Below are 144179 nucleotides of genomic sequence, written 5' to 3'. Positions count from 1 at the left end.
TGTTGATTCTTAGAAGTTCTTTACATATTTTAGATTTATGTATAGTAAATATTTTCTCCCAGTCCATGGCTTGCCTTTACCGTTTCTTAATGGTGTCTTTTGATAAGCCAGACATTTTAAATTTTCATAAAGCCTATTGTATCGGGGGTTGTTTTTGTTTGTTCATTTATGGTTAGTACTTTTTTTGGTGCTAGCCAGGAAAACTTTGCCTACATTCTCCTAAGCTCATGAATATATTTTTCTATATTTGTTTCTAGGAGATTTATAATTCAAACTTTTATGTTCTAGACTATCACTCATGTATAGTTATGTATAGTATAAATAAGGGTTGAAGTTCATTTTTCTTTCCATATACTTATCCAGTTATTTCAGCACCATTTGTTGAAAACACTTTCTTTCCCTCATTGAATTTCCTTGAAGCTTGTGCTCATAACTTAATAATGAGTATTGTGTTACAATTTCCATTATATTTCTTAATTTTTCACTTAACACAATGTTTATATGATCTATCCGCAATGCTATATTCAGTCATTTGAATTCGCTCATTCATTTTATCATTCAATAAATCTGCAGTGGTGAAGAAAACAGAACATGGCTTTATTCTCATGAAATTTATAATCTGGTGAGATATATTGGCCAAAAAAATTATACACACAGACCCAGGTAATGATAAGAGCTATAAAGAGAAATAAAGCAAGACGAACAGGAAGAGATTTAATGGGAGGCGCTATTTAAATCAGGCAATGGGTCAGGAAACCTTGCTCCTGGTCCTGACATTGGAGCAGAGAGCCATGGGCTCATTCAGCCTTGAGTTGAGCAATTGCTTCCAGAAGAGCTAAAAGGCCAGAGGGCCTAAAGGGTGGCAGATGAAGGGGTGAAGTGCAAGAAATGAGATCAAGGGCCACATCATATACGACCCTAGAGGCCAAGGTAAGGACACTGGATTTTGTTTTAAGAATGCTGGGAATCCACTGGAGGGTTTTGAGTGGGAGAGTGATATCATTTGTATACTTAAAGTATTTGGATACAGAGAAGAAGGGGGTGAGGAGAATGGACGTGGGAGGGCAAGGAAAGCAGGAATCGCCATGAGCAGGGAGATATGATGTGGCCTGGGCCAGGGTGAGAGTGGTGGATACATTCAGAAGTGGTCATATCCTGATAGACTTTGAAAGTAGAGCTGGTGGATTAAATATGAAGTGGAGGAGGAAGATGAGGACTCAAGGGTAACAATAATAAAATGTGGCACGTTCAGGAAGGGACAGGTTTGAGGGAGGAATAACAAGTGTGATTTTGAAGTTTGAGTTTGGGAGGCCTGCTAGTGATAGAAATGGAGATGTTAAAGAGGCGACTGTATATAGAAGCCTGGAATCCAGGCAGGGAGGCTGTGGTCAGAATCAAAAGTTTGGGAGTCATTAGTGTGCAGATAATATTTGTGAAATCACAGAACTAGGAGATCACTTACAAAGTGAGTGACCCTGGAGGAAGAGTCTGAGGACGCTCCACCGGGAAGGCGTCACTATTCTGAGGTTCGAAGCATGGGAGGAGGACCCAGCCAAGGAAGCTGAGGACGTAAAGGAAAAGCCAAGAGGCAGTGGGATTCCATGAGCCAGGTGGAGGGAGTGTCTGCATAGAAGAGCCTGCCCCATCGTGCTGGAAGCTCTTACCAGGTGGAGGTAAATCAGGGCAGAGATTGCCCTTGAGATTTGTCCCCATGGGAACATTGCTGACCTTCGAGATGTCAGCCTTGAGGAAGTGGCAGGACGGGAGACTATTTGGATTGTGCACTGGAAAGAAAACAAGTGTTGAGGAAAGACTGACAGTAAATAGGTTGAGCATCTCTAGTCCGAAAATCTGAAATCTGAAATGGTCCAAAATCTGAAACTTTTTGAGCACCGACGTGATAACACAAGTGAAAAATTATATGCCCAACCTCATGTGATGGGTCACGGTTGAAACGCAGGCACATGACACCCAGTTTATTCTGTGTCCCCAAGGGAAAAAAGATCCTCCCAGGCCCCTTCAGCGGCCATCTATCTTTCTGGCAGATACCCAGATTCCCCACACAAGCACGCTCACACACAATAATAAAATAGCACTGATCCAGGCCAGACACGCTGACTGCAGGTTCCCCTCAATGCTCCACAGGAGGCCAAGACCTTTGTACATTACTTACTCTGTGTGTGTGTGTGTGCGTGTGTGTGTATTCTCTACTCTGTGGGATAAAGATATTGTTGAAAATGTTGAAAAGGCCTGCAGATAACCCTATGGGTAACAGTGATGAAAAAAAAAAAGTATTTATGTTTATAGCACAGGAAGTCAAGCTGTTGGAGAAACTGGACAATGGCGCGTGAAACATCTTACAGAGGAGTATGGTGTTGGAATGACCACAATATGTGATCTGAAGAAACAGAAGGATAAAACTAATGCCATTCTATGCTAAAAGTGATAAGCAGAAGTTAATGAAAACGTAGGAAAACACTGGGAAAGCTGAACACGAAGGTCTTGATCATGTATTGAAAGAGTTGATCTGTCAGCATCCCTGTGAACACATGCCACTTAATGGTATGCTGATTATGAAACAAGAGAAGATCTATCACAATAAACTGAAAATTGAAGGGAAGTGTGAATATTCAACAGGCTGGCTGCAGAAATTTTAGAAGAGACATGGCATTATATGTTTAAAGATTTGTGGTGATAAAGCATCTGCTGATCACAAAGTAGTAGAGAAATTCATTGACAAATTTGCCAGAATCATCACTGATGAAAATCTGATGCCAGAAACAGTCTATAACACTGATGAAACATCCTTGTTGTGGTGTTACTGCCCCAGAAAGACATTAACTCCAGCTGATGAGACAGGAATGAAGGATGCCAAGGACAGAATAACGGCTGGGATGTGCTAATGCAGCAGGCACACATAAGTGTAAACTTGCTGTGATGGGCAGACTTGCATTCATGCTGTTTTCAAGAAGTGAATTTCTTACCAGTCCAATTGTTATGCTAACAAAAATACATGGATCACCTGGGGCATACCATAGTTTTTGATTCATTTCACAAACATTTTGTACCAGTGGCTTGTGCTCACTGCAGGGAAGCTGGACTGGATGATTGACTGAAAGATTTTGTTTTTCCTTCAACAACTGTTCTGCTCATCCTCAGCTGAAATTCTCAACAAAATCACGCTTATGCTGTGTCATTTCCTCCAAATATGACATCATTAATTCAGCCATGTGACCAGAGAATCCTTAGATCAATCAAAAGTGACTACAAAAGCACTTTCTTGAACAGCATGCTAGCAGTAGTGAACGGAGGCATGGTTGTGGGGGGTTTTCAAAAGGAGTTTAACATGAAGAATGCCATATATGCCATTGCCAATGCATGAAACACAGTGACTAAGACACAGTCGTGCATGCCTGGCACAACCTCTGGTCTGTAACTATGTTTAATGATAATGATGAACAAGGTCGTGTCTTTGAAAGATTCTGTATGTCAAGTGAGAAAAAAAAGATGTCTGACTTCCTTACATATGGTAAAAATATTCCTTCAGAGTCCATTAGTAAGCTGGAAGAAGTGGATATTGAAGATTTTAACATTGATAATGAGGCTCCAGTTATTCGTTCACTGACCAATGATGAAGTAGTAAAAACGGTTCTGAATCAAGATGATTGTGATAATAGTGACAGTGAGGACGATGTTAACACTGCAGAAAAAGTGCCTAGAGACAACATGGTGAAGATGTGTGAAGGGCTTATTGAAGGACTAGGGCAGCATGCATTCATAATAGAACGTGAAGTCATGTCAGTTTATAAAATCAAAAAGAGATTTCTACGACAAAACCTGCAGAAAACGAGGCAGATGACTCTGGAAGAAACATTTAGAAAGGCCACTCAGCAGAATGCCTCCTCATCCCTAGAGGACACACTTCCTGGTCCCTCAATGCCTCTAATGTTTCCCTCACCTAAAAAAAAAAAAAAAAAAAAGAAAACAAAAAATTACAGTTACAGTAAACTTTTAATCCAAGCAAGGCATCCTAAGTGGAGACTGAAAGGCTGCTTACTGTTGCTGCTGTTTAACAGTTGTTCCAGGTGTCTGGCAATGCTGCTGTGCTGCTTACACTTTATTCCCTCTCTGTAATAACGGTATGTCAACAGGTGTAAGAGAATGATTGCTTATCGGCATTATATACATTCAGAGTCAGGAATGATGGTGATGCCAAACAACTACAGATTGTCCACAGGGATGGCCAAAATAGTCACGCCTTTGCTTTCTGATAGGTCAATGTAGACACACTTTGTTTTATGCACAAAATTATTTAAAATCATGCATAAAATTACTTTCAGGCTCTAGGTAAAATAAATATGCAAAATATATATGAATTTCATATTTAAACTTGGGTCCCATTCCCAAGATATCATTATATGCAAATATTCCAAAATTCAAAAGAAATTCAAAACCTGAAACTCTTGTGGTCCCAAGCATTTTGGATAAGGCTACTCAACCCGTATAATGTAGGGTCCAGCCCTACAGGCCTCTTTGTGTGCAGAGACGAGAGACGTAGGAAAAATAAGACACAAGACAAGGCAGGGTGCGGTGGCTCACGCCTGTAATCCCAGCACTTTGGGAGGCCGAGGCAGGCGGATCATGAGGTCAGGAGATCGAGACCATCCTGGCTAACACGGTGAAACCCCGTCTCTACTAAAAATACAAAAAATTAGCTGGGCGTGGTGGCGTGCGCCTGTAGTCCCAGCTACTTGGGAGGCTGAGGCAGAAGAATGGCATGAACCCGGGAGGCAGAGCTTGCAGTGAGCCGAGATCGCGCCACTGCACTCCAGCCTGGGAGACAGAGAGAGACTCTGTCTCAAAAAAAAAAAAAGAGAGATTAAGAAAGACAGCTGGGCCCAGGGGGCCACTATCACCAAAGCACGGAATCCAGTAGTGGCCTCGAATGCCTGTACACACTGCTATTTATTGTATACAAGGCAAGGGGTCAGGGTAAGGAGTGTGAGTCATCTCAAATGATTGATAAGGTCAAGCAAGTCACATGTCCATGTGACAGGGGGGCCTTCCCTTTGTGGTAGCCGAAGCAGAAAGGGAGGACAGCATACGTCAGCATTTTTTCTATGCACTTATCCGAAAGATCAAAGACTTTAATACTTTCACTAACTCTGCTACTGCTATCTTCTAAGAACTTAAAAAGAGGAGCCAAGTATACAGGCAGAACATGAAAGTGGACAAAGAGCATGACCACTGAAGCACAGCACCACAGGGAGACGTTTAAGCCTCCAGACGACTGTGGGCAGGCCTGGCTAGTGTCAGACCTCCCACAAGAGGCTGGTGGAGCAGAGTGTCCTCTAACTCCCCCAAGGAAAGGGAAACTCCCTTTCCTGGTCTGCTAAGTAATGGGTGCCTTCCCAGGCACTGGTGCTACCGCTAGACCAAGGTCTGCTAAGTAACGGGTACCTTCCCAGGCACTGGCGCTACAGCTAGACCAAGGTCTGCTAACTAACAGGTGCCTTCCCAGGCACTGGTGCTACTGCTAGACCAAGGAGCCCTCAAGCAGCCCTTATCTGGGCGTGACAGAGGGCTCACACTCTTGTCTTTTGGTCACTTCTCACAATGTCCCTTCAGCTCGTAACTCTGTATGGCCTGGTTTTTCTTTGGTTATAAGAATAATACAAAGGTTAATACTGAAAACTAATGATTGATAATATCCATAATCATCTCTATATCCTATTTCTAATACAACTTTCTCTTATCCTAATTCTTTTCTTAATTATATTGGAACATCTTGTGCCTTCAGTCTCTTGCTTCAGCACCTGGGTGGCTTTCTGCCCACAGTATAAGTCTTCGAAGGAGTTTTGTGTCAAATCTATTCATTTTCCCCCTTAACACTGGTACTTTTTAGATCTCATTTAAGAAATTTATACTTGCCCCAAAGTGACATAAGTTTTGTATTTTCTTGCACTAGCTGTGAGAATGGTTTTCACAGCTAAACTTTTAATCCAGTTAGTTTATTTGTGTGTATGATATGAGGTAAGACACTTTTGTCTAGCAGAGTTTATACCTTCTGCTCTCTCCTCAAAACTTCCTCCCCCATTTCTTCCTCATACCGTGATTTCTACCTCACAGAGAAAAGGGAAGTAATACTGTGAGAATGTCCACAAACTGCAACCCTGCATCCGCCCGCCTACCTGCATCTGTGTCTATGTCCTAGAACTCTCTCCTATTCATACAAGTGAGTTTTCCATATTCCCACCAAGGGCAACCTCTCCATCTGAGCCCTCAATCCCACCTTCTTTGTCTCCCCAATGCTTCCTCTCTCCTCCATTATCAGCTTTTCCCTCTGCTAAATTTAACTCACTTCTCAAGAATATTGTGAGTTCTTTAAAATCAACAACAACCCATGTTGACCCTCCTTCTCCCTCCTGATACCTCACTTCTCTTCTTTTTCTGCATCAAAACTTCTCCAAGCATTGTCTATAGTCACTGTATCCAATTTCTCTCCTTTCATTCTCCCTTGAATCATGGTTTTGCCCCAACCAAGTACACACTGAAAGTAAAGCTGACAGAATTTGCTAATGTACATTGTTCCTTTTCAATTCATGAATGACCTCCACATTCCTATATCCAATGGTCAATGTTCAGTCTTTATTTTCCTTAACCTGTCATTTAAAATTATTGTTCTCCCTCTCTTCCATGAAACACCTTCATTCAATGTTTCACTCTCTCATTTTTCTCCCCGCTCTCTGGCCATGTTGGAGAGCTCAAGGCGCAATCCTTAGTCACCTTTTCTATCTGTATTCACTCCCTTTGGAAGGCCAGCCAGCCTCATGGCTCTAATGCCATTTGTTCAATGATGACTTTCTGGTATGCATCTCTAGCCTGTGCCTCTCTCCTGAATTCTAGGCTCATATATTACACTGCATTTTCACCTCATTTTGATGTTCAACAGATATCTCAAACTTAACATGTCCATGAGCAAACTTCCAATCTTTCCTTTCAAACTGGCTCTGCACAATCTACCTCCTAAAACACAAGTGCATTCTTTCTGTTGTTCAGAACAAAAATCTTGGATCCTTTCTCAACTCTTTTTGTTGTTGTTCTCTCAAGCTTCGCATCTTATCCATCAGGAAACTCTGTAGGCTCTATTGTCAAAATATTTCCAGAATCAAACTACTTTTTAGTACCACCCAAGTCACAACCATCATAATCTGTTGCCTGGATTTGCTGAAACTCTCTCTGTTTATAGGTCTTATAGCATGTTCTTTAATAAAGTTTAAAATATATTTTGCATAAAGTTTTTGTTTTACCTTCTTCTAGATTAGTTCCTGGATATTTTATCATCTTCTTGCTGTTGTAAATGTGTCCTGTTTCCTAGTAAATATTTTAGGTGATTATTTCTGGTAAAGTGTATGTGTAAATTGACCTTTTATTCAGCTACCTTGTTGAACTCTCTAAATATGCTGATAGTTTGTTTATTAAGCCTAGTAGATTTTCTATAACGATCATCTGGAAATAGTGATAGTTTTATCTCTTCCATTTTAATCCTCACATTTCTTTTTGGTTTTATCCTATTGCATTTTCTAGTAGCAGCATTTGTTTTACATTAAAATGTAAAGCAGACAAGAAAACAAAAACTTCAGGTAAAATTAATTCTAATAATACATTTCATTTAATCCAATATATCCAAAACAATATGATTTTTCTAAGTTATTTACTCACCCTTTCTTTCTATATCTCATTGCTTCCTCATGGATTTATTTCTTTACTTTGCTGGGGTACTTCTTTACAGAATACTTTCATTGTATGTTACAAATTATGAAGACTTGTGTAATTGAGAATATCTGTTTCATCCTTATATTAAAATTGTTTAGCTGCATATAAAATACTAAATTTGAAGTTATTTGCCTTCATGTTTAGAATCTTTATTTGCTTCTTTCTCAAATCTATCTGACTATACGTAACAGTCTATTTTTTCTTGTTCATTTTTGATCCGATCTTTTATTTTTAATTAAATTATTCATAGTTATTTTCTACTTCATTTCAGATAATCCCAGGATCTGAAGCTTTTGGAGTCTAAATCTATTTTGGATTGTTCCCTCTGACTCTTATTCAGGGAAGCCTGCTTCCTCATGATTTTTGTATATCTATATATTTTTAAATTTTGAGCTCTTATTTGGCTGAATTTAATCTGTAGGCGACCTGAAGGACCTGACTCTAAGAAGGTTTCCACCAAAGAGGATCTGTATTTGATTCTGCTGGATGTCTTAGACTGGAACCATTTGAATTTCATTTTAGATTAATGTTTCTTTGACCATTCAGGAAGTATAAATTCAACACCAGATGCAAGAGGAAAGGCCAGTGGTTGCAAATTCTCAGGGGATTATGACTTGGTTTTATCCCTTCTGGCTTCATGCTGGAGACAAATATGTTTCCTAAGTGATTCTTTTGTCTCAGGCAAGTGGATTATTTTATTTTTTTAAAGCCAACAATTCACTAAGAACATGGACTCTTTGAGAGGTGGCTTCATAAGAAGAGGTGCAGTGGGCAGCTCCTACAACATTTCCAGGTTCCCAGGCCTAGTATCTATTCCCTATTTGACAAGTTATTCATACTCAAAGTTCTAAGATCTTGGATAACCATTTGCTTCATTCACTCATCCATTCATTCAACATATATGTACTCAGCACTTACTCTGTCCCAGGCTTTGCTCCAGGGGCTGTGCTTTATCAGGAAATAAAATAACCAGAAATCCCTGCCTCACAGAGATTACATCCTAATGAGGGCAGCCTTCATTTCCAGCTTCATTGACTATACTTGTTTCAACTCTCTATTTGTTGAGGGAGGCAGAAAGTACAGGGTAGACTTACTTATGGATTCAGTATTGTATTTTAAAACATTTAAAAATATATCCAGCATCTAGATGCTTTCCATGGGGAGCTTTTCAGCATATCTGGTCTGCAATACTTTCAGAAGCCACCAAATTGTTTTTCTCAAACCCAATAACTTCAGTTGGTTCTTCTCAAATTATTATTCTACCTTCATGTTGAATATCCTTTCTTGGCTACTTGAAGCTATGTAAAAACTTATTTAATTGTTTTCTCTTTTTGGTCAATTAATTCTTATTTGCCTGGTATAATTTGTTCAGTGTATTGTGTTTCTTTATGGTATCTGTGCTCTTCAAATGTCTCATTATCTTTTCCTCTGAGCTCATATGTCCTTGGTTCTATCAAAGCTGGTAATTGCCCTCCTACCATAAATAATTAGAAAATTGGAAAACAAAATCTATTAAACAACTGTTTTCAGACATTGAACCACAGGCAGCACAAGACTATGACTCCAGTGAGAACAAAGACAAATGAAGTGAGCCCTGCACTTGTACCAGCTTACTACCTGGCAGCAGTTTCTAGGTTACAGTGCAGGGAGGAAAACCCAATAATTCCCAGCAGTCTTACCTAGTGAGGAGATAGAGATCAGAACCTGAGAAAGCAGAAGCACCTAGAATTGGCTGGGTGGATGCCTGGAGCAGAGGTAGCTACATGGAGTGAGGGCTTAAGAGAACAGAGGAGTCCCCTGGTGTCGTCGGCCAAATCGTGATCTGAGCATGCATGCAGGGAAAATCCACAACACCAGGGAAAGAACGACTGAGAAGCAATAGGCTGAACAATTCCCGGGGTTCTCACAGGGCTGGGGAGAGTTTGCAATCCCATCAATTATGAGAGACCTCACAATACAGAGGGCATGGGATAGATAGAGTCCTCAGAAGGGCCACACCTTAGTAGTGAGACTATTAGCCTTAGAGTAAGGGCTGCTCTGGATCTACCCTTATAAGCCTGAAAAGCCTCAAAAGGATCAGTCTGATCTGCAAGTAATGTAACTGCAGGAAGAACACAGTCCAACACTCTTTAAAGGAATACGACAAAATCCAGCATTCGCTGACCTAAAATTCTTGCTGCTCAACATTTAAAATTTGTTTATAATTTGTATTAACTAATTTTTCCGGGAATCATGTGGTCTTGACTTAGGTCTTATTTAAATCTATTTACTAAGCCTGAATGTGATCAATATATAAGAAATTTAGAGAGATTAAGTGCCCAAATACTCAAAGTACTTGTATTCTTTTAATATCATATATCCCAAGAGCTATGAACAACACTCAAACCAGTGTTTCCCAATGGTTTTTAAACTATTGCTCCCCTAAGGAGTATTTTAAACATTTTTTTATAATTACTCCATTGCATAAGATTTTAATACGGCAGATATAATGTATACACTTTTATGTATTGGCTTACATAAATGTATATCTATGCTTTAGACATTAAAAGAGTAAGATTTTTCCATCCCCTTGGGAACAATATTTTTCCCATTGAGAATGCATGCTCTAGACCCTCTGCAGTCAGTTATTTCAAACATGAAAAATGTCAGTCCTTTATGCTTATCTGCCTGCATGTCCTATCTTATAGCAACAAAAAAATGAGAAGTCAAAATTTTCAAAATGCATTTCCAGTGGCATCCAAAACATGAAATATTTGACAAAAGAGGTCAAAAAACCTGTACACTGAAAACTATGAAAAGTCACTGAAGAAATTAAAGACCTAATTTAAATGGACAGCTACACCATGTTCATGCATTGGAAGACTTTAATGTTGTTATGATATCAATTTCCCCCAAAATTGACCTACAGATTGAATATAATTTCTATCAAAATTTCAAATTTTTTAAGATATAAATTAACAAACTGCTTCTAAAATTTATATGAAAGGTAAAAAATCTAGCTTGGATAGCCAAAGCAATTTTGAAAAAGAACGAAGTTGGGAGACTTATACTGCCTAATTTTAAGACTTAATACAAAGCTACAATAATCAAGACAATTTGATCATTGTGTAAGGATAAACATGTGGACTAGTGGAACAAAATAGAAAGTCTAGAAATAGACCATACACAAAGCTGCCAAGGTATTTCAATAGGGAAATAACAGGGTCTTTTTTTCAACAAATGGTGCTGTAATAACTGGCTATTCATATAGAAAAACATGAGCATCAACACTTATCTCATGCCATATAAAAATATTAATTCAAAATAGGTCAAATACCTAAAAGTAAAACCTAAAACTATAAACTTTCTAGAAAAAAAAATATAGGGGAAAATCTTTGTAACCTGAAGTTAGACAGATATTTCTTAGATATGGCCCAAAAAAGTATAAACATAAAAGAAAAAACAGAAATTGGACTTCATCAAAATAAAAAACTTGAAAACTTTGAAAGATATTGTTAAGAAAATAAAAATGCATGCCACAGACTGGGAGAAAATATTTGAATAACATATATATTATAAGGTATTTATCTTTAGAATATAGAAAGAATTCTTGGAACTCAGAATAAGAAGACAAATAACCCAATTAAAAATAGAAAATATATTTGAACAGGAATTTTACCAAATAAAATATATGATGGCAAAAAAATACACAAAAAGATCGACAATATCATTAGTTATTAAAAAGAATGCAAGTTGAAACCATATGTTACTAATACATACTACTAGAATGTCTAAAGTTAAAAAAAAATAAAACCATACCAAGTGTTGACTAGGATATGGAGCAACTGGAACTCTCAAACATTGCTGTTGGGACTGCAAAGTGGTACAGTCACTTTAGAAAATCAGTTTAGCACTCTGTAATACAATTAAACCTACATTTTCCATATGACCCAGCAATCCTACTTCTAGGTATTTACCCAAGAAAAAGAAAATATTGTACATGCATGTGTATAGCAGCTTTATTTGTAATAGCTAAAAACTATAAGCAACTCCAATGTCCATCAACTAGTGAATGACTAAATGACTTTTGGGATATTCATGCAATATTCAGCAATATGAAGGAACAAATGACTGATACATTCAATGCCATGATGAATCTCAAATGCATCACACTTAGTGAAAGAAACTAGACTACTTCTTTCACTACCATATGATTCTATTTATATAAAATTGTAGAAAAGGCAAAACGACGATGATAGAGAACAGATCTATCTTTCTAGGGAAAGGTACTACGGTGGGGTATTGGTAGGGGAATTCTGTAAAGGGTCATTAGTGAACTTTTTGAACTGAAAAAATCGTTGTGTCTTGATTGTGATGGGAGTTACACTAATACACTCACTTGTCAAAACTCAACACTGAAAACAAGTAAATTTCATACACATTATAGTTCAATAAATCTGCCTCTTTTTTTTTTTTTTTTTTTTTTTTTTGACAGAGTTTCGCTCTTGTTGCCAAGGTTGGAGTGCAATGGCACGATCTCAGCTCACCACAACTTCTGCCTCCCAGGTTCAAGCGATTCTCCTGCCTCAGCCTCCTGAGAAGCTGGGATTACAGGCACCTGCCACCACGCCCAGCTAATTTTTTGTATTTTTAGTAGAGATGAGGTTTCACTATGCTGGCCAGGCTGGTCTTGAACTCCTGACCTCAGGCGATCCACCTGCCTCAGCCCCCCAAAGTGCTAGGATTACAGGCGTGAGCCACTGCGCCCAGCCCCTGACTTTTTTTTAAAAAGCCCATACCCCTAAGTAAATACTTCTAATTCTAAATACATTCTGGATTTCAGAATGAGTAGAAGGGATATGGACTTGGAAGGATCTTTTGGCTTTACAATCTGAGTTCGGCAACTCCTCCCCACTTATTTGCCACAGGTAAACCTGCTGCTAGGTAGATCTGTCTTCCAAGATCTGCTACATAGAAGGCAACTGATAACACAGGAGTGGCATCCAGGATGAAGAAAAAAAGAATTCTCAGGATCTTCCTGATCCTCTCACTGTTGTTACTCTTTCACTCCTTACTCAGCCAGTCTCTGGGCCTTCCCTAATTTTTGCCTCTTGCCTTTGGCTGGCTCTAAGCTGCTGCTGCTGTTTTCCTTACCATCCATTTCCCCATAAAAGCATGAGTAGTAATGTGGTTGAGGGGGAGGGCCAGAGGTGGAGAGATATAACTAGAAAGTTTTCTCAAAATTCATTCCTCAATACCAGGCTCTCTCTCACTCTATGTTTTCCACTGCACCTGGAACCACTCTATTTCATCTTCCCAAAGGTTTCTCACGATTTTTGCACTAGATTCTGGGAACCATCAATATCTTCTGGCTTCTTGGGTAGAGATCCTGGGGAAGAGCCAACAGCTGGTGTTCGTCCATAATCATTGTATTTACTGAATTCCAAACTAACTTTTGTCTTGAATCTTTTTGCTTGAATAAAAGTTGGAATTGGATTATAAATCAATGCAACAGTCAACAGCAGCTCTACTGAAGCCAAGGTGGGGCTGGGTCCCATAGTGCTGCCCTACAGGGTTGGGAAAGGAAGATAAGGAAGATTCCAGGAACACTGAGTACTGAAATCAAAGAGGCAGAGACAGAGATGATGTAATGTGCTTGGGGCAATATGAGCAGGCCAGTCTAGAGGAACAAGAATAAAGATAAGGTTGGAAAGCTGAGGATGGGGTGTCAGTTCATGGGACTTCCCATGACAATGGAGGAAGTTTGTTTTCTGCAGGCAATAAGGAGCCATGGATAATTCAGATGATCCAGCAGCATTATGATCTGATATGCTATTTCAGGCTTAAAAGCCAAACTTCCCAATGGAAAGGCAAAGAAGCTGCTGGGGATAGGGGAACTGGAGCACTGGGCTTTTGTCAAGAATTCTTGGCTGGTGTAATCGAAGGTAGGAAATGCTGGAAGCACAGAGCAAGAGCAGAACTTTCTAGTTCAGCCTCCGGATTTTACAGCTGAGGAAACGAGGCCAAAGACAGTCAGAGACTGGCCAAGTGTCAAGGTGAGTTAGTGGCAGACCTGGGACTAGAATACTGTTCTTTGGACACTCACACCTGTGCTCAGTGCTGGCAGCAAGGCCTTCAAACAGTTGTGCAGTTGGAAGTAGCCAATGATTTTCGAAAATTCCTATTCATGGAGGAAGGCATATAAAATGGTCAGATCATAGAAAATGACATTCCAGTTGGGTCTTTCCAACCCACTGTACAGGAACAGCTTCTCAGACAAAGTGTATTTGCCCATGGTCTTTCCAATAAATTCTCAAATAGATGTCAAGATTGAGCAGTCAACTTGGTCACTTCCTCAAGCAGGCTGCTTTTGGACTTAACGGAAAGTGCACATCCAGCCACCTAAGCACTTGAGCCCAAACCCTGGCTCAACATCGGGTCCCTGTTTCTCAGTGTCAGGTTGAGTGGACTGTGCAAAGCACACATGCCTCCTACCAATTTAGCAATTGATAAATTGCTCTGGGGGAGCACTGTCAAGGAGTCCTCTTGCTCTTTGTCTTTATTCTCTGGCTATTGGGGGTTTTTTAGGTCACAAAGAGGGAATGGGACAGAGAAAAAACTTAAAAAATTATTTCTCAATCTCAAACTGGGAGCCAAGTAACTTTACTACTAATTGTTCTGAAAGATTTCCTTTGCTCTTTCTCCTTCAACACAACAATCTCTTGTCAGAAATCATTCACTGTGGCCTGCAGAAATTACACACCAAATTCCAAGCTTGGCCACTAGTATCAAATAATAGATCATTAGCAGACTTGTACAAATTAAACATTTATAAAATAGTCCAAGAACACCATCTGGGTTGCTGCAGGTCTGCTGGGGAAACAGGTAGGGAGATGGAAGGGTCTGTGTCTTGATTCTGAGCCAGACATTTGATTGATGACTATATCAGACAGTTGACGTCTCATCTTCATTAGCAAATGTATTCCTATTATCTACTCAATGACCTAAGATCAATGTAAAAAAAAAATGATAAAAAAACCTTTCCCTAGCTCAAAACTTTCATGTTTTTTTTTTTCAAATGTTTCGACCGATTGGAAGAAGTAAAATGAAATTTACTTCAAAAGCAGCAAACATGAGTGGTGTTGTGTGCACATGAACTGGATTTATTAGGTTAAAAAAAAAAAGCCCAAGTAAACCATCTTAAAATATGCTAATACATGTCCACAGCACCCACAACACACTTTTCCCTAATGTTAAATATGAAAATACAGTGCAGATCACCCCAGAAATGTGTGGTGGAAAAAAAGGTATACTGTGGCTGAAATAATCAACACACACTGATTACTGTTTTTCTAAGTGCTTATGAGTCTTTTGCATTTCTTCTATATAATTCAGTATCAGAGTTAATGATGTATCATAGTTTTCTGATTCAGAAGCACCTCAATTCCTGAAAGTTTTTGCTCCCTTCAAGACAACTTATCTGCAGCAAAATTACCAATAAATCTCTCAGCATGAGAAATAACAGGGCTGAATGACTTTGTGATGAATAAAGAGGGTGGTTGGCTTCTCTCCATTCATCTTGATAATCTTCATTGCTATGTAAACAGTAAGATACATTACCATGATTCATGTTCAAGTCAGTTCTCAGCTCAACACTGTATCCAGAGAAATGCTACCTAGTAAACTATTTTATTAGGATTTCAAGGCATCCGCAAGAAAATGGCAAAAACATGACATCCTGAACTTGTAAGTGAATGTGTGCACGAGAAAGAGGAATACTGAGAAAGAGTAATTAATCTCTGTGAGATTAGACACATTTGGCAGCATGTCTAATAAATGAATACTCTTCTAAACATGGTTAAACGATTCACTTTTAATTATTCTCATCAGAATCCATGTTAACCCAAGTTAGGAGATACCAGGAATAAACAGTAAATCCCACAATAAGGGTTTCAAGTCTTTCCTATTTTTAACATCCCAAAACTTAGAAGTATGAAATCAATATGATCATTATAGGAGTGCTGAAAGGCTGGGGTTGGGTAGATATTCTAAAAATGTCTGAGAACTGATAGGATCATATTTCCAAACAAGTCCAGACTTCTGTCTGGACCCGCCCAGTTGGAAGAAAATTCTCAATGTAAGAAAATCATTCTCAGGCAGGCACCTGGAAGAATCTGTGATTGCCAAAACATTTCCAGTGAACCACTTTCCCTCTCAGGATACATGGCCCCAATCCATTTGCATAACGTCCTAATGCTAGAAAATCAACCAGAGTAGACAAGATCTGCCTGTCGGTTTCAAGCCAAGAGGAAAAGAGGAAGCCAGACACTCCTCCAAAGCTTTCTTTCCCCTTAGGATTGCATCAGTTCCCACTCCATGGGATTATTTTTAAACGTTGGTTTAAAATATTCCATAGCCCAGCTGTTCAATATCACAACATAAGGTCAATTTTATATAGTTGTACTTCCTTGAAGAGCTAAAGTAAGGTGACCCAAAAGGCCAATTTTCCCCACCAATAAAAGTATTCATTCTTGGAAAGCTGCCATTGTGTTATGACACTTATATTTCCTTGTTTTACTAATGTAAAATTTGAACTTTGAAATACATTTGTGGATTTAATGTTTGTAGTTCTCAGGCTTGGATCACAAGATCTCAGCGTGTATCAATTACATTTGCTAACAATGAACTGAGCCTAGATAAGTCAAATCCAGTGATACTTCCCAATTGCATAGAGCCCAATTTAGCCAACCAAATTTCTTTTGAATTGTCAGAATTAGCATCGCACCTGTGAAATAGTCAAAAGAGGAGCTACTTTGGGAGGCTGAGGCAGGTGGATCACTTGAGGTCAGGAGTTCAAGACCAGCCTGGTCAACATGGTGAAACCCTGTCTCTACTAAAAATACAAAAATTGGCTGGGCATGGTGGCCTGCACCTGTAATCCCAGCTACTCAGGAGGCTGAGGCATGAGAATCAATTGAACCCTGGAGGTGGAGGTTGCAGCGAGTCTACATGGCGCCACTGCACTCCAGCCTGGGTGACAGAGCAAGACTCAGTCAAAAAAGAAGAAGAAGAAGAAGAAAAGAAAGAGGAGCTACTGCAACATAGGATGGCGAGGAAGGGAGGTACTTAACACAGACTAAGGAGCAAGAGAAACTAGCAAGGTTCAAATCCAAGCATGCCACCTGTTGGTTTAGCTGAGGGTCTGTGCCTCAGTCTTCTCTTTCAAATGAGGAAGGAACTTCCTTCACAGTTTTGTTTTGAAGACTAGATGAGATCATACATGTGAAGCTCTTAGAAAAGGTTTTAGGCTCTGGTGAGTGTGCATGGTGTTTGGCATTAGCATCCTCACGAATCAGCAGAAGCTTTTTTGTTTGTTGATCCTCACAAAATTCCTGTAAAGAGAGACTCGTTTTATAGATGAGGAAACTGGGACTCAGAGTGGTTAAATAACGTACTCAGGGTGATACGGTGAGAAAGAAACATCCAGGAATATTTGCTTGTTTTCTCTCTTGTGCTGTTGCTCTCTAGATACTGTATTTTACTTCTTTTTTGAGCTAACCAAAATTTTTATTTCAAGTACTTTGAATTATCCCTTTTTCTCTTCTTCCTTTTATCATACCTTCCCTTTCCCCCTTTTCCTTTCTTCCTACAAGAATATTTTTAGCATCTCCCATGGACAAAATGCCCTTTTAATCCTCACAAAATAGATGCACATTGTTAAAAAGCAAGGAAGGCCTCTGGTGCCCTTGTCTCCCAGAAGGGAAGAAGGCTCTGTGTCCTCCCCACTTCTTTGATGTGGCCTAAGAGCTTTCAACTTCACTTTTCCTTGAGGTTCATTCAGTAGCCCCTAGCAAGGAGCTGTTCCTGCCCAATCAGAGATCTGAAAGTCAAGTTCATGTGCCCACAAATGGCTCCAAAATAAAGTCTCCCCTAAGACCCTCATCTAAAAGTAGGTTGCTCCCTCCCTAAAGAGTGCCTCATTTTAATGATACACAAGATCCTGGCTCAGAAGCACTTTATGTTCCAGACTTTCCCAGACAGTGCTGACTTCAATATCATTTTCAAGAAAGATAATTCCTTAAATGTAAGCCTGTAAGAAAAACTCCTGTTTCCTTCCTTATACTCACACTTAACACAGAACACTTCCGTAACCAAATATGTGTGGGGTTTTCCCACACCAACTAGTTCTCCAATTCTCTTCAGACACCAACTTGGTGTTCAATAATTCAATTCAATTCTGACACCATCTACCTGGGATTAGCACAGATCCCACAGGTTAAGTGTTCAGTTCCTCCTGACTCCTCACCCCACTTCAGACACCAATCACAAGTGATGGTCTCTAGGTTACCCACAACTCCTGTCTGACTTGGTTACAAATAGGAGGGTCCCATAACCTCCTCCTCAGTTTTGATCATTTGCTAGAACAGCTTGCAGAAGTCAGGGAAATACTCACTTATATTCACCTACCACTTTATTACAAAGAATATTACAAAGGATACACATACACAGCCAGATAAAGAGATACAGAGGGCAAGGTCTGAAAGGGTCCTAACCACAGGCACTTCTGTCTCCATGGAGTTAAGATGCACCACCCCCAGCACGTAGATGTGTTCATCAATCTGGAAGCTCTCAACCCTATACTTTAGGGATTGTTATAGATATAGAAAAATCTATGATGTAGAGCTTTCATGACATAGGCATGATCAATTTTTAACTAAATCTCCAGCCCCACTCCTCTACCCAGAGGATGGAGAGTGAGGCTGAATGTTCCAAGCTTCTCATCATGGCTTGATCTTTCTGGTGACAAACTCCATACAGGAGTCCACCAAGAGTCACCTTGTTAGAATGAAAGATGCTCCTATCACCCAGGAAATTCCAAGGGATTTAAGAGCTCTGTGCTGGGAACTGGGTCAGAGACCAAATATTAGGACAAAATATTCTCCTAGCACCCCTATCACTCAGGAAATTACAAGGGTTTTAGTGGCTCTGTGTCAGCAATCAGGGGCAGTAACCAATATCTATATATTTCTTATCATATCTCAAAGCCCAAATGTAATTTTTTAAATGTGAGTAATGGCTGCATTTTCTGTAGGAAAAACAAAGAGAACAATACAATTATTCCCTCACCAGAAAATAGAATAACTTCCTGGCCTCATCAACATGCCACCTCCAGCGTCAGCATTGGCCCAGAAATACAACCATTTTATATTTTCAGAAGCTTGACTTCAGTCTAGCCAAAATGAGTTAAGCTCACCTGATTTTACTATGCATGTGGATGCATGTGTACACAAAATGTGATCATGTGAGTTTTCCTTCCAGCAGCAGTGAGCTGCAGAGACTGGTCTTCTAAAATAAAAGGCATGGGCAGCAGGGCTGTGGAAACGGGCTGCCTAGAAATGCTGTGCTCACACGTCTGACTTTGAATCCCAGATGATGATAGTTTGCCAAGCTAATGTGATTAATGTGCCCTTGTAGGTGACGTTTCCTGCTATTTCATGTTCTCCAGTAAAAGCTGATCACACCCTGCCTTACAGCCTCCAGCAGGGTGGGGGAGTTGAAACAGGAACTCCTGCATCTCAGCTGCTGTGTAGAAGGGTGGCCCGTTCCTCAAAAAGGAATGCCACCCTTAGGGGATTTAGAGCTGCTGGTCATCCTGGTTTTCCATCCTCAGTCTCCCCGCCTGCGCACCACCCCAGCCCCGTGGATGTCCAGCAGGAAGTGGCGGCCATGAGGCAAGCAGCTGTGGCTAGAGATCAGCCAGAAGGATGTGGGCAGAGGCGGCTCAGAACAGTCTCAGAAAACTGGAGATGGAGTTGTAGAGGACTAAATGCTAAAACTAAAGAGAGGAAAGGAACTGGAACTTGAAGATGGCCTATGCTAATTTTTCCTGCTTCCCTGGAAAAGAACTGAGGCCTGGCATCCAGTTAACTAGTGGCAGAGCAGGCTGGACTTGCTACAGACTGTCCAGTATAGGACTAAATAATTTTTTAAAATGTAATGGGTGTCAAAGAGAAAATGGATGAAAATGCTTTTGCCAAATGGGGAGAGGAATAATGAGTGGCTTTTAAAAATAAATCTCCAAAAGATCTAGCACTAGACAGGTGGAGCTTCATCTGCCACTCTAACCAGTTAGGGTAAAAGGGTCAGCACCCAGGCTCCATCCAGAAACCTTCTGGCAAACCCAAATCTTCTAAGACACTGGCTCTCAAACCTTCCACACAGTGCCATCACCTTGGAGATTTAGGAGAATTCAGGTACCTGGTCCCACCTCAGAGACTTTGATTTGAGAGGGTTGGATTGGCCTAGGTGTGGGGATTTCTCAGAGTTCCCCAGGTGATTCTGGTGTGCAGCCAAGTTGGAGAACCATTGTTAAAACATGAGCATTTCTCCACTCTTCTCCTCTCAGAGCTTATCCTCCTCCAATCCCCTTTCTGACATTTCTTACCACCTGGCTCCTGGGGCTCCCTGGTGCATTCACAGATGTGGTCCACATCACTGTGGCTCACTTTTCTAAGCCTGATCCCCAAGTAGATCAATGGATCTGTCTCAGGAAGAGTGATCCTTGAGAGACACATAACGACTCCCTGCAAATGATTCTCCTATTTGAAACACAGCTCAAGCCAACTATCATTGCTTTAAAGGGGAGAATAAAAACAAAGTCATGCTCACTTAGCACGTGAAATTGTCCTCTATCCTTTGACCTCTTCTGCCTGGCTGTGATATTGTAAGTTGATAGAATACCACCGCATTCCCCTTAGCCACAGAAAATAAAGGAAGGGGCTTCATCAAGAATAGCTTCAAGTGAGGGAGGGAATGATCAGGTTTGCTTTCAGGAAAATGGCTGCAGTGTGTTGGTGTGGAAGATGGATGCTACTCAGGAGACTAGAGTTAGGGAACCCACTTTGGAGGCTACTGGCACAGTGAAGGTGAGAGGAGATGGAGCCTGAGCTAAAGCCACTCATGGGGGACTGACGTGAAACACTTGCCTGTAATAAATCCAGTTCATTGGTAATAGATTTGGGGGAGGGAATGGATTTGTTGATGCAAGAATTTAGGGAAATTTGAGTGTCTACATAAAATGACTGAGAATATTATGATTCAGGAAAGGTTAAGAACCATCATCTAAGAAAACCGACAAAGAAAAGAACCACTCATCTAAGAAAACCGACAAAGAAAAGAACCACTAACTGGGAGAGAGAGTAGCCTTAGATTCTGTATGATGTTCTGCACCTACTTTTTAAATTTCCCAGCTATTGATCTGGAATTTTATGTATAACTCTAGCACCTGCCAACAAACTCTAAGGTTAGCCTATGCAAGGAAATGGGGAGAAAGAGTGAAAAAACTGTATTTAATGGTTTCTGGTTTGACGCTCCACATGGGGCTTGTGACCTTAGCTAAATTAAAGACTTGGATGACTGAGAAGGGGACAATCATGAAGTTGGCCCTGACCCCTGCTTGTAGTTCCTTAAAGTCTTTATAGTAATGATTTTATTAAATAAATAGCTTTGCAAAGCCTGTACAATTATTGTTGTCATAATCATTAATGTAATTTATCAAATGGCAGAGACTACTGCAGCTTGCTTGGTTCCTTAAAAGGCATAGGGAATTGGTGGGAAATGCCGAAATCCTGAAATGGTTTTTCATTACAACTCAAGAGAACAATGAGGATATTGTTGTCAGATATCTCAATGAGGCAAATAAAGTATAGAAAGAAGAATTCCTCTTCTTTTAAAAATAACATTTCTTCTGATTGTAAAAATAACCCATAGGCATTGTAATAGCTGTAAAAATGTAAAAACAGCAAAAACAAGTAAATAAATGCCAACCATATCCCAACAGCCATACATAATTATTATAAACATTTTGATGTATTTTTCATCTTTCTTCTAAAAATACTTTTTTGTATAATTGGGAGTAATATTGTATTGTACATAACATTTTTGTATCCTAAGATTTTTTTCACTTAGTATTATAATTATGATCTTTCCTACCATCATTAAATATTTTTCAAAACATGATTATAATAGCTATTTTTCCTTCTTTATAAGTGCTCCTTCAGTAGATATATTGTGATGAGTATAAAATATGTTTCTTATGTTCTCAAGATATAGCATTAGTTTTATGTTTAAATGCAATCATAGGAACTGGGCCTTTCTATTGCCTTCTTATCTCTTTTGTGTAGATCTTTCAGTAGAAGCTCTCTTAAATGACCTTCACTTAGCTGACTCTCCAGATTAATTGACCGACCTTCTATTTACTCTATTTTTTCATGACCATGCTGAATCCCCATAGCCCAGTAGTCTACTGTGATACACTGATATACTTTTGCTCTTCCTATTTTATTTGTATGTTTACCAAGAGTTGATTGGGTTTGTTCCCAACCTGTTTCTGCCACCTGTACATATTATAATGATTATGCAATTTAATGATATACTTCACCAACCCATAAAATCTCAGGGTTAAAAGAGTGTAATTTCCATGAACATAAAGTAGAATCCTTCAGAAACAGTCTATAAAGAAAAGTCACTTAAGATATTTTTACTTAAAAATAATTGTTTACAAAAATCAATCATTTCTATATACTAGCAATTATAATTTGAAACTGAATGTTAAAAAAACAGCATTTATGATTGTTCACAGCATCTATATGCTGAAAACTATGAAACACAGATGAAAGAAATCAAAGAAATCAAAGATCTAGATAAAAGCAGAGATACACAATGTCCATTGATTGGAAAACTCAACATAGTAAGAATGAAAATTTTCCCCAAACACATCTATAAATTTACTGCAATTCCAATAAAAAGTTCAGCCATATATGTACACACACTGATTCTAAATTTCAGATGAAAAGGAAATGGAATTAGGATAGCTAAAACAATTTTTGAACAAAAAGAATAAAGTTGGATTAATAACACTACTAAAGTAATCAAGATAGTATAATAGGACTTTTGATTTCAAAATGGCAGAGTAAAAGCAAACTGGTTTCACTCTCCCCACAAAAACCAAAAACAAATACACAGTACTGAGATTATTGCCAGCAATATCCCAGAACTCAAATATCAGAATGAGACAGTTCCCAGGGCAACAGAGCAGTGAAATCACTCAGAGCAGATAGTAAAAGGATTTCCGTATCCATGACACCGCTCCCTCCAAGTCTGCCTGGCACAGCACCAAGCATGAGAAAAATTTCTCCCTGACTCACAGTTTCTACACTGGAAAAAGTGAGACCGAGGTGCACAACCAGCTTCTTTACCAACTTGGGCTCTCTACTACAACAGTCCCTGTCTCAACCCATGGGAAGCATCAGGAGTGCCTGAAAGGAGAAATAACTCTGATTACAGCCAGTGACAAAGGTGGGGGGGTATTACCATTCCCAGACCCTGAAACTTTACTATGTAACTAGGCCAAAGGAAATGCCAAATTAGCATGGCTGTCCAGCAGCACTACACTGTGGAAGGTTTGTTCCACAGGTCCCCTGGGCATAAACTCCTAGCCAGCCCTCCCATACTACCAGGATGTCCCCTTTGAGATATCTCCCATTTGGAATGGGCAGCACTCTGGTTGTTTACTACAACTGAGGCAACCCTGGGCTTAAGGCACCATCTAGTGCCAAAAAAGAGGCAACAACATCATTGGGGAAAAAAAAAGATAATCTACAATTAAATTACAAAGAATTTCTAGGAAAACTTATCCAATAAAACCCAAAACAACCCAGGCAGAGAATACTAAATAAATAATCCTTCAATGCAAAGATGTAAATGTACATCTACAAAAAACAACAGCAACTGGGGAACCATGACCTCCCCAAATGAACAAAACAATAAACCAGTAACTGACCCTAATGAAACTGCAATATGTATGCTCTCAGACCAAAAACTGAAAATAACAGTTTTAAGAATACTCAGAAATCTCTAAGATAACATGGAAAAGCAATTGAGAAATTTATCAGAGAAATGTAACAAAAAGATTGAAATAATTAAAAAATCAAACAGAAATCGTGGAACTGAGAAATAAATTTGCTGAACTAAAAAATGCAACAGAGGCTCTCAATAGCAGAATGGATCAAGCAGAGGAAAGAATCAGTGAGGTTGAAGATAGGCTATTTGAAAATGCACAGAAAAGAAAAAAATGAAAAGAAACAAAGGTCACCTACAAGATATAAAAAATTACCTTAAAAAACCAAATCTAAGAATTACTGGTGATCAAAACAGAGCTGAGTAAGAACAAGGGATAGAAGGTTTATTCAAAGGCATAGTAACAGAAAACTTTTAACACTTGAGGAAAAAATAAATAACCAGGTACAGAAGGGTCAGAAAACACCAAACAGATTCAACTCAAACGAGACTACCCCTAGAATAAAATAATCAAATGTTCAAGAATAAAAAATAAGTAGAGAATCTTAAAAGCAGCAAGAGAAAAGAAGCAAATAACATATAAAGGAGCTCCAATTGATCAGCCAACAGACCTTTCAATGGAAATCCTACAGGCCAGGAGGGAGTAGAATGACATTTTCAAACTTCTGAAAGAAAAGACTGTCATCCAAGAATACTATATCCAACAGAACTATCCTTCTAATATGAAGGAGAGAAGTCTTTCCCAAACAACAAAAGCTGTGAGAATTTGTCACCAGACCCATCTGACAAAAAATGCTAAAGAGAGCTCTTCAAACTGAAAGAAAAAAATACTAACATGCAAAAACAAAATAAAACAAAAAAAAAGTGTAAAGATATAAAACCCACTGGTAAAATTAAGTACATGACAAACCCAGAATACTCTAATACTGTAATTGTGTTGTGCGATCTACTCATAACTTCAGTAAGAAATCTATTAAAAACAATAATGCCTACATCAACCCGCTAAAAGACAGACCACCAAACAATTGTTTTGCATTTATTTCTGGGTCCTCTATTCTTTACCATTGGTCTACGTGTCTGTTTTTATTTCATTACTGTGCTGTTTCAGTTAGTATGACTTTGTAGTATATTTTGAAGTCAGGTAGTGTGATCCCTCCACCTTTGCTCTTTTTGCTCAGATTGCTTTGGTTACCTGGAGTATTTTGTGGTTCCAAACAAATTTTAGGATTATTTTTTCTGTTTCTGTAATGAATGTCATTGGCATTTTGATAGGGATTGAATTGAATCTGTACATTGTTTTGGGTAGCCTGGTCATTATAACAATATTAATTATTTAAATCCATGAACATGGAATGTCCTTCTATTTTGTTTTATTGTGTTCGATTTTTTTCATCAATATTTTATTGTTTCTCTTGTGGAAGTCTTTCGCCACTGTGGTTAAATTTATTTCTCAGTATTTTTTTCTTTGCTATTGTAAATTGGATTGCTTTCTTGGTTTCTTTTTCAGCTAGTTCATTGTTAATGTATAGAATCACTACTGATTTGCAGCAGAGAGGTGGGTCTCATTTTTCTAAAAATTTATTTAGCCAGTCTATATATTTTAATTGAAGAATGTGATCTATTTCGATTAAAGGTTATTATTGGTATGTGAGAACTTACTCTGTTTATTTTGTTATTTGTATTTTGATGATTTTGCATATTTTTTGTTTCTTTCTTCCTCTGTTATTGTTTATCTTTGCATTTTGGTGGTTTTCTGTAGTGATGCATTTTAACTACTTTTTCTTTCTTCTTTATGTCTCTGTTCTGCCAGTGAGTTTTACACATTCATGTGTTTTCATGATGGTAGATATCATTCTTTTGCTTCCAGATATAGGTCTCCCTAGTGTTTCTTGTAAGACCAGTCTAGTGGTAATGAATTCCATTTTTGTTTTTCTGGAAAAGACTTTATTTCTCCCTTCATTTTTGAAGGATAGTTTTTCCAGGTATGGAATTCTTGGTTGTAAGTCTTTTTCTCTTTCAGCACTTTGACTATATCATGCCATTCTCTCTCTGCCTGTAAGGTTTCTGCTGAGAAATCTGTTAGTCTAGTGGACATTTCCTTATATGTGACTTGATGCATTTCTCTTTCTGTTTTCAGAATTTTTCTTTGTCTTTAACTTTTGACAATTTTACTATAATGTGCCCCAGGGTGAAAGTTTTTGAATTGAATATATTTAGAAACTTTTAAACTTCGTGAACCTACATGCTCATATAACTCCCAAGATTTGAGATTCTCTTCAGATATTGTTTTATTAAATAGGCTTTCTATGTCCTTTCTTATCTCTTCTCCTTCTTAAACTACCATAATGTGAATATCTGTTTGCTTTATGGTGTCCCATACGTCCTGTAGACTTTTTTTTTCTTTCTGTCTTTTCTGCCTTGGTTATTGCAAAAGACCTGCCTTCACATTTAGAAATTCTTTTTTTCTGCTTGATTTCGTCTTAGCTCTTAATTTCATTGTTTATTTCCCTCATGAAATTCTTCAGCTCCAAGATTTCTGTTTGGTATTTTATATCTATCTCTTTGTTGAATTTCTTATTCAAATCATTAATTTTCCTGATTTCTTTGAATTGTCTATCTGTATTTTCCTGTATCTCATTGATCCCTTAAGATTATTATTTTCAATTATAAATACTTCTCTGGCATTTTGTACATTTTCATTTCTTTAGGACTCTGTTCCTAGAGAATTATTATGCTTCTTTGAGGTGTCCTATTTCCTTGCTTTTTCATGATTATTGTGTCCCTATGTTGATATCTGCTCATCTAACGGAATAGTTGCCTCTTTCAGTTTTATAAAATAGCTTTCATAAAGACTTATTCCTGTAGCAAGATCCTAGGGTATTGGCTGGGTAAGGCACACTGATTTTGGTTCTGGAAAGACAGGGTAGTGCAATATTCATGCAGTTTCTTCAGCTATAATTTATGTTAGTGATGCTTGCGAGTGCCTCAGTGACCTAGGCTATAGGACTTTGTGGTGGCAGTGTTGTGGCTTAGCCAGAGGTGGGCTTACCAAATCGGTTTATAGGCAAGGGGCATGCATGTGCACATGGGGGCAGGACTGCTGGGTTGTTTCTTCAGCTAGGGGTGCAGTGCATGATGTGTTGGCTGACTTGAGAACTGGCTCACTGGGGGCAGGGCCACCAGGCTATGTCTCCAGCTGCAGGAATGGGCATGTGGTGGCTCCATGACTTGGGGACATTTTCTCAAGGGGCGGGTCAATTTGGCTGTTTCTCCAGCCAGGGGCACAGCGGTCAACTGATTTTGACAAAGTCCAAAGGCAAAGAAATGGAGGAAGGATAGTTTCCCAACAAATGTGTTGAAACAATTGGACATCCACTTTCTTTGGAAATCCCTTTTTTTCTTACCACATCTCTCCCTCAAGCCTCTTTGCAGGTCCCACATGAATTATTTTTTGCTTATAAATAGCATGTCCCTAGAGAGGAACAATGGTAGCAACCTGCCTCAGATGCAGGCAATAAGGGAGTACCTTGTCTGGAGAATTTAAAAAATAATAATGACATTAAGAGATAATCTGCTTTTTAAATCACTGTTACAGCAACTTTAAGCAATGCCACTGATGATACACACCTCTCTCAAGAATATCTTTTTATGGGAGTCTAACTTCTAATCACTTCTGTTGAGTTTAGTAATGTACATGTGAGCTTTAAATTAGCACATTTCTATTACTTATCCTTGAATAGACATTTTATTGTACGTTGAAGTTAATTTGGAGAATTCTTGGTTATTATAGTCAGCCTCCAGCAGACACAGATTTAGCTACACACATTCCTCTTGAATGTAAATTCATAAAGGTATGGACACTAGATTCAAATTAACCAAGAATAGCACAGTGATTGTAAAAATGAAGAAACAGAAATTGGGTTACTTCTATTCTGTCATTCTATACAACCACTTGGAGTTTCCATTTGCCTCTGAAATTTCTGGAATTTATTGTGAAATGGAATGTTCATGATTCATTGCCAAATTTATTCTCATGTTTAAAATCTTTTCTGTCTATGCATATACCTGCTGTTTCATGCAAAATAAACTTTTCAAAAACAAAATGGATAAATACTATTCCTTCATGAGTGAAGATGGATTGATGACTCTTTCTAGTACTGCTATTTTGATGAAGTCATGACAAATTTGTAGAAGCTAAGGCTCCGAAACAGAAACTGTAATGTGATTATCTATTACTGTAATAGACTAATAAGCAAGTATTTGGGTTTTTTTGTTTAAATAATTTAAACATGCTAATCTATTAATAGTTCCTGTTTGTACCATAATATTTATTTTAATTTTTAATCAGCACAATTATACAAAATTCAGTAGAAGAAAAACTTTACTGTCTATTTTTCTTTTCTGGCCATTATTAATTTCACTTCTTGATTATTAATGAAAATTATTTTAGTGTATGGGGGAAAGAGGTGTTAAAAATTATCTGTTTTGGTATTAAATGGGCCAGCTATGCTATTTCTTATTAAACTCGTATTGTGATATAGACCTCAATCTTTTTTCTACTTTTTTTGTAGGGGAAGCACTGATTTTCAGATTGATCTGGGGCTACATGTGCACATCTGGCCCTGAGTGGTGAGCTTCCTCCACACTTTCCCTACTCACATCTCTACCAACGGTGGCTGGCTCATTTCAGCTCCTCTCCACCAGGATGAATTCTCCTTTCTTTGCCCCTGCTGGGATGTGATATACACCTAAACCCAAGGCTGCATCTGTCTATCTTGCCACCAGCACCAGACAAAGGTCCCTTTGCCTTCACAGCCCCATCATCCCACCTCTTAATTTTTTCAAGTCTACTCTTATAAACTGACAACTCATTGTAGATTTATTTGCATTTCTCTGATTAGTAACAGTTTTAAACATGTTTTACACTTGCTAGCCTCTTGGGATTCCTATTGTGTAAATTGCCTGTTCGTGTCTTTTGTCTATTTTTCCTTTTTGCGATTGTCATTTTCTACTTGTTGACTCAAAGGCACTAGTGATTCCAGACACTGGTTCCTCATTTTAGAAATTGCAAATATCTTCTCTCCTGCTGTTGTCTTCTTTGATCATGATGTCCTTCTTTAAACAGAAATTCTGTCCGCACACTTAGTCACCAATGAAGCAATGTCTTTAGGCCCTGTCCTTGCTACCAAGACTGGACAGATTGAGTTATTTGACCCGGGCATACCTCTTCCTATATAGTATATTATAGTTACTTCTAGCGCTCATTCATTTGATCTGTTTTCTGTATTTTTTACTTTCCTTCCTCAATTCTTTATTCAATAAAATATTTTTGAGCACATATTATGTACAATCAGTATACTAGTCATTGGGATATAAGAGTATAGAAATAGGCATAGTCACTATGTTGGAGGGATGGGAAAAGAGAGACCAAATAATAAATAAAGAGAAAAATACATTTATGCTCCAAAACTTGTGAAGCAACCAAGATGTCCTTCAGTAGGTGAATGGAAAAATAAACTCTGGTACATCCAGACAATGGAATATTATTCAGCAATGGCCCATCAAGCTGTGAAGACATTGAGGAAACTTAAATGTATACTGCTAAGTGAATGAAACCAATCTGAAAAGGCTGCATACCTGATGATTTCAACTTCATGACACTCAAAAAGGCAAAGCTATAGAGACAGTAAAAAGAAGAGTGGTTGCCAAGGGTTGGAGGAAGAAGGTACGCATAGGTAGAGCACAGAGGGTTTTTAGGGCAGTGAAAACACTCTGTATGATACTAAAATGGTGGATACTTGTCATTATATATTTATCCAAACCCATAGAATGAACCCCAAGAATGAACCCTAAGATAAGCTATAAACTTTGTGTGATGAGGGTATGCCAATGTAGGATCATCAATGGTAACAAATGTGCCACTCTGGTGGAGGATGTTGATACGGAGAAGGCTGTGCCTGTGTCAGGGAAGGGAGCATATGGGAAATCTCGTTATCTTCCTCTTAATTTTGCTGTGAACCCAAAACTGATCTAAAACATACGGTAAATTATATATAACATATATATAATTATATATGTATAAAATTCATCAGTTGATGATAAGTGTTATGAAAACAAATGATATGTGGAAGGCAATAATGAGTGATGGGAATGCTTTTTGAGCTGGTCCAGAAGGCCTCTCTAAAGAAGTGCATTTGAGCAGAGCTAAAGGAAGCCAGCGAGTGAGCTATGATGAGAGTATCAAGGGACGAGCCTTCAGGTAGAAGGAACAGCATGTGCAAAGACCCAGAGGCAAGAGCAAGCCTTGTGCGTGTTGCAGGAACATGCAGGTCTGTGCAGCTGGGTGCAAGCACATGAGAAAAAGAGTAGCAGAAAATAAACTGGAGGAGTAGGTGGGAGCCAGGTCACGCAGAAGTGAAAATGCAGGCATTAGTGGGGACTCTAGATTTCATTCTTCTGATTGGCACAGACATTCTTTCTTAAGTTAACACCTTAAGCTCAATCCTTACTTTCTTTTTTAAAAAACTTTTATTTTAGGTTTAGGGGTACATGTGCAGATTTGCTACATAGGGAAACTTGTGTCATGGGGGTTTGTTGTACAGATTATTTTATCACCTAGGTATTAAGCCTAGTACCCAATAGTTATCATTTCTGTTCCTCTCCCTCCTAAAATAGACCCCACGTCTATTTGTGTTCATGAGTTCTCATCATTTAGCTCCCACTTATAAGTGAGAACATGTGGTATTTGATTTTCTGCTCCTGAATTAGTTTGCTAAGGATAATGGCCTCCAGCTCCATCCATGTTCCTGCAAAAGACACGATCTTGTTCTTTTTACGGCTGCATAGTTGTCCATGGTTTATATTACCACATTTTCTTTACCCATTCCATCACTGGTAGGCATTTAGGTTGATTCCCTGTCTTTGTTATTGTAAATGGTGTTGCAATGAACATTCAGGTGCACATATCTTATAGTAGAGTGATTTATATTCCTCTGGAAAAAAAAGCTCAGTATAGCTGATCATTAGAGAAATGCACATCAAAACTACAATGAGATACCATCTTACACCAGTCAGAATGGCTACTATTAAAAAGTAGAAAACAAACAAACAACAGACACTGGCAAGGTTGCAGAGAAAAGGGAACACTTATACACTGTTGGTAGGAGTGTAAATTAGTGCAACCATTATGGAAAGCAGTGTTACAATTCCTCAAAGAGCTAAAAGCAGAACTAACATTCAACCCAGCAATCTTTTCTTTCAGGATGATTGTGTTTCAGCTCTGATTCATTACATACCTATTTTATAGTTTAAAATGAGAGACAGTCTTAATTTATCATCCTTCCAGATCATCCCCTCCCCATCAACCACCAGTTAAGTGATGCTGGGAAGCTTAAAAAGATAAAAATATGTGCAAGTGACATATTAGCCCCTGTATAAATATAGAGCATGATCATCATTGGAATTGCACACATTGACACCAAGAAGCCAGGAAGATTTTTATTTTTAATTAGCAGAGATAAATCACTTGTAGTCAACTGAGAGTTCAATAGCTCTTTTCAGTAAGAGTTGAAGAAATTAATCCTTTGAAATCTGTGATAATTTTTTTATAAAAATAAAAAAATAAAGATTTTCTTAGCCCTAGCACTGCCATTTCCTGAGTAATTTAGTGCAATATGCTATTGGTTCAAAAGTGTTTTCAATTAAGAAAGACAAAACTTCCTATCACAGATTAATCAAAATTCACTTTAAGTGACTTGAATTAGCAACAGGAAAAGAATTTTCATCAACTTGAAAATTAAACTAAGCAACATTTGATTTATTATTTGGAAGTGCAAGTCAAAGGAAAATTTAAACGAAATTTTTAAATAAACAGCACGTGGTTTAAATTTCCTATTGCAAAATTCAATAACAAGTATGGAATTAGAGTATATATCGGGGATCAGGGTTCAGAAGACATCTCCAAAAACATCCTGCAGTCCCCCCACCTCATGTGAGGCAGACAGGCAGACAAGTCATGACTTGGGCCAAAGGGAGACATGATTTGCTATTTCCCCCATGAAGGCTATCTTTCAGTAGCTTGCACCCACCTCTGTAGGTGGAGCACCTTTTCATTTAGTTCATCTAGTTCTCTCCTACTGGTATTCCAATCTCAGCTCACTGTCATCTCCTCAGAAAGACTCCTTCTGACCTCTCAGACCATAGTGCGAGTGTCCCTCTGTTTGTGGGGCTTGATGCAAGTGGCATTTGCAAGGCAGAGTTCATGTCATCTGTTCACACTGATCTCTAGTTCATGGTGCCAAGTAAATGCTCAATGAATATTTGTCAAATGAATGAAGGATGTGAGGAATTTGTGAAATCACCATGAGGGCAATTGCTGCTGAAGTACTTGAACTAGCAGATGGATGCAAAGATCCAAAAATGTACCATCTGGGAATTCTAACTTTATTGTGATTAAAGATGAGATCTTCATTTTTTTTCCTGATGACCACATGCTTTTGATTTTTCTCAAGTTTTTGGAGCCAGGGTTTGATGCTATCTGTGACAGGTAAAAGCTGTCTTGGGATGGCTCCTCCCTTTCTGATAAAAATCCCCAAAAGCCAAAAAGAGGGGGCTCCCGATGACATGGCATGTGGACATCAACCAGGCCAAGCTTTGAGGTCAACTATTGGGTGGCCCTGAGGGCCTGGTTCCCATTTACTTCTACATGTGTCAGATCTTTCACTTACTGATTTTGCCATTTCTAATCAAGGGAATCTAAACATAAAGCAAAGAGGAGATGAGGGAGACAGGATAGGAGGGAAATGAGGGGAAAAAGAAAATATTTCAAAAGGAGTAGTGTAATGGAATGTAGTTCTTCTCTAAAACATTTTCTTTAGACTATCTGATATAGAGCCAACTTCTCACCTGTTTTCTTTGTATATTTACTTCTGCCCAAAGAAATTCAACTAAGAACTATTGCTCTCTCAAAGCTTCCAAATGTTATTGTGATAAATTTTTGTAAATTCCCCAATAATTTAAAAAAGCTTTATGTGTAGGATAATAAAGAGAACTCTAAAGCCAACCAGACAGAATAAAATTTAACATCACAGCCAGGGTCCAGCAGAGACTGTTGGGGCTGGAAGTTTTCCATCTGCTCCCACTATTTTCCCAACTGTGGTCCATAGAACATCAGTGTCAATATCAATGAGGAGCTTTTAAAATGAGAATTTCTGGAAATTGCCATTGGGGATTACACATTGCCCAGATAATTCTTAGAAACTCGCTGGTTTGGGCTGGGTGCGGTGGCTCACACCTGTAATCCCAGCACTTGGGGAGGCTGAGGCAGGCAGATCATGAGGTCAGGAGTTCAAGACCAGCCTGGCCAAGATGGTGAAAGCCCATCTCTACTAAAAATACAAAAATTAGCCAGGTATGGTGGCACGCACCTGTAATCCCAGCTACTCGGGAGGCTGAGGCAGAGAATTGCTTATACCTGGGAGGCGGAGTCTGCAGTGAGCCAAGATTGCACCACTGCACTCCAGCATGAGCAACAGAGCAAGACTCCATCTCAGAAAGAAAGAAAGAAACTCTCTGGTTTGAGAACCACTGGTCTCACCTGGCCCTTGTGTCTTACAGATGGGGAAGATTAGGCACATCCCAGGATGACCCAGCTGGTGAGAAGCAGGGAACAGCCTGACTCTGACCGGGACCTTTCTCTGCGATCACCATCAGACCCAGAGCTTTCAGTGAGGTCTGCTAGTGATAAAAATAAAGACACACTTCCTACAGACCTGCAGTAGAGCTGCTTGCTGCCCACACCATTCTGCAATCCGTGGGATTAAATGTCTTGATTGTTGGAACTGGCTACAATACCAAAGGCTGGGGGGTCGCAGCAGGTCTCCAGCTGGAGGTGATTGGTGGGCTTTGAAAATGTGCTCCAGCAAGTGTTCCTGCTCAACCTTTTATGGCCCAGGACATCCCAGGTGGGGGTGCAGTGGGGGACACAGTGGCAGAGGGGCAACTCACTTCAATGGAGCTTGAAGAACTAGGAGTGCGAGAAGACTGGACACAATAGCCTTTGGGTAGCAATTTCCCTCCACCTCACCATATGAATTGAGAATGTTTTTTCAGATTTACTGCAAAATTTCACAGCCAGCCTGGAATGTCACTAGTGTTTTTGAAGTTCAGGCCCTGCTATGTCTTCGGAACATGCAATCCTCACAGAGGTCAAGGAAAACCAACCAGGAATGAAAAGCTGCATGATCGATACAGGCAGTAGAAATCCCATTGCCCCTTGGAAAGCAATTTATTTTTCTCTCCAGAATGAGAGCTATGTTCACTGAACATGAAGTCCTAAGTAGGAAGTAACACTTTTTCACTGTGGGGCTCAAGGAGAAGGAAATAGTTATTACTCAGAATAACTTTCCCATCTTAAACAAGAGCTTAACTGTAAAGAATGAACTTGAGAAGTCTCTCCTCTGGGAGCTGAGCTATTCATAACTCTTGGAAGCACAGTACGCACCCTGCAAAGGTCACTGTGATTCCCCTCCTCCTCTTCATCACCAGTGGAGTTGGTACAGCAAACCAGTCCCGGGGTGGGGGCTGATTTATTTCAGTTGAGATGAGGTTACAAGTGGACTAAAGTCCTCCTGGAAACCAGTGAGTAAGCCCATATGGGCGAATGTGGGCAGGGGCTACTCTGTCAAGGGCAAAGTCTGAACAGCTCAATGCCACATCCAGGCCAAGCACTGCTCACCTTTCTTTCTAAAAATGGAGGATCCCTGGGTCAGATGCAGTCCTTGCCCCTCTCAGCTAGGTGACTGGATCTGGAGGCTGGTGGGCGGGGGGGCACTTGAGCCAAGGTTGTGGGACTGGTATTCTCACCTTGGTCAATGCACGCCTCTCCCTGGCACCTTCTCTCCACTACCTCCCAAAGCAAAACACTCCGAGCACCCGCATTGTGTCCCTTTGCCTGCATTTCCAGTTCCAGGACCTCAATTTTTAAAAATTTTATTTTCGTGTTAAAAACACTTATTAAGATCCCAGAGTGACTTTTAAAAAAGACATAGATTGACAACATCTTGGTAGACTTCACTGATACCGTGACACCTGTTTAAACAAGACTGCCTCCCAACTTGCTCCAAAACGTGTTTTCTGAACCAGGGTCACAGGAGGAAAAAACCCCAGAACACTCCCTTTTAATAGTGCTCACCAGTTCTAACCCCGTCCCAACACCATAATGATCCATGAGGCATGACAGGGACTAGGGGGACATTATGACGAGGAGAGATGGGAGATGTCATTGAGTCACGCAGCCTTCCCTGTTTGGGGGAGGATTATTCTTGGATCCACTCTCCCACCTTATTCTTGTGAGTAGTTTCCCTCACGAGGCCCTCCAGCCACAGGCTGTGGTGGAATTTGAACCTTATCAGACATGGTATCAGTGTTATAGGAGCCCAAGAAGTCATATTAAAAGTGAAGAGAGCAGATGATTAATGCAATGAAGGCAAGATGTTCTAGGACAAAGGGCAATGCATGGAGTAGCTCTGTATAAGAAAATGCAGTGGCCTGGAAAAACAATGCAGAGGAAATAGTCACTCGAAGGGCTTCACCATCACTGAAGCACAGAGCTCAGAAAACCCCACCTCTTCTGATGAGTGTGGGCGACAGTTGGTTGTTCTTCCTGGCAGCTTGCTGGTAACAGTTATAACCCTCCCAAGAAGGGCTTTGGATGCCCTGAAGCTTCAAAAGGCTATAGTGATGACAGGCTGAGGTGGGTGTGCCTGCTTGGGCCTGCAAACGCCCCACCATGGTCTGACCTAGGCTTACCTGGGCTCCTGTGATCAGCACAGTGACTGCCTGGGGTCAGAGGGAGTTTCTGTCTCTCCATTCTTCTCAACCAATTCAACAACTGTGTATCAGGTTCTATTTATGAGGTTCTCTACAGTTTGTTGGGGAAGTCATCTCTTCCCCAGGCCAAATTTTCTCCAAAGTATCCTACACAACCTGGCTTCAATATCTGTCCAGACCTGTTGACACATTCTAGTTTGTTAAAATCCCAGGACAGGAAAGTGCAAACGTCCATCACTGTAGTGTCGACTCCAGCTAGATAAGGACATGCTCTGGCGGGATGTGAGCATTGCTTAGCAGCTTAGATTCCCTGCTTGTGCAGTCCCCTGTCACCACAGCTCATGCTGGAGCCCATCCTGGTTCCAGAACTCTGCCTGTAGTTTTCAAAATGGGAATAAGCTAGATCCCACTAAGCGCGTGAGGCTGTCCTTTTTGGGCGCAAGGCCCTGTGCAAATCAACCCAAGGACCTAACCTCTTCTGTCCTATCCCAACATCTTTATCCCTGAAAGATCAGGTTAAGATAGTGTATTAGTCAGGATTCTTCAGAGGGACAGAGCCAATAGGATACATATATACAAAAGGGAATTTATTAGGGAGAATTGGCTCACATGATCACAAAAAGGAAGTCCCACCACCAGGTAGGCCGTCTGCAAGCAGAAGAGGAAGAGAGGCCAGCAGCATGCTGCAGTCCAGTCCAAAAGCCTCAACACCAGAGAAGCTGACAGTGCAGCCTCCAGTCCAAGGCTAAAGACCCAAGGTCCCCCAGGAGGCTACTGGTGCAAGTCCCACAGTCCAAAGGCCAAAGAACCTGGAGTTCAGATGCCCAAGGAGGGCAGGAGAAAATATACCTACTGCTCTGGAAAAGAGAGAGAGCATTAAAAAGAAAGCCAAGCAAGCTGAATTTCCTTTTCTCCTGGTTGCTTTGTTCTGTGTTGCCAGCAGATTGCATGGTGCCCGTCCACACTGAGGGCAGGTCTTCCTCTTTCGGTCACTGACTCACGCATCAATCTCCTCTGGAAACACCCTCACAGACACACCCAGAAACAATGCTTCACCAGCCATCCAGGCATCCCTCAGTTCAGTCGACACCTAAAATTAACCACAATCAATGGACATCCAGAGTTTAGGCAGAATAGAAAATGACTGCTTCTTCATCTTTAGGCGGTGCATTAATGGCCTTGAATGCAAGCCTCAAATGTAACAAGAAAAAATGTTCTTGCTCTTTCTATTGCATAACAGTACACATATAAAAGGGCTTTTGTATTTTTCTGTTGAGTTTAGTATCATTTAAATGCTCTACAGTACAGCTACACAGTCAGTGGCAGAATCAGGACTCGAATCCGGATCTTTTCCTTCCAAGGCCCTTGCAGACAGAAAGACTGAGTTTTTAAAATTAAGTAGGTACGAATAGCTGGGCCAAATCTCACACTTTGAAAAAGAGGACAAGCATTTGTGTAGAGGAGCAGTTTGGGTGCCTACCCTGGGATAGTGCAGTAGGGTGAGAAGATAAATAGAAATTTTTCACTGTAAATTTCTATTGTTCTTCAGGCCCAAGGATCTGGGAATTTTTAGGACAATGCAGTTTTGAACATCAGAAATCTGACTCATTCCTCCAGGGCTCAAGTCTGAAATATATTCAAGACCTCACCAATAATTGCTAATCAAGGAAACCATATCCGCAAAGAGAAGCAGTTTATCTGACAAATATTCCTTTTTTTCTTTTTTTACACAGAAATGGAAAATAGATTGAATCCTGAATCTCTTGAATCCTAAATAAGCCTTATTTCAAGGAATACCCTACTATTTATGATAATCCTATGGCAAACACAATGCTGCTTAAATGAAACGCATTTACCCTGGGGCCACTTGGTGAAATTGTCTTATGGAGGCCGCTTTAGTGGTTGAGGGATAGCCCTTCAATAATGCATTATTTAAGCTAAATGGATTTTAAAGGCCCTGTTAAACTCTTGACAATTTTTTTTAATTGAAGGTAGTGATGGTGAGAGGGATATTTGAAGTGACCTAGAAATTATGAGGCAGGAAAAATAATGACAGAACACATTCATATGCTCTCTTATTTCTGGAGGTGGTATAACCTAAGCATAAATGGGACCATTGAGAGGGGACTAATTATCTTTCCCCTTGGAGAAAAAAACCCTAGCTACAATGCAAACAGCGACACCTGAATCAAGACATTCCATTTTTGTTTAGTTCTAGCATCTCACAGTCAAGTTAAAAAAAAATAAACTGAACTACTATCTGAGATTAGAAGGCCCAGAATAGTAAGGGGAGAACAGGGTCCCAAACATACTGCTTTCATCATTTTTAATGTGAATTTCCCTCAGTTTTATTTCACATTTTCTCGTCTTATTAATACAATAGCACGGGTGTAATTTGGCCTCTAGTTGATGGGTCAGAGTTCTTATCCAGAGAAGTGTACTTGTTAGCGGCGGAATGTATCTGAGTCACACGACACCAGAGTATGTTACCAGCGGCGAATCCATACAGATCTGCAGCAACCTCAATTCTTGCCTCCCCAGGAGAAAGAATTCAGCCAAGGGGCATAAGGCAGAAGGAGAGACCAAGGCAAGTTTTAGACCAAGAGTGAATATTTATTAAAAAGTTTTAGAGCAGAAATGAAAGGAAGTAAAGTACACTTGCAAGAGGGCCAACCAGATGACTTGAGAGATCAAGTGTGTGGTTTGACCTTTTGACTTGAGGTTTCATATGTTGGCCTACTTCCGGGGCCTTGTGTTACTTCTCCCGATTCCTTCCATGGGGTGGGCTCTCCGTATGCGCAGTGGCCTGCTAGCCCTCGGGAGGGAAGCATGCGCAGTGTGTTTACTGGAGTTGTGCGCCTGCTTGCTTGAGGCATTCTTCCCTTACCAGTCTAGCATTCCTAGAGGAAGGTCATATACTAGTTAAACTCCACCATTTTGTCTCTTAGTGCACATGCTTGAGCCCACTTGCCCAACTCCGGAGATCTTACAGGGAAGCCGCCGATCACCAGTTTCAGGTGTTTTCTATCTACTGGGAGCCCGCCTTTCCCTGCTACCAGCTGCAACCAATTATTATTTTAGAGAGACAGTTAACAACCACCTGACCATCACCAAATGGCCACTTGACATTCCTGGTGTGCGTGTGTTGGGAGAAGCCCTCTCCTGCCTGAGAGCTGCCGTGCTCTGAGAGCTGCTTGCATTTTACATTTTCCCAGTTTGAGCTAATCATAGGTCTAGACCTCACTCTCTCTTCTTACTCTGTGCAGTGCATTTGCTCCTAAATAGGAAGAGTAGAAGAGTTCCCACATAGGAAACGAGCATCCATTACTGAACTTCTGCCTTGTTTTATCCTTACTTCTTTAGACTGTCCTTAAACATAAATTACTGGCAAGCAACAAATAGCGATTGTGTTGCACACCATATGCTTTTCACATGTCAATAAAACCAGCCACTTACTCAAGAGTCTCAATTCTATGTCACCTGTCTGTCCCAGGTGTAGATAGCTATAGGTAGAAGTGTGGACCTTTACCATTGTCTCCCCTTTCCCCATGCAGCCCTTCCTCCAGTTTCTCTAACAGCAACCTGTGTACTTCTCCTTCATAGACTCTTCCAGCTGTGACTGTGTGTAATAATTTGTTTAAAAGCCACCTCCTCAGCTAAACCGTAGGCCCCAGGAGGGCTGGAATGACATTTACTACTGTATCCGCAGGTTGAGCACACTATGCAGGACCTATAATCAGTAGTTAATTCATGTTTGTCGAATGAATATAGAATGATGGGAGCCCCCAGAGCAGGCTATATGATCCAGGTCAGGACCTGACCAACTGTGCTGCCATTGCTCTCACTGTCTAACTGCTGTTTCCGGGCTGTGTTCCACACATCACTCCAGTTGCATTGCTTGGGCTCCAGGATGACATACTTCTTCGATTCTTATCACGTGCTCCTTTGCTTTCCCAGGCTCCTGAGCATTCTAGGGACTCTACAGGACGGTGGTTGTCATGAATTAAACAGTGTTTCTCGCTATCCCACTACACACCTGGCTGCTAAAACCCACTTATAAATCAGGCTCAAATTTCCATCCTCAAGGCTCCTGGGCCCCAGGCAAATCACAGGGTGTGCTTAGACCCCTGCTTTCACCATTTCAAATGTAAATTTACCTCAGCTTTATTTCATAGTTTCCCATCTTATTAATAAAATCGCATAGGTGTAATTAAGCCTTTCATTGATGGGTCACAGTTCCTATCCGGAGAAGTGCACTGAATTGCCAGATACAATGATGGCTTCTTCAGGGTTAAATGGGGAGAGAGTCACCATTCCCTGGGGCGGTGGGGGCAGGGACGAAAATGGGGAGGATTGATTCCAGGAGCCCCCTCGGATACCAAAATCCACAGATGCTCAAGCCCTTGATAGAAAATGCCATAGTATTTGCACATAACCTATGTATATCCTTCCATTTACTTTAAATCATCTGTAGATTACTGTAGTACTAATGCAATGTAAATGCTATGTAAATAGTTGCTATATTGTGTCATTTTTATCTGTATTATTTTTTATAGTTGCATTGGTATTTCTTAAAATTTTTTCAATATTTTTGAGCCATGGTTGATTGAATCTATGGATGCAAAATCCATGGGTATGTAGGGCTGACTGTATCTCCAAAGCAAGCCTCTCAGACTCCAGTGGCATCAGCCTCGCCTGGAGGGTTTGTTACAACACGAATTGTGAGGCTTTACCCCAGAGTTTCTGGTTCAGCAGGACTGGGGTGAGGCTGGTGGATTTGCATTTCTGTCCCGTTTCCAGGCAATGCAAAGCTGATGCTGCTAGTCCAGGAACCCCACTTTGAGAACCCCTGCTCTCACTTGACCCCAAAAGCCCTGTGTTGAAGTCCAAGCTCTGTCGCCACCAAGTTCACTCTACTACATTTATAAATCATTTCTCCTATTTTGGAGGATCTGAATGCCTTACCCTCTACTCTGTATTTCCCAGCTATCAGCTAAGTGGCTTGGAAGCTGAAGTGACCCTTTCAGGCCCTGCAGGATCTGATTCATCAGCTTGAATGCGTCCTTTATTTTATGCATTTACGAGTCCAAGGCTGGCAGGGCACTGAAAGCCCCAGCTCACCCGTAAGTGTAGCCTGTGGCCTCGGAGATTGTGTGCTGCTTCCTAAGAAGCCTTGTAGCCGTGGAGTCAGCATCGTCAGCATTTGGTGCAGGATCAGGCAGCCTAATTTCTAGAGAAATCCCTCCCTCTCATTTAAGGAGCCCATCGCTGTAAAATGCAAACTTCCCCAAGAGCCTGAATGTTAGCTGGGACCTGAGAAAAAGTCCAAGAATATGGCCCCGGACCCCTCTGGGACTGTGAAGAAGATCATTTGTAATACAGCTGATCCAGGAGGCGAGGCCACCTGGGTGCTCAAATAAAATCCTTTTCTCTGTTTTGTAGGAAGCCTCCAAGACCACATCCCCCAACACCCTAAGTGATGTGAGTCTGGCTGAGCAGCACCCACTGGAGATAAGCCAGATTGGACCAGCATCAGCCATGCCCTGCAGAAGAGGTGAGGGCATGAGGGCAAGGGGAGGGCAGCCTAGAGCAAATAATTCCTTCCGGAAGAAATGATGATGTGCAGCAGTCCCCCTGCCCTTGCCCCTCACTGCTGTATGCGAGGAGTGGGCTGCTACTCTTTGCACTGGGCTAAGTAGCAGGGCTGCAGGGCTGGCTTTGGATGCATCGGCTGGTGTTAGGGTGCAGAGAGATGGTCTGTGCGCTGGTGCCCACCATCCTGAAGGGCCAGAGTGGAGGACCTGTCTCACCTACCACAGGATGTGGCCCCAGAGGCTGCCTGCAGGGGTGGGGCAACCCGCAGAGGGTGGATCCCAAGGCCAGGGTCTAAATGCAGCTTCAGAAGTGGCCCCCAGAAGGAGGGGGCATGTTGCTCAAGTCTTGTGAAGGGCAGCAGGGGCTGGCCATACAAGAATCATTGAGAAACAATCCCGCCCCTGATCCCTAAGAGAACGACTTTGAACATCTGCCAAGCCCACCCAGAGGACATCAAAACAGAACATGCAGCCCAGGTCTGGAAAGCTCTGTCTCTCCCTACAAGGGCTAGAACCTGGATCGTTACTGGTGCAGCCTCTGGGGGCAAGGTGAGGGAGGAATCCCCCAGCTTCCTTCTTCATGCAGGCTTCGGAGCTAGGTTAACATACACTTCAAATTAAGTTTGGAGTAATATACGTTAGATTGAACATTTTGTTTTATGAAATGAGACTATTCCCATGGCTAGAGACACTGAGAGTTTATCCAGGTCCCGGGAAAGAACTAGCCCAGGACCCAGGGGGAACAGGGTCCGGTTCCCTGGGGACAGTGGCATGTGGAGTCCAGTGTCTTCCTATACTGGGAGAATTTATCTATTTATAAGGTTTGATTTCCCAATTTAGGGATAGACATTTTTCTTTTTGATAATGGAAGCTTACATTCATTGTACATTTTACTGCATGCCAAGAACTGTGCTAATCATTTAAATGTACATTTTCTAATTTCATTCTCAAGCAAACCTAGGAGGCACAACCATCTACTGTACAGACAAGGCATCTGAGGCAGTTATTCAGTTACTTGCACAGATAAAGAGTGGTGCAGCTGGGATTACAACCCATGCAGTGGGATGTCCAAACCTGGGCTTTTAATCCTCTGCAACGGTGGTTCTCAACCAGGGCAATTCAGCCCCCCAGGGGTCATTTAGCTGTCTGGAGACATTTTTGGTTGTCAGAACTTGGGGTGGAGGGTGCTAGTGGCTTCTATTGAGTGGAGACCAAAGATGCTGCTACATACCCTACAAAGTACAGAACAGCCTCCTAGAAGAAAGACAGCCCCAGATGTCCACACTGCCCAGGCTGAAAAACCGTGCTTTGCTGCCTTCCTTTTATTGACTTTTCACTTATTTATTTATTTCGAGAAAGGGTCTTGCTCTGTCACCCAGGCTGGAGTGGAGTGGCATGATCTCGGCTCACTGCAGCCTCGACCTCCGAAGTTCAAGTGATTGCTTGTGCCTCTGCCTCGCAAGTAGCTGGAATTACACTCATGTGCCACGATGCCTGGCTAATTTTTGTAACCCTGTCTCAGTAGAGACAGAGTTTTGCCACGTTGGCCAGGCTCGTCTCCAACTCCTGGCCTCAAGTGATCCACCCTGTGGTCCTCCGAAAGGGCTGGGATTACCGGCATGAGCTACTGTGCCTGGCCAATTTTTCAAATGGAAATAGTTTTTTCTGAAAATAAACGTAATACATCATTACCAAAAAAAGTCCATATGGAAAAATAGACATTAAAAAATGAAAATGACCTATAATCTCACTCACCAGAGACACTTATGGTTAATGTTTGTTTACATATGTTCAGATGTTTTCCTCTCTGGACCTGCACACATACACAGATTTTTCTTTCATGCAGTCTTTCTTTATGTTTGTCCTTTTTCAAAAATGGAATCATGTTGAAGGTGTTGATCCTTAAGCCTACATTTACTTAACCGTATGTTATACTTCACAATACGTATCGTAGACTTCTTTCCCAGTCAGTAACACATGTCGGTGGTCACTGGTTCTCAGAGAGGCCATTCTGCCCCCTATCAAGGGTGGATTGGAAATTTGTGGGGGCTTTTCTGGTTGAGGGGTTCCTGGCATTTAGTGGGTGAGGTCCCAGGGAAGTCAGTCCCTCCATTGACGATTATCCCACATAATTTTGAAATATCACACCAGACATTCATGTAGTTGAAAATTCCTGCTTAAAATAATCTGAGCCAAGACATAAACTTCATTTTAATTTAGACACGACTGATTTTTGCATGTTTTTAACATACATGATGTTTTTCAGGTATGTTGAGGGGTATTGAGGGAGGATTGTTCCTTGCTTTGCTGGAAAATCCCATCCGAAATTGCCACTCAGCGGGATCCTGAGATCTGAGCTCCCAACACACGTTTGAAGGGTCAACTTTCCTGGCTGGGATGTTCATGGTAGTTTTACACAGGGCAAACTTCACACACTCGGCATCTCCTTGTGTATGCATGCCTGAGCATTCCCATGTTGAAACGTTTCATTATAGATTCCTCTTTGTTTATTTCTCCTTTATATTACAGCGAAGGCAACGTATTGATTTTTTAAAACTTATGTGTGTATCATTGGGCCGTTATATTGATTTTTTTAAAAATCATATATATAGGTTATATTATCTATGAATTCCATTTCAGGATAGTAAAAGGAGCATTACAAGCACTTATCATAAAAAGGAGGCATTGATCAGCTTGGGTGTGCTTAAGCTGAGAACCACTGATCCGTATCATCACATTTAACTCAGCCCCACTCCCATGCTCACGGGCATCATGGTTTATTTGGCAAATCTATCACTGATGAATATCGAGGTGTGTGGGTTTATATAAGCAATACTCTGATGAACAAACGTATTTATAAATATACTCTCTAGGCACTCACCGAATTATTTCCTTAGGAAAAAACTTCACAGGAGTAGAATTGCTGAGTCAAAGAGTATGCACATTTTCCATTTTGGTGTAGTTTTTCCAAATGATCTCTTTATGAACATATGAGTCACACCCATGTGAGACTCGGCGAGGGGAAGATGATGTCAGGCAGCAGGCACTGCAGGTGCTGGTTCCTGGGGTGGGGGACAGCGGAGGTCCCCTGCATGGGTCTGGAGGTGGGGGGCAGTAGTTCTCTGCTTCAACAGAGCAACGCCTCGTTGTAGTTAATGCCCTTCCTGACCCAGTGGCCCCTGTGGAGTTAGCGAGGATCCTTTCATACATTTCTTTCCAGCATAAATTATAAACAGGCATGAGTGGATTCTGTTAATTGCAACAAATACAGTCATGTGTCACTGAGTGACAGGGATGCATTCTGAGAAATGCATTGTTGGTTGATTTTGTTGGTAGAATGTACCACGGAATGTACTTACCTACACACCTAGGCTGTATGGTAGATCCCATTGCTCCTAGGCTACAAACCTCTACAGCAGGCTACTGTGCTGAATACTGTAGGCAATTGTGACACAATGGGATGCATTTGTGCATCTAAACATATTGAGACATAGAAAAGGTACAGAAAAAAATATGGTATAAATGGCAAAAAGTGGTCCACCTGTATAGGGCCCTTACAATGAATGGAGCTTGCAGGATGGAAGTTGCTCTGGGTGAGTCAGTGAGTGGGGAGTGAATGTGAACACTTGGTACATTCGTGTGCACTACTGCAGATGTTATACACATTGGACACTGAGGCTACACTCAATTTCTTTTTAAAAATTGTTCTGTCTTCAATGAGTTCACCTTAGCTTACCGGAACTTTTATACTTTATAAACTTTTTACCTTTTTAAAACTTTCTGACTGTTGTAATGATACTTAGCTTAAAACACAAACACAGCTAGGTACAGTCCCTCACCCCTGTAATCTCAACACTTTGAGAGGCTGAGGTGGGAGGACTGTTTGAGCCCAGGAGTTCTAGACCAGCCTGAGCACATAGCAAGTCCCTGTCTCTACAAAAAAATAAAAAAATTTAGGCCAGAAATGGTGGCTCATGCCTGTAATCTCAGCACTTTGGGAGGCTGAGGCAGGTGGATCACCTGAAGTCAGGAGTTTGAGACCAGCCTGACCAACATGGTAAAACCCCGTCTGTACTAAAAATACCAAACAATTAGCTGGGCGTGATAGCCCACCTGTAATCCCAGCTACTCAGGAGGCTGAGGCAGTAGAATCACTTGAACCCAGGAGGCGGAGGTTGCAGTGACCTGAGATTGCATCATTGCACTCCAGCCTGGGCGACAGATCAAGACTCTGTCTTTAAATAAATAAATAAATAAATAAATAAATAAATAAATAAATAAAAAGTTTAGCCAGGTGTGGTGGCATGCACTTACGGCCCTAGATACTCAGGAGGCTGAGGTAGGAGGATTGCTTCAGCCCAGGAGTTTGAGGCTGCAGTGAGCTATTTTGCAACTACTGTGCTTCAGCCTGGAAGACAGAGTAAGACCCTGTCTAAAAAAGAAAAAATCAAAAGAAAAACACACAAACACATTGCATAGCTACCTAAAAATGTTTTCTTTCTTTATATCCTTATTCTATGATTTCTTTTATTTAAATTTTTTTATTTTTACTTTTTTACTTAAAATTTATTTTTGGTTAAAAAGTAAAACACAAACACACACATTAGCCTAGGCCCACACAAGGTCAGAATCATCCACATCACTGTCTTCCACCTCCCCCCCACTGGAAGGTTTTCAGGGGCAGTAACATACATGGAGCTGTCATCTCCTATGATAACAATGTCTTCTTCTGGAATCCCTCCTGAAGGACCTGCCTGAGGCTGTTTTACGATTAAGTTTTTACAGATGGAAAGAATACACTCCAAAATAATTATTAAAAAGTATAGACTAGTAAATACACAAACCAGTGACAGTAATTTATTGTCATTATCAAGCACTATGTGCTGTACATAATTGCATGTCCTCTACTTGTATGTGACTGTCAGCACAGTAGTTTGTTCACATCAGCGTCACCACACACACGAGTAATGCATTGTGCTATGACATGAGGATGGCTACAACATCACTAGGTGATAGGAGGTTTTTAGCTCCATTATAATCTTGTGGACCCACCATTGTTTATGCAATCCATCACTGCCCAAAACATTGTCATGCAGTGCATGACTGCATTCCCCACTGATGCAGAAACTTAGCTCGGTTTCAAGTGACTTCAGTCTATCTTAGTGCTGTTTCTCACTTGGACTTTGTTATGTGTTGGATTGAGTCCCTCCCAAATTTCTGTGTTGAAGCCCTCATCCCTGGTACCTCAGAATGTGACCTTATTTGGAAAGAGGGTTGTTGCAGATGTAAATTAGTGAAGGCGGGGTCATAGTGGGATAGGGTAGGCCTGTCATCCAATATGGCTGGTGTCCTTATAAAAAAGGGACATTTGCACGCAGACATGCACACAAGGAGAACGCCATGTGAAGATGAAGACAGAGATCAGGAGGATGCTTCTGCTAGCCAAGGAACGTCAAAGCTTGCCAGCAAAATCTACCAGAAGGTACCAGAGCAGCGTGGAACAGATGCTCCCTCCCAGCCCTCAGAAGGAACCAACTCTGCCAACACCTTGACTTTGGACCTTAAGACAATAAGTTTCTGTTGTTTAAGCCCCCAGCTTGCAGTCTTGTTGTTTTTTTTTCTTTGAGATGGGAGTTTCCCTCTTGTTGCCCAGGCTGGAGTGCAATGGCATGATCTCGGCTCACTGCACCCTCCGCCTCCCGGGTTCAAGTGATTCTCCTGCCTCAGTCTCCCGAGTAGCTGGGACTGCAGACGCACGCCACCACACCAGGCTAATTTTTGTATTTTTAGTAGAGATGGGGTTTCACCATGTTGGCCAGGCTGGTCTCAAACCATGTTGGCCAGGCTGGTCTCAAACTCCTGACCTCAGGCGATCCACTCACCTCGGCCTCCCAAATTGTTGGGATTACCAGCGTGAGCCACTGCCCCTGGCCTGTATTACTTTCTTATTGCAGCGCTAACAACTAGTATAGACTTCTAAGCTTCAATTCCTGAATGTATCAAGACCTGATAGCAGAAGTGCCATCACTGCCCAGTAGAACTGTTGAATGTTGAAGCTTGAGGCCATCTCAGGCGTCATCTTGTCCACCCCCCAACTGTGACATACAAAGAATTAAAATCCAAACAGGGCATGTGACTGTCCAAAATCAAACAGCTGGTTGGCAGCAGGGCCAGGTCTAAAACCCTGATCTTTCAGGTCCTTCCCGACTTCCCTTCTGCTGTGATGAGCACTAAAAGGGCAGCAAAGCTCCATAGGTAGGTTTGGGCAGAAAATGCCCTGTGAGGCTTATAACTACTACGTCATTAAATCCCATCAAAATCACCCGGGGAGTCTTTAAAAGAAGAGTGTGGGCCTCTTCCCAGGACTCACTGAGTCACATTTCTGAGAGTGCGATCTGAAAATCTGCATATTTTCAATTTTCAACTGATTTGAAAATTCTTGCACACCACCCTCCTCTATGGCTGCAAGTGAGAGGGGGTGGGCCTGGCTGGGGGGCAAACAGCCTGGGTTGGGGGCTGCCAGCTGTGTGACCCTGGGCACACTAGTGAAGTTCTCTAAGTCTCAGCTTCCTCATATGTAAAAGGAAAGGACAGTGATGCCATTTATTGCCTCATTAGGCTGTAAAAATCAAAAAAGAAAATTCAGGTATGGCACACAGCAGGGTGCCTGGAATGTAGTAAACACTCATTAGAATTCAGCTATTATTATATTGTTATTCATAAAGAAGTGGGCATGACATTTACGACGCCTAATCTTCAGGCCCCGTCACTCCCGGATGTCAGGGGCTGTGCTTTGCCTGTGTTTTCCTCCTCTAACAAGGTCATAGGCTCATGCTAGTCTCTTTGCCTGGATATCTTTCTCCATCTCCCCAAATCCTACTCACTCTTCCAGGACAAGTGTCACCTCCTCTTGGCACCTTCCTTAGTTCCCAAAGTCAAGTGCTGGCTTCCTCCCTGTGTCCCCAGCCCCTTGTCCGAACCTCCTCTTGGCCTCGTTCCCATCGTTCGATTGATGGCAGGGTGGTGGTTCTGTGTCTCAGCCCTCTCTAGCCTGCAGTCCTGTACTGAGTGCTGTGGCTTAGAGGAGGTGCTCAGAAACATTAACTAAATCGGATTAAATATGCAGGCTCATTCCATTCCAAACAATGCTCTGCTGGACTTCTCCGTTGCCGCGAGTCAGCATTCCAAGTGACTGTTTCATCAACACCACCTTTTATAGGAGCACAAAGGAGGAACAGGCAAAGTGCTCAGGTCAAGGGTGGCACTTACCCTCAAATGTAATTTCTAGGGACTGTCACGGGGATTCTGGGTCATGGGTTTCTGAAAGATGCTTCTTTCAAGGTTGCAATGGGCAGCTCGTGGTGATTTCCATGGAATCTGTACGGCAGATGCTGACTCTAATACAGAGTGATGCGCGTCGATTCCCCAAAGAAAAGAGCGGTAGTTAAGGAACAAAAACATCACTGTGGGCAGAGGCGATATTAATCATGGCCACTGCTCTGCAAGAACGCTGCTTCATAGGACACTATCTGTGCCTACGTTTCTTATCATGGAAGTTTCAGGGTATAGGTCAGGCGAGATGAAAGAGGGAGACAGAGAGAGAGAAATTGATTAATGGTGCACTGCTGAGTTATTTTTCTCTTAAATATCTTCTCCTTTTCATCTGTTATAACATCCTGACCTGAAGGAAATTTCTTACGTCCTCTCCTCTTAATGAGATGTGGCTGCACAGGCTTGAGATAGATGCTGTCAATCAGGTGGACCATTGTGAACAAAAATAGAGGCAGCTCCCAGGGTTCAGGTGATGGGCAAGAAGGATGACACTGGACGATTAAAATCCACCAAAAATCTCTGGCCTCCTCTTTACCCTAATTTTTGACTGCTCTCCCGCCTTTCTGGGTTTACAAGAGCTGTTAATGATTTGGCAAATGCTTAGGCACTCCGTGACTTGGAGTTTTTCTGCCACTGTGCAGTAAAGTAGTAATCCCTGGAGTGAAAGGGGGTTTTCATTTCTTTCTACAGGGCCTCTTCCTCTTGAAACTCACTGTCTAAACTTTGCCTCCTCCTGTCTTTCTTTTCACTGTAGGTTATCTATTCATTAATAATTGCTGCCTCCTCCTCCTCTGTGCTGTATCTTAAATTCATTCCTTTCTCTCTCTGCCCAAAGGAAAATATCTGCACTTTAGCCTAGAACCTCATTCCCTCATCTTGGAACCCTGCAACCTCCTTCCTGGTTAGAGACAACCTCAGCCACAAATCTTCACACAGACACCAACAAACTCTTCATCCTGATGGTCAAAGCTCTCCTGGTCCTGACCCCTCAGGCCTTGTTAATTATTGCCTGCTCTCTCTCCTTTATCTATTATCTAACTATCTATCTATCCACCTATCATGTATGTGTCCTTTGTCAATATATACCTATCATATTTATCATTTATCTCATCTATCATTTGGATCTATTTATCAGCTATTTATCATATGTATCTGTCATCTGTCTATAATACACATCTATCAATAATATGCATCTGTTTATCATTACCCTCTAATCCCATCCACTTTACCTGAATCAGGATCTTGTTCTCTCTGCCCCTGGAACAGCATGGTGGCCTCAAGACTTCTTAAATGGGGGCTTAGGGTTCCAAAGGCAAGTTATCCCTAGAAAACCAAAGGAAGTCTTGCCTTTTATGACTGAGCCTCATAAGTCACACAGTATCACCACCATCATAGCCACAGCCCATCCAAATTCAAGAAGAGGGAATACAGAGCAGAGCTCTCATTCGAAGGAGTGTCAGGTCATGTTGTAATAAGAGTGTGGGAGCTATCACTGAAACCATCTTTGGGAAACACAGCATGCCACACCCCACTGCCTAGGTTAAGTATCTTAACTGCATAATGACATTTCAGTCTATGACAGACCAAATATGCAATGGCGGTCTTATAAGATTACAGTGGAGCTGTCCTATACAGTGTACCATTTTTAATCTTTTAAATTATTTATTTACTGTACTTTCCTGTGTTTAAATATGTTTAGATAAACAAATCCCTACCATTGTGTTACAATTGCCTATGGTATTCAGTACATTAACCTGCTGTCCAGATTTGTAGGCGAGGAACAATAGGCCATACCTTATAGCCTAGGTGTGTAGGAGGCTACCCCGTCTCAGTTTGTGTAAATACACTCTATGATGGTCAGACGATGATGAAATCGACTAACGACGCATTTCTCAGAACAGGTCCCCGTCGTGAAGGAACACATAACTCTACTACTTGAACCAGTCACTGAATTCAAAAAAAGAAATAATTTGTCAATTGCATATTAGTTTAATCTGCAGCAAAAATCAAGTAAACTTTTATTAGTCTTCCTATTTAAAATGTTAAAACTTCTGTTAGAATTTGTATAAGAGAAAAGGTTGTGTGCAAGATCAAAACAGGTAGGGAGAGGCTAGGGATGACCACTTAAGGACTTGAAATCATAATTGGAAGTAGGATTGGTCTTGGGAAAGAAATGCCTCTAGGAACTATCCAAGCAGTTTTCCAACTTCTCCACTGTCTGGCTCCCTCTCCAGATTCTTTAGCCACCCTTATTCTTACCCTTATTCCCTTATTCTTTTAATCTCTTAAACTCTACAATCCAGGCATATCAATTTTTTGTAGTTTCTTAAACTTGCTGCAAACTCAGTCTCCTCAGGACCTTTGCACATGCTGCTCCCAGCCACCTATAAATATTTCTATTCCTAATTCAGGGCTAGCTTAGGTGTTACCTTCTCCTGGAGGCCTACTGAGACACACTTCTCTTTCCTACCATCAGAAAATATCCCATCTTTTGGGCTCTGCCTGGTTACTTGTCCATCTCCTCCACTAAGCTATAAGCTCTATGAAGGCAGAGACAAAATCCGTCTCTATAATGGTGACCTGACAGTGCCTGGCACACAGGAAGTCCTCAAAGAATATGTTGCAGATTCTGTCACTGCCCTATCCATAGCCCCTTGTGCTTATCTCTTTAGTAGAAGCTGGTCCGACTTCCAACTGCCAGCCCCTGCTTGCCCCAGGGCTTTCTCTGGCCACCAAAGCCCGCTTTGCCTATTTCAGGATCAAGGCATAAGTTCCAGGAAATTCATGCTCCCTAGGAGCAGCCTCAACCAGTGATTGATGGGACTTTGTGTAGAAATACCCCAGCTTCCTCACCCCTTGGTGAAATAACTCTGAGGCATGTATTCTACACTGGATCTTAAAGTTTCCCAGCATGATTAAGCTCCCACAATGGTAGCAAATTCAACAATGCAACCTTTATTGGCCACCTTCCTTTCTGTCTTCTTCACTTCCAGAGTGCCAATAAACTCCTTGCTCTTGAATCCTTGATTTAGCATCTGCTTCCCTGAGAACCCACTCTAGGACAGAATGTTTGCTGAATCAATGAGTGAGCCTCTGTCCCAGTCTCTGCCGCCCACTCAGCACACCACAGCTGGTGCATGAAAACTGATTGCTAGTAGGCATACATGTTCTGAGCAGGGGAGAGCACATACACAACAGGAAATTTCAAATCTTCATTTCTGTCTCTACTGGCATTTGTCATTGAGACCCATGCAAAGAAACCTTATTTTATTTAAAAGTACAATGTTGAAGAGTGGCATTGAATAAGATGATTAAATCAGTAAGTAACATGGCACCTGTGAGTGTAATTAGCTCTAGTAATAGAGACCAAGACTGGCTAGATTATTTGCCAGAGAAACAATACTACTTGGTTTTCATCTGCCTGGCAACAGGCTGACATTGTACAATCCTTCTCCCATCCTGCTACTAATGGAGACTAAGAGCCACTCCAAGTGGGTCACCAAACAGTGGACTGGATGAAAATGTTGAAGGTAGGAATGAAATTCAATCTTTTTTTTTTTTCCCCTCCACTGCAAATCACTGTAATTTGGAGAGGGGATTTGCAGTGGATTATACATGGCTCTAGGGCCAGAGAGGGTACCTCCTCTTTTATTCCCCTGACACACTTCATCCTACAATTCTCCATTTTTCCTTAGCAGGGGAAGAATATTGCACTGGTTCTTTGGGGGATGAATACTAGAGATACTCGAAAAGTATGCAGCTTAATCCTGCAAGGGGTCCTTTAAGGTCGGAAAATCAATGGTCCAAGATTTGAAGCCAAAACCCAGCTCCATCTCTAAAGGTGAGGGCAGAAGGGAGAAGCAGGCCTACAAAAAAATGGTATTTGTACTTCCCTCCCATTCTCAAAAGAAAGTGATCTTAATTAAACATGAGTGATTCTTGACAGGGTAAAGAAATCTTAAGAAAGTAAGAACTCAAAGAGTTGAAGAAGAGAGAGCAGTCTTGCCATACTCAGAGTGTGTGCCTGAGTGTACCTGCACGTGCATGGGTCAGGAGTGGAGGGACAGGTTTCCCACTTTACTTGAATCTGGCCTCTCCTCTCTAAGGCTCACTGACATGTCTCCCTGCTTCCATTCCCTTACTTTCAAATTCAATCACCTCACCATTTTACCAGCCCAGATCTTACCGTTGGACTCTCCTGACAAGTGATAAGTGTGTCCCTGTTGCACCCAGGGACTGAGACCCCTGCAGAGCCCAGACAGGATCCCAGGAAGCCTGAGGGAATGGCAGGGACTGAGACAAAGGGCAAGCTGGTGCCTGGTTTCCAGGAAGCAGCTGCAACCTGGAGCCAGCTTATGGCAGGATGGTGAGACCAGTGACATCAAACCCTCCGATTTTTCCAAGAGATGCCAGAAAGGTACTGACTTTTAAAACTTTATAAGAATTAAACAAAACAAGTCCGTAGGGTTTAAAAAAAAAAAAAGTCATCTCATGGCCACCAGCTTGCAAGCTCCAGCCTACAAGATAAAGCTTAAATCCTTAAGCATGACCTCCAAAGTCCTTTATGGTCTTGTCTGCTCCTGTTGTAGTTCCAGAACTACTCAGTCCTTTGTCCCCAAAGCCCCAACCCACACCTCTCCCTGAGTGTCAGCTCAAGCTAGTACGTAGGATTGAAAAGGACAGTATAGATTTGTCTTGACGTGGAGTTCACATTTCACATAGCAAACTCTCTATTTATACTTAGAATGCTTAATTAGGGTAGCTGTGAAGGGTGTTGAGGAGATTATGGGAGGGCACCAAACCCCCCCCTCCCCCACTCCGGTTTCCTCTAACAAGAATGTTCTTCTATGCTCTTGGCCACCTTGCAAAATTGTATCTGTTCTTCAAAACTCAGGTTGGGCGTCCCTGGAGACTTTACTGACTCCAGAAAGAATCGCTCTCTTTCCCCCTCCCCGCTCCATCCACCCCCCTCCCCCCGCACCTTGCATACATTTTTCACTATTATATGTGTGGTAATGTGCTGTATTATTGCTCCCACGTCTGCTTCCCTGCGGACTGTGAACTGTCGAGTTTGAGGACTGCGTCTCACCCTCAGGGCTTGGTTCCCAGAGCCCTCCCTCTGTTTCTGTATTCCGACATGGAGTCATCTATCACACTTCTGCGAACACACCAGACATCCAATAGCTGCTTGTTGTAATGAAACCAAAAGGAGAACTGAGAATTCACGTTGCCAGGCTCCTGATTCACAACTTCCCTGTAGAACGCACCTCGCCCGCCACCTGCCTAACCCACTTACGTAACCCAGTTTGGCGTTTCCTATGTCTCATTGGGCCTGCGAGGTTGTGCGGCGGCCCCACCTGCTGCGGAGCTGGGGGACTGCCGCCGGGGAGCAGGTGGACCGCAGAGCGCAATTACGCAGAGCCGTGTCTGGCCAGATTGGGAGCGGGAACAGCTTCGTCAGACTGCCTGGGTGTAGCACCTGGGCTGTGAGAAAGGCGAGAAGGGAAGGATGAGCCATCTCACCGCGCTTGCGGAGGACGCGGCGCTGGAGCGTGGGCAGGGTCTGCGGGGTGCAGCCAGAGGGATTGGCGCAGCTCCCTAAGAACCACCTGGGTTTCTGGGGAGGAGGAGTCCCGGGAAAGACCTTGCATGGGTGGATGAAACAATCTTCTATTTGTGGTGGACGCCAAGGGGAGTGTTCAGAGACGCCCAGGCATGTGGGCAGGGGAGGGTGGCTGCAACGCCTTCGGCACCTGGAATTTTTGCCACCAGCTGGACCAAACCATGGACCGAGAGACAGATGGTCCTTCATCTCCCAGTGCCTGTCCAGGTGAGCATAGGAGGCAGCGATTCTGACCCTGCGTTTGATCTGCCTCCTGGACTTGAATGGAGCCACACACGTCCACAGGAAGAAAAGGGGTTGCCCCAAACAGTGTTCCCTGGAACCACAGGCCCAGGCAAATTTCCACCGAGGCAGTGAGAAGTATTTGGAAAATAAATGCACCCTTTACCAGAGAAGGGACCTCGTCATCTTTGACATTCTGAAACCCTGGGGGGAATGTCTTTTTGGTGCCAGGACTTGCCTTGCATTATTTCAATTAATCTCACACCACCTCCTGGGGTAGGTATCACTTTAAATCATCAGAGACCTCACGTTTGTCCCCAGAGCAGGCACCAGCTGCTGCTGGTGAGATCCACACATGGTCCCCCACCCCCTTACCCCGTGCCAGTTTTCTTTTGGTGGGCTTGCATTAATCCAAACTTCTATGTGGTGACTTGGGAGACAGGAGCAGGCTAGGTGACAGGGAAAAGGTGGTGATGGGATGCTGTTTCCCCCCTCTAAGGGCTTCCACCAGCTGGAGTATGGCCAGGAATACAAGGGCCTGACGCTGATAGGATTCTTCAAGTATGAGTCAAGGACTCCAGGGCTGGGCAGAGTTACTTGCTGCATTTGGAGTGGAGGAGACTATTCTTGTCTGCATAAAAACAGCCCTGCTCTGGTGCCCATAGGACAGGGAGCTTTGAATGAATCCCAAAACAACAACCTTGCCTGGTTTTGGCAATGCAATGACAAACACTCCTTGTGGTCCTGCAGAAACAAGGTGGGTGGAGGTGGGGAACAGGTGCAGGAGAGTCAACGGGAGTGATGTGATGGAGCAGATGACTGCAGCTAACAGACTGGCTCTGCACACAGGAGACACTCTTTTGAGACTCAGAACAAATAGGGGACACTGTGAAGAGGGTTTCTGGAAGCCAGGCTGGGGAGGGTGTAGCTTTGGTAACTATAATTTGTCATTAAAAATGAGTGTGTCTTATATTACAGACACAGGCCCATGAGGTCACCTGGTCACCTGGATCACACCACCGTAATGAAGATGAAAAAACAGATTCGGAGAAATTAAGCACTTTTTCAAAATTCCACACTAAGACAGGGGAACGGAGAACAAGCAGTTTGGATGGGAAACCAGCTCTTCCTAATTCCTCAGGAGAGCACAGTAGTGGGAACTACAGTCTTTCATTCTCATCACAGATCTAGCTGTTCTTCTGTGGCAAGTGAGGTAATTGCTTGAATGTTAGTTTTTTGCCTTGACTTCTTCATCTTTTTTTTTTTTTTTTTGAGATGAAATTTCACTCTTGTTACTCAGGCTGGACTGCAGTGGTGCAATCTCGGCTCATTGCAACCTCCACCTCCTGGGTTCAAGTGATTCTCCTGCCTCAGCCTCCTAAGTAGCTGGGATTACAGGTGCGTGCCACCACGCCTGGCTAATTTTTGTATTTTTAGTAGAGATGGGGTTTCACCATGTTAGCCAGGCTAGTCACGAACTCCTGACCTCAGGTGATCCACCCGCCTCAGCCTCCCGAAGTGCTGGGATTATAGGCGTAAGCCACCATGCCCAGCTGATTTCTTCATCTTTTAGTGAAATTCATATAGTACCTACACCTAATAACCCTAGTAAAATGGAATCATTAAGGTCTAATTAGGAAATATAGTTGAGCTCATCTGGTACAAAGAAGACAATTTATAGACAAGGTGAAGCATTCCATTTTTTAACGTAGCTGGAGTAAACAGGAGTGACTTACATTGCAGAGAAACTAAACTGTTGCAAATGGAAGTTGAGTAACTGTTGAAATCTGTGATTTGTCTTGTTTTTTAAGAATGACACTCTGGAAGACAATAACGTTAACATGGCAATACTCCTTGAGTTGATCTACAGATTCAATGAAATCCTTATGAAAATTCCTGCTGCCTCTTTTGTCTAAATTGACAAACTGATCATAAAATTTATATAGAAATACACGGGACCCAGAATAGCCAAAACAATCTTGAAAAAAACAAAGTTGAAAGACACAAACTTTCCAATTTCAAAATGTATGACAAATCTATACTAACCAAGACAGTGCAGTACTGCCATAAGGATAGACATGTATTGAGAGTCCAGAAATAAAATCATATATTTATAGTTAATTGGTTTTTGACAAGGGTTCCAAGGCAATCCAATGAAGAAAGAATAGTCTTTCAAACAAATGGTGCTGGAATAACTGGCTATCCACATGGAAAAGAATGAAGTTGGACCTGTACCTCACACCACATACAAAATTAGCTCAAAATGAATCAGAGATTTAAGTGTAAGTGCTAAGACTATGATACTCTAAAAAGAACAGAGGAGTAAATCCATGTGACCTTGGATTAAGCAATGGTTTCTTAGACGTTACACCAAAAGCATTAAGCAAAAAAAGAAAAAGAAAGATAAATCAAAATTAAGGATTTTATAGATGAAGTCAAAAAATAGACTTGATCAACATTAAAAACTTTTTTGTGGCAACGGGCACTATCAAGAAAGTGACAAGACAACCCACAGGAGAAAATATTTGCAAATTATATATATGATAAGCATCTAGTATTTAGAATATATAAAGAGTTCCTATAATGTAATCATAAAAAGACAAAGAATGAAATTTTTTGAGCAACCGATTTGAATAGACAGAAATTATATACAAAGAAGATATACAAATGGCCAATATGCAAAGAAAAGATGTTCAGCATCACTAGTAATTAGGAAAATGAAAATCAAAACCACAATGAGGTACTACTTCGCACCTACTAGGATAGCTATAATAAAGATAGACAAATAAGTGGAGGAGAGAGTGTGGAGATACTGGAACTCTCATACACTGCTGGTGAAAATGTAAAATGGTGTTTCCCTCTGGAAAACAATTTTGCTATTCTAAAGTAAATTAAACAGTAATTCTGTTCCTAGATACATGCCTAAGAGAATTGAAAAGATATATCCACATAATAACCTGTACACAAAGGTTCACAGAGGCATTATTCATGATAGCCAAAAGTGAAAACAACTCAGATGTCTATCAATTGATGAATGGATAAACAAAATGTGGTCTATCCATACAATTGAATATTATTCAGCCATGAGAAGAAAGAAAAACCAATATATACAACAACATGGATGAACCTTGAGAACATTATGCTAAATAAAATAAGCCAGACCCCAAAAGCCACATGTTATAGATTCCATTTATATGAAGTCTGGAAAGGCAAATCCTTAGAGACAGTAGATTAGTGGTTGCCAAGGGCTGGAGGAAGGGAGCATGGGAAGTGACTATTAATGGGGTTGGTGTTTCTTTCTGGGAGTAATAGAAATGTCCTGGAATTAGTGGTGATGGTTACAAAACTTTGTGATTACATTAAAAATCATCAAATTGTACACTTTAAAAAGGCAAATTTTATGGAATATTAATTACATCTCAATAAAAAAAAAGCTCAGGTGTAGGAGAAAGGAAGGAAGGAAAGAAGGAAGGAGAGAGAAAGAAGGAAGGAAGGAAGGAAGGACAGAAAGAAAAAGAAAGAAAGAAAGAAAAGAAAAGAAAGAAAGAAAGAAAGAAAGAAAAGAAAGAAAGAAAGAAAGGAAAGAAAAGAAGGAAGGAAGGAGAGAGAAAGAAGGAAGGAAGGCAGGAAGGAAGGAAGGACAAAGAAAGAAAGAAAGGAAGGAAGAAAGAGAGAGAAAAAGAGGGAGGGAGGGAGGGAGGGAGGAAGGAAGGAAGGAAGAAAGGGAAAGAGAGACAGAAAGAGAGAATAACATTTTAAGAAGTGTGTTGTCTGGCCCGACAGTGCAACCCAGACTCTTCCAAGAAAAAAGAAGGGCATGTCCCCCACAGAGAACAAGAAGGGGGGTCTCCACTGTCTCTTATATTAGGGTTTTCCACTCAGACAAAACCAATAGGATGGATGGACAAATGATAGATAATGAGAGAGGATTCATTAGGAATCTGCTGCCACTGGTTGGAGGGTGGTGCTGGATTCTGCCTCATGTTCTGAATGGTAATTGTTTCCAGGAATGTCGGCAAAAAAAAAAAAAAAAAAAGCTAAGTATAAATATGAACTTGGCTGACTAATCCTCATCATTAACCAAAAGATTCATCATCCAAACATGGTCTAAAGAAATACAGATACCTGGATATACCTATTTACTTACAAACATTTATTTAAAGAAATAAGCAGGGATCCAATTAATATCATCTAGACAGTTCAAACACATTTTCTTATCTGACCACCACATGAACCCTGCTGAGACAGCTTTCCTTTCCTTGTTATGTCAGTGGTGACTGGTGATATTGGATGGTGAGTAAGTGGGTTGGTGTTTATCTTCTTGGCAACCTCTCGCTGCTGCTGGAAACCTTTTGCTCCCTGAACCTGTTTCTTGTCTATAGAATGAAGAAAGACCAAAATTAGTAAAAAAAAAATAATAATAATAATAATACAACACCTACTTCTTAGGATCTGCAAGAGAACTGAATGGGATAATAGATTTATAGCATCTGGGACATGATCAGAGCGACTATTTCAGTTACAATTAATGAAATGGAGACTCAGACAGGTAATTTTCTCAAAGCCAGATAGCCAGTGAGTGGTAAGGCTGGGATTTGAACCCAGGTCCATCTAAGTCTAATGCCTGAACTCCTTTTACCTGCTGCTGACTCTTTCTACTAGGAAACTAGGCACAAAGACTCTTAAGCTTGACTGGCTCATAGTACACAGGGAAGGGTCCTTTCCACTTAATTCGTAAAACATCTCAATCACTGTCTAATCAAATTCTATGACTTTTCAGCATTGCTCTTCGTTCCAGCTTCTTGAACTGAAAGCTGAGCTCATGTATGTGCAATCTCTCTCACCCAGGATGAATGCTTATCTGGAAATACAGGAGTTTCTGGAGCCATCTCTGAAAAATGCAGCAAAAATGGATCAGCGTTTCTACCCATCTCAGCCCACTGAGCTCGTGGTGAGGGCAGGACGACAGCAGCAGAGGGAAAGAACATGCCATCTGAAGTCACAGGCCTCCAGCATCAGCTCTACCACTTAACAGCTGTTTATCCCCTGTGAGTCTCAGTTTCCTGAACTATGAAATGGAGACACCTATAACACGCCTGTTTGCCTCACAAGGTTGAGAGGATTGGTTGAAGTCAAGCCGCTAAAAGCACACTGCAAACTGTAAAGTTCTATGTGATTTATTTTTACCAACCAAACCACAATCCATTGCCAGACAGTTCTTCAAATAAGGGACAGACTTCTGACTGGGCGTGGTGGCTCATGCCTGTAATCCCAGCACCTTGGGAGGCCGAGGCGGGCGGATCACCTGAGGTCAGGAGTTCGAGACCAGCCTGGCCAACATGGTGAAACCCTGTCTCTACTAAAAATACAAAAATTAGCCAGGCGTGGTGGCCGGCACCTATAATCCCAGCTACTCGGGAGGCTGAGGCAGGAGAATTGCTTGAACCTGGGAGGCGGAGGTTGCAGTGAGCCGAGATTACGCCATTGCACTCCGGCCTGGGTGACGGAGCAAGACTTCATCTCAAAAAAAGAAAAAGAGATAGATTTCTTTCCCTTAGCAATAATCATGACTAATATATTCCAGGATGTTTTGCACTTACCTAGCCTTCAAATAAAACTAAACCCTGTGTATCTCCTGTGCGAGTATCTCCTGTGCGAGGCCCTGTGCTGAGCGTGCTGTGGAAGGCAAATATGACTAAGACTTAGCCCCCTGCTTGAAGAGTTCATGGCCTGGTGGGAGAGTTCAGGCAATTACATGAAGTGTGTCATACCAGAAGAGGGGAACAAATAAAGTGTCAGAAAAGGGTAAGGAGGCAGAGCTTACGATTAGTTTAGTGAACTCAAGGAAAGCTTTTTGGAGGACAGAATATTTCAATTGAGCCTTAAAAGTTGACTAATATTTGGGCAAGTAAAAATAACCCCTTGAAAACCAAGCCAGGAGTAATCCCAGCTACTCAGAAGGCTGAGATGGGAGGATCACTTGAGCCCAGGTGTAATCTCAGCTACTCAGAAGGCTGAGATGGGAGGATCACTTGAGCCCAAGTGTAATCCCAGCTACTCAGAAGGCTGAGATGGGAGGATCACTTGAGCCCAGGTGTAATCCCAGCTACTCAGAAGGCTGAGGTGGGAGGATAACTTGAGCCCAGGTGTAATCCCAGCTACTCAGAAGGCTGAGAAGGGTGGATCACTTAAGCCCAGATGTAAGCCCAGATGTAAGCCCAGATGTAAGCCCAGCTACTCAGAAGGCTGAGATGGGAGGATCACTTGAGCCCAGGAGTTCAAGGCCAGTCTGGGCAACATAGCAAGACTCCATTTCTTGAAAAAAGAGAGAGAGAACCACATGAGCAAAGGGTTGGGGCAGAAAAACGTAGGCTATGTAGGCAAAGAGGAGACAGACTTGGACTTGACTGACTCAAAGGGCACATAAAGAAGAGGCTGGGAAGCAGAGACACGTAAGTGGGAATTGAAAGTCAGCCCCGTGGCTTGTTTTTTGAACAGGAAATAGAAAATTGATCCAGCAAGAGATTGCAGAATGGTTTGGAGCAGAGGGAGACCCAAGGCAGACAACACATTCCAGAGTTCATTGCAGTGGGCCAAATATAAGGAAATTCTGAATTAGGACAGCCGCAGTGGGAACAGGGAGATGCCTTATAAGAATAAAATCCAAAAGATGTGTCAGAATAAATAGTAGAAAAGACCTGGGACTGTAAAACCTGGTAAGCAAATGGGTTTTTTTTTTCACTATTTCCAAAGCTTCACAGATTCATCCATTCGACAAAGATGGGTCAGACGCATGCGGGGGTGGAAGGTACGGCAGTGAGCAAGACAGACAGGATCCCTGTGGGGCTCACGTGTTCAGGAGGCAAACCTGAACAAGTAACTCAGTGCAGAAACAAGGTGGGCACATGGCAGTGTCCCTGAGATGGGGCCAGGGAGGAGGGGAGCTATTCAGGGAGGTGGGGGGCCTCTCTGAGGAAGTGACATTTCATCTAAACTTAAATAATGAGCATGGAACAGCTGGATGAGAGTGGGGGAGAAGCGATCGTCACGACTTTTTATCCAAATAGCATTTTAGGGAGTTACTGTTTGTTTATTTGTTTATTTTTGAGACAGGGTCTCATTTGTTCACCCAGGCTGGAGTGCAGTGACGTGATCAGAATTCACTGCAGCCTCAAACTTCTGAGCTCAAGTGATCCTCCCACCTCAGCCTCCTGAGCAGCTGGGACTACAGGTGCACACTGCCATGCCCAGATACTTTTTTATTTTTTCATAGCTATGTTGCCCAGGCTAGTCTTAAACTCCTGGCCTCAAGTGACCCTCTCACCTCAGCCCCCCAAAGCACTGAATTACAGGCAAGAGCCACTGAGGCCTGGCCATGGGAGTTACGTTTTGGTTTCCAGACACCAAGGTCCCTCTGTGGCCCTAAACAAGGGAAAATCTCTTATTTACTATCATTTGGAATAGATGAGCTCCCTGTGTCTTGCATACGGTATACTCCCAACCTCTGATAATGTCTTCTCTCAAAGTAGCTATGAGACAGTTTCCCATCTTTTCTTCCCAACAGCTGAACTTTAGATGTCCACATGAGTTTTCATGAAGTTTCTCCAAAAATCCAGCTTGACAGGTAATACTTAGCACCAAACTTAAGTGTCCCAGAAGCTCATAGACACTGGATAAACAAGACTTGTTCATCAATATAGAATATGACAAATGTCCCTGGTCCATTTAAGAGACCACAGGGTAGTTTTTAGAATAAGACAGGTGAACTTTTCTATCCAAAGGGTGAGTCAGCCCATCTGGTATGACAAATGCTGTTCCTGGCTTCATTCCTTGCCTGAGACCATTCGCCAAAACCTTTTTCATGAATCAGTAGTGAAGATAATCTAAGCTGTTCCCAGTAGACTCACTAGTGCATAGGTTCCAGGCATAAGACATCAATTTGGTTTGGTTATAAAATTTAATATTCTACAACTCACAGAGAATCTAATTCATTTGCCATCTGGTTTGGGAAGAAAGACCTCTGGAAACATTCAGGGGCCTTCAGGATTAATATTTCTCATCTCCTTCCCGGTCTTCCTCAAGATCTTTCCATTCACAGTAAAAGGTAATAATCTACCTGGAGTATTACCCTTTATTTCAAAAGCAGTAAGTTCATTCCACCTGGTTTACTTTGTAATATATCTATGGATTTTCTCATTCTCTTGCCCTAACGGTTTCAAGCCACATTAAGTGTTCTCTACCCCATCCTTGAGGACTGTGAGTGTATAGACCCATCACGTTACAACCTAATTATCTTAAAACACCATTTTATACTTTCGTGACCAGAAAGGTTTACAAAACACCTTCACTTACGTTATCTCAATTTGTTCTCATGCTGACCCAGAGAACACTCCTATGAAACAGGAAAATCATGCATTGTTATTCGCATTTTACAGATGAGGCTATTAAAGCCCAGGAAGGTGACATGGTCAAGATCTGGGATTCCTTCTTTGGTCTTCAGTGTGCATCCTGCCTAAAACACTTAACAGCCCTTATCCTCAGTACATCAGTACATCAGGGTGATGTCCCCTAACCTGAGCATTCCAGATTTTCTATCTAGTTTTCCAACCTTGTCTTCTCCAATATCAACCATCTGTTCCAATGCAGCTGGTGTTTCTAGTGTTATCTGAGTCTCTCATGCCCTAGAGGGCCTTAACTGGCTGCCCTGCATCCCCCTAGGAGCTGGTGGGTGGGCGGCCAGGAGCCTGAGTACCCTGCAGGGATGCATGTGGCACTTTGCATGTATGTGCTTGTGTGCATTTGTCTGAATTCATAACTTTCATTAGATCCACAAAGAGGTCTGTGGCATTCTCCCCCAATAAAGGTTAAAAATCAATTTCATATACTGTTTTCCTTGCCCCCAAATGTCCTTTCCACTCCTCTTGACCTATTTAATGCTATGCCTCTTAATTTTTTTTCAGAACTTAAACAAAGCCAACTACTAACATTAGTGATCTGTAAATTTCCCTTTCTAGAATAGTTTATTTGTTCTTTTCTTTCCAAAGGTTAATTCAAAAAGGGAGAAGCTGAAGTATTCCTAGGGTGGCTTTTACATATGCAAATAACATGCCATAACTTATCCCAATTGATAGAACAATTGGTTGTAAACCTTAATCATTCCCTTCAGGGTTGATTTAAATCCTTCCATTAGCACAATGGTGCTGTGTGATAAAGAGCATAAACAGCTCAATAGATACATCTAACCACATTGATACAGATAAGGTATCAGTTATGAAAACTATACTCTCCTCTGTAAGGATTGTGTAATGATATTCCAGATGAACAAAAACAGCAAAGGTTCAGCCACTCCCTAGACACCAAAACAAGCCAGCCTCACTGCTTATGGGGCCCGGAGGGCATAATGAGCCTTGTAAGAACAGATTTGCTTTGGGAAGTGTCCTAGTGCATTTTGTGTTCCTTATAAAAGAATACCTGAAACAGGGTAATTTATAAAGAAATAATATTTACTTTTTACAGTTCTGGGGTCTGGGAAGCCCAAGGCCAAGGAATCACATCTGGTGACGGCCTTCTGGCCGGTGAAGACTCTGCAGAGTCCTGAGGTGGTGCAGGGCGTTACGTGGTAAGGGGGCTGAGTGTGCTGGCTCAGGTCTCTCTTCCTCTTCTCATAGAGCCACCAGTTGCACTCCCATGGTGATATGGTTATATGTGTGCTCCCTCCAAAACGCATGTTGAAATGTGCTCTCCAGTGTTGAAGGTGGGCCTAGTGGGAGGGGTCTGAGTCACAGAGGTGGATTCCTCATGAATGGTTTGGTGCTGTCCTAATGATAATGAGTGAATTCTTACTTTGAGTTCACACAAGATCTGATTGTTAAAAGAGTGTAGCACTTCCCTCCTCTCTCTCGTTTTATCTCTCACCATGTGATATGCTGGTTCCCACTTGGCTTTCTACCATGAATAAAAGCTCCATGAGTTCTCACTGGAAGCTGAGCAGATGCCAGCACCATGCTTCCTGTACAGCCTACAGAACTGTAAGCGAATTAAACTTTTTTTCTATGTCAATTACTCAAAATCAGGTATTTCTTTACAGCAACACAAAAACGGACTAATACAGAAAGTTGATATCGAGGACCAGGGCATTGTTATAAAGATACCTGAAGATGTGGAAGTGGCTTTGGAACTGGGTAACAGGCAGAAGTTTAAAAAGTTTAGAGGGCTTAGAAGAACACAGGAAAATGAGGGAAATTTTGGAAGTTCTTAGAGACTGGTTAAATGGATCTGACAGCTGAGCTTCATCAGAAAAGTCCTATAGCCATGGCATCTGTATTAGTCATGGTTTTCCAGAGAAACAGAACTAATAGGACATATAAATAGATGTATATCTAGGGAAAGATTTATTATAAGGAATTGGCTCATGTGATTATGGAGGCTGAGGAGTCCGATGATTTGCAGTCTGCATGCTAGAGACCCAGGACAGCTGGTGGTGTAGCTAGAAGGCCTGAGAACCACAGAGCTGATGGTGCAGATTCCAGTCCTGCGCTGAAGGCTGAGAACCAGGAGTGCTGAGAGCAGGAGAATATCCTTGTCAGTCAGACAGAATTCAAAATTCTTCCTCCCTTTTATTCTATTCAGGCCCTTGACAGATGGGACAAGGCCCCTCCTCATTGGGGAAGGCCATCTACTTCACTCATGCTGCTGATTCAATGCTAATTTCTTCCAGAAACTCCCTTGCAAACACCCAGACTGATGTCTGACCAAATATTCGACCATCCCATGGCTCAGCCAAGTTGACCCATATGATGAACTATCACAGCAGCTACTGGATGCTGCAGCAAACTCATCAGTGTCTTCCTCAGGAGGGTTTGAGAATCCTGCTACTTGTCATCAGGAAAAGATATTTTGTCATTCTCATCAATGTCTATCCCAAACCTTAAGTCCTTACTCCCAACCATCTCCACCTTCCTCATTTGCAGGAGACAAACATCACCCACCTAAGCCTATGAAGGCCAAAAAGCCTAAACACCTACTCTTCAGCTTCCTCCATTCTCAGAGGATGGGGTGCTGTTTCCCTTTTCTAGACCAACCCCTCCATCCTCACCCCTCATCCAGTCCATCTTCCCTAGAGCCTTGATCTACCACATTTAGCAGACAGTATTCTATCTTCAGATTCTTCTCTTGTGACGCTACAGTTGACCCTTGAACAACATGGGTTTGAACAGCATGGGTCCACTTATGCGTGGATTTTTTTTCAATAAAAGTTACACCAAGTGTGCCTGCTTCTTCTGCTTCCCCTTCCACCTCCTCCACCTCTTCTACCTTTGTCACCCCTGAAACAGCAAGATCAACCCCTCCTCTTCCCTGTCTTCCTCAGCCTACTAAATGTGAAGACAATGAGGATAAAGACCTTCATGATGATTCATTTCCACTTAGTGAACAGTACATATATTTTCTCTTTTTTATGATTTTTCTTAAAAACATGTTATTTTCTCTAGCTTAATTTATTGTAAGAATACAGTACATAATACATATAATGCAAAAATATGCATTAATTGTCTGTTTATGTTATTTGTAAGGCTTTGTGTCATCAGTAAGCGATTAGCAGTTAAGTTTTAGAGGAATCAAAATTATATATCTGCAGATTTTCCACTGCGAGGGGAGCCAGGGCTCTTAACTTCTGCATTGTTCGGGGACCAACTATACCTTCTTTTGAAGCTTACACCACTGGCATACACCACCTGCCATTTTTTTTTTTCCTTAGTCGCCACCTCCAAACCCCTGCACCATCCCTGTGGCCATTATTCTACGGCATTAACTCCTGACTCACTGGTGACCCTTCCCCTCTTTGTCCTTCCTTCATTTTGGTAACTTCACCATTCTTGTGAATGTCCTAGCCCTTAAAGGTTTGATGCCCTCTGCAGCAACCTTTTTCTTCCTCTCTCTGTCGCCCTCTCCCAAGATCACACCCTAGACCTTGTCTTCACTAATAACTGTGCCATGCCTGAAATCCCTTTTTCAAATATCCCATAATCTGATCACCACCTCTCATCTTTCAAACATACTGGTTCTAGTAGCCCCAAAACATAATTTTTTACCTTATCAAGACTGGCAGTCTATAAGCCACAACTTTTTGTAATATTCATCATAAAATTATAATCATCAACTTGTAATCACTCTCAATTCCCTTGTCCTTTTCTCTTTTCCTCAGACATAGCAGGAAAAAGTCAACACTGGGCAAATCTACTTTTGTGTGATTTCATCCAAGCAACCAAACACTGCTCAAGAAAAACAACACAGTTTGGCTGGCTGGTTGGACAAGTTCAAAACCATGAATATCAAAAGGACACCCACGCTCCCCAACAATCCTACCACCCAGTAAGTTTGCTTTCACACTCTCCTTGGGGATGATGGTATACTCTCTCTCTCCTCAAATCTCTTTTTCTCTCTCCACTCTCAGCTCATGGACTTACCTCATCTTTATGGGAAAAATAGAAGCACTCTATAGTTTGATGACAGCATAATTAAATCTCCAGCCCTGAGCTCTAAACTTGTATATCCAACAGAAGACTCAACGTCTCCCTTTGGGTATCTGAGAAGCACCTCAAACATAGCGTATCCAAACAGCACTCCTAATTTCTCCCAAAGAAACTGTTTCTGGACCTGTTTTTCCAGTCTCAGCAAATGGCTCCACTTTCTACTCTGCTGCTTATTAAAGGGCTCACAGTCTTCCAATATGGCCCCATTGCTTGCTGCCTAGGCAATATCCACTCTCCTCTTCTTCCTTATTAACACGACTTGAGTTCAGGGGGCTCAATGTGACAAGCCAAAATGTTTACCTCCCCAAACTTGTTTACAGAGAAGAGTGGTCATGTGACCCCAGTTTTGGCCAATAAGATATACTCAGAAGTTCCTGGGTGGGCTTTTCGAGGAAGCTCTTAAAAGGGGAAGACCCAGTGGGTATTACTGCTTTTGTCATTCCTCCTTTCTCTTTCTTCTTGGCTAAAATGCACACATGACGCCTGGAGGCACAGCAGCCATCTCACCAGCAGAACCAAAGTCGCACAGGTAGGGATGGGGAGCACAACAGGTCTGGGTCCTTGATGGCATCACGGGGCAGCTGTATTAGCCTTGCGCTGCCCATCTATGGACTTTTTGTTGCTTTTGAACAAATTAATCCCTATTTGCTGAAGCCATTACAATGAGGTTCCTGTTATGTGCAGGTGACTGCAATTTTAAATGCATGATACTGTTGAAAACGCAGGGCAATCCTTGCTTCAGAACTAACCGTCTCCTCCCAAGAGAGGTAGATACTTTTCCTGGGTGTTCATTCCAACTGGTTTCTAAAAAAATGAGTTCTTAAACCCAAATGAGTTCCTAAATATACATTTTCTCCTTTTTCCTACACTTGGGACACTAAGTTCTCCTGCTTTGGCTTTGAATTGCCACAAAAATATCTGTTTTTCTCCTCATGATTTCCCCAGTAATACCTTTGGAAAGTGGCATTTGGGATCCTCACATGTTCATCTGTGTGAGGTTTTTGTCCATCTAAGCCACTCCATGTACATACACATCAGAGATTTCCTAAGCTAAAGTTCTTTTTTTTAACAAGCACCTATATAGTTCTTACTATTAATATGTGCCAAAACCCTGGTATAAGTGTTTTACAAATACAAACTCACTTAATTTTCACAACACCCAGGTACTATCTTTATCTCCATTATTGAAATGAGGAACTGAGGCACAGAGAGGTTAACTAAATTTTTCAGTATTGCTTAGCTAGTAAATAGCAGAACTGAGTTCAAACCCAGGCTTCAGATATGGTGCACCATGCTAAGCTCACATGAATGGGGAAAACTAAACTAACCAACCAAACACAGAAAGAACAAATATTCCAGAAGAACTTGAAAACCTACTACATTTAAACTGCTGTCTAAACTGCAAAGAAATCCAGGAAATAAATAATACATGTTCTGTATTTTCCAAGAGCTTACAACAGAGCAGAGAGGAACCATGTATCCAATAACTTACCGAAAGCAAAGCATGATGACTCCTCTGGGATGAAAAGAGGTACGGAGCACACATTTAGACCATGCAGGGACATGGGATAGCATTATGATAAAATTTCCCAGGAAGCATCCAGATGTCACCATCCAGGTTGTGATGGGGCCATGGAAAACAATTTTTCTCAGCAAAACGCAGCCATCTCACCAGCAGAACCGAAGTCGTACAGGTAGGAGTGGGATGCAGAACGGGTCTGGATCCCTGATGGCATCACGGGGCAGCTGTATTAGCCTTGTACTGCCCATCTATGGACTTTTTGTTGCTTTTGAACAAATTAATCCCTATTTGCTTAAGCCATTACAATGAGGTTCCTGTTATGTACAACTCTCAGCTTAATTGGCTGTGTGACTTTGGTCAACTCACTTCCTTTCTGGGACTTGGACTTCAGCATATACAGAATGAGGGATCTGGACTTTACAAGGTTACTTCCAGTTTGACAGTTGGTGGGTTGATGTTTTCGGCAATGTTTTTGTTATGGAGACTCGCATTACTCATTCTGTAAGCCCCAGGCTAGAGCTTTTGTCCTTCCAGTTGGCTGTGATGTATATTAATATTATTTTTAAATTGGGAACCTCTTTCCATGTCAATAAACATACACTATTTCATGATTTTAATGCTGCATAATACTATGTTGTATATACTCTACTTCATTTAACCAATCTTGTTTTATTCACAGCTAGATTGTTTCCAAATTTGCTGCCATGAATATCTATGTATCCATATCTTTATGCCATGTCCAATTACTTCCTAAGAAAAATTCCCAGGAGTGATTTTTTTTACATCAAAGGGAAAGCATGATTTTAAAGATTTTTGGTGCATATTGCCAGATGTCTTCCTGAAAATTTGCCCTTTTTACACTTGAACATATGATAGTTCTTTCTTTCTCCCCATAACTTCATCAACCTGGAGTATCAATTAAAAAATAAAATAAAAAAGAAGAAAATAAAAGAAGAAAAGTTTTTGCCATTTTCCTAGAAAAAATATTTTTATTGGTTTAATTTGTGTTTCCTTGATTACTAGTGGTGTTATCAGTGTTTCCTAGGCTTATAGGCTAGTCAGTTCTTCATTAGTGAATGGGCTATGTGATGGTTAATATTAGGTGTCAACTTGATTGGATTGAAGGATGCCTAGATGGCTGGTAAAGTATTGTTTCTGGGTGTGTCTGTGAGGGTGTTGCCAGAGGAGACTGACATTTGAGTCAGTGGACTGGGAGAGGAAGAACCACCCTCAATGTAGGTGGGCACCATCAAATCAGCTGCCAGTGTGGCTAGAACAAAAGAGATGGAAGAAGGTGGGGTAAGCTGGCTTGCAGAGTCTTCTGGCTTTCATCTTTCTCTTGTGCTGGATGCTTCCTCCCATTCCTCCTACCCTTGGACATCAGACTCCAGGTTCTTTGGCCTTTGAACTCCGGGACTTACACTAGTGGTTTGCTGGGGGCTCTTGGGCCTTTGGCCACAAACTGAAGGCTGCACCGTCAGCTTCCCTGCTTTTGAGGCTTTTGGACTCGGACTAAGCCGCTACTGGCTGCTTTATTCCCCAGCTTGCAGATGGCCTATTGTGGGACTTCGCCTTGTGATTATGTGAGCCCATTCTCCCTAACAAACTCCCTTTCATATATACATATATCCTATTAGTTCTCTTCTTCTGGAGAACTCTGACTATTGCAGGCTATTTATGGCCTTTATCCATTTCTCTGTTAGTGCTATTCATATTTTGCTTATTGATTTAGAAAGCAATATATTTTGTATTTTTTATTTTATTACTGTTACATCATATAGCTATTTTAAAGCTATTAATCCATGATTTATTACACATGTTGTAAATATTTTCTTCATTTTATCATTTGCTTTTTAACATTTTTTATGGTTTTTTAGTTGAACCAAATTGGTTAACTGAAGTAGGCAAAGGTCTTCTGTCAAGGGCTGGATAGCAAATATTTTAGGCTTTATAGGCCCTACAGTCTCTGATACAACCACTCAACTCTGCTGTTGTAGCTACAGACAATTCATTAATAAATGGACATGGCTGTGTTCCAACAAAACTTTATGTACAAAAACAGGTGGCGGGCAGCTGGATTTGGCCTACAGGCTGTAGTTTGCTAACCCCCAATCTATACAACTGTTTAATTTTCCCCCTGAGGTTCTGATGGTTAGCCCTTCTAACTTTAGCAATATCTCATCCTAATTCAGATCTGCTCCTTGAGGAAGCCCACAATGAGTGGGACACACAGCCTGCAATTCCTGAATTGTCTCTTTCCCAGGACAGTCCACCATCTCTATGCCATTCAATCTGTGCTGCTTTGTTCAGAGCAACAATCCCCAACCTTTTCGGCACCAGGGACTGGTTTTGTGGGAGACAATTTTTCCACAGGGGGCAGGGAGTAGCTGCAGATGGGGTGGGAACATTAGATGCAGATGGGGTGGGAGAATTAGATTCTTACAAGGAGCTCATAAGAAGTGTGCAACTTAGATCCCTCACATTCACAGTTCACAATAAAGTTTGCACTATGAGAATCTAATGCTGCCACTGATCTGACAGGAGGCGGAGCTCAGGTGGTAATACTCATGCGCCCAACGCTGACTTCCTGCTGTGCGGCCTGGTTCTGAACAAGCCAGAAACCGGTACCTGTCTATGGCCCAGAGGTTGGGGACCCCTGGTTTAGAGGACCAAATGCTGCCATGGTTCTAGATATTTACTTCCAATATGTCATTTTATGAAATAAAAATGTAAGATCATCCTTGATTTTGTATTTGAGTTTTTCCAAAACATATTTTGGAAAAAGATTATTTCCCATATTTCCAAAGAAAAATCATGGCTTTCTCTGAAATATCTGAGTTTCCAAAAATTCATTGTTTCACTTAATCACATGTGGCATTTGCCACCATCTTATGGGTTAGGTTTCTGAGGCTGGCTCTTTAGAGATGCGTATTTTCCCTTTGGTTCTCTGCCTGCAATCAGGGTGGTTGCCAACAGGTAAAATATAGGGCCTTGGTAATGGCCTATGATTTGAATTATTAGATGTCCTCTAAATACGTTCAAGTGAGAAAAAAAGACAGTATCATACTTTCCTGCTCAATTATACGTTTCATTTTATGTTACGAAGATAATACTTTATTAAGATAGACAAGCATAAGTATTCAAAAGAACTAAAATCACTAAATTTAAACTGGTAACACACCACTGAAATTATTCTTTAAAGAAGGTAAAGCACTGAGGTAATGATATAAGAAACATAGTTAATATTTTGGAATATTTACTATATGCCAACACTATGCTAAGTACTTTTCAAGCATTCACTTATTTAACCCTTACAACCCTACAGAGTGTATACTAAGATCAACCCATTTTATACATAAAGTCACTGATTCTTATAGACATACATTTCTTGCTTATGTTCACACAGGTAATAACGGAGCATGAACTTAAAACCTAGTGTGTCTAAATTAAGGGTGCATGCTCTTTAAATTGCTTTTCTCAATAATTCTGAATCATAATTCTTAAAAAGTCCTCCCTTCTCCATACCCCCAATAATAGTAGTAGCAGCAATAGACATTTGTACAGTGCTCAGTATGTGCCAGGCCTTGTTCTAAGAGTTTTCCATTGATTAACCTATTCATCCTCCTGCTGACAAAAAGTCAAACTCTGTAAAAATATTTTAAGAGATTTATTCTGAGCCAAGTATGAGTGACCATAGCCCATGACACAGCCCTCAGGAGGTCCTGAAAACATGTACCCAAGGAGGTTGGGGTACAGCTTGGTTTTATATATTTTTGGGAGGCAAGAGACATCAATCAAATACATTTAAGAAATACTCAGATAGCAGACTTCAGAGAGAGCAGGTTGTAAAATGTTTCTTATCAGACTTAAAAGGGTGCCTGGCTCTTAGTTGATTATCTCCTGGATCTGGAAAGGAAGGAAGGAAAACAAGGGGGAAAGGGAATTCTCTACAGAATGTGGATTTTTCCCACAAGAGACTTTGCAGGGCAATTTCAAGATATGGCAGAGAAACATGTTTTAGGGTAAAACATTTTATTTTCTTCCTCGTTATACCAGTCAGATTGGAAAGTAAGTCATGATATACAGGGTTAAATAAAATCCATCTGATGAGAATTTATGGTTTGTAGGGTATGACTCCCTAGACCCCTTAGATAGGAATTTGGGCAAGATAAAAAATAATCAGAGCTTAGTCCTCACTCCTTAAAACCTTTATTAAGTAGGTACTATAAGTATCCCCATTTTTCAGATGAGGAAACTGAGGCACAGAAAAGTTAAGTCAGTAAATATCAGAGCCAGGAGTTAAACCCAGACAGTCCTAGCTGGCTTCAGAATCCATGCTTGTAACAGCCATGGTTCAGTTACAGGATGTTTAGAAATCACAGGAAAACATGAAAATCACTAACCACTGTCAATTACAGCTTCATATATCTCTTGTTGATTTGAAGACGATGCACAGCTTCTTTCTAAAACATATCAAGTAATCCCAGCTACTTGGGAGACTGAGGCAGGAGGATTGCTTGAACCTAGAAGGCAGAGGCTGCAGTGAGCTGAGATCGCGCCACTGCACTCCAGCCTGGGTGACAGAGCCAGACTCTCAAAAATAAATAAATAAAATTTAAAAAATAAAGCATATCAAGTTTTTCTTTCTCTTGGACCTTCCCATGGCTTTTGGTGGCAAAATCCCTTGCAAAACAGCTTTCTTCCAGTCTTAGAACTCTTTTAGCAAGTGTGGTCCTCCAACTACTTCCAAATGAGGCCATTATGTTGCTTTCTTAGAATGACCCCATCATCTCTTTGAGAAGCAAGTATTCTTGAAATTTTTTATATGCAAATTAAAAAGGAACATACAATCCTATCTTCTTAGATAACTTGCTGTTGGGAAATCAGTAATTTCTGCGTTAGTTCTTCCTAGCAGAAGGAAGTCATTTCCCTTTCTTTTAACCTAGGCAGTTTGCTCTGTGAAGTTGCCACTGAAGTTGGTCCTTATATTTGTCCCTTGGAAGTCATCAGTAATTCTGACGCAGCCTGCTTTAGCAAGAAAGCTTTCAATAGCAACATACGCTTATTAGTTCATAATATTTTATAACACACATAAAATGAACATAACACTTGGAAACATGGAAGAAAGAGGTTTAGCCCAGTCCAGACACAAGCTTGCAGTCTAGAGAGGAGAGGCGTGCTTCGTAAGACACTGACTGTGCACCCACGGTGGGCATGCTAGTGCAAGTTGATGCCCTGGGGACATTTGGTGACAGTATTAAGGTGTTTCCCAAGACCTTCATTACAACCGTCTTTTCTGTATCACCCCTACCATTGCTAAATGTGCCTCCACTCCAACCTGTGAATGAGCTGGGCCTATACCTAAGGGACTGGCCAAGTTACTTCGAATAAGCCCTCATGCAATTGAAACAGGACATTAGGACTGACCTGATAAATGATTGCAAAAGGAGCTTTTGATAATGAAAATCTTAGCCTGGGCACAGGGGTTCATGCCTATAATCCCAGCACTTTGGGCGGCCGAGGCAGGTGGATCACCTGATGTCAGGAGTTCAAAACTAACCTGGCCAACATGGTGAAACCCTGTCTCTACTAAAAATATAAAAAGTAGTGTGGTGGCGGGCACCTGTAATCCCAGCTACTCAGGAGGCTAAGACAGGAGAATCACTTGAACCCGGGAGGCGGAGGTTGCAGTGAGCCGAGATTGCACCACTGTACTAGCCTGGGCAATAAAGAACGAAACTCTGTCTAAAAAAAACGAAGAAAAAAAAATCTTAGTTGTGTCACAAGTGGAGGTTTTGACCCCTGTTGTCAGCCAAAGCCTTTGACAATGGAGATAGACAAGGAGGGGCCGCTGAGGGGCAGCCCAACAGCTTACTGAGAATGAAGCTGTCATTCTTTGGCTGACAAAATGTAATTTGCTAACCATCCTGCCAAACAGGCATGCTCCATCCTGCCAAATAGGGGCTGACTATTCTATTATCTCTAGTCCCACCTTTCTGGATTTAAGAGCCTCAGAGGCTGGTTTATAGTTTACACTTCAATGAGATCTCAGATCAATTCCAACATGTGGGGAAATCCAATAAGCAGGGACGCTGAAATTTATGTGTTTATTTAAAGCTTGCTGTGAAACAATTACATGAATCTCACTTATAATCATCTATTACAGTTTATAAGTTACTATCCACAGCAGATTTTGTTTAAGACAGGAAAATAAATTACTTTCTCAGCGTCTTGTAGAATGTCTGCCTGACAGTTCAAGATGAGAAGTTGTGAAGTCCCCTCATGAAAATATGAAACCAGGGGCTGCACTGATTGTAGCTGTCGTGTGTGTGTGTGTGTGTATGTGTGTGTGTGTTCTCCACTTCAGTGAAAGGAGAGCATAGTTAAGGAGCAGGATGCCGCAATCAGTCAACCAACTGCTATCTAGTGATGTCTTCTCTGTTCAGGGCAGTCTGCTAGCTAGCCAGGGGCTATACGGAAGCCCAAGGCAGCATCCTTTCAGGAAACTGAATACCCATCTAAAAATAATAGTAACACCACAAGACAGAATGTGCTGATGTTCAAAGGAAGATGAAACAACAGGCATTGTAGGAGAAAAACAAGTGCCTGCTGGGTGATCCAGGAAGACTTCCTAGAGAGGACGGAATTTGGCATGGGTTCTGAGAGTGGATGGTGTTTGAGAGGCAGGGACAGAGGACATCCAGGAGGAGAAACCACCTGAGCTGAGGCACAGAGGGCAGTGCCTGAGGTATGTTGGGGAAGAGCAATGGCTCTCACTGGGGGCAGAGAACTGGGGTAAGAAAATGAGGGGTTAGGCCAGAGAGGAGGTACAGTGGGGAAAGGTTGGAATGCTGCCCTTTCTCTGTATCAGAAATAGTCTTCTAACAGGTACTGATCTAGAGTACCTATTAGAACTCCTTTACCCTGAGAAATGCTCAGGGGAACTTCAGAAGCCTCGTGCATTCCTTCAGGTTCTGAGAGACCCTTGGGAACCCCACAGTCTTGTATAGTAATTGGTTCCCTTGTGCCCTCCATGAGTGAATGAGGAATTATGTAAGACACAGTTCACCCCACCACAGATAGATATTATGTAGAAATCCCACCTTTTGATCTCTCCTCTTCATCATTATTTTTTAGATGAAAACACTGAGAAGCCAGGAACATCAGAAAGTCTCTCCCCCTCACACAAGGAGCAAACTAAGCAGAACATCAAAAGGATTGTGCTAGAACTGTAAGGAGAAACTTCATTCGTGTGTTTAATTGAGCTCCTGTTATTTTGCCAGGCAAGGGGCTAGGCCTTGGAGATACAGCAATGAAACAGACCAGGCAAGATCCAAAGCTTCATGCAACTTGCAAACCATTGAACAAGATAGATATTAAACAAATTAATGCACAGATAAAAGTTGGAAAGAAATATGGAGGAAAAGTTTTGGGAGCTATCAGAGACTACAACAGGGAAGGCCAGGAAATGCCTATTGGAGGAGGTGACATTGAGGCTGAAATCTGAAGAGCCAGTGAGCATTAGCCCAGTGAAGAGAATAGGAGGAACAGCATTTGCTTCTTCACTCATTCCTTACTCTCTATGCCTGGATACCTTCTTTAGTTATCTCGATGACCTCAGAGACTACAATGACTGTGCGTCTCTAATTCCCTGAAGGCTGAGACAGTCTATACAGCCTGAAGTGAGTCTACAGTATTTTTTTCTCTTCATAATATAGAGGCACCTCCCACATCCCAGGATGTAGCTACGTTGGCAGCCCTTGGGTATTTGCAGGTGCTGCAATGGGTCTTCCCACAGTTTGCTTTACAGTTAACCTGAGACAGTGCTTGCTTGAATCCACCTATAGGCTGTTCAATCTTTGTCCTCAGATCTCATCATCTTCCACATTGTAGGTCACCTCCTTTCTGAAACTCTGCCCTTCTTTGTCTCCATGACACCGTCTTTCCCCTGTTCAAATTCTCTGGCAACTTCTCCATCTGCTGTTTTCCATGCTATCAGTTGAGATCAGGTTTGGCCAGAAGCAGAGGCCCACAGTAGCAGTGGCTTACACAAGATGGAAATCCATCTCTCCCTCACACAAAAGCCTGGGGATTGGCAATCCAGGGCAGGTATAGCGGATTCCCCAAATCTTCTAGAGGCCTGGCCCCGTGCCAGCCTCTACTGCTCCATCTTACGGTGGAACACTCATCCTCGTGGTCCAAGAAGACTGCTAGAACTCCAGCCCTTCACATCAGGATTCTAGGAAGCAGGATGAAACTTGGGACAAATAAAAAGGGGACAAAAGATGTCAAGTATCTGTTAGGACAGGTTCCTGGAAGTGATTACGTGACACTCACTCTTTTTAAAAATATATCTATTTTTAATTGATATATCATAATTGTATATTCTTAAATCTCTTGGCCAAAACTTAGTCCCATGGTTACATCTAGTGATAAAGGAAGGTGGAATATGTAGTTTGTATTTCAGAGAATTCTGTGCTCAACTAAAAATGTGGGTTTTCTCGTGGAAAAAGGTAAGAATGAACAATAATGAACAACCATCTTGATGGGTATGTCTAGTAACTTGGTTGTGGTGATGGCATCACAGGCATATGCATATATCCAAACTCATCAAGATATATGTAGCAAGTGCGTACAATTTTTGTATATCAATCATACTTCAATAAAGCTTAAAAAAAAAGGTAAATGTGAAAGCACTGATCTGTGCTACACACTGATGGATGTGGGTGTCGTCAGGAATTTCGACTTGTGTAGTCCCAAACTTGCCAGTCTCATCCAACTGGGACTGTGTGCAGACAATGTCCACATTTCTCACTGCCTTTCTTTTTTTCTGAGACAGAGTTTCACTCTGTTGCCCAGGCTGGAGGTCAGTGGCGTGATCTCGGCTCACCACAACATCCTCCTCCTGAGGTTCAAGTGATTCTCCTGCCTCAGCGTCCTGAGTAGCTGGGATTACAGGTGCCCACCACCATGCCCAGCTAATGTTTGTATTTGTAGTAGAGAGGGGTTTCACCATGTTGGCCAGGCTGGTCTCGAAACCCTGACCTGTAGCGATCCTCCCGCCTTGGCCTCCCAAAGTTTTGGGATTACAGGCTGGACTCACCATGCCTGGCCCACATTTCTTACTTCTTGACTTTCTCCTAAGCTCAACCACTGCATCCCAACTATCTGCAGTATACCTCTGCCTGCTTGTCTATAGATCTCAAAGTCAACACCTCCAAAATATCAATCATTCAATTCCTTCCCACATCCTGCCTTTCTTCTGTGTTTTTATGCTGCCATAAAGTGGTCCCAGACTTTCCTCCACTCAACACATACTACTAAGCTCCTACTGCGTGAGAGACTCCATTCCAAGTGCTTGGGATACGTTGTGGAACAAAACAGACGCACACACACTGAGTCCCCACCTGAGGAGCTGGTGTTCTAACTTCCTCCTGTTTTGCCTCAGTCTTCTTCATACCCTGCATTCTAGGCAAACTGAGTTACCTGCTATGTTCATGCAGGACCTGTCCTTTGCTTGTGTTCTTACTCTTTCCAGAATGTTCTTTTGTTGATTTCTTACTAGCAGTGGCTCTCAATCAGGGTGATTTTGCCTGGAGACATTTTTGGTTGTCACAGCTGGATGGGGTCCTTATTGGCATGCTGGTGGGCAGTAAGCCAGGGATGCTGCTAAACATCCTGCAATGTATGGGCAGCCCCACAGTAAAAAAATGATCTGGTCCCAAGTCAGTAGTGCTGAGATTGAGAAACCCTGTACTAGAGTTAAGTCATACGTATCCTTCAATGCCAGCTCTAATGTCACTTTCATGAAATGTCCATGACGTTTTCTCCCATTTCTGTGCTCTCAAACCTATCTATGTCTCTACTGAAATCCTAGTACCCTGTGTGTACCTCTGTGATGACACTCATCACTTTTCATAGGCCGTAAAAGTCAACAAGCCTGAATTTATACCTGATTCATCTGTGTTCTCAGAGGCTAGCACAGAGCTTAGTGTACAGCAAAAAGGTACTCAAATATGTGTTCTACGCAGGAGTGGGGAATACGCAAGCATCTGTTTCTTCTCCCAGACTGCATTTCCTAGGAATTAGACTGAAGATTCTAGCTTCAGAAGGGAAACTGCCAGGCTCCTTCAGCCACATCTGGAAGAGTTTCAACTGGCATCAAGCCCCAAGAAAGACTCTGCCTCTATCGGCCTGAAAGGGAAAGCGCCAGTGGAAAAAGAGACTAAACAAACATGGCAGGAAATATGACTCTGTGCACCCTCAGAGGCTCCCTGCAAAAGTAATCGAAAGCAGGAAGAACCTTTGCTTAGATGGGAGCTTGACCAGCTTTGCAAGTGGGTTAGGGCAACGAGTAGCCTCAGCTGCCCTTGGAATCCTCACAAAGCAGAAACCAGGAGCCATGTGCAGCTAGCTGCACCCAGGGCAAGCTCCCAGCCAAGGGGCTCTGTGCTGTTTCTGGGCCACTCCCGGTGAGGGGCTGAGCACAGACATTGCTGTGGCTGAGTTTAGGATGGTGTGTCAACTATCACTTATTCACTGAAGTCTTTTTGGCCAAGTCCTTGAGTTGTCTGGGAGGCTGGAGTGTCCTGGCAAGCCTGGAAAACTGCGGAATCTAAACAAACTGGCTCAGTTATCTCAGGTTCCTGTTGAATCCAGATGTGCCAGCTTTAGCCTTCTCATCTAGCTGCTGAAAGCCAGGACCTCTGCTAGGCACCATTGTTAATCTTCCTGGCAGCTGAAATGGCAATAAGGTCTGTGGGGTCCCAGTTCTGAATCTCTGAAAGCAGGCACAAGGGAGCTTTGGGGCTTTTGCAAAAGGAGTGATTGAAATCAGATGGAGGAGAAGAAAATGGCTCAAAGCTGTAGTCAAAGCCCAAAGCCACAGAGCTTTCAGTGAGCACTTTACTGCTAGATCTGTTCCACTGGGGAATATCTGTCACTCATCCAACTTAATGCAGAACAGACACAACAATTAGTTATGTCTCTTACCATCACCTAATTCTCTGCTTCCACATGCACCTAATTCTCTGTTTTCACATTCGTGCACCACGGTGGGGTTGCATGTTGAGAGAGGGTGGGCCAGGAAGAAGCCTGCTAACATGTTTCCTTTTTTTTTTTTTCCTTTATGCAGGATTTTGGAGGTTTAAGCAGGAAGCAGAGAGTGGGTGTGCTTTCCAGGAAGGAAACAGTGGTATGGGGCGTGGACCATGTGGTTGGCTTTCTGCTTTAAGGTTCAGCCATGGGATGAGATTCCAACTCTATGTCCTAAATCAGCCTGTCCAACAGAAATACAGTACCAGCCACAAATGCAAGCTACATATATAATTTTAAATTTTCTCATAGCGATATTAAAAAATGTAAAAAGAAATAAATGCAATTAATTTTAATAAAATATTTAAGCCAATATCAAAAATATTATCATTTCAACATGTAATCAATACAAAGATTATTAATAAGACAACTTACATAATTTTATTGTACAAAGTCTTTGTAATTCATTGTGTAGTTTACACTTACAGAATATGTCAATTTGAACTAGCCACATTTCAAGGGCTTAATACCCTGGTTTGAAATGCCCACCTGCAGTGCAAACCCAGAATAATTTAGTCCTTTCACAAGGTACCAATTGGTGCCCAGGCACTAACATATCAAATATACAACAGGGGGCGAAAATAGCACTTGAAATATAGTGAGATGGGGATTTTTTAAAAAAATTTACCAGAATCCTCTCAAGAGGAACATGTATCATATGTGGTTGGGAGAAATCCTTTGAAAAGTTCGCCATGGCCAAGACTAGGGTAGGAGTTGGAGATGCAGAAACTCCCACGAAGAACTCCTAGGTCATAGGTCGATGGCTGAACTTGGATCTCTCAGAGATTTCACCATTTTTAAAAATTACTTTTCTAGGGCCAAGACAAAGGGCAATAGTGACTCAATTTATTATTGGAGAAATTTTAACAACTTCAATCTCTAATAAGAGGGCCTTAGCAAAATTGTGAACCACCCACATGAAAGAATATTTTGCCATGATTAAAATACTATTTAGAAACACGGGGATATACCTAATATAGAAAGGCAAGTAGAGGAGAAAAGCAGAACTGAGTGTAATTATTCATACAAGCTGAACCATATTTAATAAGTGCAAAAGAAATATGCCAAAATATTGCCATTGTTTTTATTGGGAAGTAGCATGATGGGTGATTTTTCTGGACTTTTCAATGTTTTTCTAATGAACATATATTACTTTGAGGATTATCAGGAAGGGGATAAAACAAAACCCAATGACTCACTTGCCAGAATTTCCCCTGTTCTGTAACTACTTAATTATATATGTGTATTTACAATGCGTGTGTCTTTGTAGGTATCCAAGTGTGTGTGCACATGTGTGTACATGGGTGCATGTGTACCTTTCTGAGTCGTCTCCTAAGCCTGATCTCAGACTAATGCTCCAGAGATCTAGGAAAAGGCAAACTTCTTCCTCTCTAACATAATTATTTCCTTGAATTTTATTAATTTGGATAGAACATCATGTCTGTAGCCATTCTGTTGCCATTTCTAATCCCCACATCCCCAGTTGCTTTTTGAGAGACAATATCTCTTATGAACATTTCTAGCTAGATATAGAATGATTTCTCCCTTCACTTTATGTGTAAATAAGACAATAAATCATTTCTGATCTCCAGGTTCCCTCTCCTAAATTTCAATCCAGAAGCAAAGAATCTGAGGTGATTATGCAGCCAAAAAATCACGCCACATCACTTTCATGACATCTAATCATACCAGCCTGACTGAACAGCTTTTCAGAAGATCATTTTACATAGTCTGTTGTATACTATAGGGTTAAGAGGGAGAAAGAAAACTGATAATAAACAAGAAGTAGAAAATTTAAACTATTTGGAAAAAAGTCCCCAAGTAATGATAAGAAATGGGGTAATCATTAAATACTTTAAGACTGCAACATATTCAGCTAAGAGACATATGCTAAGAAGATAAAACTTTATAGAAGAAAATGATATATTATGAGTAATTCTTTTTCCAGGAGTACAGTAAATTAGATTCCCTGACAAACCCACCTAAATAAAATGACTCAAACACTGAATAATAAATGTTTTAAAATATATTTTGTACATTAACTTGTGTAAAAGTAAGTATATATGCCAATCTCCCAAGTGAAGTAAGACACAGAACTCTAGAAGCACCAAAACAAGCGTCTATCATGGAGAATTTTGCCAAAATCTAGAATCCTTGAGTTTCTATTTTAATGACTACACCACGTACAGGTGGCAGAAAGTAACACCCAAAACATACTCAGGTGGGGAATAAAAATGAGATCCCCCCAAAAGCTGAGACTCCAAAGAACTTTACCCACAGTGAAGCCCCACTGAAAAGAAAGGAATAGCAAGGAAATTTACTATCTTAACCCCAGTGTTGGAAGGAGTAAATTAAAATAATCCCCTGAGAATTCATAACTATAAGTTGGGCTTCATGTGGATTTGAGTTTCTGTTATCTATGTAGTCTGAAAACCCTAAAAATGAAAATTTAATTTAAGGTGGACATGGATGGATAGTGTTTCAAAGTGACTGGCCGAAAATACTTAACTTTAACTTAGACCTCAAATAATCTGCATAGATACATTTCTAGTAAAAAGGAGCAGTTCACAGTCAAAATAACAAAATGCAAGAAAACACGGCACATTCTAGTCCCTTTAAATAATGGAATAGTTATCTAGACAAATCCTCCCAATAAAAAAAAAGAAACTAGAAATTCTGATGTTAAAAAACAAACAGCATTAGAAGGTAGGAGAGTTCTGCTTCTGGGGAGATGAAGTAGGCATACTTTTCTCTATTCTTCCCACTAAGTGCAAGTAAAAACCTTGGTAATTGTACATAAAGCATTCTCAGATGAAGGAAGACCAAGAGAATCTATCACTAGCACACCTACCCTAAAAGAATGGCTTAGCGAAGATCCCTAAACAGAAAGGAAACAATAAAAGATACAACCTTAGAACATGAGGCAGGAGAAAACTAACATTGTAAGCCAAAATATGGGTAAATACAATAGGCCCTCCTTTTCCTCTTGAGTATCCTAAATTATGTTTGATGGCTGAAGCAAAAAATTATAACACTGATATTGTTCTAAAACTATTTGCAAAAACAAAACAGATTTGGCAAGAACACAAAAAAAATCAAGATTTGTAAAATTCATATATTGAAATAGAGTTAACAAACATTTAAAAATTAGAAAGCCCTACCCTCTGTCTAATTAAATTCTAGAATAAGACAATACGAAATAGGATATGTTCTGTGGATAACAGCTGATAATTTTCCAGAATTATTGAAATACATCAATAAGCAGGTGTAGGAAGACCAACAAACGTACCCCAGAATCAATACCCAGACTTATTACGGTAAAATTTCAGAACATTAGATAGAAAGAGGCCTTAAAAGGAAGCCAAAGAGATCATCGACAAATGAATAGCAACCAGACTGACTGCTAGTATCTTGTAGCAACCATGGAAGTGAGAAGATAATAGAAAAAATACCATCAATAAGCTGAAAGAAAATAATTTTCTACCTAGAATTATATAACCAGAAAAAGTAACTTCCAAAGAAAAAGACCCAAAAACCCACAAAAACCCACAGAGACAAAAGTAAAAATGTATCACCAAAACGTTCCTACTAAATTATATTCTAAAGTGGATACTTCAGTAGAATAAAATGACCACAGATGGAAGGACTGAGATGCAAGAAGAAATGATGAGCAAAGTAAGTAAATTCAAAGAAGCATGGATTCTATCAAAAATAATTATGATAAATGTGAAAATCGTCTAGAAGTAAAATACTGTATAACTGTAGTATGTAAGTTTGGATGGGCATGATTAAAGTTAATGCACTTCAAATCCTCATATTGTTGAAAAGAAGGGTAAATAATGTTGAAATGCAAATATTTGAAAGTCAAATGTGGAAAACAATGAATCAAATAAATAATATTAACCAAAAAAAACCTACACTACATATGACAAACCCACAATTAAAATCATACTCAATGGTAAAAAGTTGAAGGCTTTTCCTCTAAGATCAGAAATAAGACAAAGATGCCCACTTTCACCACTTCTATTTAACATTGAACTGGAAGTTCTAGTCACAGGAATTATTCAAGAAAAAGAAATTAAAAGCATCCAAATCAGAAAGGAAGAAGTTAAATCATCACTGTTTTCAGATGACATGCTCCTATATGTAGAAAACCCTAAAGCTTCCACTAAAAAAAAACCACATCAGAACTAATAAACAAATTCAGTAAAGTTGCAGAATACAAGTCAACATATAAAAATCAGTTGCATTTCTTTACAACAATAACAATGTATCCTACATAGAAATCAAGAAAACAATCCCGTTTATAATAGCATCAAAGAATACTTACAAATACTTTTAGCTAGAGATGAAAAATCTGTACCCATAAAATAAAACAATAATGAAAGAAATTAAAGAAGGCATAAATAAATGGAAGAATATTGTGTATTCATGGATTATAAGAATTAATATCACTAAAATGTTCATACTACCTAAAGCAATACACAGATTCAACATAATCTCTATCAAAATTCCAATGAACTTCTTTACAGGAACAAATAAAATAATTCTTAAATTCATATGGAACCAAAAAAGACCCTGAATAGTCAAAATATTCTTAAGGGAAAAAAAAAAAAAAAAACAAAGGTGGAGGCATCACATTCCTAATTTCAAATTGCATTACAAAGCAACAGTAATCAAAACAGTATGGTGGCACATACTTGTAATCCCAGCACTTTGGGAGGCCAAGGCAGGTGAATTGCTTGAGCTCAGGAATTCCAGACTAGCCTGGGCAACATGGCTAAACCCCATATCAAAAATAAATAAATAAATAAGTTGGGTGTGGTGGTATGCACCTGTAGTTCCACATAATTGAGAGGCTGAGATGGGAGAATTGTTTGAGCTCAGGAGGTCAAGGCTGCAGTGAGCTGAGACAGCACCACTGCACTCCAGCAAACACCTTGTCTCAAAAAAACCACAGTATAGTACTGGCATAAAAACATATACATAGACCAATGGAACAGAATCAGGAGCCCAGAAATAAATCCAAGCATATATGGTCAATTAATCTTTGGCAATGCCACCAAGAAGACATGATAGAGAAGGGATGGTCTTTTCAATAAATGGTGTTGGGAAAATTGGAAATCCACATGCCAAAGAACGAAACTGGACCCTTACATTACACCATACACAAAAAAATCAACTCAAAATGGATCAAAGATCTAAATGTAAGACCCAATACCATAAAACTCCTAGAAAAAAAAATTAACAGAAAAGTTCCTTGACGTGTGTCTTGGCAATTATTTTTTGGATACGACACCAAAAGAACAGGCAACAAAAGCAAAACAAAAAATGAAAAAGAAGTGGAACTACATTTGACTAAAAAGCTTCTGCAGAGCAAAGAAAACAATAAACAAAATGAAAAGGCAGCCTATGGATTAGAAGAAAATATTTGCCAACCATTTATCAGGTAAAGGGTTAATCTCCAAAATATACAGGGAACTTACACAACTCAACAGCAAAAAGGCAAATAACCTGATTTAAAAATAGGTAGCCCTGGCAAGGCGCAGTGGCTCATGCCTGTAATCCCAGCACTTTGGGAGGCAGAGGCGGGCGGATAACGAGGTCAGGAGATCGAGACCATCCTGGCTAACACAGTGAAACCCCACCTCTACTAAAAATATAAAAAATTAGCCAGACATGGTGGCGGGCGCCTGTAGTCCCAGCTACTCGGGAGACTGAGGCAGGAGAATGGTGTGAACCCAGGAGGCTGAGGTTGCAGTGAGCCAAGATCGCACCACTGCACTCCAGCCTGGGCCACAGAGCGAGACTCCATCTCAAAAAAAAAAAAAAAAAAAAAAAAAAAAAAAGGCAAGCAGGCACGGTGGCTCATTCCTGTAATCCCAGCACCTTGGGAGGCCAAGGAGGGTGGATCACCTGAGGTCAGGAGTTCAAGACCAGCCTGGCCAACATGGTGAAACCCCATTTCTACTAAAAATAAAAAAATTAGTCAGGCATAGTGGCATGTGCCTGTAATCCCAGCTACTAAGGGGGCTGAGGCAGGAGAATCACTTGAACCCAGGAGGCGGAGGTTGCAGTGAGCCAAGATCATGCCACTGCACTCCAGCCTGGGCAACAGAGGAAGACTGTCTCAAAAAAAAAAAAATAGGCGAAGAACCTAAATGGACATTTTCCCAAAGACATACAAATGGCCAATAATATGAAAAGGTACTCAACATCACTAATTCACAGGGAAATGCAAATCAAAACCACAATGAGCTATCATCTCATCCCCCATTAAGATGGCTGTTAACAAAAGGACATGATATAGTAAGTATTGGCCAAGGTGTAGAGAAAGAAAACCTTTGTACACTGTTGGTGGGAATGCAGATTGGTGTAGCCATTAAGAAAAACAGTATGGAGGTTCCTAAAGAAATTAAAAATAGAACTACCATATGCCCTAGCAATCCCTATTCCAGATATATACCCAAAAGAAATAAAATCAACACTTTGTAAAGATATCTGCACTCCCATGTTCACTGTAGCATGATTCACAGTAGCAAAGATATGGAAACAACCTAAGTGTCTGTGGACAGATGAATGAATAAAGAAGTTGTGGGATATACATATGTGTGTGTGTGCGTGTGTGTGTGTGTGTGTGTGTGTGTGTGTGTGTGTAATATTATTGAGTCTTAAAAAGGAAAGAGATTCAGCCGAGGCGGGTGGATCACAAGGTCAGAAGATCGAGACCATCCTGGCTAACATGGTGAAACCCCATCTCTACTAAACATACAATTAAAAAAATTAGCTGGGCATGGTGGTGGGCGCCTGTAGTCCCAGCTAGTCGGGAAGCTGAGGCAGGAGAATGGCATGAACCAGGGAGGTGGAGCTTTCAGTGAGCTGAGATCACACCGCTGCACTCCAGCCTGGGTGACAGAGGGAGACTCCGTCTCAAAATAAAGAAAGAAAGAAGAAGAAAGAAAGAAAGAAAGAAAAAAGAAAGAAAAGAAAGAAAGAAAGAAAAAGAAAGAAAGAAACAAAGAAAGAAAGAAAGAGAGAGAGATTCTGCCATTTGCAACAACATGGATGAAACTACAGGACATTATGCTAAGTGAAATAAGCCAGACAGAAAAAGACAAATACTGCATGATCTCACTTATATATGCAATCTTTAAAAAAATCAAATACATAGAAACGGAATAGAACAGTGATTACCAAGGGTGGAGGAGTGCAGAAAATAGGAAGATATAAGTACAAAGGTACAAACTTGCAGTTATGTCCTAAGAATAAGTCTAGAGATGTAGTGTACAATGTGAAGATTATTAATAATATTGTACTGTATGCTGGAAATTTGCCAGAAGGGTCTATTTTAGGTAATCCTACAAGATTACCTAAAAGGAAAGATAACTATGTGATATGGTTTGACTTTGTGTCCCCACCCAAATCTCATCTCAAATTGTAATCTCCAGGGTGTTTAAGGGAAGGAACTCATGGGAGGCGATTGAATCATGGGGTGGTTTCCCCATGTGGTTGTCATGATAGTGAGTTCTCACAAGATCTAATGGTTTTATGTGTGTTTGACAGTTCCTTCTTCACAAGGGTTCACTGTCCTGCCACCTTGTGAAGAAGGTGCCTGTTTCGCCTTCTGCCATAATTGGAAGTTTCCTGAGGCCTCCTCAGCCTTGCAAAACTGTGAGTTAATTAAATCTCTTTTCTTTGTAAATTACCCAGTCTCAGGTATTATCTTTATAGCAGTGTGAAAATGGACTAATACAGAGAATTCGTACCAGCACAGTGGGGTACTGCTATAAAGATAACTGAAAATATGGAAACGACTTTGGAACTGGGTAGAGATTGGAACAGTTTGGAGGGCTCAGAAGAAGACAGAAATATGTGGAAAAGTATGAAACTTCCTAGAGACTTGTTGACTGGTTTTGACCAAAATGCTGATAGTAATATGGACGATGAAGTCCAGGCTGAGGTGGTCTCATATGGAGATGAAGAACTTACTGGGAACTGAAGCAGAGGTCACTCTTGCTATGCCTTAGCAAAGAGACTGGTAGCATTTTGCCCTTGCCCTAGAGATCTGTGGACTTTTGAACTTGACAGAGATTATCTGAAATTGGAACTTACATTTAAAAGGGAAGCAGAGCATAAAAGTTTGGGAAATTTGCAGCCTGATAATGCAATAAAAAAAGAAAACCCCGTTTTCCAGGGAGAAATTCAAGCCTGTTGCAGAAACTTGCATAAGTAACGAATAGCCAATGTTAATCACCAAGATAATGGGGGAAATGCCTCTGGGCATGTCAGAGATCTTGATGGCAGCCTCTCCCATCAGAGGCCCAGAGGCCTAGGAGGAAAAAATAATTTTGTGCGCCAGGCCCAGGGCCCCCCAGCTCTGTGCAGCCTCAGGACTTGGTGCCCTGTGTCCCAGCTGCTTCAGCTCCAGCTGTGGCTAAAAGGGGCCAAGGTACAGCTTGGGCAGTTGCTTCAGAGGGTGTAAGCCCCAAGCCTTGGCAGCCTCCACATAGTGTTGGGCCTGCAGGTGCACAGAAGTCAAGAATTGAGGTTTGGGAACCTCCACCTAGATTTCAGACAGTGTATGGATGTCCAAGCAAGTCTGCTGCAAGATTGGAGCCCTCGTGGAGAACCTTTACTAGGGCAGGGTGGAAAGGAAATGTGGGGTTGGAGCCCCGGTACAAAGTCCCCACTGGGGCACTGCCTAGTGGAGCTGTGAGAAGAGGGTCACCATCCTTCATACCCCAGAATGGTAGATCTACTGAGAACTTGCACTCTGTACCTGGAAAAGCCACAGGCACTCAATGCCAGCCTGTGAAGGAGCTGCCCAAGGCCATGGGAGCCCACCCCTTGCATCAGTGTGCCCCAGATGTGAGACATGGAGTCAATGGAGATCATTTTGGAGCTTTAAGATTTAATTATTACCCCACTGGATTTGGGACTTGCATGGGGCCTGTGGCACCTTTGTTTTGGCCAATTTTTACCATTTGGAATAGATCTATTTACCCAATGCCTGTACCTCACTGTATCTAGGAAGTAACCAATTTGCTTTTGATTTTATAGGCTCATAGGTGGAATGGACTTGCCTTGTCTCAGATGAGACTTTGGACATTGGACTTTTGAGTTAATGCTGAAATGAGTTAAGACTTTGGGAGACTGTTGGGAAGGCATGATTGGTTTTGAAATGTAAAAAGGACATGAGATTTGGGAGCAGCCAAGGGTGGAATTATAGGGTTCAGCTTTCTGTCCCCATCCAAATTTCATCTGGAATTGTAATCTCCAGGTGTTGAGGGTGGGACCTCATACATAATTGAATCATGGGGGCAGTTTCTGCATGCTGTTCTCATGATAGTGAGTGAGTTTTCACAAGATCTGATGGTTTTATAAGTGCTTGACAGTTTCTCCTTCGCTTGTGCTCCCTCTCCAGCTGCCTTGTGAGGAAGGTGCTTGCTTTGCCTTCTGCCATAATTGTTAAGTTTCCTGAGGCCTCCCCAGTCATGCAGAACTGTGAGTCAATTAACCCTCCTTTCCTTTATAAATTACCCAGTCTCAGGTAACTCTTTATTATAGCAGTGTGAGAACGGACTAACATAGTATGTGAGACAATGAATATATTAATTAACTATAGTAATCACTTCACTATATCTATGTATTATCAGAACACCACATTGTATACCTCAAATGTAGACAAGTTTTAAAATAAGAAACATAAAACAAAACTACTATTTGTTCCCATTTTTGAAAAAAAACACACACACACAGAACATTGATCCAGATACACTGTATGCTGGGGCCATAAAGCAAGTCTCAACAAATTTCAAAGGACTGCAATCATACAAAATATTGAATTAAACTAAAAAATAAGCTTTTTAAAAGTCATTAGAAAATCCTGGGTCAGGCACGGTGGCTCACATCTGTAATCCTAGCACTTAGGGAGCCCAAGGTGGGCGGATCATCTTAGGTCAGGAGTTCGAGACCAGCCTGGCCAACATGGTAAAACCCCATCTCCACTAAAAATACAAAAATTAGCCAGGTGTGGTGGCAGATGCCTGTAATTCCAGCTACTCAGAGGCTGAGGAAAGAGAATCATTCAAACCCAGGAGGCGGAGGTTGCAGTGAGCCAAGATCATGCCGCTGTACTCCAGCCTGGGTGACAGAGTGAGACTCCATCTCAAAAAAAAAAAAAAAAAGAAAGAAAGAAAAGGAAAAGAAAATCCTATATACACCATGGAATACTATGCAGCCATAAAAAGGAATGAGATCATGTCCTTGGCAGGGACATGGATGAAGCAGGAACCCCTTAGCCTCAGCAAACTAACCCAGGAACAGAAAACCAAACACTGCATGTTCTCACTTATAAGTGGAAGCTGAAAGATGAGAACACATGGATACATGGTGGAGGGAACAACACACACTGGAGCTTGTTGGGGTTGGGGGAGGGAGAGCATCAGGAAGAATAGCTAATGAATGCTGGGCTTAACACCTAGGTGATGGGTTGATTTGTGCAGCAAATCACCATGATACATCTATGTAACAAACCTGCACATAACTGCACATGTACCCTGAAACTTAAAATAAGAAAAAAAAGAATAAATCTCCCCAAACTCAGCAATATATCACAAGTCTTCTAAATTCTTTTAGCGAGTTGATGACCCTTGGTCTCCTATTCATTCATTCTTGTTTTCTTTTGAAAACACACACACACACACACACACACACACGCCCAAAGAAAATTTAACTCCAAGTCTCTGCACCTGAGAAAGGAGCTCCATTGCCAAGTATTTTGCCCCAAGGAATGACATGTTGTTTTAACAGCTCCATGACTTCCTGCAGGTCAGGCCTTCTTGGCCACCATTCTGACCCTGTTGGTAGTTATAATAATAACCACCTGGTTTCTGGGACCTAAGCACTGCCATTTGTCCTCAGTTGCTTCAGGCTCCACATCCCAGTTGCTATCAGTGAGCCCAGTCCTGTGACAACTTCTTCTGCCATCATTGCTCCCTGCTGAGGGAGCCACCACCGACCACCAACACCCCTTCACAGCTCGATCTGGATGGCCTTGGTGGATGATGTGTCCTCTAGGCCTTCCCATGGAATATAGTCCTCTAGTGAGCTGATTGGCCTCACAGAGTATATCCATTTTGGCATGCTCACTTCTTGTGTAATCCCTTATTCTATCATCTACCAGAGAAATTCAGGTATTTCAACCTTGCTCAGCATGGGACATTGCCTTTTCCAATCTTCTAGGAGCCACCTTACCAGCAAGTTTGCATCATTTCCAGATATTAAATCCCAAAAGAGTTTCCTCTAAGTCGGTCAGGAGATCGAGACCATCCTGGCTAACACGGCGAAACCCTGTCTCTACTAAAAATACAAAAAAAATTAGCTGGACGTAGAGGTGGGTGCCTGTAGTCTCAGCTACTCGGGAGACTGAGGCAGGAGAATGGTGTGAACCCAGGAGGCAGAGCTTGCAGTGAGCCGAGATAGCGCCACTGCACTCCAGCCTGGGTGACAGAGCAAGACTCCGTCTCAAAAAAAAAAAAAAGTTCCTCTAAGTCAAGAAACTCTCTCATCTCCAGTATTATGATCACTCCCCCGCCTTGATTAAGCACCCTCAGAATCTAGTCCCACACTGCTGGTCCATGCTGTCTAGGGCTGTAGACCCTTTCCTCTCTTAGCTCATGCAGCATATGCCCTGATGGGCTTATGTTGCAACTTAACTCTGGTTCTAAGTCTGGCAGCACCAGGACAGGGGAACAGCTCCTGAGTTGAGCACCTATTGCCCTGAGGTGGACAGACTTCTGTCCTGTTGCTCTGTGGAGTGCTGGTTTGTAATGGGATGGATGAGCCACTCAGGATAGGCCAGAACTATCAGTCCTGAGCCTCATAGCCCACCTTTTCTATTAGCCTACTGCAAGGCATGAGAACTGCTTTGCAAACTCTCATACTTAATTTTTTTATTGTTAATTGCTCTCAGGTTTCTAAATTTGCATTCACTGTTGTCTTACCATCCCGTAGGGCTTGGATGCACTTGATAATGACCATCCATAACAACCAGCAGGATTGGGCAGGGAACCATCAAATCACAATGCAGATTTAACTCCATCTTGCACCTCAAAAAGGGGCTCCGAATTTTCTCTCTTGCTCGTCTGCTTTGTATCTCATTTCCTTCTGCTCTTATCTTTATTATTTCCATCCTTCTATTTTGTTTGTGCTTAATTTGCTATTCTTTTTCTAGCTCCTTGATATAGATACTTGAATAATTGATTTTTTTTCTAGAATAGGCTGTAGTAGACATAGAGATGTGCCACTCTGATAACCCTTCAAAAAAGAACTCTGGGCCAGGGTGGGTGGCACATGCCTGTAATCCAGTGCTTTGGGAAGCCAAGGCAAGAGTATCACTTGGGGCCAGAAGTTTAGGACCAGCCTGGGCAACATAGCAAGACCCTATCTCCACAAAAATAAGAAATTAGCCAGGCATGGAGGCATGCGCTTGTAGTCCTGGCTACTCAGGAGGCTGAGGTGGGAGTTCAAGAGGTCGAGGCTACAGTGATCTATGATCATACCACTGCACTCCAGTCGGTGACAGAGTGAGACTGCCCAGCTGCTTATAAGAGTGGTCATATGACAGTCTCCAGAAGGTAATAGAGGAGAAAGCAGCTAGATAAGAGAGAAAACACAGAAGTCAAAAGTTGATTGTTTGGGAAGACTAATAAAATTGATAACTTCCTAGCAAGATTTATCAAGAAAAAGAGACATAAAGAAAGAGAATACAAACTGCCAATATCAGGATTCAATATAGATTAAAAAGATAAGAAAACATATTATGAATCATTTTTGCCAATACATTTGACAACTTAGATAAAATGGGCAGAATCCTTTAAAAGCACGACTTACTCAAATAGCCACACAGAAAATTGAAATTTTAAATAATCCCAAATCTGTCAAAGTAATTGAATCCATAATTTAAAAACTTTTCCACAAAGAAATCTCTGGTTCCAGATAGTATCACTGGTAAATTCTTCCAAACATTTGAGGAAGAAATCATACTTACCTTGTATAAACTCTGTTAGAAAATAGAGACCCGGGACTACTTTCTAGCTTGTTTTCTGAGGCTTGATAGCATAATATGTCAAGAATATTATAAGAAAGTAAAATTATAGGCCAATTTCTGTCAGACTAAGGCAGAAATTCAAAACAAAATAATAACAAATCAGATTCAGCAAGTGTGGTTTATCCTAGGAAGGCAAGATTGATTTAATATTCGAAAATCAATCAATGCAATTCATCACATTAACAGAATAAGTGACAAATATATAATCATTTCAGTAGATTTAGAAAAGGTATTTGATTAAATTCAATACCCATTCATCATTTTAAACCCTCAGCACAGCAGAATTAAAAGGAAACTTCCTCAGTCTCATAAAGGGTAGAACAAAACACCCACAGCTAACAATAAAGTTGAAACACTGAACATTTTCCCCTATCAGAGCCAGACAAGGATGTCCACTATGGTTTTTCTTTCAACTGTTAGTTGTTCATTCTAGCCAGTGTAATGAGGCCAGAAAAAGAAGTAAAACACATAAAACTTGTACAGAAAAATGTAAAACGCTCATTTGAAAATTATGTGACTGTTAATATAAAATATTCAAAATAATCTACAAACTATTGAATTTAATGACTGAATTCAGTGAGGTTACTAGATGCGTGGTCAATATACAAAAATCGGATCAGTTAGGAGGTAGTGTCACATATTCTAAAAGTTGACTTCAAACTCTTTCCTACCCTTGGCAATTTATCTGGCTTCTCCATACAGGTGATCTTCTTAGTTTAGAGAGGGGGAAAAACCTGCTAGAACTCCAACATTCTTTGAATGAGAGTGAGGGGTGCTCCCAAGAGAATTGGTCTTTTGTTTAGGGAAACAAATTTTTCATGAGTTGTTGGTTATGAAATGTAAGACTCAAGGTTTTCACCAGAATGGGGAGGATCTGTAAAAGAGAACTAAAGTTCTCTTCATAATAATATAAAAGACTAACCTCTGAGGAGAGAGCATTTTGAGTTGTTTCCTGTTTTGTATCTTATTTCCTCTCTGTTGTCCTCCAATGCAGCAAAACTATATTAATTGCTTAATTAGTGTCAGACGCATTTTGGAATTTTCTTAGGAAATAAAGGAAGGGCTGTGATCAGATTGGTGGGTGAACTGAACCACAGAAAACAGATAGCAATAAAGTATAGCAAACCAGGGAGAGAACCCAACAGCCAAAAGTGGTCTAGAGTAATCTGACAACTGGAGTTTGCAGTTGACAGATGCTGTCTGGGAATTTTCAGAAATATTTAGGAGGGGACTAAATTTACTAAAATCAAAAGTGAGATGTGGACTCAAGTTATTTTATTTGTATATAAAAAATAGTTACACCTCAGTTATCTATAGACTTGGGGATATTCAGTTTCATTATAATTACTGTATTGATGAATAACTTTTGTATGAAAATAGAATATCACACAGCTTGCAAAGCACTTTACTTTTTATTATATAATTTCACAGATAATTCATTATTGTTTTATTCGCCAAACCTGTCCCAATAGTTGGAAGAGATGATATATATTTTCCCTAAATAATACTTTTAAGGTATTTAAACAGAACCTAACACAATTTTAGAATACAGCCATGCAATGATTTCTTCAGGATTATTAAGTAATCCATTCTCTTTACCATAGAGCAAACATCCAACTCATTTGAAATTGTTTGCTTGTTTTTTAGAGATGGGGTCTTGTTGTGTTGCCCCGGCTGGATTAGAAATCCTGGGCTCAAAAGATTCTCCTGTTTCAGCCTCATCAGTAGCTGAGACTATAAGCATGTACCAACTCACCCAGCTGAAATAAGATTTTAAATTTGAAAGTAGACCTCACCTTTCAAGGACATGTTTATTAGAGAGCATGTTGATACTCTCTAGTGGCGTGGGCCAGATGGCCCTATAATTCTCTCCTCTTCAGGTTCTATAATGCATGGAGATGGAAGAGAATGAATAAAGAGAGCGTCCGAAAGGCTCAAGTGTCAAAAGAGAAATGTACCAATTATACTGCTTCCCTTAGCAAAAGTGAACCTGGGATTAGCATGGCAGCGATGAAGGTCACGTCTGTCTGTGATGAACAGAGACATCATTAAATAGCTTTTGTTTTATCAATGAATAATGTCATCTGGCTTTTCTTCCCTTAAATTAGAGCTAATTGATCAGCTCTCTCTTCCTCAAAAAAGGTGCTAATCTTACACATTAACTGCAAAGCACTTTCAAAGTTTTTCCTCGAGCAGCCCACAGCAACCAAGGAAAGAAACTCCATATGTGCACAGGAAGTTGGGATGACCCTGAATCTAATATAAGAGCATGTCATGCAAAATTAAACTGGGGGGCATTCTCCAAAAGAAGTGGCCTGTATTCTTCAAAACTTCCAGGATCTTTAAGGACAATGAAAGGCTGAAGTTCTGATGAAAGGAGACAAAGGAGACGAAGGAGACACGACAGCTCCATGCACTGTGTGGTCCCCTTTGGATCCTGGATCAGAGAAAAAATATCTATAAAGAACATGAATATGGCAATAGATAAAAATTGAATGTGCACTGTAGATTATATCACGGTATTGTCTCAGTGCTAAGTTACCTAAATTTAATCATTGTGCTGTGGTTATGTAAGAGTTATTGTTCTTACAAAATTCATGCTGAGCTATTTAGGAGCAAGGGCATGGTGTCTGCTATTAAGTTTTAAATAGTTCAAAAAATAGTAATACACACATATGTTTAGAGAGGAGTAATAAAGCAAATGTGGCAGGATAAGGTTAGTATCAAAGTAGAATTTTCTAAATGTTAATGACATGACTCTCACACAAATATATGCCATATAGAATGAACATGCTTCAGAAATCTATTTTACTCATTAAGGAAAGAACTAACAGAATCGTAAAGCTAATTCAAAGGGAATTGAGGAGAGTGAGCATTATAAATGCTATAATTATAAATTATAGGCAGTGAAAGAAATAATGCTGAATACGATTGTTAGGTTAGATATAAAACTAGTTACTGGCCCACAGGGCTATAAAATCGTAATCCTGTGGCCATCTTTTCTACAGGGGAGAAATTATGTTGTATCTATACCGCAAAAAAACTCATTTCCACTTTACAAATCTGCAAGATAACATTTAATTTTACAGAATGTGAGCCCTAGCTGATGGTAAACAGTAAGTGAAACAAAGGTACAGAACCCGAGGCAATGCTCGTGTATGGCAATGAGAAGACATGGTCACCTTTTACTTCATATCCAAGTCTTGGGTGTTTTTTCTTAACACTTGGAATACATAAAAGAATGAATGAAATAAACTTTAAGCAAATAACTGTAAGGATTTAACCTTATCAATCTATAAATGCCAACAAGTTTCTCTGGGATTTATCTATTTATTGGTGCGTTTGTTTGTTTAATTATTTACTTTTGCAGCAAGTAAAGAGACTCTTAAGACTGTCTTTCTTGCCCAGGAGGAAATACTCTTCACAAAAATATCATCTCTTTGCCTTCACTATTATTAATGTCATTAAAGGAGTGTAGGCTCTGCTAGAAGGAGTACAAAGTTCAGAATATTCACAACTGTCCTTAAACTGGTCAGCCAAATTGAAGGAAATAGGTTACAATGTCTTTGAAAAAAGAGAATAAATCTTCAGAAAAACAAGCTTTACTAGTCCATTTTCACCCTGTTGAAAAAGACATACCAAAGACTGGGCAATTTACAAAAGGAAGAGAATTAATGGACTCACAATTCCATGTGGCTGGGGAGGCCTCACAATCATGGTGGAAGATGAAAGGCATGTCTCACCGTTGCGGGACCAGGAAGACCAGAGAGAGACCTTGGAGTGTATACAGAAGGATATCTTTATTGAGTGCACTCAGACTTAACATCCAAAGATTGGGCCCAAAATAAAGAGAGCACTTGATTTTTTAAAATTATTATTATACTTTAAGTTCTAGGGTACATGTGCACAATGTGCAGGTTTGTTACATAGGTATACATGTGCCATGTTGGTTTGCTACACCCATCAACTCATCATTTACATTAGGTATTTCTCCTAATGTTATACCTACCCCAGCCCCACAGACCCTGACCAGCCCCAGTGTGTGATATTCCCTGCCCTGTGTCCATGTGTTCTCGTTGCTCAACTCCCACTTATGAATGAGAACATGTGATGTTTGGTTTTCTGTCCTTGTGATAGTTTGCTTAGAATGATGGTTTCCAGCTTCATCCACGTCCCTGCAAAGGACATGAACTCATCCTTTTTTATGGCTGCATAGTATTCCATGGTGTATATGTGCCACATTTTCTTAATCCAGTCTATCACTGATGAACATTTGGGTTGATCCCAAGTCTTTGCTATTGTGAATAGTGCAGCAATAAACATATGTGTGCATGTGTCTTTATCGTAGAATGATTTATAATCCTTTAGGTATATGCCCAGTAATGGGATTGCTGGGTCAAATGGTATTTCTAGTTCTAGATCCTTCAGGAATCGCCACACTGTCTTCCACAATGGTTGAACTAATTTGCACTCCCACCAACAGTGTAAAAGCGTTCCTATTTCTCCACATGTTCTCCAACATCTGTTGTTCCCTGACTTTTTAATGATCACCATTCTAACTGGCATGAGATAGTATTTCATTGTGGTTTTGATTTGCATTTCTCTAATGACCAGTGATGATGAGCATTTTTCATGTGTCTGTTGGCTGCATAAATGTTTTTTTTTGAGAAGTGTCTGTTCATATCCTTTGCCCAATTTGATGGGGTTGTTTTTTTCTTGTAAATTTGTTTAAGTTCTTTGTAGATTCTGGATATTAGCCCCTTGTCAGATGGCTCCATTGCAAAAATTTTCTCCCATTCTGTAGGTTGCCTCTTCACTCTGATGATAGTTTCTTTTGCTGTACAGAAGCTCTTTAGTTTAATTAAACCCCATTTGTCTATTTTGGCTTCTGTTGCCATTGCTTTTGGTGTTTTAGTCATGAAGTCTTTGCCCATGCCTATGTTCTGAACGGCATTGCCTAGGTTTTCTTCTATGGTTTTTATAGTGTTAGGTCTTACATTTAAGTCTTTAATCCATCTTTAGATAATTTTTGTATAAGGTGTAAGGAAGGGATCCAGTTTCAGCTTTCTACATATGGCTAGCCAGTTTTCCCAGCACCATTTATTAAATAGGTAATCCTTTCCCCATTTCTTGTTTTTGTCAGGTTTGTCAAAGATCAGATGGTTGTAGATGTGTGGTGTTATTTCTGAGGCCTCTGTTCTTTTCCATTGGTCTATATATCCATTTTGGTACCAGTACCATGCTGTTTTGGTTACTGTAGCCTTGTAGCATAGTTTGAAGTCAGGTAGTATGATGCCTCCAGCTTTGTTCTTTTTGCTTAGGATTGTCTTGGCGATGCAGGCTCTTTTTTGGTTCCATATGAACTTTAAAGCAGTTTTTTCCAATTCTATGAAGAAAGTCATTGGTAGCTTTATGGGGACAGCATTGAATCTATAAATTACTTTGGGCAGTATGGCCATTTTCACGATATTGATTCTTACTATCCATGAGCATGGAATGTTCTTCCATTTGTTTGTGTCCTCTTTTGTTGAGTGGTGGTTTGTAGCTCTCCTTGAAAAGGGCCTGCACTTGCCTTGTTAAGTTGGATTCCTAGGTATTTTATTCTCTTTTTAGTAATTGTGAATGGGAGTTCCCTCATGATTTGGCTGTTTGTCTATTATTGGTATATAGGAATGCTTGTGATTTTTGCACATTGATTTTGTATCCTGAGACTTTGCTGAAGTTGCTTATCAGTTTAAGGTGATTTTGGGTTGAGACAATGGGGTTTTCTAAATATACAATCATGTCATCTGCAAACAGAGACAATTTGACTTCCTCTTTTCATAATTGAATACCCTTTGTTTCTTTCTCTTGCCTGATTGCCCTAGCCAGAACTTGCAACATTATGTTGAATAGGAGTGGTGAGACAGAGCATCCTTGTCTTGTGCTGGTTTTCAAAGGGAATGCTTCCAGTTTTTGTCCATTCAGTATGATATTGGCTGTGGGTCTGTCATAAATAGCTCTTATTATTTTGAGATACCTTCCATCAATACCTAGTTTATTGAGAGTTTTTAGCATGAAGCGCTGTTGAATTTTGTCAAAGGCCTTTTCTGCATCTATTGAGATAATCATGTGGTTTTTGTCGTTGGTTCTGTTTATGTGATGGATTACATTTATTGATTTGTGTATGTTGAACCAGCCTTGCATCCCAGGGATGAAGCCGACTTGATCATGGTGGATAAGCTTTTTGATATGCTGCTGGATTCGGTTTGCCAGTATTTTGTTGAGGATTTTCACATCAATGTTCATCAGGGATATTGGCCTAAAATTCTCTTTGTTTGTTGTGTCTCTATCAGGCTTTGGTATCAGGATGATGCTAGCCTCATAAAATGAATTAGGGAGGATTCTCTCTTTTTCTGTTGATTGGAATAGTTTCAGAAGGAATAGTACCAGCTCCTCTTTGTACCTCTGGTAGAATTCAGCTGTGAATCCGCCTGGTCCTGGACTTTTTTTGGTTGGTAGGCTATTAATTATTGCCTCAATTTCAGAACCTGTTATTGGTCTATTCAGAGATTCAGCTTCTTCCTGGTTTAGACTTGTGAGGGTGTATGTGTCCAGGAACTTATCCATTTCTTCTAGATTTTCTAGTTTATGTGTGTAGAGATGTTTATAATATTCTCTGATGGTAGTTTGTATTTCTGTAGGATGGGTGGTGATATCTTCTTTATCACTTTTTACTGCATCTATTTTATTCTTCTCTCTTGTCCTGCTAGTGGTCCATCTATTTGGTTGATGTTTTCAAGAAACCAGGTCCTGGATACTTTGATTTTTTGAAGGGTTTTTTGTGTCTCTATCTCCTTCAGTTCTACTCTGTTCTTAGTTATTTCTTGTGTTCTGCTAGCTCTTAAATTTGTTTGCTCTTACTTCTCTAGTTATTTTAATTGTGATGTTAGGGTGTCGATTTTAGATCTTTCCTGCTTTCTCTTTTAGGCATTAGTGCTATAAATTTCCCTCTACATACTGCTTTAAATGTGTCCCAGAGAATCTGGTACATTGTGTCTTTGTTCTCACTGGTTTCAAAGAACATCTTTGTTTCTGCCTTCATTTTGTTATTTACACAGTAGTCATTCAGGAGCAGGTTGTTCAATTTCCATGTAGTTCTGCAGTTTTGAGTGAGTTTCTTAATTCTGAGATCTAATTTGATTGTACTGTGGTCTGAGAGACACTTTCTTGTGATGTCTGCTCTTTTATGTTTGCTGAGGAGTGTTTTTCTTCCAATTAAATGGTAAATTTTAGAATAAGTTCAATGTGGTGCTGAGAAGAATGTATATTCTGTTGATTTGGGGTGGAGAGTTCTGTAGATGTCTGTTAGGTATGCTTGGTCCAGAGCTGAGTTCAAGTCCTGGATATCCTTGTTAAATTTCTGTCTCTTTGATCTGTCTAATATTGACAATGGGGTATTAAAGTCTCCCACGATTATTGTATGGGAGTGTAAGTCTCTTTGTAGGTCTCTAAGAACTTGCTTTATGAATCCAGGTGCTCCTATATTGGGTCCATTGTATTAAGGATAGTTAGCTCTTCTTGTTGCATTGATCCCTTTACCATTACGTAATGCCCTTCTTTTTCTCTTTTGGTCTTTGCTGGTTTAAAGTCTGTTTTATCAGAGACTAGGATTGAAACCCCTGCTTTTTTTTTTTTTTGCTTTCCATTTGCTTGGTAGATCTTCCTCCATCCCTTTATTTTGACCCTATGTGTATCTTTTCAAGTGAAGTGGGTCTCCTGAATACAGCACATTGATGCAGTCTGTGTCTTTTAATTGGGGCATTTAGCCCATTTACATTTAAGTTTTATATTGTTATGTGTGAATTTGATCTTGTCATTATGTTGTTAGCTGGTTATTTTGTCCATTAGTTGATGCAGTTTCTTCATAACGTTGATGGTCTTTACAATTTGACATGTTTTTGCAGTGGCTGGTACCAGTTGTTCGTTTCCATGTTTAGTGCTTCCTTCAGGAGCTCTTGTAAGGCAGGCCTGGTGGTGACAAAATCTCTCAGCATTTGCTTGTTTGTAAAGGCTTTTATTTCTCCTTCACTTATGAAGCTTAGTTTGGCTGGATATGAAATTCTAGGTTGAAAATTCTTTTCTTTAAGAATATTGAGTATTGGCCCTTACTCTTTTCTGGCTTGTAGGGTTTCTGCCGAGAGATCTGCTGTTAGTCTGATGGGCTTCCCTTTGTGGGTAACCCGACCTTTCTCTCTGGCTGCCCTTAACATTTTTTCCTTTTCAACCTTGGTGAATCTGACGATTATGTGTCTTGGGGTTGCTCTTCTTGAGGAGTATCTTTGTCGTGTTCTCTGTATTTCCTGAATTTGAATGTTGGCCTGCCTTGCTAGGTTGGGTAAGTTCTCCTGGATAATATCCTGAAGAGTGTCTTCCAACTTGGTTCCATTTTCCCCCTCACTTTCAGGTACACCAGTCAAATGTAGATTTGGTCTTTTCACCTAGTCCCATATTTCTTGGAGGCTTTGTTCATTTTTTCTCACTCTTTTTTTCTCTGATCTTGTCTTCTCACTTTATTTCATTAAGTTGATCTTCAATCATTGATATCCTTTCTTCCACATGATCGATTCAGCTACTGAAGCTTGTGTATGCTTCACGAAGTTCTCGTGCTGTGTTTTTCAGCTCCATCAGGTCATTTATATTCTTCTCTACATTGCTTATTCTAGTTAGAAATTCATCTAACCTCTTTTCAAGGTTCTTAGCTTCCTTGCGATGGGTTAGAACACGCCCCTTTAGCTCAGAGGAGTCTGTTATTACCGACCTTCTGAAGCCTACTTCTGTCAATTCTTCAAACTCATTCTCCCTCCAGTTTTGCTCCCTTGCTGGCAAGGAGTTATGGTCCTTTGAAGGAGGAGAGGCATTCTGCTTTTTGGAATTTTCAGCCTTTCTGCACTGGTTTCTCCCCATCTTTGTGGTTTTATCATCTACCTTTGGTCTCTGATGTTGGTGACCTATGGATGGAGTTTTGGTGTGGACGTCCTTTTTGTTGATGTTGATGCTATTCCTTTGTTTGTTAGATTTCCTTCTAACAGGCCTCTCAGCTGCAGGTCTGTTGGAGTTTGCCAGAGGTTCACTCCAGATCCTGTTTGCCTGAGCATCACCAGGGGAGGCTGCAGAACAGCAAATATTGCTTCCTGATCCTTCATGTGGAGGCTTTGTCCCAGAGGGGCACCCACCAGATGCCAGCCAGAGCTCTCCTGTATGAGGTGTCTGTTGGCCCCTACTGGGAAGTGTCTCCCAGTCAGGCTACAGGAGGGTCAGGGACCCACTTGAGGAGGCAGTCTGTCCATTATCGGAGCTCAAATGCTATGGTGGGAGAACCACTTCTCTCTTCAGAGCTGTCAGGCAGGGACGTTTAAGTCTGCTGAAGCTGTGCCCACAGCTGCCCCTTCCCCTAGGTGCTTTGTCCCAGGGAGATGGGGGTATTATCTATAAGTCCCCAACTGGGGCTGTTGCCTTTTGTTCAGAGATGCCCTGCCCACAGACGTGGAATCTAGAGAGGCAGCTGGCCTTGCTGAGCGTGGTGGGTTCCACCCAGTTAGAACTTTCCCGGAGGTTTTCTTTACACTGTGAGCATAAAACCGCCTACTCAAGCCTCAGCAATGGTGGGTGCCCCTCCCCTCTGCAAGCTCCAGCATCCCAGGTTGATCTCAGACTCCTGTGCTAGCAGCGAGAATTTCAAGCCAATGGATTTCAGCTTGCTGGGCTCCGTGGGCATGGGACCCACTGAGCCAGGCACCAGAGGGAATCTCCTGGTCTGCCAGTTGCAAAGACCATGGGAAAAGCACAGTATCTGGGCAGTAGTGGACTGTTCTTCCTGGTACAGTCTCTCATGGCTTTCCTTGGCTAGGAAAGGGAAATCCCCAGATCCCTTGCACTTCCCGGGTGAGGCGATGCCTCGCCCTGCTTTGGCTCGCTGTCCATGGGCTGCACCCACTGTTCAACCATTCCCAATGAGATGAACCAAGTACCTCAGGTGGAAATGCAGAAAACACCCATCTTCTTCGTCAATCTTGCTGGGAGCTGCAGATCGGAGCTGTTCCTATTTGGATATCTTGCCGGAAATCCCCATCAGTCTCTTTTATTTTAGCTATTCTGGAGGATGTGTGGTGATATCTCATTGATTTTAATTTGCATTTACATGACTATTGAGGAAATTGAACACTTTTGGACTTTTTTTTATAAATTATATATCCAGCCTTCTACTCATTTTTCTATTTGTCTTTTTCTTTTTTTGTTATTATACTTTAAGTTCTAGGGTACATGTGTGTAACGTGCAGGTTTGTTACATATGTATACATGTGCCATGTTGGTGTGCTGCACCCATTAACTCGTCATTTACATTAGGTATATCTCCTAATGCTATCCCTCCCCACTCCCCCCACCCCATGACAGGCCCCAGTGTGTGATGTTCCCCTTCTTTCTCAGCCTTTTGGCTAAGATCTAGTGTAGTATCTGTTCTTATCAGTTTAATATTCGTCTTTTTCATATTGTTTATAGGAGTGCTCTGCACATTCTGGATGTGATCCCTTTGTCAGTTATGTGTGTATATATATTTTCTTCCACTCCAAAACTTGCCTCTTCACTTTCTTAATGATGTCTTTTGATAAATAAAAATTATTAATTTGAATGCGGTCTAATTTATCAATCTCTTCCTTTATAGCTACTGGTTTTTGTTATCTGTTTAAAAAATATTGCCCTACTCAAAGTTATAAAAACAATTTATTTTATTTTTTAATATTTATGTTTAAAGCTACATTCCTTCTGAAATTGATTTTTGTGGGTAGTTTAGGGTATGTTTCAAGACTTTCTTTTTACACATGGCTATCTAATTGATCTATCAGCATTAATTTTTTAATTATATTTTTAATTTTTTTGTATTTTTTGTAAAGATGGAGTCTTGCTATGTTGCCCAGATTGGTCTCAAACTCCTGAGCTCAAGTGATCCACCCACCTTGGCCTCCCAAAGTGCTGAGATTAAAGGTGTGAGCCACTGTGTCTAGCTACTTGTATTTTTGTACCCATTAATCAATCTCTCTTCACCCCTCCCTCCTTCCCACTACCCTTCCTGGCCTCTGGTAACCACTGGATAGAGTATATCTTCATGAGATCCGCTTTCTTCAGTTCCACGTGATTGAGAACATGCAGTATTTGGTTTTCTGTTTGAGTTATTTCACTTGGGATAACAGCCTCCAGCTCCATCCACATTACATTACTGCAAATGACAAGATTTCATTCCTTTTTATGGCTGTATAATATTCCAGCTTGTGTGTGTGTGTGTGTGTGTGTGTGTGTGTCACATTTTCTTTCTTCATTCATCTGTTGATGGGCACAATCTCGGCTCACTGCAACCTCCGCCTCCCGGGTTTAAGCAATTCTCCTGCCTCACCCTCCTGATTAGCTAGGACTACAGGCATGTGCCACCATGCCCAGATATTTTCTGTATTTTTGGTAGAGACAGGATTTCGCCATGTTGGCCAGGCTGGTCTCAAGCTCCTGGCCTCAAGTGATCTTCCTGCCTCAGCCTCCCAAAGTGCTGGGATTACAGATGTGGGCCACTGCACCTGGCCAAATTTTGGCTATTATGAAGAGTACTGCACTAGACATGGAGTGCAGAATCTCTTCCATATATTGATTTCCTTTCTTTTAGGTATATACTACATAAGTTTTAATCCTTGAAAGCCCTGTTTTAACTTACATAAGGCTATATTAACTATTTTAACTGTAGATCTGTGGGATCCCATTTTATTATTTTTATTTATTTATTTATTTATTTATTGAGAGGAAGTCTCCATCTGTTGCCCGGACTGTAGTGCAGTGGTACGATCTCAGCTCACTGCAACCTCTGCCTCTTGGGTTCAAGCCATTCTCCTGCCTCAGCCTCCCAAGTAGCTGAGATTATAGTGCAGGCAGCCACCATGACTCCTGGCTACTTTTTGTATTTTTAGTAGAGATGGGGTTTCACCATGTTGGCCAGGCTGGTCTTGAACTCCTGACCTCAGGTGATCTGCCTGCCTCGGCCTCCCAAAGTGCTGGGATTACAGGTGCGAGCTACCATGCCCAGCCACTGGGATCCCATTTTAATCAAGCCAATTTGTAAGTGCCAAAATTTGACTTTTTAAATTTTTTATTCATTGTGTTGGCACATCTATTCCCAATATCAGATATTTTAGGGCAATGGCTACTATGACTATGGGACATTTAGGCAAGAGTATAGTTAAAGTGAGCCACACCTATATTTCCTCTATTTTATATTTACTTTCCTAAGATTACAGGGGGTACAGTGTTTAAACTTAGTGGCATCTCAAAGTATAATTTGAGCTTCTGCATTGATTAAGTCTATGAATTGGAAATTTTTGGAAATTTGAATGTTGGCCTGCCTTGCTGGGTTAGGGAAGTTCTCCTGGATAATATCCTGAAGAGTGTTTTCTAACTTGGTTCCATTCTCCCTGTCACTTACTGGTACACCAATGAAACGTATATTTGGTCTTTTCACATAGTCCCATATTTCTTGGAGGCTTTGCTCATTTCTTTTCACTCTTTTTTCTCTAATCTTGTCTTCTTGCTTTATTTCATTAATTTAATCTTCAATCACTGATATCCTTACTTCCACTTGATCGAATCAGCTATTGAAGCTTGTGCATGTGTCACAAAGTTCTCGTGCCATGGTTTTCAACTCCATCAGGTCATTTAAGGTCTTCTCGACACTTTATTCTAGCTAGCCGTTCATCTAACCTTTTTTCAAGTTTTTAGCTTCCTTGTAATGGGTTAGAACATGCTCCTTTAGCTTGGTGAAGTTTGTTATTACCGACCTTCTGAAGCCTACTTCTGTCAACTCGTCAAATTCATTCTCTGTCCAGTCTTCTTCCCTTGCTGGTGAGGAGCTGTGATCCTTTGGAGGAGAAGAGGCTCTCTGGTTTTTAGAATTTTCAGCTTTTCTGCTCTGGCTTCTCCTCATCTTTGTGGTTTTCTTGACCTTTGGTCTTTGATGTTGGTGACCTACAGATGGGATCTTGGTGTGGATGTCCTTTTTGTTGATGTTGATGCTATTCCTTTCTGTTTGTTAGTTTTCCTTCTAACAGTCAGACCCCTCAGCTGCAGGTCTGTTGGAGTTTGCTGGAGGTCCACTCCAGACCTGTTTGTTTGGGTATCACCAGCGGAGGCTGCAGAAGAGTGCTGCCGGATCCTTGCCCTGGAAGTTTCGTCCCAGAGGGACACCTGCCTGTTTGAGGTGTCTGTTGACCCCTACGGGGAGGTGTTTCCCAGTCAGGCTACACAGGGGTCAGGGACCTGCTTGAGGACGCAGTCTGTCCATTCTAAGATCTCAAAGATTGTGCTGAGAGAACCACTGCCCTCTTCAGAGCTGTCAGACAGGGACGTTTAAGTCTGCAGAAGCTGTCTGCTGCCTTTTGTTCTACTATGCCCTGCCCCCAAAGGTAGAATCTGTAGAGGCAGTAGGCCTTGCTCAGCTGAGGTGGAATCTGCCCAGTTCATGCTTCCAGGCTGCTTTGTTTACACTGTGAGCTACTCAAGCCTCAGCAATGGCAGATGCCCCTCCCCTCATCCAGCTGCAGCATCGTGGGTCGATTTCAGACTGCTGTGCTAGCAGTGAGCAAGGCTCTGTCAGCATGAGACCCCACCGAGCCAGGCATGGGAGGGTATCTCCTGGTCTGCCAGTTGCTAAGACTGTTGGAATAGCACAGTATTTGGTCAGGAATGAACTGTTTCTCCAGATACAGTCTGTCACAGCTTCCCATGGCTAGAAAAGGGAAATCCCCCAACCCCTTGTGCTTCCTGAGTGAGGCCATGCCCTGCCCTACTTCAGCTTGCCTTCCGTGGGCTGCACCCACTGTCCAACCAGTCCCAATGAGATGAACCTGGTACCTCAGTTGGAAATGGAGAAATCACCTGTCTTCTGTGTTGATCTCGCTGGGAGCTGCAGACTGGAGCTGTTCCTATTTGGCCATCTCGGAAGCGACTCCAAGCACTTGACTTTTATACACACTTTTAAAAGGGGGTGAGCTAGCTTGAAGCAGGCTTACAGTTACAGTGGCACGAAAGCAAGGATACAGAGGCAGAACAATTAATTAAATTGTGACAGGTTTATAACTCAGGATTACACATGACCGTTGCCAAGCAACCCAGATGTCTGTCATCTAGGTTTTGCTCAAAAGAGCCTTGCACTGGTTTATCTTATAACCTTCACTATGGTGCCCAGACAGCTGGAGTTCAGGTCTGCTCAGGCTTATCACAACCTTCACTGTGCTTCTTAGATAAAACAGAATACTTGAAGTTACTAGTTACAGAGAACAAGAATCTATAAACTCGTACCATAAAACAAAGGCAAATTTGTTTTTCCTCTCCCTATGTTGAGGGAGTGCTGGGAGAGTCTCCAGAGCACATTCCTTTGTGTCTTGGCCTCTTAGATAGTATTATCAAGACTTTCCCTGGGTCTGGGCTGTGCCCATTGCTGCCTCTGGGACAAGTCAGCCTATTACAGGAAAGTTTATTTCTTTCTCTTTTTAATTTATTTTTCTTTATTTCTTTAATTTCTCACCTCATCATATGGCAGAAGACAAGAGAAGCATGAGAGCCAGGTGAAAGGGGTTTCCCCTTATAAAACAATGAGAACTCACTCAGTACCACAAGAACAGTATGGCAGAAACCACAGCCACGATTCAATTATCTCCCACCAGGTCCCTCCCACAACTTGTGGGAATTATGGGAGATACAATTCGAGATAAGATTTGAGTGTAGACAGAGCCAAACCATATAATTCCACCTCTAGCTCCTCCCAAATTTCATGCCCTCACATTTCAAAACCAATCATGCCTTCTCAACAGTCTCCCAAAGTCTTAACTCATTTCAGCATTAACTCAAAAGTCCACAGTCCAAAATCTTGTCTGAGACAAGGCAAGTCTTTTCTGCCTATAAGCCTGTAAAATCAAAAGCAAGTTAGTTACTTCCTAGATACATACGAACTACAGACATTGAGTAAGTACACTCGTTCCAAATGGGAAAAATTGGCCAAACAAAGGGGCTACAGGCCCCAGGCAGGGCAGTCAAATCTTAAAGCTCCAAAATGATCTTCTTTGACTCCATGTTTCACATCCAGGCCACGCTGATGCAAGAGGTGGGTTCCCATGGTCTTGGGCAGCTCTGTCCCTGTGGCTTTGCAGGGTAGAGCTTCCCTCCCGGCTGTTTTCACAGGCTGGTGTTGAGTGTCTGTGGCTTTTCCAGGTACATGGTGCAAGTTGTCAGTGGATCTACTATTCTGGGGTCTGAAGGACTGTGGCCCTCTTCTCACAGTTACACTAGGCAGTGCTCCAGGAGGGACTCCATGTGGGGGCTCTAACCCCACATTTCCCTTCCACACTGTCCTTGCAGAGGTTCTCCATGAGGGCCTCGCCCCTGCAGCAAACGTCTGCTTGGGCATCCAGACATTTCCACACATCCTCTGAAATATAGATGGAAGTTCCCAAACCCCAATTCTTGACTTCTGTGCACTTGCAGGATCAACACCACATGGAAGCTGCCAAGGCTTGTGGCTTGCACCCTCTGAAGACATGGCCTGAGCTCTACTTTGGCCCCTATCAGCCATGGCTGCAGCAGCTGGGATCCAGGGCACCAAGTCCCTAGGCTGCACACAGCATGGGGACCCTAGGCCTGGCCCACTAAACAATTTTTTTCTCCTAGGCCTCTGGGTGTGTGATTGGAGGGGCTGCCATGAAGACCTCTGACATGCCCTGGAGATATTTTCCTCATTGTCTTGGGGATTAACACTCAGCTCCAAGTTACTTATAAAAATTTCTGCAGCCAGCCTGAATTTTTCCTCAGAAAATGGGATTTTCTTTTCTATTGCATTGTCAGGTTGCAAATATTCTGAACTTATAGCTGTTTCCCTTTTAAAACTAAATGTCTTTAACAGCACCCAAGTCACCTCTTGAAAGCTTTGCTGCTTAGAATTTTCTCCAACCAGATACCCTAAATCATCTCTCTCAAGTTCAATGCTCCATAGATCTCCAGGGCAGGGGCAAAATTCTGCCCGTCTCTTTGCTAAAACACATCAAGAGTCACCTTTGCTCCGGTTCCCAACGAGTTCCTCATCTCCATCTGAGACCATGTCAGGCTGGATTTCATTGTCCATATGATTATCAGCATTTTGGTCAAAGTCATTCAACAAATCTCTAGGGAGTTCCAAACTTTCCCGCATTTTCCTGTCTTCTTCTGAGCCCTGCAAACTGTTCCAACCTCTGCCTCCTACCCAGTTTCAAAGTTACTTCCACATTTTCAGGTATCTTTTCAGCAGAACCCCACTCTACTACTGGTACCAATTTACTATATTAGTCTGTTTTCATGCTGTTGATAAAGACATACCCAAGACTCGGCAATTTACAAAAGAAAGAGGTTTAATGAACTAACATTTCCATGTGGCTGGGGAGGCCTCACAATTATGGTGGAAGGTGAAAGGCACATTTCACACGGCAGCAGACAAGAGAAAAGTAACAGCCAAGGAAAAGGGGTTTCCCCTTATAAAACCATCAGATCTCGTGAGACTTATTCACTACCATGAGAACAGTATGGGGGAAACCGCCACCATAATTCAATTATCTCCCACTGGGTCCCTCCCACAACATGTGGGAATTATGGGAGATACAATTCAAAATGAGATTTGGGTGGGGACAGAGCCAAACCATATCACAGGCCAAGCCAACTCTGAGAAAAACAAAAACAAACACACTTTTCTTTGAGGAGAAGAGTTCAAAGTTCATTTGACTTCTTCAAGGAATTTTCTATAAAAGTTTACCAGAACAGGTGGTTAAGAAAAGGCAAAACAGATGGTTGGGCAGCCTGCATTATCTCAGCATGGTGATGAAGTGGTCCTGCCTCAGCTGGCATCACTGCTGTAGAGTGGGGTTAGTTATGATGTGACACAGAAGTCCAATGGTGTGACACAATGAGGGATCCATCCCCTGCTTAGATTCTGAGCAGAAAGGGGCCCTGAGCACCAAATGCTGGATATGCAGGGAGATCACAAGCAATAGAGAACATACCAGGGCAAAGTGCAGAACTTAAAGACACCGACAGAGAATGAGCTGTAGCACTGTGCCACCAGTCCCATTAACTAATGAAACGGGTAGCCATAACATCTTGTAGGAATATTTAAAGGGAAAAAAGGGTGACCACAGAAATCAATACATGAACATTTGGTATTCAATGACTACTTCATGTCCAAGCTGGTTTGGAATCTTAAATCAGAAGCCCACCTATATCAATACAGGTCAATTTTGACAGTCAGATAACTTAAATAAGCCTCATGAGCCTTGTGGGGAACACAGAACTGGAGACTCCTGATCCCATTGAAAGTGAGAAGCCACTACCCAGGCCACTGAGTGTTACCCTGTGGGAACAAAGAACTCCTGACACCAAATCTTCAGATTTTTTTTGAAGCTAGAACCTCAATTTGTATGTGTAACCTCCAAGTTTTTTAACTTTGACTCAAATTCTTATAAATGCTGGTGCAAGGCAAACAAAACACATCTATTATGAGCCAACAGTTTGTGACCTCTGCATTTATGGTTCCCTTTCAACCCATATCCAATATCACCAGATCTCTATAAAAGTCCCCCTTTCAAACGATCTGGTCCCCATTCCCAGATACCTCATCCCCAGATTATCTTTCTGTCTTCTGTCTTTGAATGGAAGATTCTTTGCCAAACTTTTGATTCAGTCCTCCTAAGATTTGCATTTCAAATCATCTTTCTTAGCTTGGCCCACTGCAGTCTTTGAATGAGTGATCTTCCACCTTTGTGTTTGACCTTGGCATCCATGGAATACACCCCAATTCTGGGGCTTGGCATCTCTGTTACTGTTTTTGCCAAGAGAGAGTCTGAAATAGGATGTGTGTGTGTGTGTGCGCATGCATGTGTGTGTGTGTGAGTGTGTGTGTGTGTGTATTTCCTTAGCTACACTGTAATTAATAATTACAATTAGAGGTTCTCAACCTTTACTGCACATTACAATTACTTAGGAATGACTTAGGAATTATACAAATGCTTGGGCCCCACCCTAGAGATTCTGATGCAATTTGTCTGGATTACACAATTAGGCATCAATACTTTTTAAACGTTTTCCAGTGATTTAAATGTGCAGCAGGGTTACAAACCACTGAAGGAAAGGCAGCAGAGCACATGATTCAGAAGGCAGACCTACCTCTGGGGCCACCTGAGCTCCCATTCTGGTTTTATCATTCAATGGCTATGTGACCTCAGCCAAGTGTCTACAGTGTCTAAGGCTCCCTCAATCACACAAAACACATAACAGGCTGCTTCATGAGGCTGTGTGACAGTTAAATGAAGCACTGTTTGTGAAGTACTTAGCAAGTATGCAATAAATAATGGCTATTATTATTATCAGCAGCTGTGAGAGAGAATTTTATAAGCATTTATTATTTAACAATATTTTCAGTATTCTTGCTACTTAAAAAAATTTTTAAAACATCCATATTAAAGACCTATTGGATTACTCACACAAACACACACAAACACTTATATACACACACATAAACTAACTTAGTAAAATGTGTACTCATTTCAAAATACTGTTTCAATAAATCATTTTCATGACAGCATAGAAATTACAGTTAAAGAAACCCTTTGAGCATTGTCATATGTAGATACCTGAGCAGAATAATGTCATCAATTTGTTAAATATAGTTGCTGCCTGATATGGTTTTGTTGTGTCCCCACCCAAATCTCATCTTGAATTGTAGTTCCCATAATCCTCACATGTCATGGGAGGGACCTGGTGGGAGGTAATTTAATCATGGTGGTGGCTACCCTCGTGCTGTTCTCATCATAGTGAGTGAGTTCTCCTAACATCTGATGGTTGTATAAGGGGCATTTCCCCCCTTGGCTCTGCACTTCTTCCCGCCACTATGTGAAGAAGGACGTGTTTTCCTCCCCTTCTGCCATTATTGTAAGTTTCCTGAGGCCTCCCTAGCCCTGCAGAACTGTGAGTAAATTAAACCTCTTTCATTTATAAATTACCCAGTCGTGGGTATTTTTTCGTAGCAGTGTGAGAACAGACTAATACAGTAAATTGGTACCACAGAGAGTGGGGTGCTGCTGTAAAAATATCAGAAAATGTGGAAGTAGGATTGGAACTGGGTAACAGGCAGTGGTTGGAACCATTCGGAGGGCTCAGAAGAAAGGAAAATGTGGGGAAGTTTGAAACTCCCTAAAGACTTGGAGGGTTCAGAAGACAGGAAGATGTGGGAAAGTTTGGAACTCCCTAGAGATTTGTTGAATGGCTTTAATCAAAATGCTAATAGTGATATGAACAATGAAGTGCAGGCTAAGGTGGTCTCAGACGGAGATGAGGAACTTGTTGGGAACTGGAATAAAGGTGACTCTTGCTATGTTTTAGCAAAGAGACTGGTGGCATTTTGACCCTGCTATTGAGATCTGTTGAACTTTGAACTTGAGAGAGATGATTTAGGGTATCTATTGGAAGAAGTTTCTAAGCAGCAAAGATTTCAAGAAGTGACTTGGATGCTGTTAAAAGCATTCAGTTTTATGTATTCACAAAAATAGGCTTTGGAATTGGAACTTATGTTTAAATGGGAAGCACAGCATTAAAGCTCAGAAAATTTGTAGCCTGACGATGTGATAGAAAAGAAAAACCCATTTTCTGAGGAGAAATTCAAGCTGGCTGCAGAAATTTGCATAAGTAACAAGGAGCCAAATGTTAATGGCTAAGACAATGGGGAAAATGTCTCTAGGGCATGTCAGAGAACTTTGCGGCAGCCCCTCCCATCACAGGCCCAGAGGCCTAGTAGGAAAAAAATGGTTTTGTGAGCTGGGCCCAGGGCCTTGCTGCTTTGTGCCATCCTGGGACTTGATGCCGTGCATCCCAGCCATGGCCAAGGTACAGCTTGGACTGTAGCTTCGGAGAGTGCAAGCCCCAAGCCTTGGTGGTTTCCTCATGGTGTAAAGCATGCAGGTGCACAGAAGTCAAGAACTGAGGTTTGGGAAACTCCACCTAGATTTCAGAGGATGTATGGAAATGCCTGATGTCCAGGCAGAAGTTTGCCACAGGGACAGAGCTCTTATGAAGAACTTATGCTAGGGCAGTGCAGAAAGGAAATATGGAGTTGGAGCCTCCACACAGAGTCCCTACTGGGGCACTGCATAGTAGAGCTGTGAGAAGAGGGCTACCATCCTCCAGACCCCAGAATGGTAGATCCACCAACAGCTTGCACCATGCACCTGGAAAAGCCACAGATACTCAATGCCAGCCCATGAAGCCAGCCAGGAGAGGGGCTGTACCCTGCAAAGCCACAGGGACAGAGCTGCCCAAAGTCATTGGAGGTCACCTCTTGCCTTGTCTCAGATGAGGCTTTAGGCTTGGACTTTTTAGTTAATGCTGGAATGAGTTAAGACTTTTGGGTGCTGTTGGAAGGGCATGATTGTGTTTAGAAATGTGAGGACATGAGATCTGGGAGGAGCCAGGGGCATAATGATATGGTTTGGCTGTGTCCTCACCCAAATCTCATCTTGAATTGTAGCTCCCATAATCCCCATATGTCATAGGAGGAACCCAGGGGGAGGTAATTTAATCATGCAGGTGGTTACCTTCATGCTGTTCTTGTGATAGTGAGTGAGTTCTCACGAGATCTAGTGGTTTTATAAGAGGCTTTTCCAGCTTTGCTCAGCAATTCACTTTCCTGCTACCATGTGAAGAAAAACATGTTTGCTTCCCTTTCCACAATGATTGTAAGTTTCCTGAGGCCTCCCCAGCCCTGCAGAACTGTGAGTTAATTAAACCTCTTTCCTTCATAAATTAGCCAGTTTTGGGTATTTCTTATAGCAGCATGAGAATAGAGTAATACAATGCCTGAGCATCCATTTCTAGGCCTGACATAAATTGTTTGAAACCCAGTAGTACCTGGTCACCTTTGACCTGGTTAAAACTTACCCTCCTTTTGTGGTATTTGTGATAAAGCCTGCTTGTTCCTCATCCCACTGACCCTAAATCCAATACATCCCACAGCTGGTGAACAGGATAAAAACTAACCATTGGCCAGGCGTGGTGGCTCATGCTTGTAATCCCAGCACTTTGGGAGGCCAAGGCTGGTGGATCACGAGATCAGGAGATCGAGACCATCCTGGCTAACATGGTGAAACCCCATCTCTACTAAAAATACAAAAAAAAAAAAATTAGCCAGGCGTGGTGGTGGGCGCCTGTAGTCCCAGCTACTAGGGAGGCTGAGACAGGAGAATGATGTGAACCCAGGAGGCAGAGCTTGCAGCGAGCTGAGATCATGCCACTGCACTCCAGCCTGGGCAACAGGTGAGACTCTGTCTCAAAAAAAAAAAAAAAAAAAAAACAACCATCAACACTAGAGTCATGTAGTCATGTAAATGAGTTTCCCAGCTTGCACACATTTTCTTTAAACCAGCCAATCCACAAGCTCCACAGAAAAGCCTAAGAAATCACATTCACAGACCCTAATAAAGGCCTAGTCCCACTGGTCCTCTTTCCCTTTCTTTGTGCCCCCTCTTCACCTGCTGGTTGAGCTCCCCACTGCCTCTGGACTTCCCATCACCTGCCTCTCCCCTCAGCACTCCTAATATCTCTGGACCTGTGAGTAATAAATTTCTTCTCTTTTATGTATTTTGGTTTTGTCTCCTCACTGTGTCTCACCTGACTGACACACCCAAATCTAATTTTTCTCCCAGTCAGGGCTCTCCTAGAGAGGGGCTATCTTGGATAAAGGAAACTTTTGACAGAGAGACCTCAAGACCAAATTGATACAAGTCATGACAAACAGGGGAATCTAGGGGAATCCATCATTTAAGAAATGTAGATAGCCATAGTGGCAGCATATTTTTTAACCTCTTCTATCCCCTCCATAAAAGTAATAAAAGAAAGTAGGAAGGCAAAGCAGAAAGTTAAAGTTCAATATTTACACTATAATTAGGTTGACAAGATGTCCCACAGAGTCTAGAATCCAAACAGGTGCATAACAAACCCGGGCAGCTACAAGTTCTGTGTGGCATCATTACCTGGACCAAGGGAAGTTGAAGGTAGCAACATGGCATCTGATGGACCCAAGAAATCCAAAATATCCATCCGTGGATCACCTGAAAAGCTCCGCAGGCAACTTAGAGAACAGCAGATGAAACTGGAAGGGGTTAGGACAGCCCAACAACAGATAAATTGAAGGGGCCCCAAGAAAGGTCTGAAGTAGATAAAATGGTCATTCTCAAAATAGCCAATGCTCCCTTCAGTCCTGTTTCACACTGAAGAGAAACCGAATCTACAGAATTTGACCATAACTGATAGAAAAAAAGGCAAAAAACAGGATCCAAATTGAACAAGACAAGGACAATGGATACAAACGAAAAAGAAGTACAGATCAACGTGGGGCACAGGAATTGAACCAGGAAATATTAAAAAGCAAATTGCCATATTTTTGGCCACTCTACAAAATCATTAGAAGAAGAAAGTCTGTAAAGTTAGCAAGAGCTCTCTTAAACCCTCTCATTTTAAAAGTTGAGAAACACTAATTTCACATAAAAATAATAAATAAAAAAGATTGAGGTCAAAGAGATAAAGAAACAGAATAAGATTATTCAGAAAATGTCTGAGTCCCAGAAAGACAGAAGGAAAACATTCCCTAATATTTCAAAATCAGCAAAAAGACATCAAAAAATGATAAAATATATTAAAAGAAAATATGCATCTGAAATAGAAAGTATCAGAAAGAAGGTGACAAAATTCAATAAAGAATTAGAAATATAGAAAAATCATTTCAGAAATGAAGACTAAGTTAGAAGGAACACAAAAGAAAATAAACATAATAGATAATGCCTTAAGAGAAACAGAACACTGAAAAGTTAAAATTTTAAACTGAAGAGAAAGATAAGTTGGATTAGGCAGAAAGTAACAAATACAAAAGATAGGTGAAGAAAATGCAATTAATGAATAATAGACATTCCTGCAGAACAAATTAAAGCCAGAAAACAGAACAAGCATTGTTTTCCTGAAATAAAGAGATTTAAAACTACCTATACGTTTGTAAAGTACCTCATGTCTGTTTCTAGTGAGGGGCTCTGGCTGCTTCCACTCATGGCAAAAGGTGAAGGGGAGCCTGTGTGTACAGAGATCACATGGTGAGAGAGAAAGCAAGAGAGAAGAGGAGGTGCCAGGCTCTTTCCAAAACCAGCTCTCAGGGGGAATTCTCATCGGAACTAACAGAGCAAGGACTCATTCATTATTGCAAAAGACAGCACCAGAGTTTCCTAGGATCCAAACACTTCCCATCATACCCACCTCCAATGCTGGAAATCAAATTCTAAATGAGATGTCAGGGCCACTATGTCCAAATCATAGCACAGGACTTTCTTAATACTCCTGAAGTCGTACAAAATAAGTAATTCCAACTGCAACAAACTATCACTCAAACAAAAGAAAATCAGTAGGATTGACAAGGTTTGGTTGTGTCCCCACCCAAATCTCATCTTGAATGTTAGTTCCTGTAATCCCCACATGTGGTGGGAGAGAATGGGTGGGAGGTAATCGTGTCATGGTGGGGGGAGGTTTTGTCCATGCTATTCTTGTGATAGTAAGTTCTCACAAGATCTAATGGTTTTATAAGGGGGTTCCTTTTCACTTGACTCTCATTCTTCTCCTTCCTGCTGCCACGGGAAGGACATGTTTGCTTCTCCTTCTGCCATGACTGTAAGTTTTCTGAGGCCTCCTCAGCCATGCTGAACTGTGAGTCAATTAAACCTCTCCCCTTTATAAATTATCCAGATGGGTATATCTTTATTAGCATCATGAGAACAAACTAATACAGTAAATTGGTACTGGGTACTGGGCAGTAGGGGTACTGTAAAGATACCCGAAAATGTGGAAGTGACTTTGGAACTGGGTAACAGGGAGAGGCTGGAACAGTTTGGAGGGCTCAGAAGAAGACAGGAAAATGTGGGAAAGTTTGGAACTTCCTAGAGACTTTCAGGGCTCAGAAAACAGGAAGATTTGGGAAATTCTGGAACTTCCTAGAGATTTGTTGAATAGATTTAACCAAAATGCTGATAGTGATATGAACAATAAAGTCCAGGCTGATGTGGTCTCAGATAGAGATGAGAAACTTGTTGGGAACTGGAACAAAAGTTACTCTTGTTATGCTTTTGCAAAAAGACTAATAACATTTTGCCCCTGCTCTAGAGATCTGTGTAACTGAACTTGAAAGAGATGATTTAGGATACCTGGCAGAAGAAATTTCTAAGCAGCAAAGCATTCTAGAGGTGACAGAGCATAAAAGTTTGGAAAATTCACAGCCTGACTATGCAGTAGAAAAGAAAAACCCATTTTCTGGATAGAAATTCAACCTGGCTGCAGAAATTTGCATAAGTAATGAGAAGCCAAATGTTAATTTCCAAGTCCAAGACGATGGGGGAAATGTCTCTAAGGCATGTCAGAAACCTTTATGGCAGCCCCTCCCATCACAGGCCCAGATGCCTTGGAGGAAAAAATGGTTTCGTGGGCTGGGTCTAGGGCCCCCTGCTGCATGCAGTCTAGGCACTTGGTGCCCTGTGTCCCAGCCACTCCAGCCATAACTGAAAGGGGCCAAGGCAGTACAGTTTGGGTCACAGCTTCAAAGGGTGCAAGCTCCGAGCCTTGGCAGTTTCCACATGGTGTTGGTCCTATGGATGCACAGAGGACAAGAATTGAGGTTTGAGAACCTTTGCCTAGATTTCAGAGGATGTATGGAAATGCCTGGATGTCCAGGCAGAGTTGTGCTGCAGGGGTGAAGCCCTCATGGAGAACTTCTGCTAGGGCAGTACAGAAGGGAAATGTGGGGTTGAAGTCCTCAAACACAGTCCCCCACTGGGGCACTGCCTAGTAGAGCTATGAGAAGAGGGCCATCGTCCTCCAGACCCCAGAATGGTAGATCCACTGACAACTTGCCCCATGAGCCTGGAAAAGCCATAGACACTCAATGCCAGCCATGAAAGCGGTCAGGAAGGGGGCTGTATCCTGCAAAGCCACAGGGGCAGAGCCTCCCAAGGTCATGGGAGACCACCTCTTGCATCAGCATGACCTGAATGTGAGACATGGAGTCAAAGGAGATCATTTTGGAGCTTTAAGATTAAATGACTGCCCTATTGGATTTCAGACTTGCATGGGGCCTGTAGCCCCTTTTGTTTTAGCCAATTTCTTCCATTTGGAATGGATGTATTTACCCAATGTCTGTACCCCCATTGTATCTAGGAAGTAACTAACTTGCTTTTGATTTTAGAGGCTCATAGGCAAAAGGGACTTGCCTTGTCTCAGATGAAACTTTGGACTTAGACTTTTGAGTTTATGCTGGAATGAGTCAAGACTTTGGGGGACTGTTGGGAACCCATGATTATGTTTTGAATGTAGAAAGGATGTAAAATTTGGGAGGGGCCAGGGGCAGTATGATATGGTTTGCCTGTGTCCTCACCCAAATCTTATCTTGAATTGTAGTTCCCATAATCCCCACATGTCATGGGAGGGACTCAGTGGGAGGTAATTTAATCATGGGACAGTTTCCCACATGCTATTCTCATAATAGTGAGTAAGTTTTCATATGATCTAATGGTTTTATAAGGGGTTTCCTCCTTCGCTCAGCTCTCATTCTTCTCCTTCCTGCCACCATGTGAAGAAGGATGTGTTTGCTTTCCTTTCCACTATGATGGTAAATTTCCTGAGGCCTCCCCAGCCATGCTAAATTGTAAGTCAATTAAACCTCTTTTTTTTTTTTATAAATTACCTAGTCTCAGGTACATCTTTATTAGCACTATGAGAAAAGACTAATACAAGGATGTTATATGTCATGGTGATGTTTTATCAGGCAGCACCTTTCCTATTTTTACCACCAGAAAACACAAAATAAACACATTATTTCTATATGGGAACAAGTTAACCCTTGTCAGAAAGTAGAAGTTATTCTTATTCTGCCAAGTGCTTGATTTTTGCACAGAAATTCATAAGAAAAAGCAGAGGTATAAAGATGATGCACAGAGAAGACAGTCACAGAGACACTGAGACAGAGAAAGCGGGCTTAGGGACATATGATGTGTTGTAACAGACACTGAAAACCAGATTCTATTTTCATGACCCTTGGCACAGACATCACATCACTAACACTGGCACCAAGTCAGAATTGTAGCTGGCTGAAGGAAATATGTCAAAGGTCAGAGACACATTATTGCAATCACATTACAGGCACATTAGAGTTACAGAAACTTATTTGAAGTCTTCCCACCATCCATTACAGTGGTACACCTCCAAGCCATATCACTCCCTCATTGGCATATAAACATAATTATCTGCTTATTGAATTTGAGTATACTGAAAGCTCTATCCCACTCTGTTTATATTTAATCAATTTTCTGCGAAGATAAAAATTATAAGAGTAGGAAGTGTGTGTGTGTGTGTGTGTGTGTGTGTGTGTGTGTGTGTGTGTTTTGCAGTAGCTGGAGGAGGAAGGTGCTAGGAATGGGATCTTCCAATGGTTCTAAAACGTGGCTGCACACTAGAATCATTTGGGAAAATTTTAAGAATCCCAATGTCCATGCTCTCTGGACTCAAACCAAGCTAGTCAGAATCTCCAAGATAAGGAGGCAGCAGTAGTATTTAAAACTCCCTTGGTGATTTGCATGCATAGCCAAGGTTGTAAAACATTGTTTCCTCTCTGTCCCACTCATCTAACTTCTGGATCATCTCCAAAACTATAAAAGCATGCCTTACTATCTCCCATATTTTAAAATCTTCCTTGATTGGGGTTGAGACTCGGGACTACAGATTGAGTTTCCTTAAATTCACCATGGTATAGATTATGTTCTTCTAACTGCTTATTTTATTAATTCACTTTTTTTAGAGATGAAGTCTCACTTTGTCACCCAGGCCGGAGTGTAATGGTGCAATCATAGCTCACTGCAGTCTCGAACTCCCACCTCAGCCTCCTGAATAGCTAGAACCACAGGTGCATTCCACCATGCACAGCTAATTTTTTTAAAACAAATTTTTAAAGATGGGGTTTCACATCTTGCCCAGGCTGCTCTCAAACTCCTGGCCTCAAGCGATCCTCCCATCTCAGCCTCCCAAAACGCTGGGCTACAGACATGAGCCACCAAACCCAGCCTATATATATATAATAATAGAGCAGTCAAATTAAAAAAAAATTGGTTTCTAGAGGTAAGATGATTGGCCTAAAGCAGGAGTCATGGCTGCATCCTCTCTGGTTGTGTGGGTCCCATTCATTCTTTGCTTTGATGTACTATTGTCCAGTGTGCCCATCTCACCTCTCCAAAGAGGCTGCAAACTTCCTGAGGCGAGGTCACATCTGCCACCTGGGTCCTTCCCTCCACTTTGCATCATGCCTCATTCACAGTGGGAACTCTACGGCCTTCTGATTTCTCTAGGATGTGTCACTCCCATTGAATAGCAACACTTAAAAACATTTTTAAAATTTAATGTGCTTTCCTACTGCCTCAGTATGTTTTTGTTCACATTTCTAACATAATCCTGACATAATTGCCTTCTCCACACACCCCTCTTGTGGTTTTCACCACACCTTACACCACAAACTCTACCTCTCCAGAATGTTCCCCCTTGGATTGGTTTCCATGGAAACCTGTCTCTGGGGGAGAAAAGTGTGTGTTTGCTGAAGGAGAACCATAAAGACAGGTTGCCTCCTGGTGTAAAGAAGTCACCAAGGGAGATGGAGAGAGAGTTGAGGCAGAATTGCACCAACTCTAGTGGGAAGCTAATGCACTTCATGCCAGTTCAATCCTGTAGACACAGGGAGAGATGTGAAATCCCAACCCAAGGCAGAGGCAAATTAATAGGGTTGCCTTGTCACACTGAATTAAGCCTTCCAGTTTAGAATACTCCTACTCCAGGTCACTCAGTCTTCAGTGGGTGAGGTGGGGGGTGGGGGGGCGGTAGGAGGAGAGGAGATTATACTGAGACTTGTCAGTGGAGAGTGAGCCAAGGTGGCCCCAAGCAAGGCATGGGGCCTACTACTTACAACAGAGGTTGGGGTGCAGTCCCCACACATGCCCACAAGGGGTCACAATGATTCAAAATAAAGCTATTCCTCACCGCCTTCTTGAGAAAAAACAAGAAACTGCCTTAGAACTAGCAGTCTTCAAAGATACAAGGAGACTCTCAGAGAATCTCCTTGGTACATTAGAAAGCAAGCTATGAGAGGAGGTGCAGAGGCCACGTGAGCAGAGCCTCCAAGTCACCTGGGATGTGCGTACTATTCAGTAGGAGCCACAATTCAAGATGGAATGCCATAGATGTGTTACAGGTTTACTACAAAGGAACAGGGATTGGTGGCAAACTTTTCAATAAGCCACTCCAGTTACATGAAGTTACTCTCCCTGTTTCCTCTGATTAATCATTTAATAAACACTCGTGAAGCTTCCACCTAACCATACACATGCAATGTGAAAGATGCTGAGAAATTAAAGAAAATAAAGAATATTGGAGACCTCCCCTCCAGGAGCTCAAAATCTAAATGTGGAGATTGTTTTATAACCAAAGATGGTGATGGCTGTGAGATCACTCAGCTATTGTGGTGACCTATTTATCTGCACGAGTACTCCTGAAGGGAAACAATGACTTAGAGCACTAGTATGTACTCTCAAACAAGGGTCTACAAGAGATGTTCCTAATTTGGGGAAGTATCCTAGAAAAAAAACCACACACTTGCCTTTAAGTGATGTCAAGTTTCATAAGCTTCACTGTGACACAAGGTCTTGTGTTGGTCTCCCAAAGTTGTTACTGTTCTCCCAGCAATATTCCAATGGTCCACCAAGCAAGCTGGGACTTTGGACACCAAATCAGTTAAGCCTCATTTTTTAAGCCCTTTGTACCATGTAAGGCCTGAGCACTTCAGCAAGTCAGGAGGCTAAAGTTTAGAAATCAAAATTCAATTTAGTATGCATAAAATAGTAAACTGGAGTGGACCTCAAATAGGTTCTAAATCTGTAACACTCAAATTCCAAGTCCTGATTTTTATATATTTTATGTATTTATTATATTAAATTATATATTATATTAAAATTAACTGGATTTTAATATAATTGACTCTGCCTCTCTTTGACCCCTTGTTTTGCTTCCTCCTTCAACTGCCTTTTCTGCTCTCCCATTCCCACAGTAACTATGACCGTTTGGCTTACTATATACAATGTTTTTATTTATTTTATTTATTTATTTTCATTTATTATTGTACTGTTGATGTTACCAAAACTCCAGGGGTTTGGTCTAGGCCCTGCTTCTTGCTGCACAGAAAGCCAATCACTGAGATGCCAAGTATTGCCAAGGAAGAATTATTTAACTAGGTACTGCAGCCAGGGAGATGGGAGCTCAGTCTCAAATCCATCTCCTTGACTTACCAAAACTAGGGGTTTATAGAGCACGTAGGAAATGTAACAAGGTGTAAGAAAACAGGAACTAGGGTGGGACAAGGAGGTGTTTGGTGCAGTGATCTGCTAAGTTTCAGTTCTTTGATACTTCCCGAAGGTCCTTTTCTGAGGAAGGAACTCATAAAACAGATACAAGTTTCAAGCTTTAACAGCAGAAGGATGTTTCTATGTTTATCCCAAAACAATTGTCTTTGGGACTATTGGGCCCATTTCATTAAGAAGATATTGCCATGGTGATACTGAAACACGTTTGTACCAAGATTTGGCTACAATAAACTTATGGGTTCTTAGCATGCCTTCTAGGGCCATTTCATCCATTTCTGAGATTCAGTAAAACAAAAGAGTGGTTGGAGAGTGGTTGGGTGTCCTTCTATCTCCTGCATCTGTGTGTTTTACAGGTGAAGCAAAGCCAAATCTACTAGATTTGAGGACTTAGCAATACATAGTTTAGGGGAAGAACCTTTTGAAGATTTTTGTGGTTGCCATGAACCTGCTTGCCCAACATATTCCTGAAGGCTTCCGATCTAGCCATGAGATTGGCATGGAGGGATAGTTCTGGGAGTGACCTTAGGTGGTGTTATCCAAATTTCCGTCAATTCAACTGTTGAGAAATTCCATCTCATAGGAATCAGCTATAAGCAGGGGCTGCACAAATGAAAGAATATATTGACTACTGCGTAGGAACTGCAAGTTCTTGCCACCTGAGTCTTAGAAGAGTTGCACTTATTAATTTGGAAGGGAAGTCTGGCCCTCACCAAATCACCCCATTGGTAATAACTGGAGGAAAAAAGAGAAAGAAAACAGTGATAAAGATGACGGCAGAACTCTCATTTGGCCAGTCACACTTACTGCAGGCCCACTCTAGGCCAGGCACTGCGTACGCACTGGAGGCCACAGAGTTGTCAGTTTGGGCTAAGAAAGCAGAAAGTCAAGAACTGTACAGCAAGAACATTTTTAAGACTGCAGAGTCAAGGCAAAATCAGAACCCAGAATAAATGGACGATAAAAAAGGGCTTAGAGAAGCTGGAGCTCCCTGGAGAGTGGTGCTACGGGTAACTCTGAGTATGTCCAGATGGCCTGAGGAAATGGGAGACAAGTGGATAATTCTAACTCAGTGTGGCCAGTGCTATTTATAGAGGCAGGAACAGGGTGGTGTGTGAGCACAAACAGAAGTTACTCCCTCATCCTCAGGGAGAAGGTAGCAAGAAAGTCACGAGTTTTGCATTTAACAGTGATGGCCCCTGATGGCCATGTGGAACCCCAGGAGGCAGATGAGACTTGCTCAGAAAGTTCCACAGATACTGCTTGTGGCACCACGGGATCTGTCAATGGCCTGCAGAGGTTCTCAGGTGAAGGCAAACCTACTGTTTCAAACTCTTACAAAAATTGCTGTTGGACGTCCAGGAAAATAGTGTTCACAGGCAAGAAGCACAGGTTTAAAGAGGAAAACCTACATGCAAACATGGCCTAAAAGTATTTAACTCCTGGGTCTCTGCCACCACCTTTCAATTATCTGAAAAGGAATCCCTTGCTCTTTAATTACAGGGCTTTGGAGTCCACAGGGCTTTCCAATATAGTTACTTCATGTGGTTGGAATCAGGGCCCTTCCTTGGAATAAAAGTGTAATTTAAAACACTAGGAACAGGAAAGGGAGCTAGAAAAGCCACGGGGCCCCCAGCTCTGCACCCTTAGGCACTCGCTGCTGTGCCTGCTACAGAAGAGTTCAAGTAGGGCATCCATGACCTCCCCACAGAGGAAACTCAAAAGGGCAATGCTGGCCAGTTTGCTGTTTAGATTTAAATAACACATAACATTGTACCCAAGAGCCTTCCCAGGAAAAAGTGAATGAAAATCATTTTTTTACAAGTCTGAAAATGGCCAGGCACAGTGGCTCACAACTGTGAGGCAGAGGCAGGAGGATCCCTTGAGCCCAGGAGTTCGAGACCAGCTTAGGCAGTATAGTGAGACCTCATCTCTACAAAAAATTTAAAAATTAGCCAGGTGTGGTGGTATGTGCCTGCAGTCTCGGCTACTTGGGAGGCTGAAATAGGAGGATCGCTTGAGCTTAGGAGGTTGAGGCTGTAGTGAGCTGAGACAGTATCACTGCACTTGAGCCTGGGTGATAGAGAGAGAGAGAGAGAGATGCTATCTCAAAAAAAAAAAAAAAAAAGTCTGAAAGCAACTGTGGGAACATGAATATATTCTCCAGCAAAATGTGCAAAAGAGAAAAAATAAGCAGAATGGGAGAAGGAAGAGAGGAAGGAAGGAAGGCAGGAAGGTAGGAAGGAAGGAAGGGAGGGAGGGAGGGGAGGGGAGGAGGGAGGGGAGGGGAGGAGGGAGGGGAGGGGGCAGGGAGGGAGGATGAAACTGAAGTTAGCTTTGCACACATATATAAAATAAGCAAAACCCATATGTCTATGTCAAGAATAATGTTTATTGCAGATTAACAACAACATAACCACCTATAAAAAACAGTTAACAGAAAAGCTTAAGACTGATTCTGTCAAAGATTTACCACATAGTTTGGAGTCACAGCTTATTCTATACTCTCTGTAGCCTAACTAAGCTACACTCAGGGCAGAGAAAGATCACATGGTAGAGCTCAGAAACAACTGAAAGCAAAAATCGGACAGAATCAGAGTTCTTAAAGGATAAGCTATTTCCAGTATGCTCAAAACTTGACCAAATGATATATTAGATGGTTCTTCTTGACCTTTAATTTTTCTGGCCTTCACTGTATCAGGCCCCCTCCCTGATAGTAATACCACCTTCTGTAATTGTATGGTCACTTCTTTTTTTATATTTTTCACCTCTATTGTAGTAATGTGCAGTTCTCTCAGATAGAAATACAAAGTACTAAGATAAGAAATCTATGTGAAGGCTATTTTCCTGGTTTTGCTTGCTTGGGACTTTAGCATTTTTAACTATAATTGCTGAGGTAGGGTCTGTACGATCCAGACATTACATATAATAATTATCATAGCAATTAAAAAAAAACTCAAGACTTTAAGTAGACAATAAAAGTATTAGTTGACAATGATTACACTTACAACTGTTATAAGAATTATATTCATTCAATATGATTATAAGAAGTATACAGGAAGCTCTGAAATGAATTTTTAATCCCTCCAAAGGAACTAGAGATAATTACCTGAGCAACTTCCGAATGTTTATCTCCCACATTGTTCCCCCATGCTCTGATCTGAAGAATGACTGATCAGAAAGTTCTAGGCCACATTGCTTCAGTGAGGTATAGGAGTGGAAGGTGAAGGGAACATATAACCTTTCAGACTGATAGAAAAGTAGAAAAATACATGAAATTAACTAATTATGAAATCAACTAAGTAGACTGTGAAATCAATACATAGTTCCTCAGTTTGCTACAGTAGAAGCACAACTTTTTCTAAAAGGTGCAATAAAACCCAAGAAGGACCCTAAGGGACACCATGTAAATAACAACCGATTATCTGCACTCTTTTCCTTCTCCAGTTTTGTTTCATTTTTTTCATGATGGACCTGTTTGTGTGATAGTTAAGCGAGGAGCTAAAGACCACAGCGTGAAGGAAAATCCACATGATCTCAAGTGAAGCAGGTCTAAAGTCACAGGAGGAAAATGATGCTGTGCTGAGTGTGAGGGTAAGGGACCAGGTGACATGAATCTAGGGGCAGGAGCCAGGAGAATCAAAACAAGGGCAGAATGCTAAGGCTAAGATGTGACAGCACACAGCAGGAGACAACGTTCAGGATCACTGGAGGGTTTTGGAGGTCTGTTCTTATGTCAACCTGCTATGTGATACTTTAAAAAGCTGAATGCCTTCAATGACTTTAAAAAGCTGAATGCCTCAGGCCAGGCATGGTGGCTCATGCATGTAATCCCAGCACTTTGAGAGACTGAGGTGGGAAGATTGTTTAACGTCAGGAGTTTGAGACCAGCCTGGGCAACAGAATGAGACCCCATCTCTACAAAAAATTTAAAAATTATCCGGGCATGGTAGCATGCGCCAGTAGTCTCAGCTATTTGGGAGGCTGAGACAGGAGGATTGCTTGAGCTTGGGAGTTTGAAGTGGCAGTGAGCTATGACTACACCACTACACTCCAGCCTAGGGACATTAAAAAAAAAAAATGCTGAGTGCCTCAAAGGCAGACAAATAGAACAATGGAACAGAACAGAGATTATTTGGGAGGCATAGGGAAGTGAGATAGGGAGGGAGTAGCCTATAAAGGGTGAAATAGCTGAGCCAGCTACAACAATGGGCTATGGAACTATTTCCCATGGGAAAACTCTGGGAAAAGGTCTCAATTTTGTCTTAGAATTACCCCACCTGAGGAGGCGGGAGTTGTGATTTCATGAACCAATGCTTCTTTGGCTTTTGTTATAAGCTGCTCCCACGGGATGCTGAATCCCAGCATTTTTAGCCTCTGTGGTTCTGTAAAAGTCCTCAGGAACAGAGCTAAAATAATGGCAGTTGGAAGTTATCAGGAACACAATGATAAGGTAGACTACATGTATGTTACATTTGGTATATGAAAGTGGTAACCCTACAAACAAGTGAGAAAAACAATGGACTCTTCAATAAATGATGTTGAGACAAAAGACTACCCATATGGCAAAAGATAAAATTAGTTCCCTATCTCACACCATACACAAAAATGAAGTCCAGATGGATTAAAGAGCTAGATGAAAAAAAAAAAAAAGAAAGAAAATATGTAAAAAAAATTATGGGCAAATATCTTTGTGACCTCCAGTTATGGAAGGGTTTCTTAAAGGATGAAGATCACAAACAATAAAGAAAAACTACATATTGGGACTTTAGAAGATGGCCTAATAGGAACAGGTCCAGTCTACAGCTCCCAGCGTGAGCGACGCAGAAGACGGGTGATTTCTGCATTTCCAACTGAGGTACCGGGTTCATCTCACTGGGGAGTGCCGGACAGTGGGTGCAGGACAGTGGGTGCAGCCCACCATGCATGAGCCGAAGCAGGGCGAGGCATCGCCTCACCCAGGAAGCACAAGGGGTCAGGGAATTCCCTTTCCTAGTCAAAGAAAGGGGTGACAGACAGTACCTGGAAAATCGGGTCACTCCCACCCTAATACTGCGCTTTTCCAACGGGCTTAGCAAACGGCACACCAGGAGATTATATCCCACACCTGGCTCGGAGGGTCCTACGCCCACGGAGCCTCACTCATTGCTAGCACAGCAGTCTGAGATCAAACTTCAAGGTGGCAGCAAGGCTGGGGGAGGGGCACCCGCCATTGCTGTGGCTTGAGTAGGTAAACAAAGCAGCCAGGAAGCTCGAACTGGGTGGAGCCCACCACAGCTCAAGGAGGCCTGCCTGCCTCTGTAGGCTCCACCTCTGGGGGCAGGGCACAGACAAACAAAAGGCAGCAGTAACCTCTGCAGACTTAAATGTCCCTGTCTGACAGCTTTGAAGAGAGTAGTGGTTCTCCCAGCACGCAGCTTGAGATCTGAGTACAGGCAGACTGCCTCCTCAAGTGGGTCCCTGACCCCCGAGAAGCCTAACTGGGAAGCACCCCCCAGTAGGGGCAGACTGACACCTCACACGGCTTGGTACTCCTGTGAGACAAAACTTCCAGGGGAACAATCAGGCAGCAGCGTTTGCAGTTCGCCAATATCCGCTGTTCTGCAGCCACCGCTGCTGATACCCAGGCAAACAGGGTCTGAAGCGGACCTCCAGCAAACTCCAACAGACCTGCAGCTGAGGGTCCTGACTGTTAGAAGGAAAACTAACAAACAGAAAGGACATCCACACCAAAACCCCATCTGTACGTCACCATCATCAAAGATAAAAGGTAGATAAAGCCACAAACATGGGGAAAAAACAGAGCAGAAAAACAGGAAACTCTAAAAATCAGAGCGCTTCTCCTCCTCCAAAGGAACGCAGCTCCTCACCAGCAACAGAACAAAGCTGGATGGAGAATGACCTTGACGAGTTGAGAGAAGAACGCTTCAGAAGATCAAACTACTCCAAGCTAAAGGAGGAAGTTTGAACCAATGGCAAACAAGTTAAAAACCTTGAAAAACAATTAGACGAATGGCTAACTAGAATAACCAATGCAAAGAAGTCCTTAGAGGACCTGATGGAGCTGAAAACCATGGCACGAGAACTACGCAACTAATACACAAGCCTCAGTAGCTGATGCCATCAACTGGAAGAAAGGGTATCAGCGATGGAAGACAAAATGAATGAAATGAAGCGAGAAGTTTAGAGAAAAAAGAATAAAAAGAAATGAACAAAGCCTCCAAGAAATATGGGACTATGTGAAAAGACCAAATCTACATCTGATTGGTGTACCTGAAAGTGACAGGGAGAATGGAACCAAGTTGGAAAACACTCTGCAGGATATTATCCAGGAGAACTTACCCAATCTAGCAAGGCAGGCCAACATTCAAATTCAGGAAATACAGAGAACACCGCAAAGATACTCCTCGAGAAGAGCAACTCCAAGACACATAATCGTCAGATTCACCAAAGTCGAAATGAAGGAAAAAATGTTAAGGGCAGCCAGAGAGAAAGGTCGGGTTACCCTCAAAGGGAAGCCCATCAGATTAACAGCTGATCTCTCGGCAGAAACTCTACAGCCAGAAGAGAGTGGGGGCCAATATTCAACATTCTTGAAGAAAAGAATTTTCAACCCAGAATTTCATATCCAGCCAAACTAATCTTCATAAGTGAAGGAGAAATAAAATCCTTTACAGAAAAGCAAATGCTGAGAGATTTTGTCACCACCAGGCCTGCCCTAAAAGAGCTCCTGAAGGAAGCACTAAACACGGAAAGGAACAACCAGTACCAGCCACTGCAAAAACATGCCAAATTGTAAAGACCATCAAGGCTTAGAAGAAACTGCATCAACTAACGAGCAAAATAATCAGCTAAAACCATAATGACAGGATCAAAATCACACATAACAATATTAACCTTAAATGTAAATGGGCTAAATGCTCCAATTAAAAGACACAGACTGGCAAATTTGATAAAGAGTCAAGACCCATCAGTGTGCTGTATTCAGGAAACCCATCTCACGTGCAGAGACACACACAGGCTCAAAATAAAGGGATGGAGGAAGATCTATCAAGCAAATGGAAAACAAAAAAAGGCAGGGGTTGCAGCCCTAGTCTTGGATAAAACAGACTTTAAACCAACAAAGATCAAAAGAGACAAAGAAGGCTGTTATGTAATGGTAAAGGGATCAATTCAACAAGAAGAGCTAACTATCCTAAATATATATGCACCCAATACAGGAGCACCCAGATTCATAAAGCAAGTCCTTAGTGACCTACAAAGAGACTTAGACTCCCACACAATAATAATGGGAGACTTTAACACCCCACTGTAAACATTAGACAGATCAATGAGACAGAAAGTTAACAATGATATCCAGGAATTGAACTCAGCTCTGCACCATTCGGACCTAATAGACATCTACAGAACTCTCCACCCCCAAATCAACAGAATATACATTTTTTTCAGCACCACACCACACCTGTTCCAAAACTGACCACACAGTTGGAAGTAAAGCACTCCTCAGCAAATGTAAAAGAACAGAAATTATAACAAACTGTCTCTCAGACCACAGTGCAATCAAACTAGAACTCAGGATTAAGAAACTCACTCAAAACCACCCAACTACATGGAAACTGAACAACCTGCTCCTGAATGACTACTGGGTACATAACGAAATGAAGGCAGAAATAAAGATGTTCTTTGAAACCAAAAAGAACAAAGACACAACATACTAAAATCTCTGGGACACATTCAAAGCAGTGTGTAGAGGGAAATTTACAGCACTAAATGCCCACAAAAGAAAGCAAGAAAGATCTAAAATTGATACCCTAACATCACAATTAAAAGAACTAGAGAAACAAGAGCAAACATATTCAAAAGCTAGCAGAAGGCAAGAAATTACTAGGATGAGAGCAGAAATGAAGGAAATAGAGACACAAAAAACCCTTCAAAAAATCAATGAATCCAGGAGCTGGTTTTTTGAAAAGATCAACAAAATTGATAGACCGCTAGCAAGATTAATAAAGAAGAAAAGAGAGAAGAATCAAATAGACGCAATAAAAAATGACAAAGGGGATATCACCACCGATCCCACAGAAATACAAACTACCATCAGGGAATACTATAAACACCTCTGTGCAAATAAACTAGAAAATCTAGAAGAAATGGATAAATTCCTCGACACATACACCCTCCTAAGACTAAACCAGGAAGAAGTTGAATCTCTGAATAGACCAATAACAGGCTCTGAAATTGAGGCAATAATTAATAGCTTACCAACCAAAAAAAGTCCAGGACCAGATGGATTCACAGCCGAATTCTACCAGAGGTACAAGGAGGAGCCAGTACCATTCCTTCTGAAACTATTCCAATCAATAGAAAAAGGGGGAATCCTCCCTAACTCATTTTATGAGGCCAGCATCATCCTGATACCAAAGCCTGGCAGAGACACAACCAAAAAAGAGAATTTTAGACCAATATCCTTGATGAACATTGATGCAAAAATCCTCAATAAAATACTGGCAAACTGAATCCAGCAGCACATCAAAAAGCTTATCCACCATGATCAAGTGGGCTTCATCCCTGGGATGCAAGGCTGGTTCAACATAGGAAAATCAATAAACATAATCCAGCATATAAACAGAACCAAAGACAAAAACCACATGATTATCTCAATAGATGCAGAAAAGGCCTTTGACAAAATTCAACAACGCTTCATGCTAAAAACTCTCAATAAATTAGGTATTGATGGGATGTATCTCAGAATAATAAAAGCTATCTATGACAAACCCACAGCCTATATCATACTGAATGGACAAAAACTGGAAGCATTCCCTTTGAAAACTGGCACAAGACAGGGATGCCCTCTCTCACCACTCCCATTCAACATAGTGTTGGAAGTTCTGGCCAGGGCAATGAGGCAGGAGAAGGAAATAAAGGGCATTCAATTAGGAAAAGAGGAAGTCAAATTGTCCCTGTTTGCAGATGACATGATTGTATATCTAGAAAACCCCATCATCTCAGCCCAAAATCTCCTTAAGCTGATAAGCAACTTCAGCAAAGTCCCTGGATACAAAATCAATGTGCAAAAATCACAAGCATTCTTATACACCAATAACAGACAAACAGAGAGCCAAATCATGAGTGAACTCCCATTCACAATTGCTTCAAAGAGAATAAAATACTTAGGAATCCAACTTACAAGGGACGTGAAGGACCTCTTCAAGGAGAACTACAAACCACTGCTCAATGAAATAAATGAGGATACAAACAAATGGATGAACATTCCATGCTCATGGGTAGGAAGAATCAATATCATGAAAATGGCCATACTGCCCAAGGTAATTTATAGATTCAATGCCATCTCCGTCAAGCTACCAATGACTTTCTTCACAGAATTGGAAAAAACTACTTTAAAGTTAATATAGAACCAAAAAAGAGCCCGCATCGCCAAGTCAATCCTAAGCCAAAAGAACAAAGCTGGAGGCATCACACTACCTGACTTCAAACTATACTACAAGGCTACAGTAACCAAAACAGCATGGTACTGGTACCAAAACAGAGATATAGACCAATGGAACAGAACAGAGCCCTCAGAAATAATGCCACATATCTACAACTATCTGATCTTTGACAAACCTGATAAAAACAAGCAATGGGGAAAGGATTCCCTATTTAATAAATGGTGCTGGGAAAACTGGCTAGCCATATGTAGAAAGCTGAAACTGGATCCCTTCCTTACACCTTATACAAAAATTAATTCAAGATGGATTAAAGACTTACACGTTAGACCTAAAGCCATAAAAACCCTAGAAGAAAACCTAGGCAATACCATTCGGGACATAGGTATGGGCAAGGACTTCATGTCTAAAACACCAAAAGCAATGGCAACAAAAGCCAAAATTGACAAATGGGATCTAATTAAACTCAAGAGCTTCTGCACAGCAAAAGAAACTACCATCAGAGTGAACAGGCAACCTACAAAATGGGAGAAAATTTTTGCAACCTACTCATCTGACAAAGGGCTAATATCCAGAATCTACAATGAACTCAAACAAATTTACAAGAAAAAAACAAACAACCCCATCAAAAAGTGGGCGAAGGATATGAACAGACACTTCTCAAAAGAAGACATTTATGCAGCCAAAAAACACATGAAAAAATGCTCATCATCACTGGCCATCAGAGAAATGAAAATCAAAATCACAATGAGATACCATCTCACACCAGTTAGAATGGCGATCATTAAAAAGTCAGGAAACAACAGGTGCTGGAGAGGATGTGGAGAAATAGGAACTTTTACACTGTTGGTGGGACTGTAAACTAGTTCAACCATTGTGGAAGTCGGTGTGGCAATTCCCCAGGGATCTGGAACTAGAAATACCATTTGACCCAGCCATCCCATTACTGGGTATATACCCAAAGGATTATAAATCATGCTGCTATAAAGACACATGCACACGTATGTTTATTGCAGCGCTGTCCACAATAGCAAAGACTTGGAACCAACCCAAATGTCCAGCAATGATAGACTGGATTAAGAAAATGTGGCACATATACATCATGGAATACTATGCAGCCATAAAAAATGATGAGTTCATGTCCTTTGTAAGGACATGGATGAAGCTGGAAACCATCATTCTCAGCAAACTATCGCAAGGACAAAAAACCAAACACCGCATGTTCTCACTCATAGGTGGGAATTGAACCATGAGAACACATGGACACAGGAAGGGGAACATCACACATCGGGGACTGTTGTGGGGTGGGGGTAGGGGGGAGGGATAGCATTAGGAGATATACCTAATTCTAAATGGCGAGTTAATGGGTGCAGCACACCAACATGGCACATGTATACATATGTAACAAACCTGCATGCTGTGCACATGTACCCTAAAACTTAAAGTATAATAATAATAAAATTAAAAAAAAGAAAAACTACATATTAATTTGACTTTCTCAAAAATTAAAATGTCTAGAAAATGTTCTAGAGATCCATTTCATAACAGTGTGACTCTACTTTACTGAACTGTAAACTTAAAAATGGTTAAACGGGTATGAAAAAATAGTTTGACAGAATGAATAATACCTAGTATTTGATAGCACAGCAGTGTGATTATAGTCAAAATAATTTAACTGTACATTTAAAAATAAATAAGAGTATAATTGGATGGTTTGTAACACAAAGGATAAATGCTTGATGTGATGGATACTCCATTTTCCATGATGTGATTATTACGTGTTACATGCCTGTATCGAAACATCTCATGTACCCCAGAAATACATATACCTACTATGTACCCACAAATGTTAAAAATTTTTAAACTGTTAAGATGATAAATTTAATGTTATGTGTTTTATCATAATAAATACATATAATAAAGGAATCATAAGCAACCTACAGATTTAATGAAGTTATTGGCAGCCAACAAATATGATAAAAGATTAATATCTAGAATATAGAGTTATCCTTTTAGTTGATAAGAAGAAGGCAATGAGCCAGGTGGTAGGTAAATGTGCAAAGGATATAAACAAGATTCATGGAGAAAATCAGTGTCTAATAATTACATTTTTTAAATGTTCCACTTCAATAAAACTCAGGGAAATGAAAATTAAAATGACAATAAAATAACATGCATGGCACACCTATCAGATGGGCAGAAATTAATGTCTGATAACATAAAGCATTAGCAAGAATGTGGAGAAGTGAACATTTCCATATATGGCTGGTGGGAGAGTGAATGGAAACAACCACTCTGGAAAGTAGTTTTGCAGTAGCCAGTGAGGTGAAGATGAACAGTTAAGAGGCTCTGTAACTGAGCAATTCCACTTCTAAAGAAACATCCTAGGGAAACTCTTAAGACACGTAGTCAAGGAGACATCCAAGAGGATGTCCATTGCTGTGCATAACAGAAAAGGAAAGAAAAGGAGAAAAAAAGGTAGAAAGCAGGGGTGAAGAAAAGATCTAAATGTCTATGAGTAGGAGGAATACATAAATAAACCAAAACATAATTTATCTATTCATGCTCATGGAGAAATAGATAAATAAACCACATAGAATTGTATGAGAAATACTGTTCGGCAATTAAAATGACTGAGGTAGTTATATGTATATGAACATGACTAAGTCTCAAATGGATATTGAGTGAAAAATTATAATTTGCAAAGTATATTTAGATTATATATCATTATACCATCTATTTAAATTTTTTTAAAAAATCAAACAAATGGTGTAATTGTTTATGGATACAAAAGAGCTTAAACAATGTTCAGAAATGTTTTAATGCTTCTTAAAAGGGTCTAAAAATGTGGCAAAAAATATACATTTAACATCAGTGGTGGGCATATGAGGGGACTTCAGAAAGTTCATGGAAAAAATGAAATTAAAAGATTAAAAACTTAAAAAAATACCACTTATTTTCAGTATAAGCTCCATCAAGGTCAAGACACTTTTGTAAGTGATGATATCAGCCATTTAGTTCCCCCCTAAAGAACCAAGGGTCCTGGGAATTTAACCATGTCAATGCAGTCTTTCTTATATTATTAACTGAAGAAAAATAGGTGCCTTTTAAAACTTTAAGATTAGGAAACAAAAAGAAGTCAGAAGGACCCAAATAAGGACTGTAGGGTGGACGCCTAATGACTTCCTATTAAAACTCTCATAAAATTGCCCTTGTTTGATGAAAGGAATGAGCAGGAGCGTTGTCATGTTGGAAAAGGACTCTCTGGTAAAGCTTTCCTGGGCATTTTTCTGCTAAAGCTTTGGCTAACTTTCTCAAAACACTCTCATAATAAGTAGATGTCATCATTTTTTGCTCTCCAGAAAATAAACAAGCAAAATTCCTTAAGCATCCAAAAACACTTTTGCCATGGCCTTTGCTCTGACCGGTCTGCTTTTACTTTGGCTGGAGCACTTCCTCCTCCTGGTAGCCATTGCTTTGATTGTGCCTTGTCCTCAGGATTGACATGAAAGCTATGTTTCATTTCCTGTTCTAATTCTTTGAAGGAATGCTTCAGGATCTTGATCCCACTAATTTAAAATTTCTATTGAAAGCTCTTCTCGTTTGCAACTGATCTAAGTGCAATGGTTTTGGCATCCATCAAGTGGAAAGTTTGCTCACCCTTTAATTTTTCAGTCATAATTGTGTAAGCTGAACCAATTGAGACGTCTATGGCATTGGCTATTGTTTCTGCCATTAAATCCCCTTCATAACTTGATGTAGATGGTCTGCTGCTGTGACCTTCATCTTCAACATTCTCATCCCTTCTTGAAATGAGTTATCTGTTTGTAAACTGCTGACTTCTTTGGGGCATTATCTTCATTATGATTGTCTTAAATCATCAGTGATTTCACTATTCTTCCACTCAAGCTTCACCATAAATTTGATGTTTGGTCTTGCATCAATTTTAGCAGAATTCATATTGCTCTGATAGGTGCTATTTTCAAACTGATGTCTTATTCTTTTTAGTGCCTCAAATTAGATCCTGTTCAGACATGTTATAACAAGTTAGTGTCAGTTTATTTTGGTGCAAAACAATTTTGAAATCCATGTATAGTTTTTTCATAATACTCATTTTCCATGAACCTTCTGTAGACTCTTCACATAAGTGTCTATTATTTTTGTGTTTTGGGAGGTGTCTGAAATATTTCATAGTTTAAAATGCAAAAGATAAAGTAACAGTAAGTTATAAGCAGCAGCTATGAAGTCTAAAGCAGTCTATCATAGTGGTCTATGGTGTTAATTACCCACAAAAATGTCACCATTATTGTCAATTATGAAGGTCCCTGGTACACACGTCTAAAACCTTGCCAAAGATCATTCTTTATCCCCAAAAGCAGATCAGTGTAAATCAGGTTTATTCGCTAAGCTTGGAAAAAGCTAATCTTGTGATTTATAAAATTATTAATAAGTAGCCAAATGATAACAGCTAAGATGACTCCTCTTGGCAATTCTTATACATATAATTATATATTACATTCGTTCCTCAGTATCAATGGGTCATTGGTTCCAGGACCCCTGTGGATACTAAAATACATGAATGCTCAGGTTCCTGATATAAAATGGTATCATATTTGCATAAAACCTTTTCATACAACCTATGCAATCTTCCTACATACTTTAATCATCTCCTAGATTAGTTTTAAGATCTAATAGAATCTAAATGCTTTGTGAATAGTTGTTATACTGTATTGTTTAGGAGATAAGAAAAAAAGAGACAAGAAAAAAAGTCTGTACATGTTCAGTAGAGACTCAACCACCCTTTTGTTTTTTGTGTTTTTTTTTTCTTTTTTGAAATGGAGTCTCACTCTGTCACCCAGGCTGGAATGCAGTGGTGCAATCTCGGCTCACTGCTACCTCCGGGCTCAAGTGGTTCTCCCATCTTAGCCTCCTGAGTAGCTGGAACTACAGGTGTGCAACACCATGCCTGGCTCATTTTTGTATTTTTAGTAGAGACGGGGTTTTGTCATGTTGCCCAGGCTGGTCTCAAACTCCTGGACTCAAGCAATCCCCCTGCCTTGGCCTCCTAAAGTGCTGAGATTATAGGTGTGAGCCACCGTGCCTGGCTTTCTACTTAAAAAAAAAATACTTTCAATCCACATTGGTTTAATTTTTTTTTAACAAAGTGTCTTTTTTTGACATACAAATACAACTAATACAAAACGAGATCACTTTTTCCCTTTGATTCCAGTGATAACAAGCTGCTAAAGAAAATATACATATATATATCAAGGAGTTTATCTTCCAAGTTTTCTCTAAAAAAAACCCCAGAAAAAAATTAAAAGAACTATTCACATGTCCTATACCTATGAGACACCAACCATAATAACCTGAAATAGGGTGGATACAACTAAAACTTTTAAAATCTTACAAAATATTTTAACAGGCTTCAAACAAAAAACAACAAAAAGTTTGGTACAAAAGGCCTGCTGTGTTTCTCAAAAGCAAGACCTGGGGGAAGTGGAGAAAGACTGATGTTTTGGAAATTAATGGGCTCAACACCAACAGGAGTAACTGCAGGTCTCAGACAGTGCTCTCTCACTCCAGCCCCGACCTCCTGAGGAGCCCTTCCTGACACGGCCTGCCGAGACTTCAGTGAGCAGGGAATGGCACCAAGCCCTCATTTACCAGTTGGTGCCAGGAGTCCAGTGACTGGAGAATATGTACACTGAACTCACCTTAAGTGTGATGTACACTGGGGGGTTCCTTTTGGTCGCCTTGACTGAGATGTATCAGAAATCTATGATCTAAGAAAATAAATATTTTGTTCTGTGTCCTTTGACAGACAAGGACCAGAGGAAAATCTCTTCTTAAACATGCTTCTGTGGTTTCATGAGTCTTAGGAGTCCACCAAAAACCTCCCAGCACTCTCAACTCTCCCTTGGGTGACACCCCAGGGAGACAGCAGGGTGAGGCAGATGCAGACTTATTCCAGTGTAAAGCCACAAGGCCCTCTCCCAAAGAGTGTCCACTTCCACCACTGCCAGAGTCAAGAGCAGCAGAGAGTGTTTAGCAGAGGACCAGGCTGGGTGAGGGAGGCCCTGTGTATGCAGGCCTCTGCACAAGTAGGAATCCAGGTGAGAATCAAGGACCACTCTGGGGAGATCTACCAGGACAGACTGCCTGAGTTGAGCAGACGATGAGATGTCAGCAGATACTGAGGTCAGAGAGACCAACAGATCTCCAGGAGAGCAACTTCATGAAGGCTAAAACCTTTATGATCCTCCCCAAAGCAGAGTTCGGGGATGTCCAAAGGGAAGTGTTGGGATTTTTCCTTGATAAGGATTTGTTTTATCTTCCCTGGAAGAGGAACAAGGCCTAGAGATCAGGATGAGTATTAGTTCTGAGGCTGCAACCTCTATCCTATTAAAGAAGAGGAAGGCCTTCTCCCCCTGCTCCAGCCTGTTGCCACAGGGTGACCTCAGAAAGAAAAGCAGCTGTTTTGGCCACAGAAAGGCATTCCTGCTGCAACCTTAACTATGGCCTGGCTGGGTCATGGCAGTGGCACTAGTGCCTCACTGAGGCAATAAGGGGCAAGGCTGGAGAGTGAGGGCAGGGGGACTGCTGCTGTCTGAGGGCTGTCTGAAGAGAGGGTGGTGGTGGGAAGTGATGCCCTTACCCTCAGAGAGCTATCAGCACCAAGAGATGAGTGGAAAAGGCGTCTCTCATCTCTTGGTGCTGATAGCTCTGGGGGAAGATGAGGGGCCCCCTGATGTTATTCTACCCTGGAGACTAAGAACAGAGGTATCTGGCGTACAGGCAAGAAAAGGAGGAGAATGAATGGTGGGAACTGGCAAAGAGAAACAAGCAGAACCTCTGGTTTTCTTCTATGAATAAAAACCTCAAGTCACTGCCATGAGACCAAGAGGTTAAGCTTAGAATGGAGCAACATCCAAAAGCCTACACAAGAAGTCATCCCCATGGCAGGTCCCATATAACACCTCATTCCTGGTCCTTTTGAGAGGTGACAGCATGCTGGCAGCCCTCGCTGGCTCTCGGTGCCTCCTCGGCCTCGGCGCCCATTCTGGCCACACTCGAGGAGCCCTTCAGCCTGCCACTGCACCGTGGGAGCCCTTCTCTGGGCTGGCCGAGGCCGGAGCCGGCTCCCTCGGCTTGCAGGGAGGTGTGGAGGGAGAGGCACGAGTGGGAACCAGGGCCACACACGGCACTTGCGGGCCAGCTAGAGTTCCGGGTGGGCGTGGGCTTGGTAGGCCCCGTACTTGGAGCGGCCGGCTGGCCCTGGGCAGTGAGGGGCTTAGCACCCGGGCCAGCAGCTGCAGAGAGCGCGCTGGGTCCCCAGGCAGTGCCAGCCCACCAGCGCTGCACTCAATTTCTCGCCCAGCCTTAGCTGCCTCACCACGGGGCAAAGCTCGGGACCTGCAGCCCACCATGCCTGAGTCTCCCCGCCCTCCTGCCGTGGGCTCCTGCACAGCCTGAGCCTCCCCAACGAGCACCGCTCCCTGCTCCACAGCGCCCAGTCCCATCGACCGCCCAAGGGCTGAGGAGTGTGGGCACACAGCACAGGACTCGCAGGCAGCCCCACCTGCAGCCCCGGTGCGAGATCCACTGGGTGAAGACAGCTGGGCTCCTGAGTCTAGTGGGGACTTGGAGACCCTTTATGTCTAGCTAAGGGATGGTGACTGCACCAATTGGCACTCTGTGTCTAGCTCAGGGTTTGTGAATGCACCAACTGACACTCTGTATCCAGCTAATCTAGTGGGGAAGTGGAGAACTTTTGTGTCTAGCTCAGGGACTGTAAACGCACCAATCAGTACCCTGTCAAAATGGAACAATCAGCTCTCTGTAAAACAGACCAATCAGCTCTCTGTAAAATGGACCAATCAGCAGGATGTGGGTGGGGCCAGATAAGAAAATAAAAGCAGGCTGCCCCAACCAGCAATGGCAACCCACTGGGGTCCCCTATGCACACTGTGGAAGCTTTGTTCCTTCACTCTTTGCAATAAATCTTGCTACTGCTCACTCTTTGGGTCCACGCTGCCTTTAAGAGCTGTAACACTCGCCACAAACATCTGCAGTTTCACTCCTGAGCCAGCAAGCTCACAAACCCATGAACAACTCCAGACACGCCGCCTTAAGAGCTCTAACACTCACCGCAAAGGTCTGCAGTTTCACTCCTGAGCCAGCGAGACCACGAACCCACAAGAAGGAAGAAACTCCGAACACATCCGAACATCAGAAGGAACAAACCCCAGACACGCTGCCTTTAAGAACTGTGACACTCACCGTGAGGGTCCGTGGCTTTATTCTTGAAGTCAGTGAGACCAAGAACCCAACAATTCCGGACACACTTTCAGCCTCTCTTGTACTGTCAGTGGCGATGGCGATGACGAGTGGCAATGAAGAGAGAGCCGGCCTTCCTCCCAGGGGCTGCTGGTCCCAAGCTGAGTCCACTCCATGGATTCATTAAAAACAGCAGGAAAGAGCTTTCCTCACTTCCCTGCATCATGGCACAAAATACCTTCCCACAGTCTCCGTCAGAGCATTCCACCCGCAAAAGCCTTAGTCTCTCTGAAGCCTCTCTCTACACCCAGATCTTACACCCAACGCCTTCCTCTTTGGGGTTCCAAACCACAGACCCAGGACTCCAAGATTTTCATAAAGGTGAACATAAACATTCCATTTTCCCAAGTGTGTATGTGTGGGGGAGAGGAGTATCTAGGAGCTGCAGCGAAGTGGTTTCAGAACCTCCACCCCAGGGCCCAGGAGCCTCACTGTGAGGATGAGCTTCACCGTCAGCCCTCCACTCACTCTTCCCTCTCCTCTTCATTCTCTCCTGGCACGCTGGTCTTCTAGAAGAGGGGAGGCAGGGTTCTGTGTTCTCAGGGTGCAGCCCAACAGGTGCAGGGCTGAGGAGGCCACAGCTCTGAGGGCACCTGGCAAACAGTGAGACCAAGGGAGACGACAGGCCTTAGAAGAGAGGACACTGATTTGCAAGTGGCTCTGGGAGGTCAGTGGCAGCAGCCACCACAGTGCCCACCTGCATGGGCATGCTGGCTGTCCCCAAACTTGGTCCTCCAGCTCAGGATCTTACAGGAGCAGTCCTCCCCACAGCAACCGGACATGCTGGGGGAAGAGTCATCAATTTCAAACTGCAGGCTTCTCTGAAGAACTGGTAGGCGCCATGATTGTGCCTGAACACCATTAACATAACCTCCATCACCTGTGTCCTGTTGGCCATGAGCTGCAGTCTCTGTAGGAGGAAATTCCCCCAGGGCTTTCCACCGCACCTTGCTTCCCACACAGGATTTCATCTCCTGCACTCCACATCAAACTGGAAGTGAGAAAACGCAACAGAAGGGAAACGCATTCTCAAGCGACCAGGTACCAGGCTGGGTGATTACCGTTTCTCCGGTTTCTCTGTCTTTCCAGCCCCACTCCCTCTGCTCATACATGGTCTGCCTATCGGTTTTGGTCGGGTCAAAGGCCCAATCCATGGTGGCTGGCTCCAGTCCAGACCCTGGCCTACACTCAGTAGAGACATTCAACCCGGTTTTGATCAGATTTCCTGAACAGCAGGAAAGGCTCCAGAGGGTCTCCAGGCCTGCTGATGGCGTCCCCTTTGGCACAAACGGCATCCACGGCTGCTGGCTCCTCCAACCACTTCCGTTTCTTCTCCTTAGCTTTAGGACTTTCTCCCCACAGCAGCGACGGCCACGCTCAGCTCCTCCCTCAATCGTTTGCTGGCAGGCACTCGCGACCTGCGGCTGTGGCTGCGGCGAAGACAAAATGGCGGGGTCCTGCACTGCGCATGTGCTGCACGGGCTCCGCGGCCCCCTTCCCACTGCGCCCTGGCACCCACTCGCGCCCCCTCGCGGGCCACGTTGGTTAAATTAACGGATGCAGGATGCAGAGGGCCTGTGGATATAGAGGGCTGACTGGATGTACACGTTTATTATATAATTTTGTTTGTAAATTATATTATGATTTAATTCTATTTATAACTTTATAATTTTTTGTTTTACAAGCCTATAGAATTATATATAATTATTGTAGTTTATCCTTATCTCTATTTCACGGAGAAGTAAATGATGACCAGGGAGTTACGAAGCTTCATAAGTTTCTCGTGAGTACCAGGGAGCAGAGCCGGGATCTAACCCAGTCTGCCTTTTTTCTGAATTCAGAGTCCTCTTCTTTACACCAAGCTACTCTATAGAAGAGCATTCTCAGGCCAGGCGCAGTGGTTCACACCTGTAATCCCAGCACTTTGGGAGGCCGAGACGGGTGGATCACCTGAGGCCAGGAATTGGAGACCAGCCTGGCCAACGTGGTGAAACTCCGTCTCTACTAAAAATACAAAAATTAGCCAGGTGTGGTGGCCTGCGCCTGCAATCCCAGCTATTCAGGAGGCGGCAGTAGTAGAATCGCTTGAACCGGGGAGGTGGAGGTTGCAGTGAACCGGGATCGCGTCACTGCACCGGGATCGTGCTCCTGCGCTCCAGCCTGAGCAACAGACTCCGTCTCACCAAAAAAAAAAAAAAAAAGTAAAATAAAAATGTTGGAAGAGCATTCTCAGAGAAGCTCAGTTCCAACCTTCAACCTCAAATTTTTTATCACTCTATGTTTTTTATTTAGGGAATGTGTATTGAAGAAAAATAACAGTCTGGCTAAAGAGATGAAGAGCTCATGAGGGCGTGTCTCAATTTAAACAAGAGTAGCATTGGCAATTGTTGTCCTTATCAGCGGCCGACAAGGCAGAATTGGAACGGTGCTGCTCCTGACTACCTCTACTCCATGCTAGGCTTAGGGGCTGTAGTCACCCAAGCCCTCAGGGTAAGAAAAGTCCGATTTAGAACCTAGGACCTGACCACAGGGAACATTTAAACTGTCAGTTCCTACCTTAATCTTATCCCTTCTTCTCCCTTATGACACCATTTTTGTTCCCCTAACAACTCAGGGCTTTTCCAAACTCTGAGGCAATTCCTACCCCAAGCAGAATTTTGAAAGCTTTTTTCCAACACCATGGTATTCAACAACAAGCCCACTTTGCTGCCACCACAGCCCAGCACATGTTCCCAAAGCCTGAAAGCTGTCTTGTTTGTGATTGAGACCCTGCCAGGCTCCCTGGGGCCTGACGGCTTTTATCTGGGATAGGGTACCTCATCTGCTCATAGGTCCTACTGGGTGCTGCTCATGAGCCAGATTTGGACAAGAACATTTTAGGTTTTATTCTGGGTTTTCATTCCTACTTACAATGTGTCAAAGAACAAACTTTCAACAAATTGAGATTAAAAGATCTAACAGACAATTATTAGTGATTCACAAACCAGGCAGCATTCAGCCCACAAAATGGAAGGGAGCTCCACTGAACTGAGCAGAGAGGGCAGGCTTCACAGGCAGAAAAGGCTGGAGAAAGCCGAAACAAGGAACATAAGGTGGACTTGCCATTTCAAAGTTACTTTCGTTACAGAGAGTCTTGTTGGCTTAGTGAGATTTGGCTATCATCTCTCTCCTGATTTCTGAAAAGATCAGACTTGACAAGTAAACAGCTTAGCATTTGGTTTGGTGATGTGGAATCGTAGTATGAGTAACTCTATTTTGGGTAGGTCTTCTGGGACCTAGTGCAGGAATTCAGTCCAAAACAATGGCCTCCCATAAACTTTATTTAACAGAGCTCTGTGATGTTGAGCAAGTTACTTCACTTCTCTGGACCACAGCTTCCTCATTTGGGAATGGAGACTGTAATGCTAGCTACCTCCTAGGCTTATTGTGAGGAGTAAATACATAGGGATGGAAAGTGCATATCAATACAATGCCTGTCACTGAAGGACTCATTAGGCGTTAGCTGTTATTAAACTGTAGCTATTGTGAATATCAGGCTTCCCCTCTGTGTTGTCCGGGCTTCTGAATATCACCTTTTCCTGAGTTTCCCATTGTCCTGTTTGTCCCCCTGCAAGGCCCTTTACCATACTGGATGAGAACCCCCAGGATACCTCTTCTCTGTCTCTTCAATTGCTGTTTTATTTCTACAGTTGGATTTTCTTTTCCCCAGGACCTGCAGCTGCTGAAGTCCTCTCATCACCTGCAGTATCCCAGAAGGCAAAGACAGGGCCAAATACTGGATTCTGGATTCTCTTCATTGTTGCCCCTGCAATTGGAGAGGTATCCAGGCTGGGCCTTGTCCTAAGATATGACGAAACTGAATTCTTCCGGCAAGCATGTGAGCTTAGAAGAGAACACCATGCGCCACACGAGAATGCATACTGGCCAACACCCTGTGCAAAGATCCAGAGAAGCTGTGCTCAGACTCCTGACTCATGAAAATAGTGAATTTGTAAATGTATATTGTTTTAAGATGCTAAATTTGTGGTAATTTGTTACATGGCAATAGAAAACTAATAGAGATAAAACTTGACATTTGAAGTGCATCACATAATGAAATTAGTAGATGAGAATCTTTCTAGAAACAAGTAAAATTTTGAGTTAAAATGAGAGATTGGACATATAATTCCTCCTCCCTCCAAAATCCCAGGAAATGAGTAGTTAAAATTTTTTTTTTAATTTTACAAGATAAGAACAACAAGCAGAGATGCTTGAACTAGGGGCTGATTCTTCCTCACTCCCTTTGTTATATAACTGAACTTCCTCACACTTGAGGAGAAGTACATTTCCCTGCTCCTTGACTTTCAACTCAGCCATGTGGCTTGCTTT

At 41.7% G+C, this 144179-nt stretch overlaps 1 long non-coding RNA gene and 2 pseudogenes across 1 annotated transcript; 2 read left to right on the top strand and 1 right to left on the bottom strand.

Annotated features, from left to right (window-relative positions):
• Positions 1 to 58347: 58347 nt before the first annotated feature.
• Positions 58348 to 141246, bottom strand: LOC100460870 (N-alpha-acetyltransferase 40-like; annotated as a pseudogene).
• LOC112134112 (U2 spliceosomal RNA) lies at positions 102926 to 103041 on the top strand (annotated as a pseudogene).
• A 70-nt stretch (positions 141247 to 141316) lies between the features above and the next one.
• Positions 141317 to 143960, top strand: LOC129059857 (uncharacterized). Its single transcript, XR_008525927.2, has 3 exons — positions 141317 to 141594; positions 142104 to 142301; positions 143521 to 143960. It is a non-coding gene; the product is annotated as an uncharacterized LOC129059857 (long non-coding RNA).
• Positions 143961 to 144179: the final 219 nt, after the last annotated feature.

This window comes from Pongo abelii, chromosome 5 (assembly GCF_028885655.2).
Source record: "Pongo abelii isolate AG06213 chromosome 5, NHGRI_mPonAbe1-v2.0_pri, whole genome shotgun sequence".
NCBI classification, from domain to species: domain Eukaryota; kingdom Metazoa; phylum Chordata; class Mammalia; order Primates; family Hominidae; genus Pongo; species Pongo abelii.
This window is presented reverse-complemented; position numbering and strand designations above follow the sequence as displayed.